Source organism: Peromyscus maniculatus, chromosome 14 (assembly GCF_049852395.1).
Source record: "Peromyscus maniculatus bairdii isolate BWxNUB_F1_BW_parent chromosome 14, HU_Pman_BW_mat_3.1, whole genome shotgun sequence".
Lineage (NCBI taxonomy): Eukaryota > Metazoa > Chordata > Mammalia > Rodentia > Cricetidae > Peromyscus > Peromyscus maniculatus.
The window spans coordinates 44,815,806-44,959,984 of record NC_134865.1 but is presented as its reverse complement, the minus strand read 5'-3'; the positions used below and the strand labels follow the sequence as shown (position 1 = coordinate 44,959,984).

At 43.8% G+C, this 144,179-nt stretch overlaps 1 protein-coding gene, 2 long non-coding RNA genes and 1 pseudogene across 7 annotated transcripts; 1 reads left to right on the top strand and 3 right to left on the bottom strand.

Annotated features, from left to right (window-relative positions):
- Window positions 1-24,503: 24,503 nt before the first annotated feature.
- On the bottom strand, window positions 24,504-45,307 carry LOC121822378 (uncharacterized). 3 transcript variants are annotated; one of them, XR_006063440.2, is made up of 4 exons: window positions 44,013-45,307; window positions 29,843-30,099; window positions 27,053-29,267; window positions 24,504-25,440 (listed from the first exon to the last, which is right to left on the bottom strand). It is a non-coding gene; the product is annotated as an uncharacterized LOC121822378 (long non-coding RNA). The 3 variants fall into 3 exon arrangements; XR_013044368.1 differs by lacking the exon at window positions 24,504-25,440 and having other exon boundaries at window positions 25,889-27,345; window positions 27,436-29,267; XR_013044367.1 differs by lacking the exon at window positions 24,504-25,440 and having other exon boundaries at window positions 25,889-29,267.
- Window positions 45,308-52,981: 7,674 nt separating this feature from the next.
- Ppm1a (protein phosphatase, Mg2+/Mn2+ dependent 1A) lies at window positions 52,982-98,270 on the bottom strand. 3 transcript variants are annotated; one of them, XM_006992723.4, is made up of 6 exons: window positions 97,965-98,270; window positions 63,291-64,144; window positions 61,224-61,341; window positions 57,064-57,172; window positions 54,681-54,738; window positions 52,982-53,843 (listed from the first exon to the last, which is right to left on the bottom strand). In XM_006992723.4, exons 1-6 carry the CDS (start codon window positions 98,212-98,214, stop codon window positions 53,814-53,816), a joined length of 1,419 nt encoding a protein of 472 aa, XP_006992785.2. In that variant the 5' UTR covers window positions 98,215-98,270; the 3' UTR covers window positions 52,982-53,813. The 3 variants fall into 3 exon arrangements, with proteins under 3 accessions (XP_006992785.2, XP_076406982.1, XP_076406983.1); XM_076550867.1 differs by lacking the exon at window positions 97,965-98,270 and adding an exon at window positions 94,040-94,361; XM_076550868.1 differs by lacking the exon at window positions 97,965-98,270 and adding an exon at window positions 93,337-93,796.
- LOC143268446 (uncharacterized) lies at window positions 64,151-88,155 on the bottom strand. Its single transcript, XR_013044369.1, has 3 exons — window positions 81,874-88,155; window positions 64,703-81,690; window positions 64,151-64,528 (listed from the first exon to the last, which is right to left on the bottom strand). It is a non-coding gene; the product is annotated as an uncharacterized LOC143268446 (long non-coding RNA).
- Window positions 98,271-113,962: 15,692 nt separating the features above from the next.
- Window positions 113,963-119,517, top strand: LOC143268378 (small ribosomal subunit protein uS2-like; annotated as a pseudogene).
- The last annotated feature ends 24,662 nt before the right edge of the window (window positions 119,518-144,179 follow it).

The window sequence follows — 144,179 nt, the reverse complement described above, 5'->3', positions numbered from 1 at the left end:
TCTTCCTTTCATTCTTCTCTCTCTCTCTCTCTCTGGTTTTTTGAGGCAGTGTTTCTCTGTGTAGCCCTGGTTGTCCTATCTACTGCTGTAGCCCAGGCTGCCCTCGAACTCACAGAGATCCGCCTGCCTCTGCCTCTCAAGTGCTGGGATTAAAAGGCGTGTGCTGCCAACGCCAACGCCGCCCGGCTCAGTATCATTCCAATAGATGTTCCTGCACTTAGTCATCCACAGCCAGCTCTGGAGACAGACCTGCTTAGTGCAAAATGAATCACAGTGGATAAAAGGCCAGCATTTCTTTCCAACTAACTAGCATGGTGAGAAGAAAATGGAATTTGAAAACAAAAACAAGATCCCAAAACTTTACAGCTGTATTGGATTACTAAGGGAGGGAAAAAAATACAATTCAGTAACGTAATAGTCAGAATTGAGTTGACTTCATATTAAGTACTATGATTAGTGATATTTTAACGGAACATTGGCTGCTAAATATATTTGGCCTGATTGAAATTTTCAGCAGTTACTTTTGAAGTGAACTTGAAAACCTGCGGGTGGATTTGGGAACAAGGTTTGCTCTGCCACCTGCTGGCCAGTTAGAAATAATGCCGCTCTCAGATGTTCTCGGTATTCAGAGGAAGCTCGCAGATCTCAGCCCTGGTTTGTGACAAGACAATGCTGAAACCCTGTGGTCCAGGGTCACCGGAATAGCACTGGACCTGGCATCAGCAAACCTAAGGTGGAGATTGTGTGTGTGTGTGTGTGTGTGTGTGTGTGTGTGTGTGTGTGTGTGTGTGTGTGTGACACATACATATGAGGAGCCCCAGCTTACCCATTTCTTTGTATGCCTATGCCCTCAGAGCTGTTCTCTATCCTCAGGATGCTCTCAGTTCCTCAGTGCAGCCACCTCTATGCATAATTTAGTGGCCTTGTCTCTTGGAAGGTATTATGAAATCTACCTAACCTCAAATGGAAGGATGCCCTTTAACCCCGTCAGGCACCGTAAGGAAGTCACTGGTCAGATTTACTGGTAGAGCTGATACTGTGCTGATACTATACAGACCTCCTGCGGTCTGTATTCAGGACATCTTGACAGAGCTTTTATTCAAGTTCAGAGTCTGACTGGACTGGTGACTTCAAATTACCTTTATAAAAGAAAATAGAGACATTTGGGCAGTGGGCACGGTTCAGTGGGTAAAGCTGCCCAAGCATGAAGACTTGAGTTCCGATCCCCAGCACCCATGAAAGAGCTGGGGCAGATGGCATGTCTGTTACCCCAACACTGGGCGGGGGCGGTGTGGACAAGTAAATGCAGGGGCTCGCTGGACAAGCAGGGTAGTCCAATGGTGAGCTCCGGCCTCAGGGAGACTGTCTCAACATGAGGTAGAGATCAGTAGAGGAAGATACCTGAAGCAGAGCCTCTGTCCTACACAGACACTCACATACAACACACACACACACACACACACACACACACACAGAGAGAGAGAGAGAGAGAGAGAGAGAGAGAGAGAGAGAGAGAGAGAGAGAGAGAGAATTCCACGAGTTGGGTGCTCTTCACTTACTTGCTTAAATAGGAACCAGTTTCCTAACTTCGGCAGTCTCCGGCCTCTGCCAACTTAGGTCTTTCAAAACAAATGTCCCAATTAAACTGCTTGAAGATTTCTACATTTGTGCTCTCAGTGGAAAGAGCCGGTGCCAGTAATCACGAAGACAACGTCTCCTCCCTGCCCTTCTGCCAACAGCAGCGTTTACGGGACCTAGAGAGACCCATGTGCCATGGAAAGGCTAAAATCCATCAAACTGACACATGACATGTTTCTAAAAACCATTTCTTCGACTTCCAGCTCTGAACTAGACCATTCTCCTTTAAAAGTTTCCCCACCATACCCTTCTGAGGGATTCTGCTATGGAGATTTGAAGTAGCTTTTCAAGCATTCACAATAGACAGGTCCAACAAAGTAGTATCCTTCCCACGTGCTTTATGAACATAAATATCTTTAAAATAGGGGTTTCCACACCCCCGAGCCAGCGCTCTTACAAAGCAAACAGAATTCTGAACTAAGCTAGCTACTGCATTCCCTGGCAATGGACAATGTCCCCCCACACCCCCCCCCACACTCCTTTTTTTGTTTAAAGAAAACTTTTCCCCCCTGACCTGTTTGCAGACCACCCAGGAACCTTTTTCTTTTTCGCACTTAATCAGAGAAAGAAGAGAAAAGGGGACTTGTTGCCCTTAGCAGTTCTGGGCTTTTCTCCTAATAGGGTAAGTTAATTATTTTCACCAACTGATGAGGGGTGGCCAGGCCAGGCCGGCAGGGGCAGGAGGGGAGCAGGTGTTTCACACACCTGCACTGCCAGGCTTAATTGCTCTGAAATCTTGAGGCTTCTGTGGTATTTTCCTTTCTTGGCTGAGTCTCAGGGGGAGGGCCTCATTGGTGGAGTTCTTAACTAATTGCAGTATAAATATGCAGCCACTTTTGACCGAACAAATCGTTTTCTTTAAAATGAACTCCAGGTAAATTTAATTAGGGAGAAAAGGTGATTGGCAGGGGCTAAGCTGAATGCCTGGATTATAAGTCCTACTTCTGTTCAAAGATGAAAAAAGAAAGAAAAGAAAAGGCATATTCTGTTTTCTTCCGAGGTCAGTGAGTTCAGGTAGAGAAAAACTGTTGTACTGACGTTTCCACAATTACACCCAGAAAGATAACTTCGTTTGTTTTCAGTACACTAGAAGAAAAATCGGCTTTAGAGTGAGGTAATCCGCCTAGCAAAATGATATTTATTGTGGAATTTGACGCTGCTTATATTTTTTGTGTATGTGTGTCCGCATGCGTGCACGTGTGTGGATGCCGGCTATGTGCCGTGGTACCTGTGTGGTGGTCAGAGGCCAGCCTCAGATGTCGGTCCCTGCTTCCCACCGTCTTCCTGGAACTCTCCCATGTCAGCCTCCCTGGTCTCCAAGGAGCACTGAAATCACAGATGCATGTTTCTACCTTTGGTTTTTATGTGGGTTCTGGGGATTTGAACTCATGTCTCCACACTTTCAAGGCAAGTGCTTTACCCACTGAGCCGTCTCCTCACCCCCTATATTCAATCGAAATGTATCTGTGAACATGGTTTATACTGAGTGCTTACCATGGCCTAACGCTTCCCTGTGCACTGCCTCCTTTGACCCTCTTATCAACCTTGAGAAGCAGTTCCTGTGGTTAGAGGCAGGAGGAAGTCGAGCAGGAAGAGGCTAAGACAAGTCCCAACATCGGTAGCATGCTCCCGAGTCTGTGTCTGCCTTTGGGGTTGCGCAGTCACCAGAAGTCAGTCAAGCCCCCCCACTATTTTCCAGGCGTGTTTCCTCTTGATTGATAAGAGCAGTCCAGGCAAGACAGAAATTAAAGTTTGAATGCTTCGGAAAGAAGCTGGAGGAACGCCTCGCTCCTGCCTGGACTCCAGGGCACAGCCCTCTGTTCTTTAATCCATGGCGTAGGAAACACAGAACTCCAGGTGTGTGTGGGGCCTCAAGTAAGGAGATCTTGACTGTGATTACGGCTTAGAAAGTTGATCATCTTAGAAGTAATCCTCCTGCTCAAGGGATCAGCCATCTCAGGCCCAGAAAAAGTAGAGGATATTTGGCCCAACTTTCCCAACAGAGTCAGCCAGGTGCAAGATTATAACACAGAAGAAACACGGCTCCACAGACAGTGCCTGATTGTTCCCGGCGGGCAGGCGACCAGCACTTCTTCCTCGGGATAGCCACAATTTCACGACGTTTGTCACGTGACTGCTTCTGTTCTGATGAAAGCACCTGAACCAGAAGCACGAGGTTGTGACCGACAAGGGGGCTTCTCATTGGGCAGCAGCGAGCACGTGCTCACTGGACCCAGGAAATGTGCCAAGCAGGTAAGTCTAGCCTCAGACAAAGGAGCCTCAGTTCCAGCTTCCACTTCCCTTCCTGGCTGGGCGCTTTCAGGGTCTGGAGGTGAGGACTGGAAAGCGGGGGGGGGGGGGGGGGGGGGGGGGGGGGAGGATTCCTCTCTGGGGACTGCCTGGGACCCTCTGCTTCCTGGAGGAGGGTCCCAGGCACAGCCTGCCTCCAGCCTGGGTTTCCTGCTACTGCCTATTGCCAGCTCGTTTATGACCATCGAGTCACCTTGCTAAGATACATTGGAATTGTGAAGGGCAGGGATGGGAGTCGAGCTCAGCGATGGCGCACTGCTTGGCAGGTATGAGAGACCCCTAGATCCAACCCCCTACTCTCTCTAAAATGAACAGAGAATGGAGTGAGCCACGGCAGCCCCAGGATGGTGTCCAGAATTCCCCTAGGATCCACCAGGTCTTAATGCAGGGATTTACAACCCATGGGGGGGGGGGGACTTTGCAGAGAAATTAAAGGGAAGGAAGCATGTGTCTCGGGTGGTCTTTCATCTGAAACCCTACCTGGACTGTGGATGAGATCTGAGCTCGGAACTCACTTCAGCAGCTCCTGCTCTGGTCTTTGAAGGCCTGACCGGGTTGTTTTGAGTTTGACCAACAGTCCGAGTTATCACCGTGATGCTTTTTGAACACTTACAATTATAGCTTCCAGTATGGGATGGCAGTGTCTCACCAGCTTCAGGTGTGAGGACGCGCTATCTGGGAACTTGCTAAAACTAACAGTTCTTACATAGAAGGCTTCCCACCGGCCGGGGAGGTAACTTTTTTTCCTCCGTTCATTTTGATGCTACTGGTCTGTGGAACCTATTGTGGCAGAGTCTCCTCACTTGGCTTGAAAAGACAACTGCGCTTTCGTTTTTCACGTAAACAAATATACAGCTTTAATAGTGGTGTTTTTAAACTAGTAAATCACAGGGCTGGAGAGGTTGGTCGCCAGTGGAGAGCACTTGCTGCTCTGGCGGAAGACTGGAGTTTGGCTCCCAACACCCACACTGGACAGCTCACATCCACCTGTCACTCCAGCTCCGGGGGAATCTAACGCCCTCTTCTGGCCTGCTCGGGTATTGCGTACGCACAGACTGACAAGCCTATATGCGTAAATAAAACTCAAAATAAATCTTTAAAAATAATAATTACGCCTTTGTAGACTGAGTTCTACTGTTTTAGGTGTTGGAAACTCTAGAGAATCAGATGTAGTTTAGGGTGTGTAAGGGAAGTAAAACAGTTATCTAGATGGTATTAAAATGTGAGGAAATGTAATCATCTAGGTCAGTTTAAATGTATTAATGTATTAATTCAATTTTGTTAATTGAAAATTAATAAAAGCAAGACAAAAAAGAAAACACTTAAATATAGAAAACAAAAAATTATAATGAAAATGGAAAAAATATTAAGAATGTGATGGCAACAAAATTCTATATATCAGAACTTATGGGAAGGCTGTTGAGGTGACCCAGCAGGTAAAGGCATTTGCTCCACAAACATACAACCCAAGTTTATGGAACTTACATAAAGGAGGAAGGAGAAAACTCATGCGCACTCACACACACACACACACACACACACACACACACACACACACGCACACTATGCTTAAAGAAGTTGTGGGATGAACTTAAACTGACAATTTTAATAAAAGTTTCTTATTAGTATGTATTAGTTATATATGATACCGGATTTCATTATGACGTTTTCATACAGGGATTTGATTAATTTGATCATATTCACTGTCTATCACCCTCTCTTGTCCCTTCTCTCTGATCCTTTTCCTCTTTGTAGCTAATCCCACCTCCCCCTTCATGTTCCTCTCCCCTTTGGTGACCCAAAGAATTTCATTTACAGAAGCATGGGGTGAGGGTATGGGCACCTATGGTGGTTTGAAGGAGAAATGTACCCCCTCCCTCGTCTTGAGCATTGGACATTTGGTCCTCAGTTGGTGGTGCTTTTGGGGAAGCGTGGCCTTGCTAGAGGAAGTACGTCATGTCACCAGGGTGGCCTTTGATGGCTCAAAGACTCAAGGCATTCTCAGCTTACTCTCTCTGCCTCCTGCTTGCATCTTGAGATGTGAGCTCAGCTTTCTCTCAGCTCTCAGCTCCAGCCACCATGCCTGCCTGCTACCTTGTCTTCTGTCAAGATGATGACAGACTCTTATCTCTCTGGAACCATAAACCCAAATATTCTCTTCCTTCTACAGGTTGCCTTGGTAACTAGTGCCGCCCCTTAGCAGGGGCTGTACCACTGAAGAAAATGTCCATCTCTCTCCTATCAACTATTAACGGCCAATAGATCCTCGGGGAGGCGTGGGGCTTCCTAAGCCTCCCCCTACTCCATGACAGGATGCTGATGGGCCCGGCATTGTGCGGGTAGTGAGCTCAAGAGTGCAGTATCCATAGGGCTCCGCCCCTCCCTCCAGCTCTCACAGTCTTCCCACCCCTTTTCTGTGATGTCCCTATGCCCTGAAAGAGGTGATGGACAATCATCTTGAAGTCCAGCATTCAACAATAACCTGTTCTCAGCACTTTGACCTGCAAAAAGAAGTTTTTTGTTTTGTTTTGTTTTGTTTTTGTTTGTTTTGTTTTTTGTTTTTCTGACCAAAACTGATACAGCACTGATCTGTGATATTCAGAAGTCATTTTGACAGGCACATCATGTCCATTTAGCAAAACAGCAGCAGGAATTTCCCCCACTGGGGTTTATGATCTCCATAGTCATGGCTCTTAATCAGATTTGCAGAACTAGGAGGGAATTCTTTCCTGTGGAGAGCCTCAAATCTGATCAGAAAGCAGTTAGGTACCACCACCAAGACTTCCTACTCCTGCACCAGGGAGCCGAGCACCTTGCCTAGCAGGCTGGGCTCGCAGTTGAACACAACTGTCGATGACGGTTCTTCCCAGCAACCCGGCACAGCACCGTGAAAGGGAGACAGCAGGAAGGAGGCTTCCATCCGGGTTCCCACTGGATTTGTCTACATCCTGCAACCAGAGCACACGGTGTCTTCAGCAACATGGTTTTTCCATCTAGTTCTGGAGTGCGGCCAGCGGCGATGGTGATTGCGGACTTTGTTTTAGGGGCACCCCAGGTCTCCCTCACCCACAACTCACAGGGAGGTAGCTCACCCCGGCACTGGGGTTTTCACTGAAGAATCATTAAATTTCATTTAAATTTATGGCTTCTTGGAGTAGCTTTATACATCCATATGGTACCTCTGTTAAAACTTATTTTAAAATTTTATTAACTTACCAAATATAAAGGTTATGGTCTTTTCATAATTTTTTAGTTTTATAGTTCATACTTTCTAATACTTTGAACAGAAACTGTACCTTTCTTGTTCTTTTCTTTATTTTATTTTTTTAAGACAGGGTTTCACTGTGTAACTCTAGCTGTCCTGGAACTCACTCTGTAGCCCAAGCTGTCCTCAAACTCACAGAGATCTGCCTGACTCTGCCTCCTAGTGCTGGGATTAAAGGTGTGTGCCACCATGCCTGTAAATATTTAAAAAGCTGAAATTAGAAGTTAGGAAAGGGACACAGAGGTGGCTCAACAGTTAAGACCTGGGTTTGGTGCTCAGCACCCACATTGGGTGGTTCACACACCTGTAACTCCAATTCCAGGGGATTCAATGTCCTCTTCTGGCCCCTGTGAGCACTGCAAATGTGGTGTGCACTCAGACAAGCAGGCACACACAATACACATACATAAGTTTAAAAGAAGGTCTATGGGCCGGAGAGGTGGCTCAGTGATTAAGAGCACTTGTTTTTGCAGAAGACCCTGGCTCAATTCACAGCGCCCGCATAGCAGCTCACAGCCCTCTGAACTCCACATAAAATAAATAACTCTAAGGCATTATAAAGACAACAAGAGAAGGAAAATGATGCAGATAAAAGCATAAATTAGTGGAAAACAAGAATGAAAAAGCTAAAGATTGGCTACTTGAAAAGATAAGTATGTGGAGTACTCACTGTTTTTCTTTCCCAACTCAAATGATTCCTGTTTCCCACCCAGCAGTTCTTAAGATAACAGTTTTCTTCATTTAATTCACAAGTCACTAAACACAGAAAGAGGATTGAATTATTCACTACGGTGCCACCCACTTGATAATCGTGACATATTCTGTACCTCTCTGGACAACCCAAAACAAAACAAGACAAAAGCTGCTTAATTTATCTAACCGTACTTTTTTTTTTTTCAATCTGAAGAACTAACTTTTCCTGAGCATGTCCCTTGTTTGTTTCCATTTCCTTAGTGGTACCCAGAGACTGTGTGGAAGAGTGTTCGTGGTCCATCAGGAAATGCTAGTATCCGTGGCAGGAAGCCTGCAAGGGGACCGGGGTACACAACTTCACGGACAAAGATCAATGAATTTGAAAAGGTTGTAGTTTATGTAAGAAATTGTGATCCTCAAATGGGTACTAATTAAAAGCAGCGGTCGTGGTTTTCTTTCTTTAAAATAAGTCGTTCACAAATATTCCCACCTTAGGATAAATGCCACTGCTCATGAGATCGTTCAAACCACTGTGCAGTTTCCTGACTTGCATAAATTCTCTCTTGAAACGGAAATCATGGGAACTGTTAGCAAATCCTCCTGAGATGGGACTCTCAACATCGATGGTGTCTGTCCTGCCTGTTTAAGAAGAGCAGCGTGACAGAGCCACGGCATGCAGCTGTGTGCACCCGGAGAAAAGTAGGAATGTTCCCAACACAAAATCCTAAACTTACAGAAAGCAGTATGAGATTTTTTTTTAAAACTGTATGGCAAGTTCTTGAGCAAGACTGTGGATGCTGTATTATAGACGGCAACATTGTATCACAATGTCAAAAGGCTGGAGACACCTGCTAGACAGTTGAGAACAGAAACCCGCTGCACTGTGAGAACAGCTTTGCTGCTCCAATTTGAAAGGCAAGCACAGGTTCTGCGAAAATAGGTTGCGATTTGTGAGCAGCCGTTCGACACCAACAGCAAACGTTTACTGAGAGCATACCACGCGTCTGGCATATTCTGGGTGTTTTATGTGTAAAACTTTAACCCGTTCAATGATGGCAACCTCACCTCAATCTTACAGATAAAGAAAAAAACGAGGCTTATGTAAGGTAATTGTCCAAGGTCCCATGTGAGTGAGAAGTTCGGTCAGGACATCAAATCTCCACTCAGAGCCGCTCCACGTGGAAGTGACCCGTGCTGTCACATGCTGTCACATGCTGTCTGGCTGTGCACCCTCACCCTCTGTGGTCACCGTGGATTTGTGTGCAGACAGAGCAGCAGCTTGGCGCATGCCATCTTCCTATAGACGGTGGGGGATGTCTGCTCCGCTCTCTCCTACTCTCTGCTCGACACCACCACATCCCTGTACCTTTCACAAAGCTGCCGACCTCTTTCCCAGGGCCTCGAATCACTTTATGCTTGGGAGACTGGAGTCCTCCCTCTCTTAAACCAAGTTGCAATCCAAGGCCTTCCTAAGAGCAATGCCCCCTAGGTTAGCATTGGATTCAGAGGCTGCACTATCACACCGTGACCAAGCAGTTGACATTGCTTCTGTGTGGGAGAAAGACCTAATTATCGATCAGTTTCTCTGTCGGTGACATAGGTGGATGCAAGGCGGCTCAGTGCTGTGTCACAGCATGATCATCCCATTCATCAGAAGGGACTTACATCAACAGGAAATATCCTGCCCGTGTGGCTGTTTCTGCCTCCTTTCTATGACGCAGAGTGTCTGGGAAGGGCAACTAAGCACACTCACTCTTCCTTGCATCCACTCAGCAAAAGGCAATGGACTCCACTGGACACCAGCAAATGCTGCTTGGTTTTGTTTTCATGTAGCTCCCACCCTTATGGGATTAAATCTTCCCAAAAGGACAGCCCACTAATCAAAGAAGTACCATAAAGTATAACAGGGAGAGTCAGGAAGTTTATGAGAGAAGGAGCTCTCACATGAGTTCCAGGAAGTTTCCTCAGAGGAAAGGCATGAGTCCCGAAGGAAGACTAGAGCATACTCAGAGTGGGGATGAGCCCAGGGCTCAGTGGTATGGCACTGGCCTCGCACATTCAAGGATCCAGTTCCTGGCACCACACACAAACAAAACGAAAAGGACTCAATCGGGGCGAACGGCCTGAAGAAGAGGAGTGGGGATTACATGGTAACAGCTGAGGGGTGAAATTGTGGTACATCCGGGGACTTGGAAGAGGTGCCCAGAGCTGCCTATGTTCGCTGATCTATATAAGAGCAGAGGAACTTCCTGTCTAAAAGATCTTATCCCTGTCCAACTGGAGTTTGGAAATAGCTAGCCAGGAAGCAGCCAGCCACAAACAAGACCGGATTGTAGGTAGAGAGTACTGTGGAAGCTCCCAGGTTACCACTCACCCACCCCCTGGGGAAGCAGTGTGTGAGCCGCTCAGATGCCGCTGGGGTAGGAAGTAGGGTGGAAGCCTCTGTTGTACTTACATGTCCCACCACACGCTAAAGATAATTTTGTAAATATTTGGCAGTCGGTGAGTAGCTGCATGCTTTTTTTTATTCATTTTTTAAATCAGCATGCAAACAAATAATGGGTTTCCTTACAGCCTTTTCATACACATTTGATTATGTTGTCTCTCTCTCCCCCAAGTCTGCCCCCTGCCCCCCTCTTCTGCCTTCATATCACATATATTTTATAGAACCCCCCTTCTTCCTCCCTTCCCCCACCCTTCCTTAAGTCTTTTTCCTTCCTTCCTTCCTTTCTTTCTTTCTTTCTTTCTTTCTTTCTTTCTTTCTTTCTTTCTTTCTTTCTTTCTTTCTTTCTTTCTTTTTTTCTCATGGTCCCCTTTCTAGTTCATGATACATCCACATGCACACACACAAAAAGTAGAATCTGGGACCCACATACGAGAGAGAGCAGCTGGTCCACGCTTTTCTACTCAGTCTTTCTGGAGGGAAACTGCAACCAGGAGGCATGGAATTGGAGCAACATACGACGGGGTCCCTTCTCCTCCGGGTATGTGCTGGGAGAGAAACGAGGAGAGTCTTGTTGGTATAGAAAGTTCTCTTAAATGTTTTTGGGCCCAAACCAAACATTTGAATTGTTATATAATTTAAAATACTTACTTTGGAACTAATAAGACTTTGTTACAGTGTTTCAGAGTTAAAAGCTATCTAATCTATTCAATGTATAGGTAGCGTGTGAAACTGAATATAATGTAATTCATTTCATGGACATTTCCAGGTCATACCAGGATGCTGAGAGCTGCCTTCCCTTCTCCCTGCCCTCCTGGGTCTATGTTCCCATGGCCTTCAGCTGGGAGTGGAGAAGTCTGAAGCAGGCAAGTGTAGGTATTGAGGGAAAGTTCTAACTTCTTACTTTAATGGTAACAAAACAACCATTTCCTACTTATTACTAATAATAGCAATAAAAGCAACAGGCAGTATTCATCAAATGCTTACAAAAGGTTAAATTATTTAAAAAAGCTGTTCCCTATGCCGGGTGGTGATGGCACATGCCTTTAATCCCAGCACTCAGGAGGCAGAGAAAGGCGGATCTCTGTGAGTTCAAGGCTGGCCTGGTGTACAGAGTGAGTTCCAGGACAACCAGGACTGTTACACAAAGAAACCCTCTCTTGGGGGGGGGGGTTTGTTCCTTTATTAATAGGGGAAGATGTAACACTAATTGTAAAAGTCTTATTAATAAAAACAAACCCAGAGGCAGATATTGGAGTGAACGCTGGAAGACCAGAGAAGCAGAATAAGCCACACCTTCGCTTCTCCAATTCCTCAGCTGATCTGTTTCCTCAGACTGGAAGCCTCTGAGTCCTCATCCAAATGGATCTCAGCTGAACTGATGCTAAAAGCCTAAAAGCTTAAAGGGCCTCTAGTTCCTGGTCCTTGTGCCTTATACACCTTTCTGCTTCCTGCCATCACTTCCTGGGATTAAAGGCGTGAGTCACCATGTCTGGCTGTTTCCAGTGTGGCTTTGAATTCACAGAGATTCGTGTGGATCTCTGCCTCCAGAATGCTAGGATTAAAGGCGTGTGTGCCACCATTTTCTGGCCTCTATGTCTATCTAGTGGCTGTTCTGTTCTCTGACCCCAGATAAGTTTATTAGGGTGCACAATATATTGGGGGACACAATATCACCACAGGAAGACACTTGTAACACAGCACATATATGAAGGTCAGAGTACAACTTTCAGGAATCAGTTCTCTCCTTTCTCCATGTGGTCCAAGAATCGAACTCAGATCATCAGGCTTGGCAGCAAGAACCTCACTCCACTTTCGGGGCTCAGTGCTAAGTGCTGTAAAATGCCTTCTCATTTGACGCCGTGTCTTCCCGATGCACACACACCGCTGTAAGTCTGTATTGCTAATATGGGATTTTCAAATCAGAGACTGAAGCAAACAGCTGAAGTCACACAAAGGCCTGTATGTGGAGCTGGCTCTCCAATCAGATCCTCTGACTTCCAGGCCCACACGGAGGCAGTGGACTCTCAAGATGCCAGTGAGCTATGCTGCCCCCTACTGGGGAGAGAAGCCATTGGCCCTCATCCAACGCATCCTTTGACTGCCCCAGCCATCTACCGGGGAGCCTGGCATAAAGACCCTGCTCCAGAAGGGATACACTGATCAGCAATATTTGACCTTCCTGCCTGGACTGTAGGAGTGTGACTATAAGACAATCAGAGGCTGCAAGAACAGGGCTGGTATGGGAAGGCACTGAGGAAACAAAGGAGACTGTAATGTAGCCAGAAGATAGCCAGGCTCCCAGGGACAGGGAGCCCCTGGACTGTTTGACGTAGGAACCAACTCCCAGACCAGTCCTGAGACTACATCTGTGAGACCTGCAGAGTGAGGATGTGTTCTGCTCCCCCAGGGGCCTGTGGGGTGCTACATCCCACGTGGCTTGTTCCTGGAAACCTAACTGGGGTCACACGGGAATGAAGAAATGGCAGACAGCTACAGAAGAGCTGGGTTGTGATCAGTCTGGTGGAGGGCACCTACCAGGCAGCCCACCATGTTGATTATGTACAGCGCAAGAGGAAGTATGGGAGGTCTCTGCAGAGGAGCCGTCTCAGGCTAAGATCCAGGAAGAGGAAGCTGTGGTCTACATGCTCTGTACACAGGTCTTAGCTAAAGGTCAATTGTTCGTTTCAACACTCATGCTTGGGCCAAGGGAAGGCTTTGCCATTCTTCTGAGCCAACCTAGAGAAGGAAGGCTTTGCTATTCCCGTGGGTCCGTGATATGGCCATGCTCCCATCAGTAATACACGTTCACTCAGGACTTCCTCTGCTCCCCACAACTGGGCAGCCCCTGAGACGGCCTCCTGGTTCTCCCCGTCTCTGGAACTTTCAGTAAGCCCCAAGCATCTGGAGTGACCTGAAGTTCTAACACTGACAACAGTGCCTGTCTGGTGTGCGTCTCCTTTGTAAGGGAGGCAGTCGTGGGTCCTTACATGAGGGTGTGTGCTACAGAGGCCAGATGGAATGCCAGGGAAGAGGGATATGGCAAAGACTGGGAGAGGGGGAGCCTGGTACTGCTCAGCCAGGAGCCAACAAACTGCTCATCCTGCCGAAGTCTGTGGAAGCCCTGATGAGAAACTCTAGATAATCACTTTGTGTCCTCTTTCAAAAGTATATTGTAATTGGAGTGTGCGTGTGTGTGTGTGTGTGTGTGTGTGTGTGTGTGTGTGTGTGTGTTGTTCTTTGTTTTTTGCTCTTTGGGGACCCGCCACCCTGCTCCCAAATAATCACACAGAGACTTATTCTTCCTTATGAATGCCTGACCTTAGCTTGCCTTATTTCTAGCCAGCTTTTCTTAAATTATCCCATCTACTTTGTGCCTCTAGGATTTTACCTTTCTCTACTTCTTACTCTGTGGCTTTCTGTGTAGCTGGGTGGCTGCCCCCTGGGGTCCTCCTCTCCTTCTCTTCTCTTCCCAGATTTCTCCCTCTATATATTCTCTCTGCCTGCCAGCCTGCCTATCCTTTCTCCTGCCTTGCCATTGGCCATTCAGCTCTTTATTAGACCAATCAGGTGTTTTAGACAGGCAAAGTAACACAGCTTCACAGAGTTAAACAAATGCAACATAAAGGAATGCAACACATCTTTGCATCATTAAACAAATGTTCCACAGCATCAACAAATGTAACACATCTGGGTCAGGAGGCATGAAACAGCGTGTGATCGGTCCCCAGCTTTCCAAGGACTCTGCAACTGGATTTACTATATCCTGTATTTGTGAGTGTATTTCCCCATTTCTTACCTTAATAAATCCCTGATACCCCTTAATCAGACTGTCATGGATTTTGATAACACAGTAGTATGGCTCAGCTTGCTGCACCAATCCCGGTGGTCTGAAGTGGATCCCTGGGACCCACATAAAAGTTGAAGGAGAGCACTGTCTCCACAAAGTTGTTCTCTGATCTCCACATGAACTCCAGGGTAAGAATAAAACACACACACACACACACACACACACACACACACACACACACACACACCAATAATTTAAAATATATATATTTTTTGACATTCTGTTCAGTGAGCTTCTGGGAGGAGAATGTTACAGTTGTCACAGGGGAGAGACAAGCTGCCTAATGATTCGTATGGAATGTTTCACACTGAGCTTTCCATTCCGGGTAATTTTCTAGAGAAGTTATAACTGGAGGGTATCTGACATGCCTTTGAAGCCCGTGCACTGAGAAGGTCAAGCCGTGACTGCATTAAAGAGATGTCTTGTGGATCCCAAGGCGTTCTGTTGCTAAAATAGCACTGTCGAGTTCCCTAAGCCCTAGAAAGGTGTATAGACATATTTTTTTCCTTGTGCCCATGTGCTTGGTTTCATTTGTCTGCTAGTGAATGCTAGTGAAATGTTTGGCAAGGACTCTGTGAAGGCCTTTTCTGTAGGAATCCCAGCAGTTACCTTTTCTCGTCTTCCTACATCCTCTAGGAATCTCCTACTGAAACGCTGTTCTCTGCCATCTATATTATTTTTGCTGTATCCAAATGCTGCTATGTTAACCTGACATTTTTTCAATAATTTACCTTTTCAAAACTTGAGTCTGGTGTGGTAGCACACACATATAATTCCAACACTTGGGAGATGGAGACAAGAGGATCAGGAGTTCAAAGCCATCCTCAACTACACAGTGAGTTCAAGGCCAGCCTGAGCTACATGAGACCCTGTCTCAAAAAAATTAAATGCATAAATAAAAATTTAAGACTTGTTTGTATCCCAAGTTACTTCTATCATCCTTAGTTTGATAAAGTATATTTTGCATACACTTAAAGTAAGTTTTAATTATGAAATATTTGACGTTTGCCTGTATTATCCTGAGTAAGTATAACCATAACTTAAACAAAGATATGAAAGAGTTAAAAGTCAGTATTCTTTACAGATAACAAGGAATTGCTTCTAAAGTGGATGTATACAGATTCATGTCAGAGCTGACTGAAGTATGGTTTGTGTCACACGCCTTTAATCCCAGCACTCAAGAGGCAGAGGCAGGCAGATCTCTGAGTTTTAGATTAGCTTGGTCTACATAAAGAGTTCCAGGACTTTCATGGCTACATAGTGAGACCTGGTCTCAAAAACAAACAAACAAACAAACAAACCAATGAGAGCATGACTGGGAAGAACAACTTCATCTGTTCATCCTGTGGCTCTTTCTCCCAAACACTCCGTGGTTTAACAAGTCCCTGGTAAAATACTGAGCCAGGGCACCTCAATGAGCTGCGGTCAAGCCCCACACCAGAAATCTGATGGACAGACTTCTATACTATGAGAATCATTGGGCGGAGACAAGGAAATAACTTCAGTACTTCCTTGGGAGTCGAAGATGGCAGGCAGTAAGAACTTAACGCAGGGGAGGGGATGTTACAGGATGGCAGGATGTTACAGACTGCAGTCACAGTCATTCTTCATCTGCTCTCATGGTTCCTGGGAACAGAGACAGGAAGTTCTCAGTCCTCAATGTCTCACAGTGGAACTCCTACCCCACCCCAAGACTCACAGTCCTGGGAAAAGGTTCGCATGTAGTTGAAGCCTTCTCCTGGATAAGCCTGTACAAATGGGTTAGAAGGTTTTATTTTCTACCAACATGCATTTCTCCCCGTGCCCTGCCCTTTTCCTTACACCAACCGAGTCATCACAACCATTGCTTGACATATACAGAGAGTGAGGTGTCGGCATTTCCGGTAACTCAGACGGGAGGATTTCATCTGCTGGAAAACAGCACCAGCCCACTGTCAGGTCTACACCGTCCATAGATTTCATCCATTCAGTTTGGCTTTTGGAAGCTTTGTGTGGGTATGGATTCTTACCTGTTTTGCTTGCTCTTGATGTTGGTTGAATGATGAATGAATGAATGAATGAATGAATGAATGAATGAATGAATGAACCGACCCTGGTCCTTTCCCACCATTCATGAAAAGCACTATAAGGTGAGTAAGGACAAAATAAGAAACCCTCAGTGTCTGACCGCCAAGGATCAGGAGACGATGAGGAACGGAGGGGAGACTTTCCATGGACTCGGTCATGCCGTCAGCAGGGAGCGCTCGGTGAAGAGTGTGTTCCAGCACCTAGAACCTCTGAGGGCTCACGGATGTTAACAGTGTCTGTTCCCTCTCCTTGGACAGCTCCCATCCTTTGGAGATAACAGTGTGGCGCCGTGATGCCTGTCCTTAAGTCTCTGATGCTCTTTGCAACCTGACAAAGACAGCAACCTATTGTTAGGTCCGGCTCAAAGCTTTCAAAATGCCTCATCCGCCAAGCCAAACTTGACTGCCTAATATCAGCCCTGACTTCCAAGAGCTGCCCAATATTATTTACTTGTAGGATTTTCAATAGGAATGTTTAAAAATATATGCCCCCGAAAGTGACACCCATTGTAAGATTTCCCCATCTGCAAGAATCTCAGAATCATAGAAAAACAAGCCCTTGGACAGATACTGAGTCTTGATCTGGGGCTTGGAAAAATCCCAGACACGGTGGGAAATCCGCTTCAGACAGAACTAGCATGCAGGCCAGATTAGGTTTCCTCCGGAGTGGGTGCTTCACCAGCCACCACCTCCCACAGTAGATGCCCGCTTGCCTAGGGACATCACCTATCCCCAGGAGCCCATAGTCGGGTCGGGGCGCAGGTGTGGTGGGGCAGTGACCTTGGAGAGGCCGCGCCCTTCCCGGTTTGGCCTTGGCAGTCTCCCGAGCCACCTCTGCCCTGCGCCCGCCCCGCAGGCGGCACCCACGCCCGCCCGGCAGCCCCGCGCCGCGCCGCCGTCCTGGAGGATTTGTCAGTGCGCCCTATATAGGTGCAGACAGCTGCCATCTGTTATGTTTAGTAACACCACCCCGCGCCCCCTCCTCTGTGAACAAGCCGGCCTCGGTCGTAAGTTACGCCAGGAAGACAGTTTTAAAGGACGCTCTCTTGCAAGCCGGCTTCCCGCAGCGTCCTTTCTCTCTCGGCCTCCTGGGTGCTCCCAGTGCGGGGCTGCACCGGGGTCTACAGGCAGCTGCTTACAGGGAACAGGCACAAAGCTCCTCTCTTCCCTCCGTGAGTTCACTGGAGAGAAAAATCTGTGATGTGTGCACCATTTTAATGCATCGCATTTCAGTTCTGCAAATGGGAAGTGTAAATTGGGCTCCAAGACGATGGTGAATCAGACCCGGCCGTCATGATTAATTTATCACCGCGCTCCAGATACATCAGCTAAGATAATGTGCATTTAAAGCATCGCTTCCCCCTGCCTTTGTGCTTGCTGGAAAACGTGAAGGGCAGATCACTAGAGAAAAAAAAAAAAGAAAGAAAGAAAATCTCACCCTCTTCTTGTATTTAGTTTGGCAGGGCATGGCCACAACTAAATACTTGAAACCCAGGTCCTTCCACCATTTAAAACTGAATTTGCCAACTCGAGGCTTGTTTTGTTTTTAATTAGTATAGGGGCCGTTTCTCTCTCTTCTTTAGCACTCATCCACACACCCTGAACTTCTCATTAACATTAATGTGGAAAGATAAGCATTTGCCCCCTACCTCAGGCAACTTCTGCTTTTCAAACTGCTTAGTCACTGATATTATCCAGGACCTTGCCATTCAGTGTGACCCATGAAGAGAGTGTATCAGTATCACTTCTCAGACCTTAGGAAACGTAGGCTCTCAGATCCATACAGGCCTGACTTAGTAAACACAATAAAAGTGCAAGACCTCCACTTTTATTATTATTATTATTATTATTATTATTATTATTATTATTTGGGTTTAGAGAAAAGGTCTCATTCTATAACCCAGGCTGGTCTCCTGGAACTCAGTAGGTAGCTCAGACTAGCCTTGAATCCAAGGTGTTCCCCTACCTCAGCCTTCCAAACACGGAGATTGCAGGTATGAGCCACCACACCTGGCTGAGACATTCAACTTCAAAGTTTGAGAGAAATCCATCTATGTTTCAAAGCCGCAGATACCTCTGCCTAGACCTCTATGAATGTTTAATAAGTAGTCCAGGTAATTCTTCTAAGTGGGGTGGAGATCACTCGTGTCTGAAGTGTGTCTAGGGACTCAGATGATTTTTATGCTCATGACATCACCCGAATCTATTGAACCAACTGAACAGTCTCAAAGTACAGGACAGGTTTATCTGTTTAGTCATCCACGAGTTACAGATGCAAGAAAGCTTATTAATCACAGTGTCTGGTTACATAACGCCACATCTAGTCCTCCAATTAGGAGCGCTCAGCACAGAGGAGGGTTTCCCCTTTATGTAATTGGCACATTCACCCTCCGATTACGGGCATGAGAAAACCTCTTGCTGGCCATCAAAGCCATTCAAATGGCCCGACTTTATTGAAACAGTACCTTTCATTCAGAAGGATACAAAAGGCCTTTATGCAGATGTTCAGCACTGTGGAGGGTTATACTGGAGGACAGTGTCTGGTTCTGGGCTTGTCAAGAAGAGGGTGGTAGAAACCTTGACAGGGTTCTGAAGAAACTCATAACAGTTATTTGGAAAATTCAAAACCACATCTTCGAATTGGGGAGTATCATCTGGGAAACTGGTCACCTGTCACTATACAAACAAACAATGAGCCCTCAACTGCAGCTTGAGAAATTTCTTTTATAAAGAGCAAAGGAGGTAAGGGTGCTGTCCAGTTAGGCGAGTACTTCTCTAGCTTCCCTGAGGGCCCAGGTTCAATCCTCGACATAGCCTAAACCAGTAGTAGTGGGTGAAGGCCTGGGATCTTGAAGAGTGGAAGCCAAAGCACCAGGTCATCCTCAGCTACATATAGAGTTCGAGGTCAGCCTGGGATACAGGATAAGGAGGGGAGGGGTGGGGAAACTGTAGCCGGAAGTAGAGGAAGTGGGAAGAATCACTCTGCCGCAGAAGCTTTCACCCTGCCTGCCGGCCATTTCAGCCACCTGGGGAGACGTTAAACATCTTGGCCCCTTATCCACTCATGCACATTGCCCGGCTACCCAGGTGACGCCAATGTGCATCCCCCAGTGAGTCAACTCCAACTTTAATGTCATGGGCACCACCTGGAGGTGGGGCGATACGATACAGAGTCTGAATCAGCAGTCTGGGGCCAGGTCAAAGTTCCTGCGGTTCTGAGAAAGTCCCATGTGATATGGAAGCTGTGGGGCTTGGAGTCAAGCAGAATTGTTTCAGAAAGAGTTCGTGATCTGTTTGCTTGGTGCCATCTGCCAGCGTACAAAAGAGGTAAGTCCAACCACGTCCAAAACCAGTGGCCAGAAGAGCAGGCTTGGGCGTGGCTCAGTAGCCTTAGCATTTGCCTAGCTTGTGGAGAGTGCCCAAGTTCCATGCCCACACTGCAAAGAAGAAAAGAAAGGAAAGAAAACCAAACTCATTGAGGAATAGTCCCTCCAAAGAAAGAATTTAACCACGAGAAGTAGCTCCTGGAGTTGAAAAGCCTTTGGAGGAGAATCTAAAGGTAGAAACTTGTCTGGGCATCCTGTCCCCGCTGTTCTCAGGACCCCGCTTCTTAAGACGGTTTTAGCAGAAGCAGAGTTCCCGTGATGTATACCTGGAGCAGGTGGCCCTGAGGGCTGGGATGCAGGTACTGCTGAGTCCATGCTAGTAACACCTGGTCCAAAGCTGCACCGTCTCAGAACCTAGAGGTCTTGTTGGCCATGGAAGAGAGGCCGGTGCCGGAAGGGGAAATCAGTAGTAACACCTTCAAAGTTGTTTCCTGTGTCAGCTAGGAAGCTCACTGAAGAAACTTTCAGAGAACTGGCAAAGGTTACCCAGACACTGGCACGCCTTTAATCCCAGCACTCGGGAGGCAGAGGCAGGTGGATCTCTGTGAGTTTGAGGCCAGCCTGGTCTACAGAGTGAGTTCCAGGACAGCCGGGGCTTTACAGAGAAACCCTATCTGGAAAAAAACAAAAAAAGAATTGGCCCATCAGCATTTCATCACGAATGGGGGAGGGGGCCCATGCGGCTAATAAGGTGCCTCTGCTCCAGTAAATATCCTCCCGCCCACTCCTGGAGGAAACTCTGATTAAATTCAAAGGGGCACACACAAGAAGATACAATGTAAGCATGGGGGAGGGGAAAAGGGTGCAAAACAACTAAACTTCATTACAGAAATGTGAAGCAAATTTTCAAAAGCATCCACTGTAGGAGCTGGAGGTGTACCTCAGCTGGCGATGGGCTTGCCTGCCCTGCATGCACGAAGCCACGGGTTTGGTCTCCAGCATTGCCTAAGTCACGTGTGGTGGTGCATGCCTGCAATCTCAGCACTGGGGAGGTGGAGGCAGGAGGATCAGAAGTTCAAAGACACCTTCTGCTACCTATTGAGTAGAAAGCTAACCTAGGATACCTGGAACCCTGTCAAAGAGAGAAAGAAAACGATCCACGGTAGGGAACAGCTGTACTCAGTGGTAAAATGTTTGTCTAGTCTGTATGAAGGCCTGTGTTTCATCCCCAGGACTGAAGGAAGGGACACACACACACACACACACACACACACACACACACACACTTACGGCGAGCCTAAGTGACAGGGCTTAACAAGTACTATTTCGTGTGGTCTTTTTGACCATCTTACAAAACGATTATTTTACAAAGAAGAGTCCAGAGTCCAGAGAAGGAAGAAACTTGACCAAGGCCTGGCCGGTAGAAAGTGGGAGAGCCAGGCATCGGCTCTGCTTCATTTAATCCCAGGATCCCCACTCCACGCACAGACGTGTGCTAACAGATCTGGCTGGCAGCTTGGAATGTCTATAGCTATTTCTGCTGCCATAGCAGAGGGTTCGTGCCTTCCCCAGGCTTTGGTCTAAATAGTTTTAAAATGCAACCGTTTAATTTTAAAATTAGCTCAGTTCCCCAGAGATAAACTCTTTAAAGGTCAGATGTTAACTTAATCCTTTTTGGGTTATCACTGAAAAAGATCAACAGAGTTGACCTTGACTGAGCTGCCTGGCAGGCTTGGGGACCCACCGTCTCTTCTGAACCACTGAACACAGACCCTGCTGTTACGGGAAGGGGCGCTTTCCACGCCTTTGATAGCAGGCACATTTGTTTTTCGTGACAAGACCTGGAGAAAAAAGACTTAATACCCATCTTCAATGTGAATGGAATCATGCCCCAGGGAACCCCAGGCTGGCCACATTAGACACGGATGACGGGCACGGCTTAGGGGCCAGAAAGGGTGGGCTCCAGACACCCTCTCAGGCCTGTCTGCACTCGGAGGAGCTTCCCTAGGATAAACCTCGCAGAGATCCGAATCCACCACACACTCTGGCCAGGACTGAATTCCAGGATTAACCCAACGCACAGTTTGCCTGGGAAGGAGCAAAACTGTCGGCGAGAGTCAATTCAGAAACCCACGATACAAGACAGGCATACAAAGTCGCTGCTGCCTCCTCGGATAAGGCTGGGCTGGGCTGGGCTGGGCCACCCTGAGAAGATGCCCCGTTCAGGACGGTCAGGATGAAGTCTGAGCCCACTGCCCCGACCCCAGCCAGCTGGCTGCTGTGGGGGCATCTGTGACCCACCTCCATCCTTCTTTCCACTGGCTGGGACGCTAATGCACCCAAGTAGGGCCAACCAGGACCCTTTCCTGGAGTTTTTGAAACTGGAAGACAAGCAAAAGGAATGTGTGTCACTGGAGGGAGGCCCTGTGAAGGGCTGAAGCTAGGCGATGATATCACCAGCCTCTTTTCATCCCCTGCTGAGGGATGTTGTGAGGGCCAAAGTTATGTTTCAAGTTTTCTTTTCCTTTTTTTTTTTATTATTTTTTATTTTCATTAAGAATTTTTTTTTTCGGGCCGGGCGTGGTGGCGCACGCCTTTAATCCCAGCACTCGGGAGGCAGAGCCAGGCGGATCTCTGTGAGTTCGAGGCCAGCCTGGGCTACCAAGTGAGTTCCAGGAAAGGCGCAAAGCTACACAGAGAAACCCTGTCTCGAAAAACCAAAAAAAAAAAAAAAAAAAAAAAAAAAGAATTTTTTTTTTCATTTTACACACCAAAGATCCCCCTCTTCCATCCTCCCCCTCCCAACCTACCCCCCAATCCCCTCCACAAGAAGGCAAGGGCCTCCCATGAGGAGGCACATCCAGTAGAGGCAAGTCCAAGCCCCTCCCCCTGCCTCAAGGCTGCACGAGGTGTCCAGCATAGGTTACTGTGCGGAAGAGATCCATAAAGCAAAACCGCCTCTAACCTGTAAGCCGCCCCCTTGCCCAAGGAGAGATACTTCGAGACTGCTGGAGGTTAATGTTTGTGAGAGATAACAAGCCACACGTTTCCACTCCTCTAAACAAATTTGTTTGGCCCAGCTGCATCTGATGGACTTGATTGGTCACATATAGGCAGGAGGTATGCAGGCAGGAAATACGTCAGGATGTATGCTTGGCCCTGATTGGACCTGGTGGGAAATACATAGCCTTCTAGGTTTGTCTTTATAAGCCTCTGCAAAATGTGACTCCTCACCATATTCTGGGAACCCCAGAATGACCCTGGCCAGAGTCTCTCACCCTGGCCAGTATTAGATTAAAGCTTGCTTCCAAGGGGCTCACAATTGCGGGAGTGGTCTTATTCTCACCCGCTGGGATGAACAATGTAGGGAGCTAACCTGGCCAACAGAGGACGTCCAGAACTGAAGAGGAAAGCGGTGCGGGTGCCTTCCAGGGCCTGGCTCGGTGGCCTCTGAGACCTGGCTGTGTTCCTTCCTAACCAGCACAAGCCGATGCCGAACTCTGTGTAGTTAAGCTGCTGTCCCTGGTATCCAGGAAAGCCCTCCTCACGCACAGGCAATGGGTAAATCTGAGCTAGTCCCTCTCACTTCGTCTTAATTTTCATATCCTTGCCTCTCAGTGCATAGGCACACCTTTTCTACTAGGGACAGTTTTCTCCTGTTTTAAACCCTTCAGGGATGCTTGGTGGGACGCACCTGCAATTGTAGTACTCGGGAGGTGGAGACAGGAAGATGGAGGGCCAGACTGGGCTGCCCAGCGAAAGGCATTGCTAGACCACCTTTCCGACATTATGACATCATGTTGTCCTCTGTGAAGTTCCTGTTAGCGAACCCTGCAATCGGGTGACATGAGTGAATCAATCAATCAATCAATCAATCACAAAATGGTTTCAGTTTATGATTCCGTTTGGGGACACAGTCATAGCTGTCCTGAGCCACAAGTTGAACACACCTGGACATGGTTTTAACAAGACAGAGAAAAGATGGTTCAGTGGTTAAGATCATATACTGCTCTTGAGAGGTCCAGAGTTCGGTTCCCGGCACCCACATCAGCAGCTTACAACTGTTGGAATTCTGCCCTTACTCCAGCTGTGTGACCACACCTGTGCAGTTCAGGAGTTAAGCAAAAGGTCTTGCATCTTAACGTCATCAGCGTGCACTGGTAACTATGTGTGGGCGGCGTGGTCACACAGTCAGCACATGTGTGGTGTAGCTCCATACCGGGAGCCCTTAAAAAGCCAGATGCAGGCTCCACCCTCTCTCTCTGTTCGCTCTGCTCTGTTCTTTCTCCCTCCCCCTCCCCTACCATCTTTCTCTCTCTCCTCCCCAAGCCTGTGTGTCCCCATCCCCCCCTTTCCTCAAACAAAGCTCTTTGTAACTAAGTAGTCGTGGCCATGGCTCATGACTCCCCCCCCCCCCCCCCCCCCCCCCGCACCAACCAGTGCCAACACCAGTTTATCATCCTCTCAACAACCACCCTTCCTTCCTTCCTTCCTTCCTTCCTTCCTTCCTTCCTTCCTTCCTTCCTTCCTTCCTTCCTTCCTTCCTTCCTTTCTTTCTTTCTCTTTTTTCAACCTAGTATTTTTGTTAATTCTCTGGGAATTTGATGCACTCCAATCAGACTCACTTCCCAGTCCTTCCATGTCCATCCCCCAACTCTTGTGACCCCACTCCCTATAAAAGTAAAAATAAGGGCTGGAGAGATGGCTCAGAGGTTAAGAGCACTGCTTGCTCTTCCAAAGGTCCTGAGTTCAATTCCCAGCAACCACATGGTGGCTTACAACCATCTGTAATGAGATATGGTGCCCTCTTCTGGCCTGCAGGGACACATGCAGACAGAACACTGTATACATAATAAATAAATAAATCTTAAAAAAAAAAAAGTAAAAATAAAAATAAGAATAAAAAGCCAGGAAGACACTCAGGAGACAGAGGCAGGTGGATCTATGAGTCTGAGGTCATCCTGGTCTACAGAGTGAGTTCCAGGACAGCCAGGGCTACACAGAGAAACCTTGTCTTGAAAAGCGAGAGAGAGAGAGAGAGAGAGAGAGAGAGAGAGAGAGAGAGAGAGAGAGAGAGAGAGAGAGAGAGAGAGAGAGAGAGAGAGAGAGAGAGAGAGAGAGAGAGAGAGAGAGAGAGAGAGAGAGAGAGAGAAATTTACAAATGTGAGTGTGGTGGTCTGAAAGAAAATAGCCCCCAAAGGGATGGATTGGCACTACTAGGAGGTGTGGCCTTGTTGGAGTAGGTGTGGTCTTGTTAGAGGAAGTATATCACTGTGGAGGCGGGCTTTGAGGTCTCATTTACATTCAAGCCACGCCCAGTGAGGCCAGCCACTTCCTGTTGTCTTCTGATCAAGATGTAGCCAGCAGCTTGTCTGCCTGAATGCCGCTGTGCCCACTGCCATTCTCCCAGCCATGATGATAATGGACTAAGCGTCTGAACTGTAAACGAGCCCCCACAATTCAATGTTTTTCCTTTGTAGAAGTTGCTGAGGTCATGGTGTCTCTTCACAGCAATAGACACCCTACCTAAGACAATGGTTTTGTTCAGAGTGAGTTAACTTCCTGCTATTTCTCTAACGACGTCCCGCGTTGATCCTAGAGGGGAGGGCTGGGAGAGGGTGGGCGTGCCTTGGCCATGAATCACAAGATCGGCAATCGCCCAAGTGCATTTTACTAACGGTCTCGATCATGAATCCCGTTGGTCGCTGTTCGGGAAGATCACTGGTCCATTTTGTCAATGCAGTTCAGATAAGTGGTCTTCATGATTTTCTAACCTCTTTGCCCCATCCTTTCTTTCTCTTACTGTTCAGCATCTGGAGAAATTTCTACATGATCTCTCTATAGTGTGCCTAGAAGAAAGAAAAAAATTCTTGGTGTTTAAATTCAAAACAACACCCTCTCTCATGCTAAGGATCAAATCCAGGGCCTTGTGGTGGGCTGTGCCCTCTGCTCTTGAGCTCCAGCCCAGCCCAAGTTCAATGACTTAAATCTTTAGCATATTCAGTTCACTTTCATGGGCAAGATAGTTCAACCATTTTTTTTTCTGTTATTGTAAACGTTTGTTCTAAAATTAAAAGCGTGGGTCTGAAGAGATGGCTCAGCAGTTAAGAGCACTGGCTGCTCTTGCTAAGGACCTCAGTTCAGTCCCCGGCACCCACAGGAGTCTGTGACTCCATTTCCAGGGGATCCTTCTACCTTCCAGGAGCAGGAAGCATGAAAGTGGTGTGTGTGTGTGTGTGTGTGTGTGTGTGTGTGTGTGTGTGTATATATATATATATATATATATATATATATATATATATATATATGCAAGACACACAGAAAACAAACAAACAAAAATACATCTTTTCCTTTTCTTTTTTCTTTTCTTTCCTTTTCTTTTCTTTTCTTTTTTCTTTTTTTCTTTTTTCTTTTTTTTTGAGACAGGATTGATTTCTCTGTGTAACAGCCCTGGCTGTCCTAGAACTTGCTCTGTAAATCAGAATGGCCTCAAACTCACAGAGATCTGACTGCCTCCCCAGTGCTGGGATTAAAGGCACATGCTATACATGCTATCACTGCCTGACATATAAATAAATCTTTAAAAAACAAAATTAAGAGCAAAAGAAAAAGAGAACCTTAGAGGCCAAGTCAGGGGCCAACAAACTACAACTAGGAGGGTTAAAGTTTTGTAAAATAAAGTTTTATTGAAACACAGCTATGTCCATGTGGTTCTGTGCGTCTGTGACTGCTTTGCACTTAGAACAAGCAGAGTTGAATTGCAAGAAACTGATCTGCACAGACTAAAATATTTGCTGTTGGCCTCTTTCAGTACTTTTTCTGACTCTTGCTAGTTAAGTTCTAGAGAGGAAGAAGGGGGGGAGAGAGGCTCTCTCCCCACAAAAGGAGGTAAGCTTGGTCTGCAGAGAAAAAGGTTGGTGTTGAATTTAAGAGCCTATGACTAGAGCTTAGAGCATCCTGGGCCCTGGAGAACAGGCAGAGCGCGGAGTTGGAACAGAAATCAGGGATCTCAAGGTAGACCTTCTGGTAGACCATTATCTTTAATTCTGGTTCTTCTAGGTGTTGTGAAGAAGTCATTACTATTTTGTGAGCTTGTGTGCACCTATGTGTGTTGACATCATAATGCTGCTGGTCCTAGAAAGGGGGGGTGGGAAGAAAGGAAGGGATGGGTGTACACTGGACATTCATCATGTGTGGGTATGCAGGAGGTGTCCACGTGAGTGTGGCCACCAGAGCTTGACATCTGCTGTTTTCTTTGATCTCAGTGGCTCTCAACCTCTTCTTTTTAAAGTTGGTGCCCGCTAGTGGCTGACAGACTGGCTGACCAGCTAGCCCTCCCAAGAGTCTTCTCCCTGTTTCCCTGACTTCTGTTCTAGGGCTAAGGGTGCATGGGCGACCACTACGCTCAGCCTTTTTACATGGGTGTTGGGGGTCTGAACTCAGGTCCTTGTGCTTACACACCAGGTACTTTACCAACGGATCCATCTCCCCAGCCCAGAGTCCTTGTGGATGGAAGAGACAGCCTGTTTTCCATCAGATAATTGCTGCTGCTTGGGAACGAAGTTCCGCTGTTCTGAGATACAAGGTGACAGCGGTTTAGGACAATGACTGGAGGTCTTCCGCTGCCTTTTCGGAGTCTGCACCAGGACACTGTAGAAGATGACAGCAAATGCCTGATCACTCTGTGCCTTCAGTCTTGAAGGGGAGCGAGGCAGGTTCCATGTTGCCGGTTGCTCCTCAAGTGACTGGCATGTCTGTGTGGAGTTAAGCGGGAGCGTGACCCAAAGTAAAAGAGACAGATGTCAAATAAAGACAAGGATGGCATCTTCCCTGCGTTTAGGTACCTGAGGACATAAGTGAGGAGTCAGCGCTTTTCAGTGAAGGCAGTTCCTAAGTGCCTGTTATGCAATCGGTGGGAAGAGAAACAGTCTCTGAACTCCGGCAAAGACAAAGGATGTCACGTGGCTCAGATGCCCCATCCTCGATGCCAGGATAATTTTTTGGAGCCCTATTTCAGAACTTAAGCAGAAAGAGAAGACAGATCTTTGGCTAAGTGGTTCCCAAAAAGTGTTAAGGGGACTGCTGAGAGGGTGACAGCTATCTGATGGCAAACCGGGTCTCTGGGCTGCTGCTTCGGGAATTCTGCCTAGGACAGGATCCCAGTGCTGGGGGGCTCCTGCTGCGTGATGAACATTCTGCCTCTGTGCTGTCCAGCCACCAGCTACACACAGACCATAACTATGTAGCCCTTGAAGGATCGTTCACACAGCCTGAATTCTCACTTTCCTTTTTAATGTACAGGAAGCTTTTTTCAGAGACCTTGCAGAATGCTCGCCTTTGGCTTGCTAGAGCATTGTGAGTCTGGAGAGGCAAAATGTTACAGATTGTGAGTCAAAATCCCCTTGGGCTATTTAAACCCATAAAGAGCCATCTACCTTAACTTTTATATTTGACCCAATGAGCATGCTTGTGCTGGGTAAAATTTATGGAAACACAGAAACTTAGGAGACCACCTCTGGGCTCCAGCGACACTAGAGCAAAAAATGCCACATCCGAAACCTAAGGCTTTAGCTTTTCTGCGACCCTGAAGCTCCCGCCAATATAACTGGTGAATATCTTGATCTGACTTTTTGATGTTGTTCTGCGGCTACAAAAGGTCATGCAGTCTTTTCTATTGTGGGATGTGTTATTGCAAGGTAACCTGGATCTCTCATCAGGCCATGATCTCTTACATTAAGCTAGGAATAAACTTTCCCTTTTTCTCCCCTTTAAAGTAGAATTTGTAATTTCACATGGATACATCTGATACCTTTTAATTTATAAGTTAAATAGCCCCAGGGTTGGGATACAGCTCAGTGGTAGGTAGACAGCTTGCATGAGCCCTAGGTTCTGACCCAGAGCAGGAGGGAAAGCAGAGAAGGGGGAGAAGAGGAAGGGAGAGGAGGGGAGGAGAGGGGAGAGGAGGGAAGGGGAGGGGAGGGGGGAAGTGAGGAAGCCCGCCAGCTACAGTTCCGGTGCAAGACACTAGATTGCTTTCCAGGTACCAAGTGTTCTCATACCACTTCAAAATTAAAAGGGATGACTAAAGGCCTGGCTTCGGGAACAGTGGACAGCGTCATCGTGGCCTGTTTTTGTTAAGTTCCCTCAGCATTGTCTCTGGAGAGAATTCTTGAGCGTTCTGGCAAGTTCTCAGACATAAATAACATCAGAGAGGGCGCCTCTGAAGCAAAACACAGGTTGCTTGACACGAAGATGTGGATGCCTCATGAGCTTTGATTTCATCGTTATGACTCGCCTGACGCTGCTGTGGGAAGCGGGACAAAAAAAAAAAAAAGAGTCCTGAGATGAGGAAAAGCAGAAAGAAAAGGAAACAGACAAGCCCCAAGTAAGGAGAGGAGGGTGCCGAGTTGGGGCGGGGCGGGGCAGCATCCTCGCTGCTGGCTCTTCCTGCCCAGCCCTGCGATCCCTCCCCTTCGCCGCGCTCAGCTGTATTTGGCCGCTCCATCCCTTCTTTCCTCCGGTGAAAGCCTGTAATTACAAACACCAGGTGCGGCGGCTCGCTCTCCTCTCCGGTGACTCCATCAGTCCGAGCGGTGAACGGTAATTTGCCAACCACCATCGAAGTTTCCTTTCAAAAGCAGGATGCGCTGGGTGTCATGTTACATCACTCAGAAGCCTGAGACAATAGAAGGGGAAATAGAATTTACCCCGGGAACAAAGGAGTCTGCAGCTCACTTTTCTCTAGCCCTGGCGAGGGGAGGATTGACTGCTGCCTCTGCGCCGGACAGCGCCTGCCCAGAACCTGGAAGGGAAGGGGCCGAAGCCTGGGCACCGGGTGCTGCGGCGCCCCAAGTGCCTAAGGGCGTTATTTGTTCCAAGGCCAAATTAGAGTGAAGCAACCACACAACAGGCTGTAAGTGGGCACCCCAGGACGATTGAGATGCTCTTAAAGGCAGACTTCTTAGGTTCACATCCTACTGGTCACACGCCTTCCCAAACCCTCTTCATTTACATAATGATGACGATCCCCGGGCCCCTCCCCTTCTCTCTCTCTCTCCCTCCTCTCCTATATCTGTTGTCTTTCCCCCTCCCAACCCTCCTGGCTCTTCCTCCTTTTTATTTGCCATGCTGGAGATCAGACCTACGGCCTCCTGTATACTAGATAAGCACTCTGAGCTTAGCCATATACCCAGCCCAGTCAGGTGTCCCAGTGTTATTTGGAAGATTGTAACGACAGGACTCAGTAAGTACCTGACTATGCTAGGATAGACAGACAGGTGGACTATAAATGCCAGCCTTGTGCTGGTATCTGTTTGATTGCTTTGCCTGGCTCCATGCTACCAGGCTGAGGCCAGGGAGCAAGCAGCCAGTGTGTGGCATCCGGTATCATCTTGAGTCTTTTCTGTGTCCCCCGCTTCTGGAGGTTTCAGCCCGTCTTTCCCCCTCTTCTCTGTCACCGTCTGGAGGCCTGAGGACCATCTGAACGGTCAGGATGGAAAGTCTGTGCCCTATGAATGGACATAGACAAGGAAGTAATTAGTAACTGGCTTTCACCCCAGGTGACAAAGGGATGGGCAGATGACAACTGTGACTCAAACACTGGGGACTCTAGGCTGTAAGTGTTCCGTGTGTCTCCTCTGAGTTTTCTCAGGAGTGGGCTAATGAGTGCCAGATCCCACCAGGGCTGCCACAGATCCCAAGGTGTCACGGCAAGGGAGGGTCTTGGGTCCCCTCCAGACCAATGCATTTTTTTGGTGGGGGGGGGGGTTCGAGACAGGGTTTCTCAGTGTAGTTTTGGTGCCTTTCCTGGATCTCGCTCTGTAGTCCAGGCTGGCCTCGAACTCACAGAGATCCGCCTGGCTCTGCCTCCCAAGGGCTGGGATTAAAGGTGTGCACCACCACCACCCAGCCGACCAATGCATTTTCTGAGGAGCCACTTCCGTAGGACTTGGCAGTCCTTTTCTAGAGGCTGGGCTTCCCTAGGGCCCTGTCTCACCGCCCTTCTGTGGTCCTGCTGCCTCTGAGGAGTTGGTGGGATGCCTGGCTGTTTTTCTCTTGCTCAGAAGTCAAGGACTGGAAATAGTGATGTGTGGCACCTGGGAGGGAGGGGGCCCCATGAGGGACAGTGATAAGGATTATTGGGGCCTCTTTGGGAATTTGCCTTCCCCGGGGAGTTAGGGTCCGCAGGTTCTTACCTTGAAAAGTCCAAGCATGTAATTCATGGACACAGAGGTTGAGTTTTAGAGAGTGGTTTATAGATGTATAGGTGGGAGCTTGAATGTGTGTGTGTGCGTGTGTGCGTGTGTGCGTGTGTGCGTGTGTGCGTGTGTGCGTGTGTGTGTGTGTGTGTGTGTGTGTGTGTGTGCGCGCGCGCGTGTGCGCGCGCACACGGGAACTTCCTGTGTAGCAGGAAGGGGCCCAGGAATTAGGGGACAATTGAGCTGCTAGCCTGGAGCGTACTTTGAAAGGACTTATGACAGAAACCTGGGTGAGGGGTAAGGAGGGGTGAGCTGCAGGTCCAGTTGGCCCAGCCAGGTGTCTAGGTGGCCCCTCTCAGTTTCAAGCATGAAGCTGCATACAGGCCAGGCAGAGGGTATCTTTAGGAGACAAGAAAGACACGGGAAACACAGCTCTCTTCTGCACCTCTGGCCTCTGCCAAGGGCATTCTCCAACTGCTGCTTTGGAGTCCCTGCCCTACCTTATAGCCAGAAGGTGTCTCCAGTCCTGCCCGGCCCAGCGGTCCCTCAGCCGCTTACAAAAGAATCATTCAGAGGCTTGATATTAATTATCAACTGGATGGCCTATGGCTCAAGCCTCTTGCTAGCTAGCTCTTTTAACCCATTCCTATGTATCTATAAGTTGCCACATGGCCGTGGCTTACTGGTATTTTCACATCTTGCTTCTCCTGGCGGTGGCTGGCATCTCTCTCCCCTCAACCTTTCTTCTTCCTGTCTCTCTTTAATTTCCCACCTAGCTATAACCTGACTTGCCACAGGCCAACGGCTTAATTTATCAACGAGTCAGAGCAACACATATTCACAGCGTACAGAAAGACATCCCCCAGCACTACCTGGCCAGTTTCTATGTCCTGTTCTCGTCAGGAAGACCAGACACCTTAGCTTGGATGGAGAGTGTGACACTGAGCCCACAAGACCTCCTGACCTCTGTGACAGCTGTGCACGCTGTCCATCCACTGTTTAAAGACTAATCACAATTGACTGGTTACAATTTCAGCCCAAATTCAGTCTAAGTGACACAGTTCATAGCCACATGCTGGCAAAGTCAGTAGTCCTGGCCTGTAGAGAGAGTGGCCCTGGCCCTCACTCCTCAGGGGTGGCCTGAGCATCACAGCGCTGCTTCTGTACCTCCAAAGGTGGAGAGTCCCCCCTCCCCAAAAGTTAGTTCACAGGTAATTTTTCCAGCCGTGCTCCCATGGTGTAGTCTTTTTGAGTGGAAAAGATAAAATGATGGATTCGAGCTGAAGAATCAGATGAACCTGGGGAACGGCTTCTGCTGTGGCCTGAAGTATCCCTGGCTGGTCGCTCTGACTCTCCATGATCCACAAGCAATCACGTCTGAGAATCAGGTCACCCCGTCTACACAACAGTGTGGCTCCCCATGTGAGCCTTCCACAGGCATGGAATGATGACCACGCAGGCTCTGTAGCGGTGAGGGACAGAGAACTCAGCTAGATTTCCATAGATTTCAGGGGGTCAGGAAGGATGCGGTACTGGAACTCCGAGACCACACAAATCTTCCCGCTCCCATGGGAGTCTCTGGTGTGCACCTCACATCTGCCTAAATGAAAAGTCCTTAGGGATAGCATTAGTGACTCTTTGGGATGACTAGGCCGACCCTGTGGACATCACCCCTGCCTGGTTCTCTTGTGTTTTACAAAGACAGTTGCACATCACAGCCTGACTTCCCTGAGCCCTTCTTGGCCCAGCATAACTGCATGGAGCATGAGAGCACGCCTCAGATGGGGCTGTGTCTGCCGTCTCCATAGCAACACCATTACTCAAGGAAATCTCCCTATACAGCAGGTCCTAAGTTAAGAACTGACCCATGTTTTCCCTGGGGTGGAGCTAACATTTCAATCAGCTGCCACTCCCCTACCCATTCCACATTCACTGGCCCATCTTCTCCGTACGGCATCCATGACATTTCCTGAAGAGCAGCAAACTTTATTCCCTACAGTTAGCTCTGGGGCCTGCAGAAATGGTTAAATGTTGAATAATATCTCCTACTTAAATACTGGGTATGAGATACCACACTCAAAGCCTCTATTGGTGACCCAGCTTTATTTTACATGTCCTTTTTCTCTACATCAGAAGTTGGCACCTACCCAAGTCAAAGGCACCTACCCAAAGTCAAAGGCACCTACCCAAGTCAAAGGCACCTACCCAAGTCAAAGGTACCTACCCAAGTCAAAGCAGCTACCCAAGTCAAAGCAGCTATCTCATAGTCTAACAAGGGAGCTCAGCCCAGCAAGGATTCATGATAATGGACATTGAGTAGCCAGCCAATCAGATCTCCTCTCTTGGGGAACTGGGACTAACGTAAGTTATCCATTTGTTGGTGGCAGATACTTATATTTTGTTTTGATATGTGACTTCCCCCTCTCACTGGCTTACAGTAACATAAGCTTATTTTTTCCAAACACACTATGTGTAAATTATAAACCACCAGTTGTGGCTCTGTCCATGTGCAGTTCACTCCGGGACCTAGGAAAATGGAGTGTCTCCTTCACGGAGCTGGGCCAAGTCTGTGGCCAGGGAGGGGAGAGCAGAAGCACTTGGTTAAGTTATCTTCTTGGAAGACTCAAACTCACATGGCCAGAGCAAACCTCATGGCCAGCCTGATATCCATGCATAACCCTTCCAAAGGAATGTCCCATCAAGAAGGCCATGGTATAGCTTGAATAAAATACAATAGCTAGGGTACCTGTCAGGGGAGTGTACATGTTTTAGGGTTTCTACTGCTGTGAAGAGACACCATGACTGTGGCAACTCTTATAAAGGAGAACATTTAATTGGGGCTGGCTTACAGTTCAGAGGTTCAGTCCATTATCATCATGGTGGGACATGGCGGCATGCAGGCAGACACGATGTTGGAGAGTTAGCTGAGAGTTCTACATATTTCAGGGAACAGGAAGTGGTCTGTCTCACTGGGTGTGACCTGAGCATATATGAAACCACAAAGCCCGCCTCCACAGTGACATGCTTCCTCCAACAAGGCCACGCCCACTCCAGCAAAGCCACACCTCCTAATAGTGCCACTCCCCTTGGGGGCCATTTTCTTTCAAACCACCAACAGTACACATCTGAATTTTCAAATATTACCCTTTCCATCTATTTACCCACAATCTACAGTTAGTTGTGGACTAAATTTGCCATTTAATATAGAAATTACTGAATGGCAAGATGGGACTATGGTGGGAGACATCACAGAAGCCGGGTGGAGTAGCTTCTGTTGGTTTTAATGCAGCAGCACTGTTTACCGGGAGAGAAAAGCCAGGAGGCACAACAAAACCCACTACGAGAGTTTGTTAGGAGGAGGGAGGGACAGGAAAGGATGTGATCAGGCCTGTTTGAAAGACATGTGCAGGGGCTGGAGGGATGGATCAGAGGTTAAGAGCACTGGCTTTTCTTCAGGAGGTCCTGAGTTCAATTCCCATCAACTACATGATGGCTCACAACCATCTGTAATAAGATCTAGTGCCCTCTTCTGGCCTGAAGGCATACATGCTGGCATGCGCATAGATTGCATGATCACGCTGCATGCAAATTACGCGATCATGTAATGGACTATATATTGTATATAGTTATTGTACTTTTGTATATAGTTTTTCTTTTGTTAGTTATAACCTTTTGCTTTTTTTTCTTTTTATTAAAATAGAAAAGGGGAAATGTGGTGGTATTCTAATTGTACTGAAATGTGATTTTGATTGTATGTTAATAAATAAAGTTGCCCGGTGGTCAGAGCTATTAGAGCCATAGCAAGAGTGTGGCGGTGGTGGCACACGCCTTTAATCCCAGCACTTGGTAGAAGAGCTAGGTAGATCTCTGTGTGTTCAGGGATACAGCCAGCATTGGAGACATACGCCTTTAAGACCTGGGGGGCTGTACATACAGACAGTGATGAGGCAGTGACGTGTTTGGGTTTACAACCAATGAGAAGGCAGAATGACTGGAAAATCGACTTACACACAGGAAGTAACTCTCTTTCGGGAAGCTAGGAGCTCGCAGGAGGAAGGGTAAAATTTTAGCTCTGAGCTCTGACCTCTTGGCTTTCTCTTTTACATTGGTTCTGTGTTTTTTATTTAATAAGACGGTTGGTTACATCTACATCTGTTCCTTACTTAATAAGACGGTTGGTTACATCTACATCCCAGGGCTTACATGTAGGATGTAAGGCCCTGGGATGACTAATTGTTTTGCCAGCACATACAGAGTCATGTAGCTGGGGGAGTGGCTAGTGGCCACAAATTCCAACACCTTTTACCTGTGATCCCAGTACTTGGGAGAAGGATGCTGAGTTTGAGTCAAGCCATGGCTACATAGTGAAACCTATTTCAAAAACAAAGCATCTTGGGCTGGAGAGATGGCTTAGAGAGGTGACGAGCACTGGCTGTTCTTCTAGAGGTCCTGAGTTCAATTCCCAGCAACCACAGGGTGGCTCACAACCATCTGTAATGAGATCTGGTGCCCTCTTCTGGCATGCAGGCAGACATGTAGCCAAACAATAAGAAATAATCAACAGCCATAATGGAGATGGCCTGGACTTTGAAACATAACCAGCAATAGTGGACAGGCTCTGCTAGGAAGATGCTCACCCATTTTTGAGAAATACACCACGTGAGGCAGGGCACACTGGGACACACATGTAACATCTGGATGTGTATTCTGGGAAAGCGGTGAGGTCCATGACAGCAGGCAGCTGACACAGACTGTTGCTTGGCCTATACATATTAGCTAGTTTTCTGTTGCTACGATCAGATACTGTAACTGTGGCAGCTACTGGAGTTGGTCTTGGCATATAGTTCCAGAGGGGTAAGAGGCCATCATGACAGGAAAGCATAGCAGGAAGCTGAGAGTTCACATCCTCAAGTGCAAACGGAAGTAGAGAGAGCAAGCTGGAATCAGGGCAAGGTTACAGAGTCTCCCCCAGTGATGGACTTCTGCCAGGAAGACTCTACCACCTCACCCCACCCCCAAACAGCACCATGGACTGCTACAGGAGGCCTGTCAGTGATGACCACTCAGACCCAGTTTATAGCCAATTGAAAGTCTTTATTCCAACCAGCTGGGACTACACTCAGGCATTCTGGGACCCAAGTGTAGCCCCCTAAGCATTTAGAGCAAGGGGCTTTTAAGGAAAAATGGCTTGGTATTTAGCTCAGCAGCTGCCAGGGGGGAGATTTGCACAAGCAAGCCGCTTAACAGAAGTTAAATTAGCTGGGGCAACCTGGCCCCAGATCCTGGAATAGAGTTGGGTAGTTTTCCATAGGTTTCTCCATCAAGATCAAACCTGATATGGCCTCAACGAGAATACAAGACGGGGGGATCTCTGCACTGTCTTGCCCTTCACACAACTGGGGACTAAGTGTTCAAATCCTGAACCCTGGAGGGTATTTCTCATTCAAACCCACCATACCCCACCATGGATGCTAAGGACAGATCCTTCCTCTCGTTACCTGCATCTACCCATTTCCAACCTGTTTTGTAGCCTACACACACACACACACACACACACACACACACACACACACACACACACACCACACACACACACAAATTCTTAATGGATTGAAAAAATACATGTATGTGTGGTGTCCATGAAAGTTCATGCATTTGTATGCATGTGGGCTCATACTCTCCTCTTTTTTTATTGAGGGAACGGTCTCTTGCTGAATGCAGAACCCACTGATTCTGATTGGTCTAAGCTAGCCAGCTTGCTTTTGTTCTGGAATTACAGGTAGCCACGATGTCTGGCCAGCATTTACATGGATTCTAGGGATCAAAACTCTGGTCCTGAGTCTTGTGGATAAGCAGGTGTTTTATCAACTGAGCTATATCCCTAGCCCTCTAGTAGACTTTATATACACTTCATTGTTGGCTGAAAGAAACCAGTCAATAAAAAGGCCCACACTATTTTTTTGTTTTCTTTCTTTCTTTTTTTCTTTCCTGTGTGGCAGGCACTGTGCTAGGTGTCTTATAGATTTATTTTCTATCACTTTCTTGGAGAAGACAAGCATGGAAAAGCAAATTGCTGGTAAATAAGACCCACAGACGCTATTCCTTGGCTATTTAGAAAATTTAAATGGGAAGTCAGGAACTATTATCATCACAGGAATTGGTCATTGATTCTTACCAACTAACAGGAACAGGAAATAACCTTTTGGCTTTCCTGTCTCTGTCTTTGGCTAGGGCTGGTGAGACAGGAAGAGAAAAAGAGATACTCAATACATTGTAAATAAGGCTGGTACTCTTCAGTGTTGGGGAGATGGCTCAGTGGATAAGAGCACTTGCTATACATGGAAGAGAACTCAAGTTCAAATCCCCAGCAACTATGTAAAAGCTGGACTGGTAATGCTGTAACCCCTGGATTGAAAGGACAGGTAGACCAGTGTAGCCAAAATGGCAAGCTTCATGTCAGTCTCAAGAGTCTCTGACACAGAAGAGGAAGGCAGAGAGTGACCGAGAAGACAATGTATTCGAGCCTCTGAGTGTCGTGGGCCCATGCACGTCACCACTGCATACATACACCAAAACACATAAATCATAAAGCAGAAACAATGAAAAAAATAAGACTGGTAATCTTTTTAAAAAAAATGATGCTGGGAAAGTGGTGCATCCATGGGCAAAAGGATGAAGTTGGATGCTCATATCAAGCACATAGACTTAAACAGGTTCCACGACCCAAATGAGTGGATTTGTGCAATAGCTGTAGAAGCAGCTTGAAAATATCCACCTAACATTTATGTCATACCAAAAATAATTATTAATAAACTAGATTGAGGTGATTACAAAGTACCTGCTATTCATTGTAAGAAACATGAAAAAAATAGCAGGACCATCAATTGAGATGGTTTCAACTTTGACTCCATCTTCTGCTGCTTCATTTGGAAGCTGGGGTCGAGGCTGCCTGCAACAGTGCTCAAATGTAAACAGGAAACTCCAACAGCATTTGTGGTTTGGGCCCTCTGCACTCATGTGCTTGACCCAGTATGCACAGTTCAAGTTAGATCCTGACTATTGACATCTGCTGGCCCACAGCTAGCCAGGCCAGCAAGGTGGTACTCGACATGAAAAATACTTTCCCACTATGCCCAGTTCTGCCAGAATCATGGCCATGTCTGTAAATCTCTACTTCTGGCTTCCAGAACATTCTACTCAGGTTATATAGCAGGTGCATGTTCTTGACCAAGCAGCCAAACAACATCACTTATCACAGCTAGATTTAGGGTGGACTGTTGAGGTCAGGATGGTGATTCTTGTGTATTATTACTATGTATTATTACCATATTCTTGTGTAAAATGCTTTGGAGTAATCCTTCTGTACACTGTGTATTACTCTCATTGGTTAATAAAAAGCTGACAGGCCAGTAGCCAGACAGGAAGTATAGGCAGGATAGTCAGACACAGAGAACTCTGGGAGGAAGAAGGAAAGAATCAGGAGAGATTCCAGTCAGCCACCAAGCAGGAAGACCATATAGAAAATGAGATAAAAAGCCATGAGCCATGTGAGGCATAGATAGAAATATGGGTTAATTTAAGTGCAAGAGCTAGCTAGTAACAAGCCTGAGCTTTTGGCCAAGCATTTATAAATAACATTAAGCCTCCAAGTCAATTATTTGGGAAGCGGCTGCCAGGTACTTGGGAACAGGCAAGCAGGAGAGAAACATTTGACTATATATGGCACCCAATGTAGATCCATTTAAGACCTGAGAAAGCTTTAAAAAGGTTCCAAATGCACAGAAACAGAGCCACACTGGGCTTCCTAGTTTCTCATGCCAGCGGTGGTGCAGAGATGCATATCCTGCCAATTACCCACGAGATGGAGCCAGCTGATAATCGCCATGAGCTAAGCAGTGTGGTGGGTTTCTGCAGTCTCTCACATGGGTCACACTATAGAGAGGTGGTTCTCAGCTGTTGCCTTTAGATTTGAGCTTTGAGCGCCAGCTCGCTGCATGACAAACTTGGGGTTTTGCTCATGCAGGCAGAAAAGGTTACAGATACACAGTCAGGACAGATTCAGATGGAAAAAAAAACCCTCTAAACAGGTTACAGTGTATTTAAAAATATATATAGGCTTTGGAGAGAAAAGAAAAAGAGTATATAAAAATAGTTTAAGAAAAAATAGTAAAGTCCTTTAAAAATAGAGTAATAAAAAATATTATTAAAGCCACATTAAGATGGGAAATACCGTGTCTGGATTCTGTATGTTATTGTGTTGTCTTCAAATTTTTTGGCTGCTAAGAGACACTAGGTTATAGAAACTGCTATATTAAGCCAACCTATATATTTAAAAAATATCTTGACTTCAAAATTTAAGTCAAAAGGTATCTTACTTTGGGGAAGAGGTTATGCTTTTGTTTTCACAGAAAATGAGAGGCTATGGATTCATTCTGGGCTAAGAAAAATCAGGTTTGATTGAAGAAGATCCCCTAAAAAATCTGCAATGGGAATGGATGGCCCAGGTGATCCAACATCTCAGAGCACCTCTGTTGCAGTTTCTTCTGAGTTCTGAATCCAGAACAGCTTCAAGGAGGCTGGCTAAGATGGTCCAATCCACAACTGCTCCAGCCAAGACTTAACCATTGTCCTAGATTTTCTCAGTGTCCCTCAAAAATAACAGCACTCCCCAAACAACAGGAAGTAATCTGGAGAATGATGCCCACATTCCCCCCCACACACACCAAATAAATTATGGATATTTGTCGCTCTTTGGGGGTTTGATTACAAATTGTTATTGGTCATAGTCAGGAAAAAAGCTAAACAAAAGAGGTAAATTCAAAGATATCTTTCTAAAGGAAAAATGGGGGTAGGATATAGAAATGCTAGGATAAAAGGGTAGATTATTGAATCTACTTTAATCCAAAAATATAACTGTTACTCTCAAAATATTTTACATTGGTATAGATTTTAGTTTATTGATACAAATTTAAAGTTATTTCTGTAATGCTGTGTGTTTCTATTCTTGTTTGGGATATTGTGCTTAAGCAATTCATTTAAAAATATATAGTTAAGGAATACAGGTTAGTAGTTAGTCATTCTGTAACAGTCAACTTACAGTTATGTTAGGTGTGTTTTCAAGGCCATACACAGATATATTTAAGTAGATAGATGGTCTTCAAACATTTTAAAGACCTACAGAATATGACATTTAATATATTTAATAACCTAAGGCTTTTCATGACAGTGAAGCACTCCTGCTCCTGGCAGCCCCGATCTACTTCTGAGAAGATAATGGGCATCAAAACAAAACAAAACAAAACAAAACAAAAACAAAAACAAAAACAAAAAAACAAAACCAAAAAAAAAAAAAACTCCATATGGAGTTTACTTTCTTTATGGCATAAGCTAGCTATTAGGGCAAGAAACTGCTGCCCTTGCCTCAACTGCTGACATTATACTCTCCAAACTGGACCAGTAAGACACAAGAAAGGTGACTGGCAAACTTTGCCAAGACAAGGTAGGACAGTCCTTCAGAATTCCCTGCTTCACAGCTGTCAGATATGCTAGGCCTGTAGACCAGAGTTAGATGCCCCAACATTACAGAGGAACTTTGGGTGACTGTCCAGGCAGTGAGATGTCCCCATCATTGGTAACATTTCACCCTTCTGGGGTCTTTGATGGAGTTGAAAGATAAAAGGTAAATTAGACACAAAGCTTTAGACTCACAAAGAAGATAAATGATAGAGTATTTTCTCTAATTTTGTCAAATATAAATGGACTGGATATTGTAACTGTAATTCTTTTTTTTTTTTTTCTTTTTTTTTTTTTAATACTTGGAAACATTTCCATATAATATTTGACACAGAAATCATCAAATAGAAGTATACAATGTTGACAGGAGGCAGTACATTTATAATTTATAACCCCAAATGTATTTATAAATTAGAAATGGAAAGATCTACAAATGAAATTATGAAGGTTCACCAAAGTCATTTAATCTGTCAGTTTCTCATTCATTTTTATGTCTTAATAATATTCTATTGTATGCATAAGCCACATTTTATTTCTCTCCAGTATTTGATAGCTATTTGAGTTGTTTTAATTTTTTTACTATTAGCAACACACTGCTGTAAACCTTCATGTACATGTTTCATAGGTGCATATTTTCAGTAGTTTGAGGTTATATTCCTAAGGGTAGAATTGTTGAGTAACAGAGTAACAATGTTTTGCATTTTGACCAACCACCAGACTGTTTTGCCAAAGTGGCACACCATTTTACAATCTCACCAAATCCTTGTTTTTAAGGCTCTGATTTTTGTACAAAAGCATTCAATCATTCTGTCAGACCAAACCAGGAAAAGTAAGCTATAGTTCAGAGCTGTTCTATTCCATTTACTATGCAAAGCCAATCTTGGCGTTTGCAACTGTCAGCCCTTTTGAGTATTCTTGCAGTGTTCACCTTTTCCTCCACCACTTTTTTTTTCTTCTTTTTTTCTGGTTTATTTCTATCTATTACAAATGTTTAAAAAATCCTCCATCAACACTGCTGATAGCAGCAGAACCTTGAGAAATATACCTTTAGTTTGCCTCAGAAAAGGAACACATATTGTACTGTAAAGTTTATAAAATTGGCGCAAAACATTGTAATAATGTTACAATACCAGTTTTAAGAGTTCAGTAACTAATGGGGAGCCGATGGGATACATGCAGAACTGTGAAAGCGATCTCACTTAGCCAGCTGTACACGTAGACTGTAAATCTACATTCAAATCATTTCTGAACTAAGACTATCATCTCAGTTTATCTGTTGAGGTCAACCAGGAAACCCTAGAATATACCTTGATTTTTGCAAAAAAACAAAATAGGGGGAGGGGTTTCTTCAGCATTTCAGTCCACAAGTGGTAACTGTAATTCTTAACTGTTCTGTTTTATGTGTGTGTGTGTGTGTGTGTGTGTGTGTGTGTGTGTATAGTTTTACTATGGTTTTTTTTTTTTTAAAAAAAAACCTTCCTTTTTAATTAGACGAAAGGGGGGAAATACTGTGGAATAATCCTTCTGCACACAGTAATATGTATTACTCTCATTGGTTAATAAAAAGCTGACAGGCCAGTAGCCAGGCAGGAAGTATAGGTGGGACAGCCAGACGCAGAGGGCTCTGAGAAGAGGAAGGGCAGAGTCAGGAGAGACGTCAACCAGCCTCTCAGCAGGCAGGATATATAGAAAATGAGGTAACAAGCCATGAGCCACATGGCAAAGTATAGACAAATATCAGTTAAGTGTAAAAGCTAGTAACAAGACTGAGCTATTGGCCAAGCATTTATAAGTAATATTATGCTTCTGAGTCAATTATTTGGGAAGTGGCTGCCAGGTTTTTGGGAAAAGGCAGGCGGGAGAGGAATGTCTGGCTACAGTAAAATTCCACCAAGTCTGAGGGGGAAGCAAGCTGATAAACAGGAGTCAAAACTCTTTTCAAGAAGCAAAAGACATAAAAGGCCTTTTTCACAGGGCCTGTGCTTCAGTGTAAACTTCTCATCCAAGGGTTTGCGGGTAGGAAGTTCCTGTTGAGACTAACATCTTCATTGCCCTCTGCTGCCATATTCTCCTTTGCTCAGCTATTGCTTTTGCATAGAACCCTGGTCAACTGGGCTTATGCAATCCCACTGCACTTAACTTTTTTCTCCCAGATGCAGAACCCTGCCCCCTTGCTGTGAGTGTCTTAGTTGGGATTTTATTGCTGTGAAGAGACACCATGAGTCTTATAAAGGAAACTCTTATACAGGAAAACATTTAATTGGAGCTGGCTTACAATTTCAGAAGTTTGGTCCATTATCACCATGGTGGAACATGGCAGTGTGCAGGCAGATATGGTGCTGGAGAAGGAGCTAAGAGTCCTACATCGTGATCCACAAGCAAAATAAGAAAAAAATGGGCATAGCTTGAGCATATGAGACCTGAAAGCCTGTCCTTACAGTGACATACATATTCTAACAAGGCCACGTCTCCTAACAGTGCCAATCCCTATGGGCCAAACATTCAAACACACGAGTCTATGGGGTCCAAAACCTATTCAAACCATCACTGTGAGCATTTATAGCATGACACCATTTCATATGGCTTATCATCCCTGCTATGGTGGGGTACACCTTTAATTCCAGCACTTAGGAGATGGAGGTCAGTGGATCTCAGTGAGTTCAAGGCCAGCCTGATTTACACAGTTCTGAGCCAGCCAGGGCTACATAGTGAAAAACCTTGTCTAAAAACAACAAAAACCCCTCAGATTAACTGGCACAGTAGGAGACAAGACTACCCTTGGCACACACAAGACCAACCTCTTGTTCTGCACAGACTCACATGTAACTGTTCAATCAAATGCAAAAGGGATCCCTCAGGAAAGACTGAGTTTGTTCTTTCAGGTTTCCTTGAACTCTCATGTGACTTGTTTTGGCCAATGAAACAGTCCAGGAAGGGGTAATATCAAGAGCAAATATCTAAGAGTCTAGGGTTTGAATGAGACAGGTACATTCTGGGGATAGCCAGATGTGTGGCCAAGGCAGGAGAGAAAGGGAGGCGAGTCTAGGCAACCAGAGGAACCAGACATTAGAAGCTTTGTAGAGCATCACAGGGATGTCTTTGAGACAGGGTCACGGGTGACCTAGGTGGCCTCAGACTTGGTATATATCAGAAGACCTTAACTTTCTGATCCTCTGCCTCCCCGTCCCAAGTGCTAAGGTTATGGGTGTGCCCTCAGCCCAGGTTGTCATGTTGTGCTGGGCAAGCACTCTACAGAGCTGCAGGCCAAGTCGCAGCACAGGGATTTGAAGGGAGGGTTAACTGTGTGCCCAGGGGAGGCAAGAGAGGGTGCAGGCTTCCCTAGGAGGAGCTGAACTTTCAATGGGAACTTCTCAACATAACAGTCACGGCCAAGTGTTTTTGTTTTCAAAGCTTCCAGGGGGTTAGTAATAGAGGGAGGGCAGTAAAACTCTTCCTCAAGTTCAGTTGCTTCCAACACACAGTGATAGAGGACAACGGAGGTTGTTTATCCCTTCCTTCCCCTAACTCAACCCCCCACACCCCCACACCCCCAAGGAGCTAGTAAAAGTACAGTGGAGGCTGAGGAGACCAATGTACCAAGTGACGACAGTAGCCATCACTCTACTATAAAGCATATAGATGATTTACGGTGCCTAATTTCATTTTCATGTCAGAAAAGTGGCATTTTCTCAACTTCAAAGAATTGTAACCTTGTTTGGAGCTTTAAAACAACCATCTTCCAGTCTGAGGCTTTGTATCCTCTTCTCCATGGTCCCTTTGTTTCTTCCTGTCAGCCACAGGAAAATGTCAAGTTCACTATTGAACTTCATTAAGTAACTTCAAGTCGCAGGGTACAATCATTTTCCCATGAGAGCCCCCAATTTTTATACTTGAACAAAAGATCTTTAAACAAAAATATTTGACATTCAGCCCAGGAAATCAGAATACAAGCAGTTCCAGCAGAGCCGACCCTGTAATCTTCAAAACCTAACACTCCATTCTTAGCACACTGTGGAGACTTGATCTCCCTTGGTGAAGCCTTGTTCCTCCTGGACTGAAACTTCTCAGATAGCTCTGGTCTCCAAGCCTGCATGCCTCTCTGAAGGTCAAGGTGACTATGGAATTGACTCTGAATAAGGACATGAGCCTACGCAATACACTTCAAACCACACAGCGGCAGTACCTAGGGTGCTGCAAGTCAGGAGAGCTTATACAGCAGAGAGACCCCAGGGACATGGAAGGGTGCAGACTGGATTTCAGAATTCTCCGAAGCATTCACGGAAGTCCTAAATCAGACTGTAGTCTGCGATTGTGTGTATTTAAAACATAAACAAAGGATAGTGTGGGGGTGGGGGTGGGGGATTTTGACTCTAGATCTGCAAGTAAACATTTAAAAAGAAAGCCAAGTCCATTTCCTTTCTGTGACACACACAAAGGCAGTTTTAGGGCATTCAGGAAGTCTTAAGGCCTCTTTCATTCATTTCATGCAGCAGGTGCCTAAGGAAGGCAGAGGTGGTCACTTCCATGGATAACTACTCACTTTGCCTAATGATGAGCTTTTTAAAACTATCACCTCCTATAAACCTGAACCGTACTATATCTACTATAATCACCAAAACTGTGTAGTCTTTTTAAAAATGTTCTTAAAATGTTAGTGTAAAAAGGTTCCCACAGTTCTAAGTAGTTAAAAGTTAAATAATTGATAATAACTATGTTCTCCGCATAATAAACAGTGGCTCTTAAAAATCTTTTGTTAAACAGAATCAGAACACAGTCAAGACTGTTTTATATACTGAAGACAAGGATACCATGGAATGGTCTAATATCAGGCATGTGCAGCCACAAACTGGCAAGCCCTGGGATTTTTTTAATCCTATACCATTTTGCCAGTCATTACCAAGACAAACATAATAGTAAAATATAAGTTAAAAGAGACTTTTAGGGGTTGGGGATTTAGCTCAGTGGTAGAGCACTTGCCTAGCAAGCATAATGCCCTGGGTTCGGTCCTCAGCTCGGGGGGGGGGGGGGGGGGGGGATATTTTTAGCCGGGTGGTGGTGTTGCACACCTTTAATCCCAGCACTCAGAAGGCAGAGCCAGGCGGATCTCTGTGAGTTCGAGGCCAGCCTGGGCTACCACGTGAGTTCCAGGAAAGATGCAAAGCTTTTCTTTTTTCAAGAAACCCTGTCTCGAAAAACCAAAAAAAAAAAAAAATTTTTTTTAGAAAATCAATCAAATGGCCAATTAGTTTGACATCCAGAAGGAAAGCTGAATTTAATGAACAGTTATCGTCACAGAAATTTTCAAAGACTGAGTTGGACCCCCAACACCAAAACTCTAATAAAATATTACAAAGAACTTTCTACTCATCTCAATTGTGCATTTCAAAATGAATCCTTTGTGTGTGTGTGTGTGTGTGTGTGTGTGTGTGTGTGTGTGTGTGTTGCACATGTTGCAGATGTGTGTAGAGATCAGAGGCTAGCTCTGTGGAGTTCGCTCTCTCCATGGCTCCCAAGGATTGAACTCATGTTGCCAGCATACCTGATGAGCGATCTTGGGGATCACAACATAAGATTCTCTTACAATCATCAGTCTACTGTCCATGATAGAACACTGCTCTGAACATTTCAGCACGGCGCCATCTCCTTCCCTCACTGCTACTGGAAAAACACATCTCACGGATCAACATACTAGGAATTGCCTGTTATTAAACTCCATACTTGCAAATTTGCTCAGGTATGTACCTCTATATGGATATATACATGTAGTTTTCTCTTTAAAACCTCTCACCCATCCCAAGGACACACAAATAAAGTACAGTGAGAAATACCAGCTGCTGACACTCTGGTTGGTTAAAAACAACTCATTTCAAAGGGTGTCAAATCGAAGAGTTTATTCTTTCCTAGATTGATAGTGGTCAAATACTGGAAATCCGCTGGTTCAAATTAACTTCTGGAAAACACTTTGTATGTGGTTGTAAAGACAGCTGTAGATGGAGCTCTTTGGTCAGGAAGATGCAAGCCTGTGCCTAAAATCTACAGCCATGACGCTCCTGGAGTAGCTAATCAAGTCAGGCAACAATGCAACTATTATCATAAAACAGAATTTTATAAAAAGCCTTCGAACATAAACACACAGTGTAAACCTCATGCTGACCCCAGGCAATCAGTGAAGCAAACTCTTCTATCCGGCCATGTGGTGGGTATTTGTGGCAAACTTTCTGTTCTCTAACACAGTTCAAGAATATTATCTTCAATTAGAATCCCATTGGATTTGACAGCAAGTCCAATCTGAGTTATTAAGAGCTAACAAGGAAAGGAACATTTTAAAATACTAGATGTCAGCAAGCATCGAGTCAAAGTAGCTTGCAACTTACAGAACTTCCATTAATTACCTGCTCAGTTTTCAAACTTCTAATTGTGGAAGTGAAGACCAGACTTGGAAATCTGAGGTCATTTTGAGACATGGGTGAACATATGAGATAACCACTATAGCCAATCATTAGGAGGAGCCGAGCAAGCACCTCCCTTCTGCATCCTCCTCCCAGACACATACACACCAGGGCTACTCCTAGCTGCCAGTCCTTCTCCAGACCACTTCCGATTCCCAGTCTCCACTCTCCTTGTCCAAGAGGAACAACAGCTAACTGGCTTCCTTATTTCTGGAGTCTCTATAACAGTAATCACCAACCCAGTCTTTGTGATTATCAATCATCTCCCTAAAATTAGGGGCAATTCTAGTTCAAATAATGATTTTATTGATCTGATCAATTTACCACGTTCCACTAGGAAGATTCTCTTAAGATCACTCAATAATAAATCCCCAGATCTCTGGATTCCTCAATACCGCACACACGCCCTTGCAGCAAACAATCATAAACACACACGTTATGCAATTGCCTGTTTTATTTAGTGGCACTGATTTTGCAAACTAGAATCTCTACGTTCCATCTCACATACAATCTGTGACCATTCACAGGCTGAATGCAGTTTTTCAAAGAACTAGAAAACAAAAGTACATTCTTAAAATTAGAACTAAATTCACATATTTCTTTGGACCAGGAAATGGTACATAATACAAAATATACATTTATGGAATTTCTTTAAAACTGTGGGTCACATAAACTGCAAAGTGGAGAATTCTGTTACATATTATGTTTAAGAAAAATATTTCTGCAGTTCTTACATTGATTAAGTTTAAAAAACTGAATTTATGTATAATGCAACATGCTTTTAACATGTACATGTCTCCCCACTCAAAACACTCATATAAATGAAGTGAAATAATTACAATTATAAAACTAATCAATGCTGGGCATCACTGCTACACGGTACCTTCCTGCAGATATGCTATGGCGTTATTTCAGGGCTAGCCAGGTAAGATAATGAATTCTGTTTCTACTTCCACAAACACAAATCAAGCTAGAACTGAACATGAAATTTTGGCAACAAATTTAACAACCATTTTTCAATGTAATTATGCTATCTTTTGTAGCAATATCAATAATCTTCTACATTGCTATGTAAGACCTTATTTTAAACATTCTTTTTAAAGTACGTAATTCCTTAGCATCTGAAATTAAGTTAGTATTTAATGAAAATCTTAAAACCTGAGTGAGACCTGACAGCTAACGTGTTGGTAACATATTAAGCTACACTCTGGAGGGTCAGGAGCACACCAGACACATTCAATTTCCATTTCGCTTTTTGTTGTTGAGATTCAGGAGTAGCAAACCTTAAAAGACATCAACCTCCCTAACTGGCCTAATCACCGTTCTTCCCCCTTTACAAATAGGTTCCCACAACACAGGACCTCAGGAAAGAAACAAAAAACAAAAACAAAAACAAAATAGCCAATCAACCCAAACCAAAAGCCCCTCATACGAGATTCCCGCCAGGTGCCCACTCACCTCCTTACTGTTTTCAAAGTCAAACAATTCCTTCGGATGGATTTTTATGCTCTTGGAATATCTGGGGCTCTGCTGGAGGATGGTGACCTATTACAATGGAGGGTCTTGACCAGGCCAAGCAGACATTCTTGGGGAGTTATATACACCATCTGCACTTTCCCAGGTGCAGTCAGCCCTCAAAGGGTTGTGACCCCCAAAAGTTTAAGGAGCCCCTCAAGAACAAACCTGCACTATTCAATGTATGCAAACAAGATCTAATTTTGTCCTATAGCTCTCCAATTTCTACACACACTAGCTCACTTCAGACAGGACCACACAGACACACAGAGTGCTCAGCAGTCTTTCATTAGTCAGGACTAGATAAAATGAACAATTATCCTAAACATTCAATGAGAAGGCAGCCAGGAGAGAGTGGGATTTGGAGCAATGTCGAGCAGAGGGGTGGGTTTGGGTGAATAAACACTCTGTTTCTCAAGTTGCTTGTGTTGAATCAGTGACAAACAGCAGATCAGAAAAGCAAACTCACTTGCCTCTGGCTGACTTCTGTGACACTCAGTTCTGGAACAATGACAGCCAGGTCCAAAGCAATCATAGTGCCTCTCCCCCACTATCCCACATCCTGAGTTTTCTTGCTTTCAACCAAGTATAATAAAGTATTAATTGGCCTTGATGAGGTAATAAATGGCTTTTCTGGTTCAAGAGAATAGAACTGGCCTTTCTATTTAAGTGTGGGGGGGGGCACCCAAGAGAGGGGAGGAAATGGAAGCTGGGGCCGACAGTTCATGAATAATACGAAGAAAACCGGTCATTTACTGTTATTTCAACTTAAACAACTTTCCCGTCTTGTAAAAGCAACTGCAATTTGAATACCATTTGATTTTTTCAGGGGGGAGGGGGAGGACAAGGTTTCTCTGTGTAGCCTTGTCTGCCCTGGAACTTGCTCTGTAGCCCAGGCTGGCCTTGAACTCAAGAAGATCTGCCTGCCTCTGCCTCCCAAGTGCTGGGATTAAAGCTGTGTACCACCATGCCTGGCTCTATCTGAGTTTTCTGACACTCCACCATGCCGTTTCAATGGATAGGAAGAAAGCAGAAGCCAGTAGCTGAATACAGGGCACATAAAAAGGAAAGACTTTATGCTGAGTTGACTCTAGATGGAAAATGCCCATTTGACAATACAGCAGAACCAACGCCGGTCACACTGCATTCTACCAGTAATAATGTTTAGCTGAGTTACTAACATAGTATTACACATTTAGGAAAACATGTTCTTAAATATTTCAAGCATATTCTGAAATAATATATAATTTAAGACAACTGCAAACCAAAACACATAGCACATTATTGGAGGATATAAAGTGAAATCAGGCTTCTAAAATTAAAGACTTTCAAATGTCTGAAAGACAATCTAATTAGAAGACTAACAAGTTTAAAATGGTCATCTCATTATCTCATCACCAGAATATGTGAGAATATATAACATCCTTGAAGGTCCCTCCAAACAAAAAAACCTCAAATGAGAAACATTTACATGCTATAAAATATTTACAACTTTTAGGATACCAAATTCTATACTGTAAAACCAGCCAAGTTTGAACTAGAAGTGTAACATGAAATTAGAAATTAAAACAAAACCAATTAATCAGTCTTTTGTTCAGCAAGGACAGGCAGTAAGTATGGCTACTCTAAATACTAATCCACATGAGCTAGCACAACCATTTCCTATGAACACTGGTGCTGTACCACGAAGACCACAGTTTTACTTAAGGTAGAAGCTGCAGGAGGCTCTAAGCTGAGATCCCACCTGTATCCTGGGGGTTGGAGAACTCTAGGACATCCATCCATTCCTTGCTTGTGACTTGCTGCTGTCGGTAGGGAAAGTCAAGGCCATTTCTTACAGATAACCAAGTACTCTGTCCAAATGCTAAGACACACCTCAGCAGTCCAATGTACTCTTACGCTGAGCATAATCTATTGGATAATTTCAACTTTGGGGGAGAAGAAACAATTTGGGGGAATAAAGGAAAAGCAACTATTCCTGCAGGTAGTGACCTACTTTGTTGAAGAAAGTCCTAGGTAAGGAGGGGGTGGGCAATGCATTTTTCTTTATATGAATGATCCACTTATAATACATACACTGGATTCTAAATTCTGCCCTGAGAACAAGGACCTACTTCATCTCTCTACGGTCCTCCAGGGACTTAACCTAGAACAGTATTTTGGTAACATTTAACACTTTGTGGAAAAGCTGAGCTTAGCTGGTTTAACATGTTCAGTCACTGTAAGCAGTTCTGTAATTCAAACTATTTGTATCATGTAACTCATTATTCTTTCATTTTTTAAAAAAATTTTTTTTTTCAGATGGGGCGTCAGTCACTTAGTAGGCCAGTGTAGTCTCAAACCTATGATCCTCCTGCTTCAGCTTCCCGAGTGCTAAGACTGCAGACAGAGCCCCCACAAGTGGCTTTTCCACCCCAAGTTGCTGATACTCTGTGGTATAAGAAGCACAGCTGCTCGGTTATCTAGTCAAATAAATGCACAGTAACTGAAGATGCTTGAGAAGTATTCTGAAGCCAAGAGTGACCACTTGGGTTTTTATGAAGTTTATGTTATCAGAACACTTTTGTTATAAGCGGAAGGACATCCCACAAGAAAGTGAAAATCAGATGAGACAGGGTCTCACTGTGTAGCCCTGGCTGTCCGGGAACTATGCAGACCAACCCACACCTGCCTCGAACTCAGAGGTGCCCCTGCCACAGCCTCCAGAGTGCTGGAATTAGAGGCGTGCACCACCATGCCTCACTTATTTTATTTTTATGATCACTTGTTAAAACAGTAAGAGATATGAAAAATAGGAGTGGGGGAGGGATTGAGATAGGGTTTCTCTGTGTACCCTGTCTATCCTGGAACTCGATCTATAGACCATGCTGGCCTTGAACTCAGAAATTTACCTGCCTTTGCCTCCCAAGTGCTGGGATGAAAGGTGTGCGCTGGCTTCCTCAAAAATTTTAATGTAAATTAGCAAAAGCCTGCTCTGCAGAACTGAATTTTTCACTAACGTGAAAGTACACTCTGCATTTTATGTTACCATCACAGAAGAACTTTCCCCCTCTACATAAAACAGAACAAAACAAAAAGTCACACATCCAGATTTTTTTTTTGTGGCATTTGTCCTGAGATGTTAATTAGCAGGAAACGGGACAGGGATCAAGACTGAAGTGTACCATGCAGGCATGAACATTCCCTCCAAAAGTGTTGCTGGCTTCTACCACAGCCATTTTTCCAGGAAGTAGTCCAAATCTGCTTTTACAATGCATACCTCCTTCCTGTAGTTCTATAATGCAAAATGATTGCCAATACAGTGCTGCCTCATGTGGGAAGACTGAGTATTCTCAGATCACAGTGCTTCTTACTCCAGCCTTCAAAATTAACCACCTCAATAGCAGAGCATTCCAATTTCCTTTTTTGTTGAGACAATCTCAAACAAGGTTTACTTAACTAAGTGCTGTCGTTTGAAATACAGCTTTCCATCATGTAAGTTTCAATTTCAAAAGCTACCACAAGCAAACTGGCTTGAGGTTTTGATATTTCTAAAACTAAAGGTTTTCAGGTTACTTCTTAAAAACGAAGGACCCAGGTAGTCCGTCAGGATCTCAGCTTCAGCTGTCAGCCTAGAGCCCTGCCTGTGTTAGAAGCATCATTGGCTTTCATGAAATGCACATGTACATCTTTGCAAGCCATAGCTTAGAACATTACCATACTTCCAACTCTCCCACAGATTTAGACATTAAGCATTTATTAAGTTTGGAATTGGCTCTGTAATTCCGACTGTTATGAATTTCTAAATATAAATAATATTTCAGCTTTTCTTCATTCATGCTGGACTAAGATATAAATTAAATACAATGAAGTTACATGAATCACCTCCCGAGAGGGATAATGAAGAGTCCGCTGGTACTGTAGCTACTCAAGTCTGCGGCACTTCACAGTGCTTTCCTACGAGACCCTTAACGGTACAGTGGTTTTAAGGCTGTATATACAAACACGTCTACTTCCAAGTTTGGGAAAAACAAATAGAACAAAATGTATTACACTAACTTTTGTACACAAAGTTGTGACTTTGTACTAAACATATTTTAATTGTTTCCTAATGGGGCATCTGACTACTAACCGAGTCAATCGCATGTTGATAAATACAGCACTCAACCTAAAGAGACGGAAATACAGACGGGTACAGAACAGTAGTCTTTATAATGTGACAGACTGTAAAACTTACTCTTACATGCTTAATCAGAGGGGTTTAAGCCTAAATTAAATTAGGTATTTTATATCTACAATTCCTTAAGCTTTGAAATTTATTTTTAAAGGCCAACAGCTAAATATTATCAACATGCTATATTTCAAATCACAAATACATCTTAACCTCTTAGATTCTAAAGACGTGGGTCAATGAAAAGTTACAGGCAAACACACATTCGACACACACACATCTATCATAGTGTTAAGATTGTCAAACGTTGACAATTCTTTTAATTAACAGTAGGTAAATTCAAGCTGACACACATCTTACTAAGAAGTAAGCAGCCTGAAAGAAACTCATTTTAAAAACAGGTTAGGACAACACAGACTTCGATCTTTCGATCCATCTGCACCTGGGGTAACACCATCATCCAATTTAAGGAGACTGACACCTTTCCCTAGAAGGAAATGTCCCATTTACAATAGCATGGGGTCTTGAAAGCCGGGGTGAGAGGAACTACACGTACATGATTAAATTTCTTGTTTGTTAAACCAAGCTTTATTGATAAAATGGAATTCAGAATATCTTACTAGGAACAGCAGCAGGCCCAGCCAATCATGATAGGAAAAATGTGGCAGTCTCCTACTGTGTAGGAAGCTGCTGCTCACCAATTAGTAACTGAATGTAAGGACTCATAAAGAGGTGCAAAGAATCAAGGCATTTTAGCCCCAACTTGATACTCTTATGAATATATGGTATCACCTGCAATACTCTCGGCTGCAAGGAGAGGACATCCTAGAGACAGGTAAGAAGGAATGGCCGCATTAACAAGCCAATCCCTCGCCAGAACACAGTCTTCCATGCTCCCTGGATGCTGAGCTTTGTAAGATTTTAAAAGTCTTCACTGCCATGTGCACATGAGCATCTAGCTCTGTGGCTGCTGCTTTCCCTGTCCCAACCCCAAGTCCAAACACAGCACGACTGACTGACTACACCCGCTGTGTCACACAGCAGGCCAAACATCTCCTTACCATTGACAGTGAGGTTAAAGCAGTTCATAATTAAATATGAGCACTTTGTACAAGGACAATTACACTTTACAAAACCCAAAATCATACAACAAAAATTGCTGGAGTCTGATTTACAACATGAATTACGGTTTGAAATCACGTTTACATAAGTCTCAAATTTACAATTAAAAAAAAAAATCCATTCTGGGCTAGCTGTTCCACCGCTGACGCTCTCTGGTGTAGTCCCTCACCCACGTCGTACCCTTCCTGAAGTTGATGACGGATGTTAAAAGGTCCAGCAAAGTTGAGCTGTACTCCTTTGGAGGCGAAGGTGAATCCATGGCTAGATGAGCAGCTTTACCACATATCATCAGTTGATGTAGAATCCTTTACAGAGGAAAACAAACAAAACAAGGCATTTTAATCAAAGATGCAAGATACTAAAATGTACTACTTTCTGGATAATGCAGAAAGACAAGGTTTTGTAATAAACTAACTTCTAGGACTTAGCCGGTTTTAAAAGTATGTATGTCTATATATGAAATACTAACATTTAATCTGCTTTGTTAAAACAAACAAACAAATCCTTTGGTTTGGAAAAATATTTGGATGATTTTACTACGAGGATGAACAAAGTTATCATTAAATCAACAAAATTACTAAAAGCTTGACCTAACTGATATTACAACTCCATTTTCATGACGTTTATCGCACTGTGGGAGAAAGAGGTTTGCGAGAGCTTCCTGACGCAGCAGCCCACAGTACGTGAGAGCTGCACTCAGTGACCACGAGGAAACGGCTGCAAGGGTCTAGGTCACTGCAGAAAGGGACTTCTCTAGTGCCACCTAGTGCGGCTTGGCCTCAGGACTGTGGCAAAGATATCTGAAAGCATAAAGACACTTCACGATGAACATTTGGAATTCTGCCGCTGCTCCTCATAAAACTCAGAATAATCCAAGATTCTGAGGAAAGAGATCCCTAACTTAATAAAAAAAAAAAAAATGGTGAAGGCAGGTCTTCTGAAGTTGACTGCAGAGGCTTAAAAAGAGACCTTCTTTTGACAGAGAGAAGCAGCCACTCACCATGATTATGTCCCCAGTCACTGGGACTCTGGTATATGCTGAGACCAGAGCAAGTCGGGTTCAAAGTGCTCCCCCGGGCTGTGTGAGGGGAGGACAAGGAGAGGAGGGGCAGGGAGAGAGAGGGAGGGAAACCACTACTCACAGTGTCATCGTTTTTGTAAGGGTTCAGTCTATTGTAAACGGCTTCAATTACATTCCGCCTAGATGTTAAAAAATGCAGAAAGTTAATCCTTCACAAAGTAAACTGCGGCTAATAACCCCAGTCCAGTGCTCATCAAAGCTTCAAAAATAATCTTATACTTCAAATACATTCAGTTCCAGCTCCTGCTGTTAACACCAAGCCTGTCTTTGAGATATCTGTGTCCTCATGTTAAAGCAGAGTTACAGTTTCTCTAAAGTGGAGTAAATGTTAACATTCCATTGGTTCAGATAACACTAGAACAAAAGTCAGTTGATTTTATTTATTTAATAAACCGACCAGTGGTTTTTTGTTTTTTTTTTTTTTAAACTTATTTACTGTGAGCACATACATATGGAGGTCAGAGGTCAGTTTGCAGGAGTCTGATCTCTATTTCTACTATATGGGTTCTGGGGATCAAAAGCAGGCCACCAGGCTCAGGGCAGGTGCCTTTACAAAATTAAAACAGCACAACACAAATGCCCAAACCAACCTCCCGAGAAGTCTAGCCTGGGGATTGGGCGGCAGGGCTGGGAAGCATCTCCTGCACAGCACAGACCTTGGTCGGGACCCCACACAGTGCTGAGTCTGTGACTCAGTGACTCAGCACCCAAAGACGGGCAAAAACAAGTGGATCCCTGAAGCTTAATGGCCAGCTAGCTAGTGAGCTCTGGGTGTAGTGAGACCCAACCTCAAAGATAAGATGGACAGCAACAGAGGGAGATGTTGTCTGTCATCAGCCCTACGTTAGTAACCTCTGGCCTCCAAGCACATGTATGGGCATGTACACAAATACATGTACACACACGCACACACTAAGAGTCTATATGGCCTTACTTCTTTCTACCTGAGCTGACTTAAATGGCTACACTTGAGCAACAGCAATACCAATTTTAAGACATAGTAATTAAGGATGGTACCATAGCTTCCAAAGAGAAGCAACTTTAACATGCTACAGTAGACTGATCCAGCATATTACTGTCTCTGCTTTTCTTAACACCCCCTTCAAAAAAACTTCCACAAAAACTAAAATGCTGAATACTTCAGTGACAAATAGGAATTTGTTTTTGAATACTATTTTATTTTCAAGTCTGGCCATGTGTGGTGGTACAGGCCTCACCCAGCACGCAACAGCTAAGAAAGATTACTTGAGTCAGCAAAGCCTGGGCTATACAAGGAGATCATGTCTCTAAAAGAAGGGGAATACCTCTTTAATCCTTAATAGCAGAGCACTTGACTAGCAAGTGTGAGACTTTGAATTTACTCTTCAGTATCACAAACCACACACACACACACACACACACACACACACACACACACACACACACACACACGCATACTCTCCTCCCTCCCTCCCCTCTCTCTCCCCTCTTCCTCACGCCCCCTCAATGTAATGGTGCTTTTAAAGTATAGCCTTCACACTTCTAAAATTGATTGGAAGCAATTTAATGGACAGTCATATAAAAAGTTTTCAAAAAATACAAGTTTCAACAGGAGCTTCTAGAATCCCTGGTGAAATGATCAAAGAGTAAAGATTAGATGTGCAAACTACAGAAATTTAAATGGTCACAATATCCCTCCACATGCCAAGCACTGAATTAAAACAAAACAAAACAAAACAAAACAACCAAAACACTTGAAGCCTGGCAGCGGTGGCGCACACCTTTAATCCCAGCACTCGGGAGGCAGGGCCAGGCGGATCTCTGTGAGTTCAAGGTCAGCCTGGGTTACAGAGCAAGATCCAGGGGCAGGACAGGCACCAAAACTACACAGAGAAACCCTGTCTCGAAAAGCAAAAGAAAGAAAGAAACAAAAACCCAAACAACAATGACGAACCACTTGAATTGTGCAATGCACACTGTTAACTACAGATTAGCTTAGTATCTAACACAAATTAGTATGTTCTATGAAGCGACAGGAAAGGAAAAAAAGGCAAAGAAGTGTCTACCCTTTCTGACACCAAACATCAATCAATAATAAACAACCAAACACTGGGAAATACAGACATGTAGAAACACTGCCCAGACTGAAGATAATCTTGAGTGTTAAAGTTATATAAAGATTGACAACACAAAAATACCCCACCACTATTACCACAGCCACTTACACTTTTGTAGTATCATGTCATTTAAAATAATCTTTCACTGTATTATTTCATTTATTCTTTGAGGAAATCAGTGTCACCCAAGCTTCCACTAAGGACAACCCTCAGTACAATTATCAACAGTGACAATTAAGTACTGATTCCAAACAAGTACTACATTTCCTAACAGTGAAGACAGGACAGGACATTAGAGTAACCATAGTTATCTACAGACAAAGGCCAGGAGCTGCAGAACATACTCACTTGCTTGCCAATTCACCCCCTGGTGGGAGGCTGGGGATGTTCTCACTTGCTAACGTTCGCATCACATGGACTAAGTCAGGGACGCCTTCCCCCTGCTTCTTTATGATTTCTGGGAATCAGAAGTACTTTTTTTGTAAATGTTATCAAAACTCAATTTTTAAAACACTGAAACAAAGGTATCTTAGGTTATCACAGACAGTATTTACTTTACTACACCTGAGATTTTCTAAACTAGTATAAAAATAGTCAATGTTCTTCAAAAATTTAAGGCCCGGGGATACAGAAGAAGACACAAAATATCAACTTCAATGAATGAAAACAAGATAAAAATGTGAAAAGAAAAAAAAAACTTTGTGTTAACTTGATGTGTTAAACGATCAAGGTGTGTACAAATGACTTCCTTTAGGATGCCGATTAGTTACTGTTGAGGAGATCAACTCCTGTCCTTACACTGGATACAAGTTTTCTGCACTTTACCCTGTAAAATACATTGCACATATAAAAATAAATAAATAAATAAATAACTCAAGACTTGAAAAAGTACCTTTAAGTATAAGGCAATTTATTGAAGATATACTAGATCCTATCATTCTAACCTACATTTTTATAGTGGCAACATGACTTAAGTAGATAAATTAATTATATTCTTGAACATCACTCTGTATATCAATTTCCCCTCTAAGACACCTTTAAATGATATACAGATACACACAGCCCCCTTCATTTGTTACTTAAGCAAGGCTCCACATGAAAAGGTCTAAATTTCATGACAAAAAGAAGAAGAACAGAAAGACTTAGGAACTGTACGGCAGCATTAAAAAGTTAGTTTCACAGCATCAGGTTGGCCCAAGGGTACAGGGAGGGATCTGCAGTGTTATCAGGCACTTGCTGTTATTCTTATCAGAGACATCCTGAGCTGTGAACAGAGACCCTTACCCCAACTCTAAACTAAGTACAAGATGTCGTCATTTGGAGACTCCGCATATTTACTCTCGGGGCAAATTCCAGTCCAAGGCACTTGAACATTTTTGTTTCTCAATATTTATAGTAAGAAATGGTATTTTCTTTGCTACCAGAGCAAGAAATTATCATTCTAGTTCTCCATCTGTAAATCCCTCTGAAAATAACACATATAAAATCTTCATTCTCTATCAAGTCTCAAAATGTTACTTCACCATTAAAGGCACACGTTAAGACAGACATCACTACCCATAAAAATCTCTTTAAATGGCTCAGAATTATCCTTCTAAAATAAAGGCCAAACTTTACATCTATTATATCATGCCTTCTTTTTCTTCAAACAATTAAAAAAATAAAAGAGTCTTAAATCTGAACAGAAAGCAAGGATCTCAGATTCGGTTTGCCAAGTTCCTTTATTGTATGATCTTTAACATTTTGGCATATTAATTTTCTACATGGTTCTAATGCTGAAATCTACTATACAAAAATAAAGGGATTTGATGCTTGCCTATGCTACACAAGTTCACAATCTAAAAGCGTAACACACAGCACAGTGTCTACTAGGCCAATACAATCATTCGGTGAGAGCTCTGGATACAAGAGAAATGAACACTGATGATAAATGCAACCAAGGATGGCTTCGGTTCTAAATTAAAAAACCCACTGTATTTGATGTAGCTTACATCTTCATCAAAATATAAGTTATGATTTTTAATTGTGAAGAATACAGGAAAGTAAATTCTTTTAAGAATAATAAAAGCTTTAGAAACCATTAGAATCTCTTATTTGATGTGGGACAATCATTTAAATTGAACAATTACACTATCCCTGCTTCCTTCAGCTTCTAGAAAAGTCCTGAATGTTAAGAAACTTCTTTTAATTGTTCTTGGACTACATGTTTTAATTAGATTGCACAAAGACTTGGTGCTTTCCTAAAGAACATAAATGTCAAGAATTCTCTGTTTCATAAACACAGACACAAACACACTCTGATCCTCCCCACTTTCCTCAGTGAACTTAAGGAATTCTCAGTTCCCTGCATCTTAGCAACTGTTCAGGGAGTCAGGCCAGTAGCAGCGATGGACAGTCACACTCAGGCGAGGATAATCTTAACTCGCCTAAGGACCACAAGTGCAATAGCATCTGGGTATGTAAGGCAACGGGCTTTTCCTCCCCTCCCCTCAGTAAAGGAGAAGGGAGGAAGGCTCTGAGGAGCTTTGTCCTTCCAATGCTGTAGACACAGATGCCAACGTGGAAAGCAAATCACATGAGGCTCAGTAGGTCACAGCAGTTTGAGTCAAAGAAAGAAAAAGGTATCTGGTGCCCGTTTTAGAAGCTGTGTACCTCTTCGGTTAAGACATACATCTTTTACAGTGCAAAGATACATTCCTTCCATGCCTTTAAATAGCAGCAGCTTGAACTAACATGATTTTCTCTCTAGTTGCATCTCATCATATCTAAAAATACCATACTTAATTTATGACATATTACCTCCAATTGCATGGTACAACACTTGAACATAGCAAAAATACTGGCTATTAATGTAAACTCTGCCCAGGTGGCAACTGTCACTTGATAGTATGAAATATAAAACTTACTATAATAAAATTATATGTAGTGAATATCTGATAACTCCACCAAAAACTTACTTTAAAATAAAGCACACTGAAGAGAAAAATAGCAATTCATTCTAAAACTGGATTCCACTCCATAGTAAAAATACTAAAATACTTATTATTTCTTTATACCAATAAAATGTATGCCCAGGTTAAAGTGCCAATATCAACATCAACTTACCCCATACATTTTTTTTTTTTGGTTCCATATTTTTCTACTAATCAGCAATTTAGACCAATCACTCTGTAACATTCTAAGTATTTTTAACTTTACTGTTTTATCTACAAATAACATACTGAAATAGCTTAAGATGTGAAAAATTACAAGACCCTTGAAAATAGTGAGGAAAAATGCATTGACTAGTACATTCCATGAATGAATATTAAACAGTACAAACATACGTTACCATAGGGAGGGAGAGTAATAAAACCTCAAGCCTCTAAACACACCGACAACCCAAGCCAAGCATGATTCTAATAGACAGGTTACAAATGATATCAAGCAATAAAAAGGGAGAAAATAAAATTAAGATGCACACTAATTTTAATAATGAAGACACAATGGGATGCAATGTGTGGTAGGTCAATGCTTGCATGCCAATTACGGTATCAGGAGACCAAAATGCACTTTTTACAGTGCAGTGTTTCTGTTTCTAGGGCCTGCATACTCTACATGCTTACTGTATATATCCACACAGTGAACCCAGTGCTTGAGTTTATACTTAGAGAGCAGCTTCATCCAAGATGGTGTAAGCGCTGGGGCGTGGCTTAGAGGAAAACACCTGCCTACTGTGCAAGAGACCTTAGATTTGGTCCCCAGTTCCACAACCAACCTACCCACCCCACCAACGAAAGAATAATTTCTTCCAATATTTAAAACTGTCACTTTTTTTTTTTTTTGAGGTATAAACACTTTCCATTTGTTCTAACATAATTTGCCGAAATTTTAAAACCACACTCCTACAGTTCCAAACCACTTTCTTGACCTCATTTGAGAGTTGACTCCTGCCAGGTCTGTGTTGTAAGGTGAAAGAGCTTATGGCTTAGGAGGGAAGCTGTCAGAGCTGAAACTAAGTTTTAAAAGCTGTAGGATGTGACAGTTGTTATTAACCAGTTGACCTTCAAGTTATCAAAAAAAAAAAAAAATGAAACAAACAAACAAAAAAACACACCAAACAAAACCACCCCAAAACCAACCAACCAAACACAGGTAAATAAATGAAATATTCCAGAGATTGAAGTTAATGCACACAACTTTTCACAGGAAGATGACATACTCCAAAACAGGACAAATTGGGTTTTCCTGGCATAAAATTACTCATGCCAGTGAGTTCAGCCATCATTCAATCATTCAGAACAGAAGTTCTCTAATCATAATGCACAAGGCCATGCTAGTTATTTCTAATCGGACATGATTCCTGGGGCACACATCTAAATGTTTACTACACAATGTCCTGTCCACTTTTACATGGTAAGTACTAGATGTTAAAGGCATGTAAAAAACTAAAAACTCTAAAATGTTAGACTTTGTGTTGAAGGTTTTGTTTGTGAAATAAAGCTACTTATTTTTGTGAAATGATCCACCTTCTACTCTGCATTCCAGGTACTTGTCCAGCTCCGCCTCCTTCTTCACGGCTTCTGCTGAGACTTTAGGTGCATTGGGAAAACAGATCAAAATCACACTCATGTTGTCTCGACTTCCCTGGGAAGGAAAAGGGCAAAAAAATATTTGGTTTCCCTCTACTTTTTATAACCTTGAGAATCTTTATAATTATGCCAATTATATCATTTCTAGTTTTAAAAATGTTATTTTTAAGGAGAAAAAAGTAGGTATGTATGTGGGGAGAAAGTTGCCTCCACATAATATATTAAATATTATAAGCAGCATTCCAGGAGAAACAATCATTCCAGGCTCCATCCTCTGTGAGAATTACTGGTCAAGAGCCTATAAAACACAACTTTTCCTACACATTCTCTGGGGGCACTTTGCGGGAGTCCCCTGCCATGTCAACAGCACACAGGCACACATGCCATCTCACAGGGCAGAGCTGGCCAACGCTAGTCTTACACTCTTGTCACAGCACACTCTGGGGTTAATGCACTTGTTTCTGAAGTAGAAATATGCAATCAGAAGGAAAACGAGATGAAGTTCATACTTTTATAATACATATTATATATGACTTATATGATGAAGTACTGACTTAACTTAGGAAGTACATTCAAATTATTCAGACTGCTCTAAGTAGAACATTTGAATTGACAGCTTTCCTACACTTTCCTTACTTTTAGTATTTAATTCAGCTATATGGAAAAATTGATCTTATACACATTAAACAACAAATAATTCAAACAGCTTAATAGCAAAGAGACTCTTATGAGGAAAATCATAAAATATGGCAAATGCTAAGGTATTGGATCATTTTAAAACAGAACACAGAAAGATAAAGTCTAACTTGACTGTCATTTACTAAAATTCGAATCTAACAATTCAAGTTTTTATTTAGCTAACAGCACTTAATTCTCCAGTACTACATAGCGAACCTAGCAAAAGGCTGCTGAGCTCATGCGCACTGAGCGGGGCAAAGACCATGTGCACCTTACTGCTGTTCTCCCTGTTCAGAAACGGACAGCACACTGCCACCCCGTGCCCTTTAAAAACACACATGCAGGCGTTACAGAAACTGTCCTTCTAGTAGAACTAAGATTTTATACCGAGCTGACTGTGTGGACACATAAATGTTTGTTTTCAAAGACAGTCAACAAACGTTACTGATAAAACATTACAGTGTGGTATAGGTGTTCTGGTCTGGATGCTGCGACTGGAGTTGTGTGACATTGCAGAAATGAGTTCTGAATTCTCAGGAAAGCTAGCAGCACGTATCGGCTATGTATTACCTATCAGACTAGAGTGTGTACACGCACGCGCACGCACACACTCACTAATGTAAATCTTGAATGGTCCCATAAGTTAGACATTATTTCTATTTTGTAGCTGAGAGAGGCTGAACAGTTTCTTTAGGTGTGAAGAGTACAAAAGTAATAGAGGTAAGCCCTGATCCCAGGTCTGTTCACTCTTAAGTCCGCAGAATCTTCTCTGGCTTCAGCTTCCTCATCTATAAAATAAAGGGCTCAGCTAGCTGATCTATGTACACGATCCCATTTGATCCTCCCAAAAGCCCCACTAGACAGGGTAATCTCTGTCCTTTGATGTAACAATTCAATAACAGCTTACCTCAAGTCGCAGGGTCTCACACCAAGTCCTTCCACATCCGAGGCTATCTGTATTGCACCATACCCAATACTCACTCAACTCCGCTGTTCAGCTAGTGTTCCAAAGCATGTCCAGAACGTACAGATAGAACTCAAAACCTTCCCACCCTCTTTCTCAGGCACCCACATAGAATCTTTTATCTCTGTTATTCTTCTATAGTACCAAAAGCTTAAATACTCATGGTTAAAGACCAAACATTCAGACACAACTCTTGCCCAGATGGTAACTGGCTAATTCCTAAAGTATCCCAATATTTTCACAGTTGGTAAAAAATATACTGTAATTGTGCCCCAAGTGTATTTTTGGTATCTACAGGCTCCACAGTGATTAAAGGGAACAGTAATTAACGACATAAAGCTGAGAGAGAAAAAGAAGTCTACCTTGTACAAACAGGTGTCAACTACTTCATTGCAAACTTTCTCAAGGTCATCAGTGACTTCAAGTCTGGATCTCACGAAGTCACAGAGCTCTTCGTTTCCCATGACGTCCCAGATGCCATCACATGCAAGAATAATGAACTGGTCATCCTCTTCAGATCTTTCAATATCATGGACTTCCGGCTCCGGTGAGACGAGCTGCTCTGTGGGACCTTTTCCATGGACACATTTGTAATCGAAATCCCCAAGGGCCCTTGACACAGCCAGAGAGCCGTTCACACGCTGGATCATCACAGAGCCCCCTGCATTCTGAATTCGTTCTTTCTCCAGCGGATTGCTTGGTTTGTGGTCTTGTGTGAAGAAGTGAACTTTCCTGTTCCTACAGAGTAACCCTCGCGAGTCTCCACAGTTAATGAAGTAAGTGTGCTGGGGGGAAATTAGGACCCCCACAGCTGTCGACCCACTTCTGTCTGCACCGTGTTTCTTCTCTGACATAACCCTCATGTGTTCATCAATCTCCAGAAACCCTGTTCTGATCCCATTCTTTACATTTTCCACAGAAGGTGCTCCTGCAGAGCCTTTAAAATCCTGGTTATTGGTGATGTGATCTAACAAATGCTCACAGCAGTATTTGGCAACCTGAGAACCAGCATGCCCATCATATACAGCAAAGAATGACCACGTCTCAAGTCCGCTTGGCAAACCGATCACAGCCGTATGCGCATCCTCCATTTCAACTCGCCAACCTTGCATGCTGCTTAGGCCATAGCGTAACCCATTCCCCTGCCCCTGGGCATTATGCTTTTCCATCTTTGGCTTGTCTAAAAATGCTCCCATTATGACTTGATCCTCTAGGTCTGTAAAGGAAGAGAGAGAAGAAAGTCAGTAACTGTCTGAAACAAAACACATCCAACAGTCTTTTGAAAGTGCCTCCGAGACACAAGGAAGCTGTGACAAGGCACAGGCTCCAGCCATAATAAGTGCTGGGCTGCTGACTTGGAATGTGGAGATGAACAAGAAAGGGAAAGGCGGATCGAGTACAGCTCAACCAGACAAGCAGCAGAGGGAACTAAGTCCCCAGGCAAAGGGGAGCTTGTCTGCCTCTCTGTGATACCAAGGAGACCCAGCAGTGACCATTAACTTACGGGAACTAGGCAAGATTTCAGGGTGTACTCATCACACCCAATCTTGCAATTATGGTGTGTGTCAATAAAAAACACACTGGTCCAAATTTTCAATGCCTTTCTTTTTTTTTTTTTTGGTTTTTCGAGACAGGGTTTCTCTGTGTAGCTTTGCGCCTCTCCTGGGACTCACTTGGTAGTCCAGGCTGGCCTTGAACTCACAGCGATCCGCCTGGCTCTGCCTCCCAAGTGCTGGGATTAAAGGCGTGCGCCACCACCGCCCAGCTTCAATGCCTTTCTTTAAGCTCTTGTGCAGGTCATTCTCCTTAGCTGGAATCCCTACCTAACTCACCTCTTTACCAACAGAAAAAAACTACCTGTATCTACCCTTTCAAGTCCAGTTCAGATCCTACCCTTCATCAGACTATGCAGTCTTTGATGAAACCAGTCAGTTTCTAAAGGGGTCAGCTTCAATTTTCAAGTTGCAACACATTTAATGACAAATTTTATTATGCAAAAAAGGTAACAGAATTAATCTGATAATAAAGCTAAGAGTAATAATATGTATCATTACATGCTTTATGATCACTGGGTATAAATCATAAAAGAGATTCAAAAGGTCTAGTTCGGCTCATCTAACCCTTTACCAATACTTAACAGCCAGCTCCTTGATCTGGAATGGACCCACAAAGACAGACACATTTCAACATTTTAATAACACATTTAATAACACAGTCCAAGTAATCAAATGAGTCACAAACTAAAGAAAATCTTCAAGTAGGATAGAATACTGGATGGAGACAGGAGGTAGAGGAGATGTGTATAATGAGGGTGATAGACGGTGTCCAGGTGAAGTTTTGAAACTAGAGGACTAAAGAACCAGTAATGATAAAACACTTTAGGAAAGAATTTTGCTTCGCAGCAATCCCACACACACCACTTTTTTTTCCTTCTGCTGAACAACTGATGCAGAGGGAGAGAAAACTGAACCAACTCCTCCAAGTTCTCTGACTTCCACTGCGCGCGCACACACACACACACACACACACTAAAAACTCTGAAGATTACATTTTAAAAATTCCTATGCCAATTATAAGGCCTACCAAAGTTGCAAACCATAGGGGGGAAATCAGATGAAATACACAAAAGGCGTAAAAGATGAGGTCAAGCCTGGTGTGGCGGTTTGAGCAGAGGCAGGTGAGTCTCGGTGAGAAAAGTTCCAGGACAACCATGACTACATAATACAGAGACTCTGCCTCACTCTCCATCAGGACCTCCAAAAAAAAGGGGGGGGGGATGTCAAGAGATGAGAACCAAAGAGAAAAATCAGCTCAAAATGTGATCACACTAGAAATAACCACCTGAACGTTGGTAGTAAAACTCAAACTGAAGTTCACTTCACAGCCAAACCAACAAGAAAGATGAGGAACCCATAGTCTTCTAAGACCTTCCCAACGACAGCATGCACTAAAGAACCCAAGTTAGGAAGTCAGACCTGCTGGGTTTCAACTCTGGTTCTACTCTTTTCAACAGTGTGGGTGCAGCAAGTGTGAGACTACTATCTTTTCTGAATGGCTTTCTTCATCTGTGTAATAAGGTGCTGATCTTTTTATCCCCCCCCCCCCCAGGGTAGGGTTTCTCTGCCTCCTGAGTGCTGGGATTAAAGGTATGCACCACCACTGCCCGGATAATTTTTTTTTTTTTTTTTTTTAAAGACAGAGTCTCCAGCATTTTTAATCCCAGGCAGAGGCAGGGGTCTCTGAGTTCAAGGCCAGCCTGGTCTACACAGAGAGTTCCAGGACAGCCAGGGTTGCACAGAAAAACCCTGTCTCAAACAAAACAAAAACCAACATCAAAGACAGGGTCTCACTGTATAGCTCTGGCTAGCCTGAGACTCACAGAAATCCCCCTGCCTCGCTAGGCTTCTGGAGTGCTGAGAATAATGGTGTGCACCATCATGCCTTGCATAAGGTGCTAATCTTATGGGATTTTTTTTTGGGGGGGGGCAGGGGGTTGAGACAGGGTTTCTCTGTGTAGTTTTGGTTTTGGTGCCTGTCCTGGATTTCACTCTGTAGACCAGGCTGGCCTCAAACTCACAGAGATCTGCCTGGCTCTGCCTCCCGAGTGCTAGGATTAAAGGAGTGTGCCACCACTGCCCAGCTCTTGTGGGATTCTTACAAGAATAAATGTACAATGCACTTAGCATGATGTCTAGCACAGTATACATACAATACAGTAAAGCCGTTTATTATTATGCAATGCTTACAGTATTACTTTCTACCAGAGCAATGGAGTCAGGCATGATGATGTTTCTCCTGGACGCCAGCCTTGTCTGCCCTTCAGTAAAAACCTGTATGTATTATACATTTGGGAAGTGGCCAAGATGGAACTCAGAACCTCACTCATGCTAGGTTAAGTAGTCTACTAATGAGCTACACATTTATCCCTTGTATAATACACTTTAAAGACATTAGTAAATGGGGGAGGCAATTAAAAAATGTCACTTCTTGCCTACCTGACAATATCAGAAGTTGGGAAGAGTGTGAGTCAAACAGAAACTCCAGTGATCTCACTAATAGCAAAAGCTGGAAGATGCACTGCATGTCAACATAGTGATCCTAATGACCACTCCAGAGCAGTATGTTATTAATGGCAGGCAATGCCCAGGCGATGGAGCCTCACCTCTGTGCTTGTGTCTGATCTGCATCTTATAAAGCAGGAGCAAGGCAACAAAGGTAAGGTAATTAACACTAGTCCTCCAAGTTGCTGCTCCATGTACACTTGTGTTAACAAGCTCAAGTGCACCATGTTTCTAACTGTCGTCAGTTAAAGAACTTGAACTACGCCACCTTAAAGAAACTGTCCCATCTGCCAAAGAAAGTGTGTGTGACTATTACTAAGAGCTATAAATGGCAACCACTGGAAATAACCTGCTTATTAGAAGGTACGACAGATAGCATTTAACAACAGACATTTAATTCTATCACACATCGTGCGCAACAAAAGGCAGTGTCTTGAGTAATGCAGCAAAGCCACTCTATACACACGCACACGCGCACACGCACACACGCACACACGGTACAGCACATACGGGGAGGGCAGCAGCCAGCTCAAGGCCAATGGCTGCAAACTCCATGAGCACTGCGTGCCCTCAGCACTCAGAGCCTAAGGGCGGAAGTGACCAGCATATCACACAGCTGGCTTCTCTATGGAAGAAGAAACCAGACAGGCTGGCCTCAGGAAGAAGTCCAACATTGGAGTCTGGCTGTACTGAAGGAACAAAGAGGACTTGAGAACACTGCTTCCTCCACAGTGTCCTCAACTCTTACCTCAACAGTTACCTCTACCCAAAAGTCCAAAGAAAACCAAACCAAGACTTGTTTTGAAAGCACAGGATATTCTCTTAAAAACTAACCTATAGCCCACACCCACCCCTCTCAACAACTAGAGAAGACATTAGTGAATGATTACAGGCTTAGAAGTAACATCTCACATTGTTTGGGTGCACGTGGGGGAGGAGTACCAGGCAAGCACTATTGACAAGTTTGATGAATGTATTAACATCTTGAAATTGTTATGCCAATATTGGCATTATTACAGCCCTACCTTACCAATGAAGAAACTGAGCCATTAAGTTACCCACTACTTCAACAGCAAGTTGCCTCATTTGGGTGTGAATTGCCTTACTAGGCTGACTAGCCAGCTGGGTGTATGTATGAGCTGTGATTAAGACACCTGATGCCGACCTAGACTATCATTCTGCAATTTCCCCACTGAAAGTGGACATATTAACACTGACTTTCGGAATGATACTGCAAATCAGTCACAGACAGCTTGGTAAGAAAGGAGGCACTGAGCACAAGAACACTATTTAATCACTACTCTATTCCCACAAACAGCAAATCTAGATTTTCACTCTGCGTAACAAGAGACCTTGCTCTCCCCTTTAGAAACAAGTCCAGGACTTATTTACCATATATGCATATGGAATTACCAAATAAATTAATTCCTCCAAACTAAAGTAGGCGATTCACAAATCTTACCTACTTAGACTCTGAATAATTTATAGAAACCTAGTGAAGTACCCAACTATAAACTACATAAAAAAGGATGCTGATTATGTAACTGTAGTGTCAGAAGGTCTTTACTAATATAAATATTGTTTACATAGACCTCTTGCATACCTGGATGACTAAACAGTATTTTACTTAGTCCAATTATTAAATGAACAGATGTGTGTGTGTGTGTGTGTGTGTGTGTGTGTGTGTGACCATGAAAGTTTCACTCAGTCTTCTGAGTCTTAAATCTACTTGAGTACATACCGGGTCTCATCACAAGTATTAGCAGCTGATCTGAATTTCAAAGCAAAGTGCTATGATAAACATTTTGAATCCTTTAAAATGAAACCAATCTCTAAACTGAAAAATCCACTCATTAAAGGTCAACCATTGTCTGCTTTTTCCGGTAATGCTAGGAACCAAGCCCAGGACCCAGTGTATGATACAGTCTATAGCAAAACTACATCCCTAACCCCTCAGCAGCTTGTGCCTCTCACTAAGCAAAGCTAATGTAATAATCCATGAGGTTTATTCCACTAAGAATCACACTGAATAGCAGTTTATCAAGCTTTACATAGTTTACCATTGACCCTCTCTGAGAACTATAATAGCAAACATGAAAACAACTTGACTACTCTTTAGAAGGCAGAATAGATAAATAAGGAGATACTATTTATACTATACTACACATCCCCATGCAACCCCCTATTAGCCTTAAATAACAGATCATTATCTATTTTGGGCAGTCTTTAAAAAAATTGAAACAAACTACAAATATCTGTTTGCCTGTGGACAGAGTCTAATAAAACAGTCCCCCAAGTTTCTATGTCAAACAGACACATGTCAACAATGTGGGGAAAATGATACTCTCTTAGCAACTGATACTGCATTATCTCGTATCGAGCTCTCCACGCTGAGAAGCAATACTGAATGTGGATATTTACGATGGGGCTGGTAAGAGTCAAGGGGAGACTCAAATAACAAAGCAGGGCTAAGCTGGCATTCCAACAGGAAGGATGCTGGGAACTAGAGGGCCTTTGAAGGGCATTAAAATAGATTTAGTTATAAAAATGGGACATTCTGGAATAGATCTGCCTAAGAGATGGGAATCTAAAGATGGAAAGGAAAGCCACAGAGAAAGAGGAGTGCAAACAGGATGAGACAAGAAGCTTCCCAGGGAAAGAGGAATGGTAGGAAGGCACTGGCTAAGAGCTCAGGAACCACACGGCAGGTGTATGTGCGGTATATGCAGGGGATGCAGAACAGGAACGCACGAGTGCCATCAACTCTACATTCTACAGTTCTCCCGGACTTACGGACGGACGGACAAACCTGGTCCTCAAGGAGTGGCTGCCTTCTCAAGTGTACACTGAACAGTAGTACTAGGCAACATATCAACAGCTGCAGTTCAGTAGAGCAACACATGCTGCTTACAGTCACATCTCTGCAAAGGATAATTCAGACCACACAAAGCACTTTTAATTTCCCAAGCCACTACTAATTAAGGCAGCTACCTCAAGGTTATCTACAGCAATGAGAAAGAAGCGCATCAAAAACTGACAAATTGGGAGGGAAGAGCTAATAAGAAGGGGAAAACAAAAATGGTAACACATTTGCACTCCAATTCTACACATGCAAATAACAAAGTCTGAGGACAAAGATGAAAAATGGAGAGTTGCAATGGAGATGGAGATGGTAATGGTCAGCAAATGTGACCAAATTCCTGTCAGAACTCATCCTGCCTCATCTGTTTTTATTCTAATAGAAAACTGGGGGACTGTTTTATTAGACTGTGTCCACAGGCAAACAAATACTTGTAGAGTTTGATTCATTTTTTTTAAAGACTGCCCAAAATAGATAATGGTTTATTTAAGGCTAATATGGGGTTGCATAGGGATGTGTAGTATAGTATAGTAAAAATAACATCCCTGTATTTTATCTAGTCTTCCTGTTTCTTGTCCATGATAAACCCGTCTGTGAGAGCTCTAGCATCCAGGCTTGAATGAATTTCAGACTACTTTTCTGGGCTCCCACACTATTATCTTCCTTGGCTCCTTCACATCAACATCTCTCAAATGGTGTGACTGACTGATGATTTTTATTTTTTTATTTTTTGAGACAGGGTTTCCGCAAAGTAGCCCTGCCTGGCCTGGAACTTGCTATATGAAGAAGAGTCTCAAACTCACAAAAATCCCTGAACTCACACTGTTTCAGGAGCGCTGGGGTTCTAAGCGTGCCACTACACTAGGCCTTGAAACATGACGTTTAGACACTCAGGTGCTACTCATGCCACTCACCAAAATCTTGGTGTCCACTCTTTTAGCCACACACTCACCTCCTTTTCAGTTAATCTTTCTGAAGAGCATTGATACTCCGAAGTGGAACTTGGCCAGGGTCCTTCAAGACACTTTATTCAATCAACTTTGAGTCGTGTGAGGGTTTTGTGTTGTTGTTTTGGGAGGGAGGTTATTCATGTTTTTATTGTGTGTATGGGTGTTTTGCCTGATGTATGTCTGTGCATCACAAGCCTGCTGGGTACTCACAGAAGCTAGAAGAGGGCATAGGATTCCCTAGAACTGGAGTTACAGACAGTTGTGAGCTGCCATGTAGGTACTGGAAACTGAACCTGGGTCCTCTGGAAGAGCAGCCAGTGCTCTTAGCATCTCACGGCCTATCTAACCAACTGCTCACACTGCCTTTCAACACTACGATCCTTCCTGAAACATTCTTCCCCTGACTAAGATGTGCTCCCTGCCCCCAATTTCCACACTACTCCAGGTTCCCCATCCTTGTCTCTTTGGGAGGCTCACCCTCATCTCCTCGGCCATTAAGCACTGGCATTCTTCAGGTTTCTTCCTAGGCCTTCTTCCACACGCTGCAAGAGCTCCCTAAGCTCTTCCATCCAGTCTCATGGATTATGATTCTTAAATATTTGAAAATTTAACCTACTTTTTCCCCTAGCAAGTCGTAATCTCCAAGTTAGCACTATTATCAGTGCACAACACCAACTTTTTATTTTGTCCCTTTGCATGCATGCTGGTATGTATTACATTTATTTTTATTTTGTGTTGAGTGTTCTACCTGCATGTCTGTCTCTGCACCATGTGAAGACTGCCATGTGGGTACTGTAATCAAACCAGGGTCCTCTGGAAGAGCAGCCAGTGCTCTTAACTATTTCTTTCTTTCTTTCTTTTTTTAAGATTTATTAATTATGTAGACAGTGTTCTGCCTGCATGTGTCCCTTTAGGCCAAAAGAGGGCACCAGATCTCATTACAGATGGTTGTGAGCCACCATGTGGTTGCTGGGAATTGAACTCAGGACCTCTGCAAGAACAGCCAGTGCTCTTAACCTCTGAGCCATCTCTCCAGCCCAGCTCTTAACTATTGAGCCATCTCTCCAATCCCTGAACTGTTAATACATCCAGAAAACCAAAATCATAATTAACTAAGAAAATTGCCCAATCGTTTTAAAATACCAGGGAAATAGCTCTTTCTTTAGGATTTGGCAAGCACTATCAGAACATTGATTATCCAGGTTTGGTGGCACATGTCTTTGATCCTAGCACTCAGGAGGCAGAGGCAAGAAGATCTCTCAAGTGAGATTGAACCCTGCCTGGTCTACAGAGCAAGCCCCAGGACAGCAAGGAATACAAAGAGAGACCCTTCTCAAAACACAAAAACAAGCCAGTCGGTGGTGCATGGCTTCAATCCCAGCACTCAGAATGCAGAGACAGGTGAATCTCTGAGTTCGAGGCCAGCCTGGTCTACAGACTGAGTTCTAGGACAGCCAAAACTACATAGAGAAACTCTGTCTCAAAAAAATAAACAAAAACCTGTTATTCTTAAAATTGTGATATTATTTTACTACAGAAAGATCAGTTTGTTAAAAAAAAAAAAGGGGGGGGGTAACTAAAAATGCAGACTGCCAATACTACCATACCAACACTAATAGAATTTGACCATCCTCGGGCAGTGGTGGCGCATGCCTTTAATCCCAGCACTTGGGAGGCAGAGGCAGGCGGATCTTTGTGAGTTCAAGGCCAGCCTGGGCTACCAAGTGAGTTCCAAGAAAGGCACAAAGCTACACAGAGAAACCCTGTCTCAAAAAACCAAAAAAAAAAAAAAAGTGTGGGCTAGAGAGATGGCTCAGAGGTTAAGAGCACTGACTGCTCTTCCAGAGGTCCTGAGTTCAATTCCCAGCAACCACATGGAGGCTCACAACCATCTGTAATGAGACCTGGTGCCCTCTTCTGGCCTGCAGTCATACCTGCTGTATACATAATAAATAAATCTAAAAAAAAAAAAAAAATTTGACCATCCTGATTTGTTAGCCCCTCCCAAGCACCCATCCTCTGAAGTCTCTGCAGCTCCCAGGAGCTAAGCTGAGCTCATCTCACTTCTCACCACAGTGTCTGAGTACCATTGTTTTAGAAGGAGAACAATACCACTAGATTCTAATTAGCAGCATAAATCTGAGGCTGTCGTTTAATTGAGTCCACATGGCTGTGTCATTCCAAAGCAGCAAAACAAAATGATACCTGTTTGTGGGCTGAATAATGGCTCCTGAAATTACCAGGCCTTAATCCTATGCTACCTAATTTTAGATGTCAGGGAAAGATGGTGTTTGCAGATACGATTAAACTGTGAATTTGAGATGGGAAAGTAATCCTGGATGATCCAGGTCTACAAATGCAGTCACATGTCCGTATAAGAGTCAGAACACAACTGGCATACAGAAGTCTGTTGTGAACATCGTTCTGTATAAATAAAACACTGACTGGCCAGTGGCCAGGCAGGAAGTATAGGCGGGACAAGGAGAGGAGAATTCTGGGAAGTGGAAAGCTGAGTGAGGGCGATACTGCCAGCCGCCACTGTGACAAGCAGCATGTGAAGACGCTGGTAAGCCATGAGCCATGTGGCAAGGTATAGATTTATAGAAATGGATTAATTTAAGGTGTAAAAACTAGATAGCTAGAAGCCTGAGCCATTAGGCCATATAGTTTGTAAATAATATAAGCGTCTGTGTGTTTATTTTATAAATGGGCTGTTAGAATGCTGGGACTGCTGGGACTTGGCGGGAGCTGGAGAGAAATTCTCCAGCTACAGAAGTCATCTGACAAAACAGAGAAATCTGGAGATGGTCACCTTGATATTTGGGGTGATGTGCAAGGTGAGGGACAGAATGCTAATAACCATAGAAGGTGGGAAAAGCAACCCAAAGTCACTGGAGTGAGCACATTCCTGTGACACCTTGACTATGACCTAGAACTCTAAAAGGACACAATCAGTCTAAACTCCTTTAAACCACCAAGTTTATAATACTTTATGAAGTCAGCTGTGAAAACTGACATCATGCCAATAGTCAAGTCCTACTGGAAGAGATGGTACTCTGCTGTAGCTAGAGTCTTCCTGCCTGGCCCACAGTCAGGACAAATCTCTGTCACCCGCCAGTCCCACAGACGCTCAGACCCAACTGAGTAAACACAGAGACTTATATTGTTTAAACTGTTTGGCCTAATGGCTCAGGCTTCTAGCTATCTAGTTCTTACATCTTAAATTAATCCATTTCTATAAATCTACACCTTGCCACGTGGTTCGTGGCTTACTGGCATCTTCACATGCTACTTGTCATGGTGGCGGCTGGCAGTGTCTCCCTGACTCAGCCTTCCACTTCCCAGAATTCTCCTCTCTCCTTGTCCTGCCTATACTTTTCTGCCTGGCCACTGGCCAATCAGTGTTTTTATTTATTGACCAATCAGAGCAATTTGACATACAGATCATCCCACAGCACTCTGCAGTTACTGCAACAGGAGAAAACCAATGGGGACCAAGTTCCTTACCTGTCCCAAACTAAGGACTAGCTAGAAGAGGACTATCAACCCCTTCAAAGACTGATAATAATAATATATATAATTCAGTCTGCCAGCTTGAATTCCAAGGGAAAGATATGAATGATGTCCAGATACTCTGACAAGCAAGTTAGCTAATCATACTATTCTGGGGTAAACAACAGAGAAAACTAGTAATCTTTAAATAGAGAAGAGGAACCAATTTGTGGACCCATCAAGCTAGAACCAATGTGGAAATGTCCTACCTTTCGTAGTGTTGGAAGGGGCCATGCATGCCATTAGTAGAGACAAGTCATCAATAGACTTCCACTGTGGTGGACCCTGCATGCTCAAAAACCAACCTCTCAGACAAGATGTGCCCACTGGTGCGATAATGCAGGACTGGGCTGGGGGCAATCAGCTATTTTCTGACCGCATATGAGGCTTGCTCCACTGGAGGGAGCCTGGTAAAGAGCCCAGGGCTGAAGTCATAGGCACGATGGCTGCAGCGGTTCTCAACCTCGAGAACCTGCGAGTGGTGACCCACTGGAGGTCGAACAACCCGTACACAGAGGTCGCCTAAGACCACTGGAAAACACAAATATTTAATTATGATTTATAACAGTAACAAAATTACAGTTGTGAAAAGTAGCAATGAGGTAATTCTATAGTTGGGGGCCACCACATGACGAACTGTATTAAATTAAGGGTCGCAGCATTAGGAAGGTTGAGAACACTGCGCTGGTGGGAAACTTACTACTGTAATTTTGCTGAATTCTCTTGTCGAACTACCTTTATTTATATCCACAGGCTAGTGCTGCTTGCTCTTAGGCTGGGGCTGGGTCAGAAGCTTCTGTTTGTAGTGGGCAGCAGTCAAGGCAGACATAACCAAGTGCTGAGGACAGTAGAATGCTCAGCCCTTACTGGAATATTTTATCATGCCCCGCTCCCTTCCCCCAGCCACTGCCAAGGCTCAGGGAACACAGAGGAAGCTGGGGGTGGGGGTGTGGGGGTGGGGAAGAAAGGATGTAAGAGTCAGAGGGTGGAAAGGAGTGCTGTGAGATGCTATAAACTCAACAGCAGCTATGGTTACCTGCACAAGACCAAGCCAGTCAACTTTCTAGCTTAGTTGGAGTGGCGTATGAGCACCCAGTTCCCAGCTGAGGAGCTACTGGCAACTCATGGCTGCTGGTTGGCTGCCCATGGCTAGTAGATGGCCTCACATAAATGTGCATGCAGGTAACACTAACTGGACTCCATGGGTTGTTAAAAAATTAAAAAGATGACAGGGTATTAAGGTAGGAGAGGTGTCTGGGGGGAGAGGGATTTGGATTAGATAGGATCACATTGTATGCATGTATGAAATTGTCAAAAGAATAAAAAATATTCCAAAAAAGCATGGAACCTAAATATATAAATTCTAAAGATACTCAAGAATATGCTGACTTTGATTTACTCTAGAACACTAAATCACTTACACATAAAAAAATTTAAAAACCTGGTTTGTGAAACATGAAAAATAAAAACAAAAATCATTAAAAAAGTAAGAATATAAATTTAGGATATTAAAAAAAACTGCACCATTTTAGCCGGCATGAGAAGACTTAGGAGACGCCAAGGCCACAGCGGCAATCTGCCATGGGAAAGACAGAAAAGAGCCAAGTGTCCAGGCAGTGAGCAGAGACCAATGAGCAGCCGGAGAAAGGGTGCAGGCCATGCGAGGCAGCTCTCCCCAGAACACTGTAAGGAAACCACACAGCCCGGGACAGAAGGAACAAGCCAGAGAGAAGGCAAACAAGGTGCTTCTGAGTGCAGTCCAACTGTCATCTACGAAATCACACTCCGGAGCAGCCCAATCCAGGGCTGGGCGGAAATCTCAGCATGTTTTCGGTTTACAATTTTATGTTGGGCTGTACTCATTGCTATTTGGGGACATATGCCTGAAAGGTTTCATTAATTATGAAATAATTTAAATTTAGTAGAAACTGGCCAGCATCAAAGCATATTTCAAGAATATAACAGTTTGCCGGGCGGTGGTGGCACACGCCTTTAATCCCAGCACTTGGGAGGCAGAGCCAGGCGGATCTCTGTGAGTTCGAGGCCAGCCTGGTCTACCAAGTGAGTTCCAGGAAAGGCACAAAGCTACAGAAAGAAACCCTGTCTCGAAAAAACCAAAAAAAAAACCAAACCAAAACAAAAAAAAAAAAAAAAAAAAAAGAATATAACAGTTCAGACAAACTTAACATGTCCCCTTCTTCTCAAAAAGAGACAAGTCAGCCTGGCTTCAGACTTCTTTAGAATATCAAATAGGCAATGATGAAATGATGTCTATATATTCTGTGGCTAAGGAAGTATATTCCAACAATTATATATAATATATATATATATTGTGTAAACATGCTCATTAACAGATATAAATTAAATGTGATTTTAAATCACCAGTGTTTGTTTTAGAAACACAGCTATGGACCTGTATTAAAGATTATATTACTTCTTTAAAAGTTCAAAGGAGCCTCGTGTTGTGGCGCACGCCTTTAATCCCAGCACTCAGGAAGCAGAGGCAGGTGGATCTCTTTGAATTTGAGGCTAGCCTGGTCTACACAGTAAGTTCTAGGCCAGGTCTAAAATAGTTAGACAACCTCAAAAACAAAATAAAACAACCTAAAAAGTCCTAAGAAAAAAAGCACAACTATATTATAGCCTAAAAGACATTTAAAGTCAAAGATGAAACACTGTGATTGGAACAATCCCTAGGAAAAACCAAGACCAAGTATTATTCCTATTATTTAGCAATGTCTCCCAAGATTAGTCAATACAGTGGAGTAAGATAAAGAGATGCAAAATGGTAGGAGATCAAAGTGTTTGTTACCAGCAACTATTCAAAACTTAACCTCTACATGAAAAAACTGTGAGCTCATAGGGATATAGAAAAATCACAAGAAAACTATTAACAATTGTCACTTAGAAAAACAAGAGAAATGGCCATACAAACAAGAAACTTTCCCACTGGATCTGGCAGCATGTGTCCATTACCCCAGCATCTGAGAGTCTGAGGAGAATATCAAGTTCAAGGCTAGCCGAGCCACACAGCAAGCCCTGCCCGCGGCCAAAGTTCAGAGAGGACTGGGACTTCAAGGCAGCTTTGGAGTAAAGAGACTTTACCAGACAGCCTCATTATAAAGATGACTATCATCTCATTTTAGTGGGCTACAAATTCAATATAATCACAAGTAGCCCTTTTGTTTCCCAGACCTTGGTCAAACTTCAAAATACACTGGGGGAAAAAAAAAAACAACAACCAAACAACTGAATGGCCGACACATTCTCAAACATGATGAGAATGTGCACAACCAAGGTATATAAGAAGCAGTGTTGAGACAGAAAGACTTGATAAGGGCAACACAACTGTGATTTCGGGGAAATATGGGAACAGGTTCGGCAATGGTGAGAACAGCGGGCCTATTCACCTCTGCAGTGGGGGGGGGGGGCTGCCTCCCACCTTATACATAACTCTGGAGTGAATAGACTTCTATCTTGAATTGACTAACAAAGCCATACTAGTACACCTGGGAAGGGCTCTCTAAGAACGGCAGCCCTGGTACAGAGCGAAATACTAACTCCACAAGAGCAAAAAGCTGCAGCTGATAAACTCTTCTACTCAGAACAAAGTCCATAACCCTGTAGGGGGAGTGTTTAGTGAGGCACACTTCTGGACAGGAGGGTCACATATTTGAGGACAGCAAGACCACATCCATCTCAAAAACAAAATAACACAACAGCAACATCAACAAAAAATTCAGAAAGGCAAGCAATTTCAAGTATCTGCAATATGTGAAACAAAAATTATTATTCCTAAATATGTAGAAGGTTAAGGCAAGAACTACTGATTTATCATTTTGAGATGTGAGTCTCCTGTAGCCAGGGGCCTGGAGCTGGCTGAGGCCTAAGAGAGCTTTAAGTCCTAATCCTCCAGCTTCCACTGCTGGGAAGAACAAACACCTCAAGAGAAATAAAATGGAAAAAGAATGTGAACAGGCGATTAAATGAATAAATAATAAAACAAATGGCCAATAAATACACGGAACAACAACCACCCTCACTAGTCACAGTACCTTATTTTAAAAGTTTTTTGCATTGATTTATGCACATAGGTGGTTTGCCTAAGGGCACATATATATGTACACCATTTATGCGTGTGGTGCTCTCAGAGGTCTGACGGTGTCAGGGACCCTGATGAGCGTTTGGTGGAGCCCGCCCCAAGCATAGTACCTGAGCCATTTCCTCAGCCTTCTTGAAGGGTATTCCTAATTCCCACTACTAGCAAAGCAGTTTTTTAAAAAAGTATTTCCTACAGATAGATTGGCATCATTCTGAAGGATATGCCAGACCTATTAGAATAATGAGTAACAAACACAGACATAGGCTCTATCTAAGGAATGTAGGATTCGAGCCCTGTGGAACCTGCTGACGGTAGACGCAGGTTCTCTAATGTCACCTATTACAGACACTCAAAGCCAGCACACTGGCGGCACCTCATCCATAGTGAGCCAATTCTTGTTTACCAAACGTCTGCCAGCTCATGTTTTCTAAACCCTTTCTGTCAAGGGAAAATTGTGCCACCAGACCCCCTGAGCTGGAGTTAACAGATGATTGCCACCATGTGGATGTGGGGCACACTTAGTGGCGCAGATTTTCTTACAGGTCTATTAGCTGGTAGTTTACAAAGCCAACATCTTTAGAATGTCACACTCATTTCCCTCTCAGGATTATAAATTTTATAATCTTAAAAGATATATCTTTCCAGATTTCTCTTGATTCAAGTATTATTTAACAAAAAAAAAAAAGAAAAAAGAAAAAAGAAAAGAAAGAAAGAAAAAATCAATGTAATCTGTAGGTTAACTAGATAAAAACTGTGGTGATATTTTCTTTGTGCACCCCCAATGAAGTTTATCTGAGAATCAGAAGAAAGCCAGCCACTATAGTAAACACAGAGGTCAGGCAATGGCAGCACATGCCTTTAATCCTATCACTTGGGAGGCAGGGATCTGTCTGGATCTCTGTGAGTTCAAGGCAACACTGGGAACAGAGCCAGGCATGGTGGCACATGCCTTAAATTCCAACACTAGTTAACCATAAAGGTCAGGAGGTCTGTACAGACCGACAGGAAGTGATGTAGCTGGGCGGAGAGAGGAAGTGAGATGGAGAACAGAAAAGCATATAAGTGTGGGTGCATAGGAAGTAGGTCTCTTTGGATACTGAGGAGTTGGTGAGGTGAGGTTGGCTGTGGCTTTTCCTATTCTCTGATCTCTCAGGTTTTCTCCCCAGTATCTGGCTCTGCGTTTTTAATTAATAAGACCATTTAGCAATTCGTCTTAGGAAAAAAAACAATAATACTCTTAAGTTTCTCCTATAATTTATAAAAGTTTTTATAAGAGTAATTTATAAAAGTTAATACAGTTTTTATGCATTATAAGTCTTTTACAAAGTATCTTTATTAAAACAAATAATACATTCTAAACCTGTTTCCATTACAAGCTCAATATAAAACAGGTAACTTTGTTAAAATAAAGAACCTCACTAGGTGATGAGGGAAGCAGAGAACACAACTTTATCCTAGCACCGGGGAGGCAGAGGCAGAGGGATCTCATGAGTTCCAAGCCAGCCTGACCTACAGTGAAACCCTGCCTTGAAAAACCAAAAACCAAAAAGAAGAAAAAGAATCCTACACAACACATTTCTATCACTTCGTCCTTAAAGAACTACATACCAAACATTCTAGGCATGCCAGATGTTGGCACACACCTTTAATCCCAGTACTCAGGAAGCAGAGGCAGGTGATTATCTGTGAGTTCCAGGACAGCCAAAGCTACACAGAGAAACACTGTCTCAAAAAATAAAAACCAAACCAAACAAACAAAAAAATTCTAGGCAATATTTGACACAAAGAATTAAGTATTTGCAGGAAAATGGAAGACATATTAAGTGAAATAATTTTAAAAGAGCAACACTGCATGCTTTACACACACACACACACACACACACACACACACACACACACACACACACACACACACCACAGCCAATAGGAACTATTTCAGGGAAGGAGGGGGCCAGTGAAAGTGGAGGGGGAATGGGAGAGAAGGCAGCAAGGAGACATGACTCCAGGAGCAAAGCACAGTGATAACGTGCATGTACAGATATCAATAAAACCCATTATTCTGATGACAATCAATGGGGAGGGGTAAAAGCCCGCTTTCACCGTCTCCTTGAAAACTGTACATAATGGGCTGGAAGAAGAAGGCTCGGCATTTACCAACCCTTGTCTTTCTTCTAGTGGACCTGGCTTTGCTTCCCAGCACCTACACGGTCAATCACAATCCTATGTTAACCGAGTTCCAGAGGATTCAGTGCCTCTTTCTGACCGCTAAGGACACACACGGTACACAGACATACATTCAGGTTCAACATTCACACCCAGAAAATAAACTAGATATACAATATTCTTGGCAGGATTTCTAATCTAAAGAACTGAATATAATGTTTACTCTATAGTATCCAATCAGTCAAACATATACTACACCTCATAGTTCATACCTACTGCCCTCAAATTTCCAATTTGTTTACTATAGCACTTTACTGACTTTAAAATTCTATGTAGGTTTCTGATTTCTGGAGGGCACTTTCACTGACTGATCCTAAAATCTCACTAATAATTCTGACTAAACCAGACAATCCTCATCTTCCACACTGAGTCATTTTCTAATTAGCTCTATTTTGCTGGCTAATGAGGAACTTCCAAAGCAACCCTGTTGTATGATATTTTGATCGAATTCTAACAATAAAGTTTGCTATCAGAGGGTAGAGTTAGCTACTAGCTGACCAAAATTAACCATAGAGGTTTTGGAGGACTGAGGACAGATAGATGTAGTAGGGTGGGCTGAGAGAGGATCTTGGCCCTTTTGGATAGAGGAATGACAGAGATAGGAGGTCACTGGTCACTTGTCTGATCATTCAGGTTCTTACCCCAATATCTGACTTCCGAGTTTTAATTGATAAGGAACAATTAGATAAATGCAGCACAACCCATTATGGGCAGCATCCAGACCAGGTTTCCTCAAACATGGAACCCTAGGTGGATGCTACCGAGTCCTCTCGGAAACTCCTCCAAAAACTTATTTCAAGGTTATTCTATGGTTTTACTATGCTACACTGGTTCCAAACTGAATGCCTTGTATAAGAAGACTTATTTCTCACCTAAAAATTCCTAAACAAGGTTCTGGAAAAACAGTCTTAAGGATATTAAGTATCAGAAAGGTAGTTAATTTTGCTTACCACTGAAGTATGACTGGGATTCATACAGCACTCAAAGTTATGTTTTAAACTCGCCTATGTGTTACTTTTTTTTTTTTTTTTTTTTTTTGGTTTTTCGAGACAGGGTTTCTCTGTGTAGCTTTGCGCCTTTCCTGGAGCTCACTTGGTAGCCCAGGCTGGCCTCGAACTCACAGAGATCCACCTGGCTCTGCCTCCCAAGTGCTGGGATTAAAGGCGTGCGCCGCCACCACCGCCCGGCCTGTGTTACTTTTTTTTAAAATCACATTACACTTTTGCTTGAAATCTTCCTCTTCCCTCCCCAGCTCTCTCAGACCCTCATTCTGTAGCCCTGGCTAGCCTGGAACTTGCTGTGTAGACCAGGCTTGGCCTTGAATTCGAGACTGATTTGCCTCTGCCTTCCAAGTGCTAGGACTATAGGTGTACCTCATAGTGCCCAGCTTTATTCTTCTCTTCAACAACCTCAAGTTATATTATACTGTCCACAAATTCAGTATGATGAAGATCTGAACAGCCATTCTAATTTGGTTCTTCCCAGTATACTCCTCCACACCTTGAGCAATGATACTCTCTATATACCCATCTTGCTTTTAAGGCTTCCTCATAAAACTTAGGAGGAAAGAACAGTCGAATCCAAGGCTGATGTTGCAAAGAAAACCATTTCTGTGAAATTCAGGAAAGTCTTGAGTTTTAGAAAGGGGGGGGGGGGCAAAAGACCATAATAGTAGCACTTTTGAAAGTGGAGGCGACACTGAGCAACCACCAAAAGCACAGCACACATTCAGTTATGCTAGAGACATGTTCAATTCTTAATTTAAAATTGGACACAATCTCTGAATTACTAGTCAGACAAGAAAGCAGCAATCATTATTTGGATGATTTATTTATAACTAGCTCTCTTTGCAAGCATTCATGTTTTCAGGGGTTAAAAAATAAAACCACCGATCAAAGTTACCTGCATTGCATTTATATCAAATATTCACATAGGCAAATCTATAGAGAGAAAAGCGATCGATTTTTGAGGACAGGAGAGAAGGGACAGGGCCTGACTGCTGGAGAGTTTCTCTCAGAGACAGGAACACACAGGGAAACTAGGAAAGAGAGCGAGCACAGTGCCTCACAACTTCGCTCTTAGCTCCTCAGGAGGCTGAGGTAGGGGACTGAGCAAACCCAAGAATTGAAGACCAGTTGGGGTGACAGTGGGAAGATTCTGCCCCCAAAAAAGTTTTAAAACAAGCACACACAGCAACTGTAGCAATGGTTGCATAATTCTGTGAACATACAAAACCTTCAACTATAAATTTTAAATGGGCAGATTTATGACATAAGTTATAAAGCTATTTAAGACTATCACTATAGCTTTTTCTGTATTTTATTTTACATAAAATGGCTAAAAGAAGTGGCCATAGACTAGACATACTAATATGGAAAAGATCTGTATTTGTTTTTCTAAAAGTGAAAGAAATTACTGGAAAGTTTCTCAGCTGCCCAATATTTCATGGTATAGCCTCAACTAAATATTTATTTTTTCAATTAAATATTTACCTTCCTTCAACAACAAAAGCTTTAATTCTAAGGTAAACGAACTCCTGTATTAAATATGCCCCCAAACAAAAGCTTTTAAAAATGCAAAATGCAACTAGAATCAACTAATTGAACCAAGCACAAGACAAAGGTCTACTATGCTAAAGGTCATTTTTCTAAGCCCCAAATTATTAAGAAAAAATCAGTTCTTGCCAGACTAGGTAAAAATTTACAGGTATTCCAGTTAGTCAGTTTGACAGATGTTGGCAACAGTTTCAGAGTGCATATTATAGGGCTCTGTTACTTGTGTTTCATAATTTAAAAAAAGACCAGTATCTTCTGGACTGGTGAGATTTGAACTGCATACTGCAGAAAGTAGCTGTCTCATAGTTTACCTAGGTGTGTCTCACACAATTTTTTAAAGTAATTTTTACAAGTATACTGAATAACTGCCTGAAAAAAAAATACTAGTGAGCATAAAAATTAGAGCTTGACTCATTTTCTCCAACAATTAGAGATTTAAATGGCACAGAGCTATTTCATCTGTAGTTTTCTAAGAATGTTTGATAGGTACAATCTCAATTGGCCTCATTTGTTAACTGATTCAAATTTACCAGCTCTGAATAACAACTACAGATTTTAAAATGTAGTTAATTCCTAGTTTGCTAATTGTTAATGCTTGCATAACGATTCAGATTCGGCTGACCCAGAAAACAACAGTTGACTTGAGCCAATTCACCCCCCCCCCTTTTTTTTTTTTTTTTTGCTGAAAACAAGCCCCTGAACTGAACATCTTCCGCATTTGCTAAAAACCTTGTATATTTAAGTTGAAAGAAGAAAGAAATGTAACTTATGTAACATTTAAGGCAAGAAAGTGTCTTCAACAAATGAAATACATGGGGCTTCTAAATCTTTTCATATGAAATGTCTCCTCTAGGAAAGAGAGCCAATAGCAGCTGCTCTGAAAAGACTTCTGAGTAGATATGTCTTCCAAAACAAATACCACAGTCACTGAATCTATATACTGCCACACATATTTTCTATGTAGGATAGGGGGTACCAGGAAAGGAAGGAAGAATAAAAACTTAAGATGAAAAATTATATCCACCTACCGCCTATATCTTAAGTCTCACTTCTAACGTCATGGCCCAAGAGGAACGTCAAGTCCCTATCATTTTCCTTGCCTCAGGAAAACAGATCCACCAGTCTCATGCCCACAGAAGCCTATATTTCCCTTGGTAGCACTCACTGCCAGAGCAATCTCTCCCTTTGTATTTCAGATTCATCAAGGATGGGAGCATGGCTTTGGTCAGGACTTAGCGCAGGCTAACACCTATAGGATGCATGTGTAGAGAAAATGAATGGCAGAGACCATCTTGACCTGCCCAGTGATTCAGTGATTCTTCTCCTCTACACAAGATATTCTCATGGAAGCTGCCCTGCCAACAGTGTCTTAACCAATTCACCCTGCTTAGTCTACAGCATGCACAGTTCATTCTGTTTCACCACCACAGAAACAACAATACATCATAAATATAAACTACTGAGCAGGGCATGGTACTGCACCTGTGAAACGGGGGAAGGAGAAAATGGGTAATATCTCTTGTGTTGAGTTGTTTAGAGACCAGCCTGGGCAACCTGGTGAGATCCCTCTCTCAGGAAAACAGCAAACTAGAGAGTTATAGATGGGTTAATTACAAATTACAAGGCAATTCAGACACGACAAGGACTAACTTAGGAGAGCAGGCGCCACTCTCTCTGTCGTGGCCTTGGAGTTATACTAAAGGAGCGCTATTTTCCCACTGCCCACAGCCAGCACAGGGCCAGCACAGGGCCAGCAGCTCTCCAGCGGTCCCGTGACTGACTAGAAGCTGAAGGACCCACAGTAACAGGAAGCATCTTTACAGACAGATGAAAGGTCTGAACTCACATGGGGTAAACTGTGGGCTGACCACATAACAGAAGTAGCCCCTTCCAAGACCTGCCCCATGACATCTCAAGTCTTCCCGATCTCAGTGGGAACTGTCTACTACAGTCCAAGCTGGGACAACCACTCCCCACCACACCCTTCTGAAGCATGACGAACTACAAAGATGTGTTTCTAAAGCCTGACAAATTTTGAGATTTTGCAGAGAAAATACAAAGCTATGCTTTTCTTATCTTTCACTATGGAATTCCATTAACAAAGGAAGGCAAATCATATCCTATAGATGTAAAAACAAATTTGGTTCAATCTTCTACCAAGCATACTGAAGGAAGCAGCACTAAGAATTTAGGCATTCGAAGTTGGTAATCAATTCTGTTATTCTTTGAAAGAGAACAGATAGTTCTTGAATAACATATTCACTAAAATAATTAAGATACATATAGCATGAATGATTTTCTCCATCTCTACTTCAGTCATATCATAGATGAATGCAAAATACCAGCCTAAATTTAAACTGAATTACACATGACCTATGCTTTCTCTTGGTCTGACATATTTCTGGCTCACATCCAATTTTTTTGCTGTGTAATCAGAAACCAGAAGAGACTGAAAAGATTTAACAGGCACACACTAAGGATCTATTTCCAATGAGTGAAGACAGGCCCCAGTTTTCAAGGACTTTCTTTTGTACTGTACCCCTACCTTAGGGGTGCGTGTGTGTGTGTGTGTGTGTGTGTGTGTGTGTGTGTGTGTGTGTGTGTGTGTAGAGCTCTGCTTGGTTAAAAGTTCTAAAGGAAGCTAATATGACACAATGATGTGCTTTTCAAGTGTGTTATACACAGCCATCTTAGATTCGAACTCAAGAGTAATACTCTTTAGGTACAACAGAACTGAAGTCATATCCTTCATATACAAAGACTTTGATACATCACTGCTGCCAACAGACTTTCAACAGCAGCAATAAAAATGCAATGACCCACATTTAGAGTTACTTTCAAAAGCCCCAGAACACGCATCTGGCTTTAAAGCTTTATCTCAATTTCCTCGTTTGTTAGGACATAACTAATAATGCTAACTATCTGATAGGAACATTGAGAAGCTTTGAAGAGATAATTGAAAATATCTCTTAACAGTACCTGTCATATAAATGCTTGCTGTTACTAGTTATTGTTAAGGTCAGAAAAATAAGATGCAAATAAAGATTAAATTCATGACTGATCTCATTAGCATCATAGTCAATAAATGAACTGAAGTCACTAATTACAAGAAATTACCCACTTAAAAATCTAATAATGGAATTTTTCTAAATCCTAGAAGTAGTTGAATATTTTGATTAACTGTAAAGTTTAGCTTAGGTCTATATGAATAGACTATATGTTAGCAATCTGGTTCAAATTAAACCTTTTGGTAACTCTTCTCTAACGAATGCACTGTCAAATTCCTGTGACTAGATAATTCCTCTGTGATTACTAGGATAACTATGACATGATAATATTTGCAATGTCAGCTACTCTGAAAAGAAATGTGTGATCACAAATGTCCTATTAACGACCAAAGCCCAACGGTAAGAAGTTGGAGAGAAGCTGTTAAGTCTACCATCAGGAAACCTAACCTCCACACCAACATAAGAATCTTATCCTGCTTCAGATGTATGCAACCTTTACACTTAACATCTCTGTTCACAGAGAGTCAGAATGTCTGCTACCAGAAAGCTCATAAGCACTCTACCTCCTCCTCCTCCTCCGGCAGGAACACATATGTCAGGCAGACCTTGATTATTCCGTACCCAATATCTCAATGTCCACTAGCCACACAGCATTGCAGTAGGCCCTGGGAATAAATGATTGCATTTCCCCTTTCAGAATCAAGCATAACTAAGATACACATACCTAGAAGAAAATACATAATTTAAAAGCCATAGAAATAATGCAGGTGTGCTATTAAAAATGAGCTTTGATTTTAAAAAGAGAGAGTGGCTGGAGCAAATTAGTATGAGGAAGACCCTAGAGAGAGAAGTAACAGATGCACTCCAGAGACAAGGGTCCAGTTTGATGGAAACATTATGCCTGGGATCTAATCACAGAAGGAGCAAGAGGGAATTCCTAAAGAATGTGGAGAGAGAAACAAGAAACAAGAAGAATTCTGTATTTGTAGAATGGGTTGGTGTTGGTCCAGGATTAATGGGAGAGAGACCAGGAACAGTGCTGGTACTGGGCTGGGCTGAGGCAGTAGGACAACCCAGACCAGACACACAGCCGTGATGTCCATCACAAAGATGAGTTTTAAAACAGGTAGAACTGAATGAGCAGAATAACACAGTTTATCTCCTCCCCTTGTTTCTAACCATGAAACTGAACTCCTCTTCAAAACACCAACTCAACTTTCCCCTACTTATTGATTATCCTCACCTTTGCCTTATTACTCCTGTTCTTTATCACCAATTCCATCACCTACTATTGCCTAATCACCAACTCCAAACCCAGGCACGACCTTTTCCAACTCCAGAAAGCCAAGTACAATTTTCACACTTACCTTTCTTCTACTTGACTTTTATCCTGTGCATATGAAAACTCTATATACCAACAGTCTTTACAACACATTCTCAATTTTCTACTCACACTCAACCAATATTCCCCTAATTATTTTAATATTCCATAACTTAGCCTGGTGTGATGGTGCACACCTTTAATCCCAGCATTTGGGAGGCAGAGGCAGCTGTATCTCTTTTGAGTTTGAGGCCAAACTGGCCTACATATTGAGTTCCAGGACAGATAGGGCTGTTACAGAGAAATCTTGTCTTGAAAAAACAAAAAAAAGAAAAGAAAAAACAAGATTCCATAATAGCTACCATTTATTTGGTACTTTCTTTATGACAGAAAATGTCAAGCACCCCACCACCCCCTTTTTGAGACAAGGTCTTGCTATGTAGTCTTAGCAGGCATTGAGCTTCCTATATATGAAACTCACAGAAATCACACCAAGTGTTGGTGTGAGCTACCATGCCCAATGCAAGAATTATTTCACCAACTCTTTAAGACAACCTTCTAAAAGACAGTTCCATTTGACAGATAAAGAAAACTGAGACTTACAATCAAGTAAATTAGCCTAGAACAGCCACTGTATGTGGGAAGGAGCAAGCTGCAGCTGTTGAGGCTGATTTGCCCTACTTCTTCTACCTCGTGGATCCTTTTGAGAGGCTCTGCTGGGTCTACTCAGAAACAGTCCTCCAGGTTCTTCACTCAGGCCCTCAACCACTCAAGATACTAACTCTACTCAGTCTCAACAGTAGTGGGGAGGACATTTTTGGTTTTAACTTCTAAAGCCTGGAAATGAAAAAATAAGCATCACCACATATCCTTTTTGAAGGGATTCCTGCAGAGGAAGACAACTATGTACACTTACTCATTTTAACACCAGAAAACCACGATTCAGAAATGCTAACCTTCAGCTTTTAAAGTTCTGATTCCAGGAATTCCCTTTTAAAAGAGAGAATCCATCCACTCAGGGCCATTTTCAGACTATTTTTAAATCTATAGATACAATTCTGCAATGTCACTTAGGTTCACCAAGTCCATATACAGCTATCCAATGGTACTTAACAAGGGAGTGGTTGCAGGATTCCACATGTCCCTCATTTAAAAAGGTGTAGTATTGCAAAGGGAACACTCCTCCACTGTTGGTGGGAATGTAAACTTGTACAACCACTGTGGAAATCAGTATGGCGTTTTCTCAGAAAATTGGGACTCGATCTACCTCAAGACCCAGCCACACCACTCTTGAGCATATACCCAAGGAATATTCAATCATACCACAAAGATACATGCTCAACTATGTTCATGGCAGCATTATTCATAACAGCCAGAACCTGGAAACAACCTAGATATTCATCAACTGAAGGATGGATTAAGAAAATGTGGTACATACACACAAAGGAGTATTTCACAGCAGAGAAAAACAATGACAGCATAAAATTTGCAGACAAATGGATGGAACTAGAAAATATCATCCTGAGTGAGGTAAACCAAACCCAGAAGGACAAACATAGTATGTACTCACTCATAAGTGGATACTAGATATAAAGCAAAGAACAATCAGACTGCAACCCACAGATCCAGGGAGGCTACCTAGCAGGGGGGACCCTAGGATGACTGTGGCTTATAATAAGTTTTGGTTTTACTCAATCACTGGGCAAGCATCAGTGAAACATTTCACTATTAGGATAAGAATTTGTACTTTATCAAGCTGATAATAGAAAAATAAATTAAAAAAAATTCTGAAGCCATGGCTGCTTATGGAATTATATAACAACCTTCCAGGAAAATATATATATTCCAAATAATGAGTTTTTTCTTCATCTTCTTAAAAAAAAAAGGTGTAGTATCTGCATGTAACCTATACCCACCCTCGTGTATACATCAAGTCACCCTTAGATCACATAATACCAAACACAATGAAAATGCTATGTAAATTAAATATATATTGTTTAGAGAATAATTACAAGAAAGTTTATGAATGTTTAGAAACATATCCAATTTAAAAATACTTATTCAAGGTTGCTGAAACCAAGAGGTAAAGAGCTATCTGTCAAGAGCTGATAACATCATGTATTTTAGATAGCTTGACACAAACAAATGGTCAATAAAGTACAGGGTTGTTGTTGTTGCTGTTGGAGACAGGGCTTCTCTGTGTAGCCTCGGCTGTCCTGGAATCTGTTCTGTAAATGTGCCTGCCTCTGCCTCCCTAGTGCTGGGACTAAAGTTGTGCAGCACCCCCCACCACTGCCAGGGAAGTATAGCTGTCATTATTTACTTTCTTCTATTTAGCCAGAAGAACTTTAGTTTCATGATTTTCAAATCACTATCTGCCACAAATTCAGATCCTAAATATTAATACTATATACACTTGAATCAATGGGTTGCAAATAAAAACATTAAGAATTATAAACTCAGCCGGGCGTGGTGGCCCATGTCTTTAATACCAGCCAGCACTCGGGAGGCAGAGGCAGCGGATCTCTTGAGCTCGAGGCCAACCTGGTATCCAAAGCCAGTTCCAGGACAGCCAGAGTTGTTACACAGAGAAACCCTGTCTCAAAAAAACCAAAACCAAAACAAAGCCAAAAATTATGAAAACTCAAGTTCCCTCTTCATCACTCACTCACAGAATGCTTAAAACATCTCCATTAAAAGTATAGTATTGATCTCTGTGAGTTCAAGGCCAGCCTGGTTTATAGAACAAGTTCCAGGACAGCCAAGGCTACAAACCCCGGGGAGGGGGGGGGGAGCAGATGAAAGGACCAGTATCTAAAGTCCAATTTATTCATTTTTATTTTATATATGTGAATGCTTTGCCTGTATGTGTGTCTGCATACCACAGCTAATGGAGGCCAGAAGGCATCAGATTCCCTGGAAATGGAGTATAGTATGGTTATGGTTATGAGCTGCCATGTTGGTGCTAAGAATCAAATCTCAGTTCTTTGCTCTAAGAACAGTAAATGTTCTTAACCAGATACATCTGTCTAGGCCCAGAGTCCAATTTATCAATGTATATAAATTTGCACTTCTCAGTTTCTTACAAAGAGCTCATCACACTCCATACTTTATCCAGCTCTTCCTACCTGCCTTGGAGGGACAAAAGCTCAATAGTGTATGTAGTATTATTGACAGGTAATATAAAGGTTAAAAATCACTAAAATAGATATATTCTGGAAATTCATAATGAAGTATAAAATTGTTACTGTGTGCCAGGTGTGGTGGCGCGTGCCTGTATTCCCAGCACTGGAAGACAAGAGTCGGGTGGATCTCTGTGAGTTCCAGGCCAGCCTGGTCTACATAGTGAGTTCTAGGCCAGCCAAGGCTATGTAGTGAGACACTGTCCCCCACCCCCATCTCAAAAACCAAACAATACATTTTAAAAAATGTAACTTATATTGGAGTACATTAAATTTAGAAATCTTGAAGGAAGAAAGACTGTAATTACCCTTTCTTTTGCTATATATTAATCCAAGCTTCTTCTACAAGAATGGCTAAATAACATGCCAGAAAATAAATACATCCTGCTAAAAACAGCAACATAATACATGAGGCAACTGAATTTTTAAATATTTTGTTATCTAAAGACAGGACAAATGTGACAACTCATACGGAAGAAATATTTTCCTAATTACCTCATATTGCCTGTTTTCCCTTCCCCAAGGTCCATCCCTATATGTATGTCACAAGGCCGAGATTTTTTTATCTTTTTGTGTTAACTCATAACAAAATTCTGCTTGAGCTGTTTTTTGTTTAAGACTGTCTTCTGATTTGATTAAGGATGGAAAGTATTCAAAGTTATTACTCAGACAACAGGTGATCATCTGAAGGGAACATCAAATATAGTATCAGAATTACTTTTGCATCAGTATAGACTAAGCTTAGGACAATCCAATCTTTAAAATTTAGAAGTAAATTTTTAAAATTTTTAAGTTTAAAATTATAAAGTAAGTAAGTAATTTTGGTTAGACCACAATCAGCAATACATTCTATTGATCATACAGTAAACAATCCGGTATGGTCTGAAAAAAATTAAAAAGATGAAGGCATTTAGTAACCACTTAACAATATTTACTAGGTGACAAACACGGCTGTTATACATTTGGGGGGGGGGGGTGGTAATCAGGTAAATTTCCAAACAAAAGTTTAATAAGGCACAATCAACAACACTCAGCTTGAACCAACAACAACAAAAGACACAGACACACACACACACACCCCTATAATATATTCTTATAATGCCCATCATATCCAACACTGCTGTCTCCGGCACATGCTGTCTCCATAGGACATAGGATGTTCCTCCTCCTCTCTCTCCCAAGAGTTTTTCTAGGCTTCTCAATGGCAAAAGACCAGTGAGGGCCACCACAGGAAGCTTCCCTAAAGTATAACCACAAACTTCACGTTCTCTTAAATAGAATAGAGCCCAGAAAGAAAAATAAACTTCAGAATGCTGAAATATCTAAGTGGCTGGCACATATCAGGCAGGTATTCATTAAAGGTATGTGTAACAGCCACATGATATCAAGAGAACAAAAAAATTCAATAAATGGACATGTGACGATATAATCTACCCCTCAGCTTCCCTGATTCAGAACCTGAGACTCCAAAGGTTAGAGGACTCGTCCATGGACACAGATATTTTGGAACACAGCCATTCCTACATGATTCTGGCAGAGCAGCGTTCCTTTCAACAGGTTATACTATAATTATGGTTCATCACTTCAGTCCTTCTTACTGAAATATAGTTATCCAATCCATGTGAAAATATAGAGATACAAGCCCTGCAAGAAGCAACTTGATCCTTCCTGTAGCCAATTATACTACTTCTCACACACACATTAAAGTAACTAATGTGGAATGTTATCTGTCTTAATAACTTTATACCACCATCATAATTACTTCCCAGATGTGTTTAGTATTAAATAAAAACATTTGAAGCAACCTGCACATGTAGTTCGTTATAACTGCAATGCCTTACTGCTGTAAGCTTCCGGGTCAAAGGCAGTCATTCCAACATAGCTGAATGTTGATCAGATATATAATATACAAGGTAGACAACTGAGAAGAACCTGGGCAGACGGTCTAACTCTTGCACCATGAGAGAGGCCCTGAGCTAGATCTATGCCCAACAATGCAAAACAAAACAAACACAAAAACCCCAGAAAAGAACTGGGACACTGGGAAGATGATGGGATTTTTGTGCTTCAAACTATTAACTAGTAAAGCAGACATTAAACCAATAAAGGCAGTATCTAAGACTTGGAAATAGAGGGTGAAGCCTCTCACTATCTTCCTTGTCTCAAGTTTCCTCATCTGTAACGACAGAAATGATCTTTGGAAAAGGCCCAGAATATAGAAAAGAACAAAAGTGTGAAAACGAAGTATTCTGTCTGGTTAAAGGGAGGTGAGGACCAACCACTACTTGACTATGGAGTGAACGCTCTGGAACCCTAAGGCCCAGAAGAGAACCGTTTAAATTTTGAGGGCTTCTCACCCATCAAGGAAGTGGTCCTGTTTATAATCTGAAAGCTGGGGTCTGAAAAGATTATGGTTTTTTTCTTCTCATAAATGTTGAAAATTACTAATTTCCATAACGTCAAAATCATTTATTCTTCTCAAACAATGCCCTTCTCCTATACTCTAACCACGTTTAAAAATACATCAGGCCCATTATTCCAACTAGCAGGAAACTTGGGGTGGGGGTGGCACTGTAGGTCGCTCAGACTCTGACCTTCGTGGGTTCCTAAGTACCATGTGGTGCTTGAGAAAAGAGAAAAACAACTTCGGACGGTGAAATCTGCAAAACATCTAAAACTCCAGTTGGCAGGAGGCTCTCTCCTCAGCCAGCTGTCTTTCAAGAAAAAGGATCCGAGTGTATTTACAACCTACAAGCAGAAGGGAGCCGCGCCTCAACTAAACTCGAACATATAAAAGAACTTTCCTCCGATATACACGGCCAAAAATGATGCAAAAACCTGTAGTTGACTTCAACGGCTTTGCTCAAAGCCGGAATAATGAATGAACTGGAGGCACCACTACCGAGTTAGGGGGCCTCACTTTCAGCCCCGCGGCAGAGTTTCCAAATCGTGGGGACTCCCGAGCTGGTCAGCTCCAAGGGGCGGCCTCGCTTCGGGCTCCCCGAAAGTTCCGGGGCCGCTAGGGGCCCGCCCCGCCCGGCCGCCCGGCCGCCCGAGGGTCGCGCCCCCTCCCCGCCGCCGCGCACAGCCTGCCCCCGCCCCCGCCGCGCGTTAACCCCCTCGCCGCCCGCCGCGGGCTCCGGGAGGAGGCCGCCCAGGGGGAGGAGTTGTCGCGTCTCCTCCCGGGAGCGCCCGGGCAAACGCCCGGCTTGTTTACAGGCCCCAGGCCTGGCCGCCGCCGCCGCCGCCGCCGCGCAGGCCCGCCCGCCCTCGCCCTCGCCCGAGCGACGCGCTTACCCGGAGCAGCCGCGGGCGGGCGGGTCCCTTGGTCGACCTGGGCGGCGACAGCGGCGGCGGCGGCGACGACGGCAGCCGGGCACGGGGTCCCTCAGCGGCGGCAGCGGCAGCGGCAGCGGCGGCGGCCGGGCCCCGGGCAGAAGGAGGGGAGGAGCCGGGTTGGGTCCGGGCCCCCGGCTCTCGGAGCCCTCGCGGCTCAGATCATCCGGGCGTCGGAGCGGGAGGCAGAGAGCGGGGCCCGCGGGAGGCGGAGGAGGCGCCGAGGACTCATCGCTTGCCGCCCCACCTGCCTGGGCCCCCCTCCCCCCGCCCCAGCCACCCGATCCCGAGCTGCGGACCCGGCCGGCGCGGAGGAGACCACGGCGTTCTGGCTCCCGCGCGCGCTCCCGCCCCTCGCGCCACCGCCGCCGCCGCCTCTGGCGCGGCCCCGCGCGCGCACGCGCGCTCCCGGCGGCGCCGCCCCTCCCCCGGCCCGGCCCCGCCCCGCGCCGCGCCGCCCGCTCCCTCCACCCCCACCCCCAACCCTCACCCCCCCTCCCTCCCTTCGCCCGGCAGCTGCGGCGCGGGCCCAAGCGGCTGGAGAGACCCGGATGTGGGAGGGCCGGAACTGCGGCGCGGGCGCGGGGGGGGAGGGGCCGCGGTGACGTCACTGCCCTGCGCTGCTCCTGGGCGGCTGGCGGTAGGGCGTCCGGCGCCTGGGGCCGGTCTCTCGGGGGAGCCTTGGCGTCCTGGGGTGGGAGCCAAGCGCCCGGCCGGCCGGCCTTCCGTGGGGCGCTCAGGTCCCCCTCCAGACCCGGCCACACCGCCTTTTACACCTGCCTACAGACCCCGATTTCCTGGCGCAGTCGCGGTTAGGGCCCGGCGTGGGGGTTGGGGGAGGAGTCAGCCTTCCTCGGCGACCCCAGGAGCCCCACTCGGGTGCCGCGGCCACACCACGTGTGTGTGCGCGTGTGTGTGAGTGTGTGTGTGTAACCAGTTCACGCCTTGGGACATGTGCCCAGAGCTGCTGGCAGGCTGTCCCTGCGTCGCTCCAGGGATTCCGAATTGTATTTATGTGCATCACGTTAACGGGGGTCACGTGGTTGCGTCTCAACGGGCACTTCCCAAGACCTCCAATGAGGTTCAAGGAACCGAGGGTTTTTCAAAATCCGGAGGGCAATCCGAAACGGGACAGCCGCTTCCGTCAAGAGCTAAGAGATGAGCTAAAGGTGGTTGAAACTGCACGTGCAGGCGGCCAAGATCCAGTTTAGCTAGCTAGACCACAGAGAAGCCGACCCACGCTGCTTGCAGACGCCGGGGGATAGAATGACAAACCCTAGGCAGCCAATGAATCAGAGCTGGAAAGCAGTACATCACCAGTATGAGTTCCTATTGGCTGGGGTGCCTTCCCAGCTTCTCAGTCACCGTTTTAACCCTTACACCGAATTCGCAGGGACAGAAGTTTAAGAGAGATTCTCTTAATAATACAAAGAAAAACAAAAGGTTTCGTTGAAATAAGCTAGTACTTTAAAAATAACACAAACTATTAACCAAATTCAGCTCTGGCCAGTAAGAAGATGAATTTCATTAAGGCCTTCCCTTTTTCTCCTGGGTGCTTACTGTAGCAATTTGTACTCTGTTACTTTGTGTCTCCTAAAATTACTACATTACCTTGACTGTTAAATAAAATACAAACTGCTTCTTGCTGTCTGTCATTCAAAGAAGCTATTCCTTTACTTTGGAAGTTGTGAAAGCCATTTCCAATATTTTCAGCATGACTTTTGGGAAAAGATTCTGTTTCCTTCACTTTTACACCTGACACCTAATGGCAACGACTGCCAGTTCCTGACAGACCACATCTTCATTGAACCTCCAAATTGCTCGATATCTTGGGAGTAAGGTGAAAATGTAACATTTCCAGGTATTTAAAGTAAAAATAAAATTCGCTATGCATTTCTTAATTCTCTATACAAGTGCTGAAGATAAACGAAATTAGATGAGAAGTCTTTTAATGAAATGCTGCCTTGTTGGAATGATTATATATTATCACATACAATATATATTTAAATTAATATATTTGTTTAGGTTTTCTTGTTAAGTGGTGATGCTGGGCATTGAAAACAGAGTCCTTTGCTCGTTAGTCAAGTACTCAACCACTGAACTCTGTCCTCAGCCCTGGTTAGGGTTTTTTTTGGTGGGGGTGGGTTTTTATTGTATGTGTGCCTGTGTTTGTTTTGTTTTTGAGACAGGGTCTCTATGTAGCTCTAGCTGGTCTAGAATTCTTTATGTAGATCAGGCTAGCCGCAAACACACAGTGACCCTCCCGATTCTGCCTCTGGATATTCTGAGAGTGTTCCACCACACCTGGCTAAATTCTTAGTACTTTTAATACTTCAACAAGTTAGGGCATGACAAGCCTGCTAGTGGGTTCGTTAACATTCTGAGATACAAAAGTCATGTGAGAGCCACCATCTAGTGCCGTGTGTGTGTGTGTGTGTGTGTGTGTGTGTGTGTGTGTGTGTTTTCAGGACAGTCTTAGATATTTCAGGCTGACCTTGAACCCTATGAAACTGAGGATGACTTTTAATGCATCCTCTGGCTTCCACCTCGCTACTCCTGGGTGCACCACCACACCTGTCTAGAGTGCTCTTAAGCAATAAATTTTCATGTTGAAAGAAAAGCTGAGTCATCTGTGTACTCTATAGAAAACTGGGAGAGTTTTGTCAGGCTTCGTTAAGGTTTACGTTCCTGAAGCCTCACTGTTCTGTCTTTGTAAGAAAGCCTGGGTAACAGAAGAGGTAGAAAAGTTCAAAATGTAATCATAAGGAGATTTCTCAGGAGTCTTACCAATGTGTCACAGACAGCCAGTCAGCTGTGCCTACCAAGTCTCATTTTGGACACAGTTTGTAGGGATATTTTCAAATGAATGAGGAAACTTGTGAGCTATAAAGCTAACATTTAAAAACTTCAAATAAGACATTAATATCATCTAAAATGTTGATTATGATATTCCCTTATCTTATTAAATGTCTTTGTTGTTTGAAGCAAGGTCTCTCTAGTCTTGGCTGCCTGAAACTCACTGTATAGAAGTGGCTGGCCTTGAACTCACAGAGATCCACCTGCCTCAGCCTCCTCAGTGCTGGGATTAAAGATGTGTGCCACCACACCCGGCTCAATTATTAAATCTTCTACGAAGGAAGGGGAAATATATATAGAAGGGAAGAAACTTTGGAAATAAGAGGGTTAAATGTTTTTCAGTTTTGAATTCTATGGCTTTACTTCATCTTCCAACATGTTCAAAGTCTTCACAATAAGTTTTGGTGAAATATCAGTTTGATTGTTTTTACATATATAAAACTATCATATTGCACACAAGAGAATCTGATTTTTATATTTTAGTTAACAAAGGGAAAGGAAGTTGAAAGGTCAGTTTCAGAGTGCTCCAGTAGCTTAGGAATTGAGAGACTTGGGGCAAGCACTGGGGCTACAATAGGAAAGCTAACGCCTAATACAGAAATGAACTACTAATATACAATTAAAGCCTAGCGCACTCAATATTCACCCATTAAAGATAAACTATTAACATACAAACAAACCCTAGTTAACACTCAGTACTCTCTCCCTTTCCTCTGCAATCCTGACTTTAAAAGAAGAAAAAGTATGGGGGGCGGGTGGACTACAGTCCTTCTTCCAAAACTATTGTGGATGCACCCAGAGACTCAGCCCTGAGAGGGCCTCACCTGGACCTCTCACAGTGCTTCTCCGGCATGTAAGTGACCCCCCCACCACCACCACCACCACCGAAGGACGCCTGAGGAGCCCCCAGCCAGCCATTCATCCACCACAAGCTGAGGACTCCCCAAGAGTTAGGAAACCAAGTGAGCCAGAGGTCCAGCTCTCCCTTCCTCTGCCGCTCGCCCGCTCACTCGCTGGCCCGCTTCACTACCTGGTGCGTGCCTGTCTCTCTCCCAAAGCCTCTTCTTGTGTCCTCTGGCGAGTCTTCTTCTGGTCTCTCTTCTCCCTTTCTTCTGCACTCTTCTTATCTCATTCCCCTTTCTGGCTCTCATTTTTCTCTTCCTTGATTTGACTAGCTTAATCCAAAATGCAGTTTCTGTTAGCCATTTTCTACCGAACTTGGACAAATGAGCAGATAGCACTAAACTAATTTCATTCAGGGGTGGGGTGCCCCACCCCATGCCCTCCCTCCCTCTCCCCCCCTCACCATATCATGTTAATGAAAAACAGCTGTTTACAGGACTGTGCAGGAATGAGAAGGGTTAGAGAATCCTGCCCTATGTGACATCACCACTGAGGTGGGGGAGGGGCAGGGTAGGCCTCCCAGGGTAGGGCAGAAGGGAGCCAGCCGCCTTTTGCTGTTTCTGTGTCTCCTCTTGGTCCCTGAGAAAAATGTGGACAACTCGACGCACTGCTGGCCGAGCGCTAGTGAAGGGCCCTTCCCTCAAGCCCCAGCATGTGGCTATGGCCTGACACTGGTTCTTAGCAGATAAGCACCTCTGTCTGACAGATAGATACCCAATTGTATGCCAGGCACTGGGCTGGATGTGGTGGTAGATGACATGGATGGAAAGGATCCCTGACCCCACAGAACCGGCCTTAGAATGAGGGACGTTCACAAAGAAGTGAATAAATAAAATTAGGTGGCCTGGCGGCGGTGGCACACGCCTTTAATCCCAGCACTGGGGGGCAGAGCCAAGTGGGTCTCTGTGAGTTCAAGGCCAGCCTAGTCTATAGAGCGAGATCCAGGACAGGCACCAAAACTACAACTGTGTCTCAAATACTCTGTCTCAAATAAAATAAAAAATAAAATTAGGCGCTATGAAGGTGGTAAATGGGGCAGTGGAGGAGGTGATGAGCCCAGATGTTTAGAATAAGAGGTTAGCTTGACAAAGAATTGGGGGGACATTTTTCAAGCAGAGGTAACTCTATACACATGGTGTATGAGGGTGTGCATCCACATGCCTGTGTGGAAGCCAGAGGTTGACATCCAGTGTCTTCCTCTGTCCACTTTATTTACTATTTGCTTTGAGACAAGGTCCCTCCCTGAACCTGGAGTTTGCCATTTCCCTTAGACTGAACTGCCATCAAGACTCCATCTCCCCTACACTAGGGTTACAGAGATAGACACCCCCACACCTGGCTTTTTACATGCATGCCTGGGGTCTGACATCAGCTCCTCACACTTTCATAGCAAGCACTTTACAGACTGACCCTGGGGGAACTAATTTTAATTAATAAATACTAATAAATTTTAAGGGGGCTCCTCAAAAACAATTCACCTTGGCATTTCTATTCCTGACCTTGTGGGAGTGCCTGAACTAAACCACATCCTTGAAAGTAAAATGGCAACAGTTTTGCATTTTAACAATGACAGCCTGGTTGGAAACTAGTAATGAAATAAATGGCCGTCACAATAAAGCCTTTTATCCGTACAATCACAGAGACCTGTCAACAAACCCTGTGTGGGGACAGGCCAAGGACTATGGTAGCCTCCTTTACAGAGGAGAAAGCCAAGCTCCAGAGAGGCAGCAATTACTCAGAATTGTCACAGAAAGCAAGGACTGGTCCCTGGACTTTTTCCGGATAATGGTCACCACTAGCCTTTACATGACAGTAATACAGGCTGCAGAGAGGGCTGATATCACTGTCGGACAGCTAAACTGCACGCACAGTTAACGTCTACAAGTTGTGAGAGCTGATGCTAAATATAGCCGTGATTAAAAATAACTGATGTCCGGCACGGTGGCACACACCTTTGATGCCAGCACGAGGGAGGCAGAGGCAGGTGGATCTCTGTGAGGCCAGACTGGCCTACAGAGTGAGTTTCAGGACAGCCAGAGCTGTGGCACAGAGAAACTCTGTCTCAAAAAACCAAAATAAAATAAGTATATAAATAAGCAAATAAATAAATAAATAATAGGGCTCAGAAAGATGGCTCAGCGGTTAAGAGCTCTGGCTGCTCTTCCAGAGGACCCGGGGTTCAATTCTCAGCACCCACATGGCAGCTCACAACTGTCTGTAACTCCAGACCCAGGGGATCTGACACCTTCACACCAAATGCACATAAAGTTAAATAAATTATTTTTTAAAGAAATCATTTATAAATAAATAAATAAAAATAGAAATTATCTATTAGTGTAGTCAGGTCCATTTAAATAAAGACTGCACATGATTAAAATGAATCACCTCCACTTTGCTTCTAGTATTTTTCGTGTGACCTGTGTTTCTGAGGTAATTTCTGCATATTGTGTCCGAGCAGGGGAAGTTCAGAGCTGTAATTTTGGTGACTTGAGATTGGCTGTAAAGGGAGAACTAGCGCCTTGGAAAGGAGCAAACACGACAGATAAAGGCTTGCCGGTGCCTTTTCGCCTCATCTTCAGAAAGGGACCGAGAAAATGTTTCCTGCAGATTAAGCTAGGCATGTCATATCTGTGGCTTTTACATGATGCTTTACAAAAACATCCAGTTCAACCACAAAGTCCCTCATATCAGTAACAGATTAGCCAACAGGCCTGTCAGGACCACATTTGGAGGGCCACTTGGTAAGCATAGGCCAGCACATCCCTGGATCTGCAGCCGCTGTACCATGTGGGACCCATTACTGACTCTTCAAACTCAAATAAATCGTTTAAATTAACTTCAGTTTCTTCCTCCACAAAATGCTTCCTCCCAGGTTAGAAAGGGATCAGGTGCTTTGGAAAACGTGTTTGACATTGTTGGCTGCACCCTCCACGAACATCTTCCTCCCCGGTGGCAGCTCTTTCTCTCCCCAGAGCTTGTATGTGGACATGTGCTCTTGTCCTCCCTTTATCTTAGACCAGCGTCTTGTACCTCTTAGTGATGGGAGATGCTTTGGGAACTGTTAGGCATCCGTCACTGTGTGAGTACTTCTGCAAACCTAAGCGCTGAAGTTCAGTCGCTCCATGCCTTGATGCAATCTAGAGATGTGGGAAACAGGACACATTTGAGGTTACCACCAGAATATCCCAGTTTCATAGGAAACATTTTTTTTTTATGTAGGTGAACACTAAAAAATAATTAATAAACTGGGTGGTGTTAGCCCAGCACATGGGAGGTAGAGGCAGGTGGATCTCTGAGTTCAAGGTCAGACTGGTTTACAGAGTGAGTTCCAGGACAGCCAGAGCTACACAGAGAAACTCTGTCTTGAAAAAAATCACCCCCAAAAATTAATAAATAAAAAAATAAAAGTATATAAACCAGTAACATAATTGTTTGTCATCATTTTCAAGTACTATATACCGCTTATGATTGTATTGCTATGCTTTTTTTATACTGCTGACAGAACAGTGACTTTGTACCAGCCTCACCTCAAACAGGAGTCATGTGTGATGTAAGGGTTTCATCACAGCTGTAGCTTTGCTAGATTTGAATGTTTTAGCCCCCTTGTGTATGGGACTTCCAGACAACACCAGACCTGTGGTCTGTCACTGAAGTATCGCTTTGTGACAAATACTATATACCAATCTACGTACCCGCAATGCTCGAGTATGTCTTGAGTGGACCAAATGTGTGACCAGGTATTGACTCCATAAGCCCTTGGAACATTAGAGGGAAGCTAAGCGGTTGATGTCCTGAGACATTCCCAATTTACCTACCAGCTACCTCGTCCAGATACGCTCCAGATCTGGTTGTGTTATGACATGAAACACGTAGAAAGCACCGACTTGGGGTGTCAGTATGTGCTCAACTTCTGGCCATTAGGCTCTGAGAAATCTTGAGGAGATGAATCTGGAAAGCTCTGTAAAAAAAAGAGTCACATGAAGAAAACACGCCATCTGCGGCCATGTTTTGTCTGTGCGTGAACCACAATAACACAGGGAAGGAGAATGTTAGCCCGTCTGTGTGACTCACAGGGCCAAACCATTCAGCCTCCCCTGCAACTGTCTACTTCTGGAATTTTTATTCAAGTAGGGATGAATTAATTAGTTATTAATTTTGAGATAGGCTTGCCAGGCACACCGTGTAGATCAGGTAGGCTAGCTCTGAACTCAGAGAGATCTGCCTGTCTCCGCCTCTTGAGTGCTGGGATTAAAGGTGTGTGTATGCCACTATGCCTGGCTGGGGAGAGAGGATGTTAAATGTTCCTTATTGATAAAACCCCACTTATTTTTTGTATTTGGTTATTGGCAACTATGAGAACCCAAGGACTCAGCAGGAACACCGGCTCGGTTGCGGCTAGTGGCAAGAGTTCATGGAACTAGTTCGCACAACCAGCTCCTTTGCCTTTGGGAAAATGGACATAGTCCGGTGGCCGCCGATCTTATCTCCTAAATATCTGAAGAATTTTTGCTCACTTTAGCTCCACTTTTAATCTTTATCTCATTTCTCTCCTAAAAGTGGTTTGGTTTGGTTTTTTAATTGGCTGGTGAAATGGTAATTGCAAAGTCATTTAAAATTTAGGACAACTAAATGCAGAGATACTAGCATGCGCTTTCTCTTGAAGGACCCGGACCAAGGCTACTTTTCAATGGATGAGGTCTCAGAATCACTACATTTTGCAGAATAGATCCAGAACTAATTCATGAGCATTACAAAGATAATTTCCTGTAGCTAGAGTTTTCCTGTCTTGCCCACAGTCAGGACAAATCTTTGTCACCCGCCAGTCCCACAGCCGCTCAGACCCAACCAAGTAAACACAGAGAGACTTATATTGCTTACAAACTGTATGGCCGTGGCAGGCTTCTTGCTAACTCTTCTTATAGCTTAAATTAATCCATTTCCATAAGTCTATACCTTGCCACGTGGCTGGTGGCTTGCTGGCATCTTCACATGCTGCTGGTCATGGCGGCGGCTGCAGTGTCTCTCTGCGTCAGCCTTCCACTTCCCAGAATTCTCCTCTCTCCTTGTCCCACCTACTTCCTGCCTGGCCACTGGCCAACCAGTGTTTTATTTATTGACCAATCAGAGCAATTTGACATACAGACCGTCCCACAGCAATTTCCTTTCAATATAGGAAAAGGAAAGAACTTGGCCTAGGATACAACATACTTCATACTAAGCTCTTTATGAGTGTGATCAAATTCATTTCTCATAACTTTGCCAAGAAAAAACTTTGTGTGTGTATATATATTAGATATATGTAGTACATGGTATATATGTGTTTATACATACATACACATACACATAGATGGATGGATGGATAGATAGATAGATAGATAGATAGATAGATAGATAGATAGATAGATAGATAGATAGATAGATAGATATTATAAAGGAGGCAGTCAGGAGAAAGGACTCCTTTGCAAACACAGGGCAACATGATTTTCTAGTCCCAGGATTTACTATTGCAAAGTTGGTTGGGCCTTCCTGGGATGGCTTGCTTTCTTCCTGTGACCCTTTTCAGATCATTATTTTGTAAACAACAACAAAACCACAGAGCCCCCGCCCCCCAATAAAAATTTACTCCTCAAACATGCTGTGGATATCACTATATGTAAATAAATCTGATTGGCCGATAGCCAGACAGGAAGTATAGGCGGGACTAACAGAGAGGAAAATTGAGGTAGGAGGAAGGAGAGGGGAGACACTGGAGCCACCGCCAGGAGAAGCAACATGTAAAGACACCGGTAAGCCACCAGCCACGTGGCTAGGTATAGATTTATAGAAATGGGTTAATTTAAGATAAAAGAACAGTTAGCAAGAAGCCTGCCACGGCCATGCAGTTTATAAGTGATATAAGCATCTGAGTGATTATTTTGTACGTGGATTGTGGGACTGCGGGGCTTGGTGGAACCTGGAGAGAAGCCCTCTAGCAACAAATGGCACCCAACGGCTCGAGTTTCCACCTTAAACCTGAGAATATTTAATAACCAATTCTAAACAGAGCCAAAAACAGGTTCCTGCTTCATGTCTCATACAGGCAGCTAGATGCCTCAAAATTCGGGTTTGAACTACTGGTGGGTTCCTGGCATTTGCATTTGACTGGCAGTATGGCGGTAATGAGGTGTCTGCCAGCGGCACATTACACTGTGTGATAGATTTAGTCTTTCCTAGTATTAAAAAAAAAAGGTTTCTGGGCTACATGCTGCTTTGATAAAAGCTTAGACCCACTATTTCTGAGACTTGATGACTCACAAAACTGGCAGAAAATGCCTTGTTGGTAAGCTGAAATGGGCGGAGCCAGCAGCCACAGCGCCGTTTCAGTCTTAGAATGCTGCAGTTTAAAGCAATAGATTCACAATAAGACTGATTCAGATAAAATCGTTTACAATGTGTGTAAAATATACGTAGGCTTGTAAGAGACAAAAAAAGATGAATTAATATAAAAAAGCCACGTAAAGATGAATATTACACAGACAATCTGGATTGTGTTGTCTTTGGGATTTTTTAACTGCAAAAAAACATTTGATCGAAAAAGATGTTGAATTAAACCAATATGTATATTTTAAAGGTAACTTGACTTCAAAATTTGGATTTAAGGATATGTTGCTTTGGAAAAGAGGTTCTACTTTTGTTTCCACAGAAATCCAGAGGCTATGGATTTGTTCCAGATTAAGATACATCAGGTTTCACCAGCCAAGACCCCCTGAAAGGTCTCCGATGACACCATGGCCCAGATAATCTAACATCCAGAGCAGTTTCAAGGCAACTGGTTCACACAATACCCCACAGGCCTAAAATTTTCTTTGCGTCCCCATAAGATACAGTGCCCCCCACTCCAGCAGGAAGTAGTAAGAGATGCTACGCCCAAATTCCCAAATATACCAAGCTGGCTTTAGAGGTGGAATTGGCTCACTCCCCCTCTAAACCCAGACATACTGCTTTAAAAAAAAAATGGTTAAGAGATTCTTGTGTCCCAAATCAGAAGAGCCCTCTGGTATGGGACAGAGAAAAAACAATATTTTTATTTAAAACAGGTTGATTATAAATATAATCTCTTTCTAAGAAAAAAAAGGGGATAGTTTAGATATGATAGGATGAAAGGATAGATTAATGAACCTACTTTTAAAGAGTAACAACTTGTTTAATGTTTTACATTGCTATAGATTTTAGTTTATTGATACAAATTTAAACTTAATTTTGTTATACTATATATATATATTTCTATTCTTGTGTGAGGTATTATGTTTTTGTAACTCATTTAAAATTGTAATGGATAATTAAAAAATAGATTAATAATTAGTCATCTATGATAATCATATTTATAGCTTTGTTAGTTAAGTCTTCTAGGTATACATAGATATATTTCAGATAGATAGGTAATCTTCAAACACTTCATAGACCTAGAGAATATGGCATTTAAATAACTTAGAATTCTGTTGACATGAGACACAATTGCTCCTGGCTGCACCAATTTGATCCCGAGAGAATGTTGGGCTTCTAAGACATTTCCATTTGGAAGTTTGTCTTCTTGGCACAAAATGGCCTACTGGGCAAAGAACTGCCCTTGCCTTGACAGCTGACAGTACAAATACAATGCTGTCCTTTCTGGACAAGTGGGACACAAGGAAAGCAACCACTGTACTCTGCCAAGACAGGGTAAGATGGTCTTTCAGAATTCCTGCTTCTAAAAATGGTCTGTCAGAGACTCTAGGCCTGTAGCCAATTTGAATGCACCAACAATGCTGAAAAACATTAGGTGACTGTCCAGGCTGCCAGCTGTCTTGGTCTACTCTTGCAAGATTCCCGAAAGTTGCTTGCATCCATCTACCATTTCTCAGGTGCCATTATGTTCCTTCTCAGGTCTTTGATGTGGTTAAAGACTAGATAGTTGTAATTTCCTCAGTTATAATAAAAGATAAGTTAGATATAAAACCTTAAACTCACAAATATATGATAGATAGAACATCTTCTTTAATATTGTAACTGTAATTCTTGCTCGATAACTGTTTTGTTATATGTAATTTTACCATGTTAAAGTTAAAACCTTCCTTTAAAAAAAAAAAGAAGAAAAGGGGAAGTGCTGTGGATATCACTCTATATAGATAAAACACTGATGGCCAGTGACCAGACAGGAAGTATAGGCGGGACAAAGAGAGAGGAGAATTGGGGAAACAGGAAGAAGGAGGGGGAGACACTGCAGCCACCGCCAGGACAAGCAACATGTAAAGATGCCAGTAAGCCACCAGCCACGTGGCAAGGTATAGATTTATAGAAATGGGTTAATTTAAGATAAAAGAACAGTTAGCAAGAAGCCTGCCACGGCCATACAGTTTATAAGTAATATAAGGGTCTGAGTGATTATTTTATATGTGGACTGTGGGACTGCGGGGCTTGGTGGAACCTGGAGAGAAACCCTCCAGCAACAGTAATGAAACACGGAATGGTGGGGATTTAAAACTATCATTCCAAGACCCTTTAAACATACTGGAGTCAAAAAGGCCATCTCTTGTCTCTCACTGTGGATTCAAGTTCAGAGGCCGTCTCTGCTCTGTCTAGGGTGTGGACAAGTTGTTTAATCTCTCTCGGGCTTGATGTCCTCATCTGGAACAAAGATTAACCCCTGGCCACAGATAAGATCCTGCATGTAATGCACCTACCACGTTGTGCCAGATACAACAGCAAGGAAATAGAATTATTTTAAGCACATGTGTCAATGTGATGTTTTTTAATAACAGCAATAGCATTCTAAAGAAGTGAAGACCCTCTATTGTAAGTTTCACTGGAGTTGCTGGGTATAGGATTAAATCATTCTTTCCAAGACTTTAAAAATATCTGGTCCTTCAGTTTTAAATAGCTGGTCCATGGAAGGTTCTATAGACTTCTACTCCCCCACCCACCCACATTTGTGTCCATTTCTTCTTTGTACCATCTGTATCAAAGGTCACCACTTAGTTTTGAATCTCAACTCGAGACGGTATTTTTTAGAAAGATTCACAAGAAAGACCCAGTTCCCATTTCTGTTTTCAAGGTTGCAGCATTCTTAATTGTATGTCCAAGAACTTGAGTCACCATATGCTCTCCTCAGCTAACAGGTCCTTCCTAGGTCATGGCAGACACAGTTCTAGATGTTGCAGGTCATCCAGCAAAGCCAGGTGGTTTTCAAGTTTACCTAGGTCAAGAGAAGTAAGCAAGGTCAATGCAAAAGGAGATCACACTGTAAATAAACAAGCCATGTAGGCCATGAGTGGGTGGGGTCAGTGAGGGAGCGAAGGACAGGTTACTTGCCCTGGGTAGTCAGAGTGAGTCTGTCAGAAGAGGAGGCTGGCAGCTGAGCTGGCCTGAGTGACAGAAGAAAGCTGTCAAGTGATGTCTGGATGGACGGTCTGACGAGGTCAAAGGCCGTAGAGTAAGAATGAATTTGGCATGTCCAGGAATGGGTGCCACTCTGGGGTGCCTGGAGCACACTGAGGGAGGGAGCATGTGGTGTATAGATAGAGCATAGAGACAATAAGAACTTTCCCACGGAAAACCGCTTGAGGGTTTTTGTTTGTTTGTTTGTTTGTTTGAGGATTGGTATCATCTGATTTCTGTTTCCACAGGAAATAGATTTTTAGGAAAACAAAAGTAAAAGCAGAAAAAAAAAATCCTTTCATGTCACTTCTGTTTCCCATGAAAGAGAAAGTGAAATTAGTTTCCCACCGGAAGTGCTTGCACTTTGGTGGTGAGTGTGTAGCCTTTTGAAAGCTCATGATTTCTATTTTCTGGAAACTATATTTGGATCCTTCTGCCAATGACTCATCAAGTAACCTTTCTTAGGAAATTTAGCAAGGCTGAGTATCTCCTAGAAAAGGCCAGGTTTAGTTTAGGGAAGGCAGAGGCACACTTGAGGAGCTCAATTTCATTTTCTCCAACAATCCCATTACTCAGACCTTTTCGTTCTCTCTCAACATAAGTCTGAGGACTAGAGAAAATAGTTTGCCCATTAATTTCCAACTCATGCTCTCCAGTGTGAGCATGTTAACTAAAATGTCCTCACACAGGGCAGGTGATTATATTAGGATATAGTCACAAGACCCTTTGGACAGTCAAGCTTTCACCCATAGGAAGCAAGTTGCCTTGGTGTGTGTTGGTGAAATAAATGGGTTAAAGCCCCAAACAGAACAAACCTTAAGTGAAGACCTCAGTAATGCCAGTGACGGGTGGTGTTTCAGCTGCCACTTGGGATAGCTCCTTCTCAGGAACTGACGGGAGGAACAACTTTGCTTCCTGTACCCTGTCTTCTTTCAGCTGCCGGGGTTTCCTCCTCTAATTTAACGACTGATGTTGCAAACCTACAAAGTAAGCCTAAAGCTGTTGTGGGATAATCTTTTCATACACTGTGAAGATGTGTCTTTTCCAAGGCACTTTCTGATTGGTTTAATAAAGAGCTGAATGAGCAATAGCTAGTCAGGGAGAGGTTGGGTGGGACTTCCAGGCAGAGAGAAAACAGGAGATGAATCTAGAGGAAATAGGAGGTAAAGATGGAAGAGAGGAAAAAAGCCATGAGGTAAAACATAGATTTTAAAAAATAGATTAACTTAAGTTATAAGAGCTAGTGGTACAAGCCTAAGCTATAGGCTAAGCTTTCATAATTAATAAAAAGTCTCTGTCATTTTTTTTTTTGTGTGAGCTGGCAACCCAGAGAAAAAATCCATTTACATAAAGCCAGGCACAGTGGCTTGTGCCTGTAATTCCAGTACTCAGGAGGCTGAGACAAGAGGGTTGGGTGAAAGTTCAAGGTCAGCCTGGGCTACACAGTGAGTTTGAGGTTAGCCAGAAGTTTGATAGAGAGCATCTGTTTCAAGAAGCAAAACAAAAGACCCTTCCCCCACCCACATTTTAAAAAGTAAATCAAGACTAGGTTTTTGGAAAAGGCCCATGATTAATTTTATGTTTAATTTATATAGCTAGTCATTAAAATCCACCAAGAAATATTTAACAATAGAATCAGTGCAGTATATCTGTTACATAGAATCCTGGATTTAAGCTCAGCCAACACATCAGGTAATGTCACTAACAAGAACTTGCCACTAGAAAGACCCCCCAGTAAAACACCTACTATGTGTTAAACACCATTAAATAGGAGAAGAGATGTAAATAATATATTGCAGTGTTTTTCCTTATCAGACTCATGTCTCTTCGTTGCTATTGCTGATTTTTTTTTTGTTCAAATCCTGTCTTATGACAATTCCAAATTCTTGAATATTTAATGAAGTACATGCATCTGAACTTTAAAGAAACCACTTGTATAACAAACGCCTGGGAGGGCAGCACACGAACTGACCTTTGTCCAAGTAGGCAAGACACACAGAACTCTTTTGTGTTGTCAATCACAACAAAGCTTGGAGAGGCTGGAGGGAACAATGTGGGTACTTGAAACATGCCATGCCAAAAGAGAGGGCTTGGCTTGATATAGAACACCAGTGATTTATACAGTCTGGTGAGTCACGGATGTCATATCTGGATTATGTACCCGTGAACACTGGTTGAGGGCAGCCAGACTATCCAGAGTGTCGTCACTAAAATCACCATCACATGACAGTGCCTCCTGAACTGGACAGCGAGAACCGAGACCCAAGCAACACACAGACAAGCAGTCAGGCTGGAATCTGACTGCTGCCTTCCACTTAGAGTCTCAAGGGCGACGTTACAAAAGAAGGTGTTTAAAAGCCATGAGAGGTGTGGTGGCTCCATGGGCAAAGGGCAAAGGTGCTTGCTGACAAGTCTGGAGAACTGACTTTGATGCCTGGGATCCACATGATGGAAGGAGAAACCAATTCCCCTAAGCTGTTCTTTGATATCCAGACACATGTGCATGCTCTCTCTGTGTCTCTGTCTCTGTCTCTCTCTCGTCATGATGTATTCCTTGCAATATTAGATCCTTTTGTCTATTTAATATAGATTTGAAGACTATAAAGTGGGCCCTCAATGAAATGTTCTAGATGACATAAGTCACGAACCCTCACTTCTGGAATTAGGTTAAACACCATGGACATAATGAAAATGTAGTATTAAGCTCTATTAAAATGGCGGTAGATGTAAACAATACCTACTCATTTATTAGAACTTAGAATCTTTAGTTATACACCATTCACTTAATTGTTCCAATATCCATTCAAAGCAGGTGCTGTTACCCATGCTTTATAGATGAGAAACAGAAGTCTGCTGGGAGCCGCAGAGATATGAAGTAGGAATTCAGACTATGACAAAGTTACACCTGGAAGAAGCCAAGGGACTTTCCAGAGGGTAAAGCCAGGGCTTAAGGAGTCTTGGTGATACGGGCTTTTGAATATTAGCCGTTTCCTGCGATGAATTTCTCATGTGCTATTGCAGCTTTTCCATTCCTAAGAACAGTGTGTTTGATCATTCATTGGGCACAATTTCCCCATCACTGTTGGAATATTTGGACAACCTTCTCCCAGCTGTGCTACAACAGACACAGTCAGGACCCCTAATTTCAGGTCTTTCTGTAATTGTCATCATTCGCAACATCTGGCCAGGACCTTTTCCGGTTGAAAGTATCTTATCTGAGATTCTTCCCAGACTTTCTAAGAACAGACTTAAGCATCCAAACTATCTGAGAAGGCCTGGAGGATGTGCTAATTAAGCTTAACCTTCTTTCTTCCAAATGCTATCTCTGCTCTAGTTTAATTAATTCAGCACTAAAGAGTTTTTACTTACCAGGTACATCAGTCTGTGACTCAGTTTCCCCAGCCACCCAGTACACTCCCCTGCCCTGCCATAAAACTGCAGCAGTCAAGACAGCTTGGATAGATAAGAGGCCAAAGGAAAATAAGGCAGTTTTATTTTCACTGGTCGCTAATAGACTCCTCACACTTTACCTAGCCACTTTTAAGAATGTAGCTTGAGCACATAAATTCCCTTTTTCAAATCTATTAACCCAATTTAGCCTCAGTTGATCCATTACCCATTAGTCACTTCCCTTTTGGGTTGCAGATGATGGCTGACAATTACTGATCTTTTGTGTGGATCTTACCACCTCTCCTTTTGACCCTGAGGGAATTCAAGCCTGGAGAACTTGCCTTAGCCAGAGCATTGCTATTGTGAAGGTATATAACTGTAAACCTCAGGTTTTGGCTCTGTTTAGAATTGGTTATTAAATATTGTCAGGTTTAAGGTGGAAACTCGAGCCGTTGGGCGCCATTTGTTGCTGGAGGGCTTCTCTCCAGGTTCCCCAAGCCCCGCAGTCCCACAATCCACATATAAAATAATCACTCAGACGCTTATATCACTTATAAACTGTATGGCCGTGGCAGGCTTCTTGCTAACTGTTCTTTTATCTTAAATTAACCCATTTTTATAAATCTATACCTTGCCACGTGGCTGGTGGCTCACTGGCGTCTTCACATGCTGCTTGTCCTGGCGGTAGCTGCAGTGTCTCTCCCCTCAGCCTTCCGCTTCCCAGAATTCTCCTCTCTCCTTGTCCCACCTACTTCCTGCCTGGCAACCTATTTCTTGCCTGGTCACTGGCCATCAGTGTTTTATTTATATAGAATGATATCCACAGCACTCAGAGACTGGAGGGGAACTAGATTGGAGGACTAGAAGAGAGAACTGGAAGAATGAGAAAGAAGATGAGGAAGAGCCAGGTGGGGTAAGAACAAGATGAGGAAGAACCAGATGAGAAAGGAGATGGAAAGAACTAGATGGATGAGAACTAGATGGGGCAGAACCAGATGAAGGCATTAAGATAGGACTTAGACGGAACAGCAGAAAAAAAATGTAGAGAGAAATCAGGCAAGAAAGAAGCTAAATCAGAGAGCAGAACAGAAGCTGTGTAGAGAGAGAACTGATTCAGAAGAATAAAGTGAATGGACTAAAGAGTTTCATGTATGGGGTTTATTCGCTTATCCCTCAGATTAGTTAATCCACCACTGGTAGCATCTCTTCTGGAACTCTGGGAAAAGGCTGTCAAGGCCTTATCAAGGACCAATAATCTTTGTTAGAAGCCACTTGGCCACTCTGGAAAGCAAGTGGGTAAATAAAAATGTAAAGTTTCTACAAATGTGAATTAAAAATGTTTGGTCAGTTCACCTTCACAGCCCCTTCAGGCTTGACCAGTCAGCTCTAACAAGGAGGAACAACCCTGCTTTCATAACCATCTATTTCCCTGGTGCACTGGTTACCTTATTCCACAAGGCCTTCAGGAGACTCTGCCTTCCTTCTATCAGTAAATTCCTTGCTGTGAGTCCAAAATCTAAGGTAGGGCTAGGCTTCTAACCCAAGCGGACCAGTTAGTAAGCCACAGCAATGTTTCAGTGATTACCAAAGAAAGCATTCGGAAGCTAACAGTGAGAAGAGAGGAGGCTGTGACGTGACGGGACGGGACGTGACGGGACGCTTCTGAGGTATTCCTAAAGCCACAGAGTATTCAGGTACTTGAGGCAAGAAAGTCCTGGTTTTGTCAGCCCTACTGTGTTGGTGCTTTCTCTCTGTTGATTTGTAAGAGTCACAGCTGTGCACTGTTGGAGGATGGGCAATTTGTACAAAGAAGAGAATTTGTAGTGGAGGGAGCTGTCTGGATGTCTGGAATCCTGGCTGGGAACCACCGGTTTACTGGTTTGGAAGGAAAGGCAGTTAGGCATCAGAAAGGACAAGCACTGAGATGCAGTTGTCAAAGGTTTTGAAAGTCCCTAGGACATCAGAGTTGATGGTGTGAACTCAGGTTCCCTGGGTGTATGTGGGGTGGGGCATGGCGGGCGGACGATGCCCATGTTGAAGATTCTGCAAGGCTGATTGAACGATGAGAACTTCTTGATGCAGAGAATTGGAATGTTACATATCTAGAGGCAAACTCTCCTGGGCTGTGTCCGCCCCTAGTAGCCATTGTTGCCTACTTCTGTGTCCGACCTAACACATGGTCAACTATGAAGCAGAACGTTCGGAATAAATCACCTTTGCAGCGTAGTCGCTTCTCCTAACCCGAAGCTAAGGATATTACCAGCAAACGTCTGAAATCCACAGCAGAATTTTCTCTACTTTCCTGTAAGCCACCTTGCTTTAATATATATATAATAAATTATATATTACTTTATGTGTATGAATATTTTGCCTGTGTGTATGCCTGTGAACCAGGCCTGGGGAGGTCTGAGGAGGGTATCGGATTCCTGGAACTAGAGTTAAAGACAATTGTGAGCTGCCATGTAGGTGCTGGGAATTGAACTCAGGACCTCTGGAAGAACAGCAAGGGCTTTTAACCTCTGAGCCATCTCTCCAGCCCTGTAACCCACCTTTCTAATGTCCTCACTGATGTATTTGGTAAACGCTTTTCTCTCTCTTTTTATTCCTCCCTCTCTCCTCCCCTCCCTCCCTCCCTCCTTCCCTCCCTCCCTCCCCCCTCCCTCCCTCCTTCCCTCTTTGTCTTTCCTTATTTGTGTTGGTATATATCTCTGGGGGTACATGTGTATGCAGAGGTCAGAGGTCAACATTGGGTGTCTTCTTCGGTTGCCTTCCTCCTTTTTTAGAGATAAGAGCTTTCATTGAATCGTAGATTCAACTAGGCTGGCTGGCAATGAACCCTAGGGATCCTCCTGAGTGTCTCTCCAGTTTTGGAGAGTTACAGAAACATGCTGCCCTATCTTTTTTTTTTTTTCCCTTTATAAACAAATAGGGTCTCACTATGTATCCCTGCCTGGCTTGGAACTCAATGTGTAGATCAAGTTGGCCTGGAGTTCAATATGGAGAGCAGGTTGGTCTGGAACTCAGAGATCTGCTTGTTTTCCCTCTGCCTCTTGAGTGCTGGGACTAAAATCGTGGCCACCATCCCTGGCTCCCACCCCACCTTTTTATGTAGGCACAGGGGATTTGAACTCAGGTCCTCATGCTTGTACTGCAAGCTCGCTGCTGACCTAACCACCTCCCCTTGACTTAGGGCTTTCTTTTGTTCTGTGACTGTGAAAGTTTAGGTAACTGCTTCTGCAATGGAGTGCACTATTCCGGATACATTTCCTGGGCCATTTGGCTCAGAATAAGCTACCTCTAAATCACTGTGAGTCAACTGGGGTGCCAGTGTGGGCCCTGATGATGACCCGCTCCGTTGGAGGAGTTTCCAAGACTAGTGACTGGTGCGAAGCCATTCACACTGCCTTTCCAGGTGAACGTTGGTGAGTTCTTTATAGGACCCAGACCTCCCTTTGGTTTCAACTGAAGGTTCATTGGTTTACTCATGTTTTTATGAGTGAGAGTTGAGGCTTAGTACCGATATTTTAATGTAGGCTTAAGCATAAGGGTTAAGAGGTGCTCTGAAGAAAGTGAGACATGGGGGTGGATTCCTTTAAAAAAAAAAAAGTCACCCATTTGTTTATTCCTAGCTGGTTGTTTAAAATCCTTGTGTTTGTTTTCAGAGAATTTGATCAATAGCATTTGACTTTCCCCCCACCACCCCTTTGATATCTAGGCCTTGATATCTTGATTGAAGATCAAAGTTAGAGAGTCTGAGCACCTGTCATAAAGACACCCAAGAGAAGAGACACTTTTCCCCTCCACCCTAACAGGTTAGAGATATCAGGCGGTCTACCCAAGATGGGCCGTGGCCTCATGACAATGTATTTCACCCTTGGATTGGGTGAGTCAGGAAGATACACATAAGGGACAATCCCTCAGCTAGCCACAGATGTACAGGATAGACCTAGACGCAGTTGGGGAGAACCGATCTCGGGGTAAGACCCAAGAGAACTGTTCCCCAAACAGCACATGATCTGATCCAAAACACAAATCCTTGAAGCTGGCATAGAATGTTGAAATTTTCAGGAAAAAGAAAAAAGGAAACAAACAACCAACAAAACCCTCCTAAAATGGGAAGCTGAAACTGAGAGAAAGCAAGCTTTGGAGAAATCCCTCCTTGGGTACTCAGGCGATTTTACATAGTAAAGTTACAATAACTCAACCTCTAAGTCTTAAAAATGAGGAAAACCCAATATTCTCAAGCAAGCCTCCCCCCCCCCCCCCCCCCCCGCCACCGCCGCCGCCGCCGCCACCCCCCTCCAACACATTAGAAGTTCTAGGCAACAGAACCAAAGATCCAAATTGGGCAGACTACTTTAACTGGAAGTTTTAAACTCCCCAAAATAGAAATTGAATGAAAAAGTGAAATAAAAGGAGGAGGACATGATTACCCCTAAGCATGGAGAAGATTTTTATCATAGACATAAAGGAGAAAGCAGGCAGAGGGAAGAGGCCAGGATGAACATGGCTGCCAGACTAACTGGACCATGGAAAGAAGATGGTGATCAGAGAGGAACCAACCGCCAACCAAGAGAGGTGGCCCAGGCCAAAAGCCCAAGAGATTGGCGACGCCAAAATGGCTGGATTATACAGGAATCAGGCTGGGGGAAGGGAAGCGGAAGTTTCCTGGGGGTGAGAGGTTTAGGGTAGGGACTGGATGAGAAGTGCTGGGAAGAGCCACAGGTACCAAGAGATGCTGGGAGAGCTGGCAGCATCCGTTTAGATATGTTAATAGGAACCTGAGTCAGCTGCTTGTCCCGGGTTTCTGTGACCCAACAGAAATGATGCAATTACAAAGTACAAAGATTAGTAAGAGTTTGGAACCTATCAAAAAAAAATCAACATAGGCTATTAATTAAAACCTTTAGAGGCTATATCACAATTAAAGGTGAGCATTGGGGAGTCTGAATTTTCTCAGATCCGATCCTCATCTGTCATCTGACTTTACCACTTCCTCCCTTCCTGTCCACTCTTTCTACTCTCTTCTCTAGTAATCCACACGTGGAGACAAATTCTGCATCAGAGGAAAACATTTATGCAGCCCGTGAAAATAAAGCCTAGAGGAAAAAGTGATTCCGATACCATCTGTATTCCCTGACAAAAAACTAGGCTAAAAAAATGTGATTATGAGATTTCCTGAGTCATCAGGACCTGCTAGGATCTGCTAAAGAATTTCCCCGGCACACTGTTGACTTACAAAACAGGGTTTTCTCACCTCTATAAGACATTTCCATTTGTAATGACTTCTCTAAGCTCTTAAAACAGGAACTCCTATTTGACCTTTCACTGAGTCCTTCTTAGACCTCAAAGATATAGAAACACAAATGTCCTACTGTGAGCGACATTGTTTTTTTTTATCAAAGGTAGCCAGACTGCCAAGCATGTGTGTTTCCCTTCCTCTTGCAACATTAGCCAATCACATCAGATCGTGAAGTTTAGCTTCCTTCAGGGGAATGAGGTGCAGCCACCATCTACTTTAAGGACAAAAGAAGGAAGCCATAGTGCCCTGTAATACGAATGTTAAATTGGTCTTTTCATAAAAATTCCAGAGCCAGATACTGGGGTAAATGCTGAAAGATCAGAGAGACAAAGGAACAAGCCGCTGCCACGTCTCACCTCACCTACTCCACAATCCTCTGACTGAATGTCTCTGAGACGTTAGCCAAAGGCTCTCCAGCTGAAAAAGCCTTCAGCTGAAAAGCCTCTAGTTCCTGTCTCCTCACGCCTTATATGCCTTTCTCTGCCCAGCCATACTACTTCGTAGTGCTGGGGTTAAAGGAGTGTGTGCCACCACTGCCTGGCTCTGTTTCTCCCCTAGACTGAGTCAATCTCATGTAGTCCAGGGCCAGGCTCTCATTAGCTTTGAAATCACAGGGATCCAGATGGATCTCTGCCTCCCAAGTGCTAGGATTAAAGGTGTGTGTGCTACCACTGCCTGGCCTCTGGGTTTAGTCTCGTGGCTTGTTCTGTCCTCTGATCTGCAGTTAAATTGTGTTATTAGGGTACACAATCTATCACCACATTGCTCCCCACCCCCGGTCTTCTTGCTAATCTGATTCGGGTTCTGGTACACACTTTTTATAATAAGAATTGCCACGCCAAGCTGCTTTCCCTTTGTTTGGGTGTTATTTTATTTTCTGCAACATCGAGGTTACTCTTGACTCTAACACTACCTTGCTTTGTACTCTGGTTTGGCACAGCTGTGTTGTGTGTTCACCCTCCCTCTCTTTTTCTCTCCCTCCCTCTCTCTCTCTCTCCCCCTCTTTCTCTCTCTGTTAGTAAATGTAATAAATTGCATCTCGAGCCTTACACTTATGTGTCTTTACCCTTGGTCCCCCACTGCCCTCCCCCATGCCCCAGGTGTTGATCTCCCAATCCCAATCAGTGCCCCCTCTGCTTCCTCGTGACAAGACTTTATTACTTTATGCTCCTCCTTCCTTAAGATCTCTTTTTCTCTTCTCATGATCCCTTTTCTAGTTTCACAGTCTACAAAGTCATATAAATACAGACATGTATGTATATATATAAATGTATATATATAATACGTACATTCGTATATAGAAACTCCACATTTGAGAGAAAGCATGTTGCATTTGTCTTTTTCAGTCTGGCTTATTTAGTTTTTAACATAACGAATTCCACTTTGCTGCAAATGTCATATTTCATCTTTCTTTGTGACCTCAAACTCACTATGTAGCTGAGGCTGACCCTTGATCTTCTGATCTTCCCACTTCCCCTTCCAAGTGCTAGCATTATAAATACGTGCCGCCATGCCTAGTTCATGTGGTGATAGGAATAAAGTCCAGCTCAGTGCATGTTAGGCAAGTGCTCTGCCAACAGAGCCACATCTTCAACTCTTACCAGTTTTAATATCAACAGCAGAATAGGAATCCTTGTTTACAGAGCATTATTTCTACCTGGGGCATTCTGACTAAATTACAAAGTAATTATGGAACTATTTTAATAGACAAATGTCTAAATTTGCTCGTAAAATTTGGCCTATTGTATAGAATTTTCATTGTGCCTACAACCTTCAGTCCTTCTGATCAATGGTAAAATAGACAGATGGCAACAAAAAAAATCAGTAATTAAAATTGATGAAGGCCTTTGACTTCCTTAGCCAGGCTCTCATTAGCTCTTCCAGATCTAAGATCTGTCTCAGTTAGAAAACATCAATTTTTCCCTTATAAAAACAATCCCCGAGCAGACAAGCTGCCTATGCTAAAGGGAAACATTACCTGCTATTATTACAGGGGATCTTTAAGTGGTAAGTGAGAGTTCAGAGTTAATTTGAGTTTCTCTCTCTTTTTTTTCCATTTTATTTATCTGTTTGTGTATGCATATTTCTCAGTGAAATGAGCCTTCAAAGTATTCCATAGCACAGTTAGAATCAACCCAGGGAATGCTGGTGCATTTGTAATCACAGCATTGGGGAGGCTGAAGCAGGAAGATGCCAAGGGCTCTATCATCAGCCTGCCTAGCCAGCTATTTGTCAAGTACCAGGTTCCAGTGAGAGACCTGTGCTGATTTTCAAATGGTTGCAAATTCAGGTCTGTGTTCTGGTGCAGCATACATCTACCCACTGAACTCTGTCTCCTGCCCTAAGGCTGACTATTTTTTATCCAGTGTATACAAAAGCAATCTCAAATAAGAACTGCGTTCAGTGTGTGTGTGTGTGTGTGTGTGTGTGTGTGTGTGTGCTGTCAAAGCTGACCAAATACCAGGACCAAAGGATACATCTCTAACAGTATAGATTTGGGACTAAGAATTTTAGGACACAATCAACTAAAAGTCACCATCATCATTATCATCATCATCATCATCAAAAGACATACATTAAAAACAAATATTCACACATAGGGCATATAATTTGAGTTTTATTTAAAAAAAAAAAAAAAGAAGGAATTCTTAACATGAGACTCTATTTTAAGGGGCTGTGTTTCTCAATTAAATGAGTCTTCCTGGTGTCCCATAGGACAGTTAGGATTAAAAACTACTGAACTGCTACAGTCAGTGTTGTGGCTATTACATGTTTGATGCCTCCTTTACACTACTATAATTTAGTCATTACACTATTCCACAGCCAAAAAAATCTACAGGTTTTTCCACACTGCTGGAAGAGGAGTCCATGGGGTATGGTTCTTGCTTCTGGTCATAATGAAAAGAAGCTCACAGTGTCCAGAATTTCTACATCCTGCAAACCAAACAGGGGGATGTCCTTTCAGCAGGAACTCACTTTATCCGGACTAACTTTGATTTCTAGAAGGAACCGTCTACAAAAGACAGTGATGGCATCTACATCATAAATCCGAAGAAGACCTGGGAGAAGCTGCTGCTGATAGCTCTAGCCATTGTTGCCATGGAGAATCCTGCTGATGTCATTGATGTCTCCTCCAAGAACAGTGAACAGCGATGACCTTTGCTGCTGCCACCGGAGACACTCTGATTGCTGGCTGCTGCATTAACTCGCTCCGAGCATCCTACAGGGAGCTGAGTCTTCTGGTGGTGATTGAGCCTGGGGCTGAACACCAGTCCCTCACAAAGGCTTCTTATTTCAACCTGTGTACCATCACTCAGTGTAACATAGATTCTCCTGTGGCATTGTGCACATCACTGTCCCATGCAACAACCTGGCAGCTCACTGGCTGGCTAGGTCTGATGTGGATGCTGGCCTGGGGAGTTCTGAACACATGTGACGCCATCTCCTGTGAGCATCCATGGGATGTCCTGACTGATCTCTACTTCTACAGAGATCCTGAAGCAATCCAGAAGGAAGAGCAAGCCCGGATGAACAGGCTGTGACCACGAAATGGACAGCACTAGCTGCTGAGTTCACTGATGCTCACTCAGCCTGAGGTGACAGATGGGTCTGAAAGTGTGCAGGTGCCTCTGTGCCCAGCCACCAGTCACCTACCAAAGACCAGAGTGCCCAACTAGCCACCGAGGGTGGTCATCAGCTCCTCTTGCTCAAGGTACTGAATGAATTGGAACAACCACAGAGTGGTCACAAGCAAAATGGAAAACCAAAGGCGGAGGTCAGGAAGGGAGGCGGCGAGAGGAAAAAGAAACAGCTTCTAAAAGGGAAAAAGAAGTTGTCTGAGCATGGTAGTGCACACTTTTCAACCCAGCACTCGGGAGACAGAAGCAGGAGAATGGACCTCTGTGAGTTCCAGGCCACCCTGAGAAAACTTAACTAACACTACTTTTGTAAGAATTCTGTCCTTGATTACATCATCAGCTTGCGACGGGGTCCCAGCCACAAGCAGCACGCCATTTAACCAACACTACTCATGTTTTGCGAGGGAGAAGTAGATAGGTAATATTGTAAAAAGATTCACAGTCCATACCCATTTTTTTTTTTTTTTCCTGATTATAAAGAAAAACAAGATTTGACTCTGGCTACAAAACCTTTGAAATCTTGATCTCTCATGTCTGGCTTCTTGTCTTTACCCCAGCCATCAAAAAAATATAGTACAGGGGCAGGGATGATGTGATGCTTTGAAAAAATGGCCCTCAAAGGGAGTGGTATTATTAGGAGGTGTGGCCTTGTTGGAGTAGGTTTGGCCTTGTTGGAGGAAGTGAGTCACTGTGGAGGCGGGCTCTGAGATTTCCTATGCTCAGGATACTGCCCAGTATCTTAGTCGACTTTCTGTTGCCTGCAAGATGTAGGACGCTCAGCTACCTCTCCAGCACCATGTCTGCCTGCTTGCCACCACGCTCCCGGCTGTTGTATCGGGTGTGGGTTCACTCATTCTAAGGATGAGCTTTCAGCCTTTCCAGCTGCAGGGGCATCAGTCTCTGGTAGACCGACTCACTGCTACTTTACAAAGGGCCTTTTTATTGTTACACAGTTCACACCTTTAGCAGGCCTCTTTCCCCGTGTATACCAAAATCTCTTTCCTAAGCCCCCCAAAGAAACAACGGCCAATGCAAAATTTCAGTGAAGAGACATCTTACCTGCCAGTCCTCCCCAAACCAAGTTTTGCATGGGCTTTGACCTTGAGGAAAGGCTCAGATAAGATTTACATACTTCAAATGGAGGGTCCCAGAAACAAAAGGTCGCAGTCACAAAAGGCAGGTCAAAGCTAGGAGCTAACACTCTGGGAATCAAACCAGCTGCAGAACTCCCCTAATACCCTTCCCCTGTGATGATAATGGACTGAACCTCTGAAAGTGTAAGCAAGCCACCTCCATTCAATGTTTGCTCTATAAGAGTTGCTGTGGTCATGGAACAACCATAGGAACTCTAAGAAAGATAATTTTATTGAAAAGACATTTTGAAAACATATTGTTATCCATTTTATTTTCTTATGTAAATACCCATTTACTTCCCAAAATCTGGAGTAATGACAAGATAACAAGACAAAATTACTTGTGACAAATAATGGAATAATTTGGACATTAAAGACTGATGTTTTCTAAAATTAAAACTAGCCACATATGGTTATGCCTATAAAATCAAAGGGACCTGGAAAAAGCTAAAATTTAAAAAAATTCAAATATGAAAAACATAAGATAAAATATTTCATAGAATATAAATGACTGCAGACACAGGGAAAAAACCCATATAGCCTTCTCCTTCTTCTTTTTTCTTTTCTTTTTTTTTTTTTTTGTTTTTGTTTTTGTTTTTTCGAGACAGGGTTTCTCTGTGTAGCTTTGCGCCTTTCCTGAAGCTCACTTGGTAGCCCAGGCTGGCCTTGAACTCACAGAGATCCGCCTGCCTCTGCCTCCTGAGTGCTGGGATTAGAGGCGTGCACCACCACCGCCCGACTAGTGATTTATTTAAAGCATTGCTTGTATTGCCTATTTGCCAAGCATGGGTCATTGCCCTTAACAATCTGCTTAAGCCGGCGTTGGTGGCGCACGCCTTTAATCCCAGCACTCGGGAGGCAGAGCCAGGCGGATCTCTGTGAGTTCGAGGCCAGCCTGGGCTACCAAGTGAGCTCCAGGAAAGGCGCAAAGCTACACAGAGAAACCCTGTCTCGAAAAACCAAAAAAAAAAAAAAAAAAAACAATCTGCTTAAGGCCACGTATGTTTCTGTAAAATCTCATTTGCTTGCCCACTTGTGGGTTTAGAGTATAAAATGAGAATACAACTGGACTCTTAGGAGTTATCTTGACTTTGGTCCACCAGTGACATCTGCTCTCTTCTACTCTTGCTGTTGGTGTCCAGAAAGATTCCCATAACAGCTGTTGAGGGCCAGAGTTCCGTTCACACCTCCCACATGGTGGCTCTCAACCACCTACCTATAACTCCAGTTCCAGGAACTCTGATGTCCTCTTTTGACCTCTGCAGGCACCCAACATACAGTGCACAAATATACATGCAGGGCAAAACACTCGGACACATAAAATAAAGTTTTAAAATCTTTTTTTTTTTTTTTTTAAAAAAGGAGAAGGATATAGGAACAGGCAAGGTCTTTTTGAAAAGACTCCAATAGCACAGTGACAAATGTGGTTGTATGGCGTTAAAAAGCTTTCCTAGCAATGTGGTCGTGGCAAACACCTTTAATCTCAGCACTCGGGAGGCACAGGCATCTCTGAATCCGAGGCCAGTCTAGAGTTAGTTCCAGGAGAGCCAGAGATACACAGAGAAACCTTGTCTCAACATCCCCGCCCCCCTCCCCCCAAAAAAAGAGATTTGAGAGAGAGGAGGCGTGTGTGCATCTGTCCAATTCTCCTGGGTCCGCCTCCCACCTTGCAGCTGGAGGGCTGGAATTACAGATGCAGACAAGCATGTCTGGCTTTTTACATGGTATTGGGGGAAAGCAAAGTCCGCTCAGGCTGCCAGGCTTGGGAAGCAAGTGCTCTTGAACCCACTGAGCCTGGCTCCAGAAGACCCTCAGCAGCTTGAAGAGACAGTCCGTGAAATAGGAGAAAATCTTCACCAATTCCACATCCCACAGGGGACAAATACCTAAAATGTAAGAGAATTACAGAAACTAAACTCTCCGTGACTCATGTAATCACTTAATGAACCGACGAATTGAACCATCAGTTCTCCAAGCAGGAAAAGCAACTGTCCAAGAAGTATATGAAGTGTCCAATATCCATCTCAGAGAAGTACAAGTTGAGTCTAGTTTGAAGGGCCTTGAGAGGTGGCTCAGAGGGTAAGAGCACTTGTAACTTTTACACAGGATCCAGGTTCAGTTCCTAGCACCCATATCTGTTGGTTCACAACCATCCCTAACTCCAGTTCCAAGGAATCTGGTGCTCCTTTGGACCACCATAGAGCGTGTACCTGACACACAAATACATATGCAGAAAAAACACACATACAATAAAATAAACAAATCTAATTTAAAATTTTTTTAAATAAAGATTTAAAAGGGTTGGTGCTATATAAAGGATGCTCTTTCGCCACAAAGGGATAACATTAAATGCCAACAATGAAAGGAATATAGAAAACTCTCAGATCTGTGAAAATTAAACATGTGCTTAGAGTGAAAAGTTTGAGTAATAAATCAAAAGAGAAATTAGAAAGTGCCTTTGGGTTTTTTGGAAAGAAACAAACAAAAAATACCATAGTATATCATAGCCATACATTATCATGCTTGTTTTAGGCAGGGTCTCATGTGGATCAGGCTTGGCTGCCTTCAGACTTCCTGTGTAGCTGAGAATGAACTTTTGATTCTCCTTTCTCCACCCCATGAGTGCTGGAATTATAAATGCTGTTGTTTGTTGGGACAAGATCTCAGTATGAAACGCCGGGAGGTGGTGGCGCACGCCTTTAATCCCAGCACTCGGGAGGCAGAGGCAGGCGGATCTCTGTGAGTTCGAGGCCAGCCTGGTCTCCAAAGCGAGTTCCAGGAAAGGCGCAAAGCTACACATAGAAACCCTGTCTCGAAAAACAAAAAAAAAAAAGATCTCAGTATGTATTCTAGGCTGGCCTGAAACTCATGGACCTCTTCTTCAGTCTTCCAAGGTTTGGGATTACTGGCATGTGCCACCAGGCCTAGCTCTCAAATCTTATGTATAAGTAGAATTTGGAGAGAAAATTATAGATATCAAGTGATTATTTTAAAAAAGAAAAATCTTCAGCCAGTAGCCCTAGAAAGCTAAATAATGAGGTAATCAAGTCCAGAAGAGAGAATATAATAAAAAAAAAAAAGAGAGAGAAAGAGGAATAAATGAAATAAGAACATAAGAGAAAAAAATTAAAAACCAAAAGTTAGTTATTGAAAATATTAACATGCCAGACAGTGGTGGTACAGGATCTCTGAGTTTGAGGCCAGCCTGGTCTACAGAGTGAGCTTCAGAACAGCCAGGGCTACACAGAGAAACCCTGTCTCGAAAAACCCAGGAAAAAAAAAAGTAAATAAAAGATTATAGTCACAATCATTTAGAATTTCTTGTAGGGATGTTACAAATCATCTTGAAATTAGCTAATCTAGTATACCATTGTTAATGGGATAGAGGACCTAAATAAATCATGTTATTTTATTTTTAAGACAGAGTTGTATGTAACCCTGACTGTTCTGGAATTAGCTATGTAGACCAGGCTGGCTTGGAACTCACAGAGATTTATCTGCCCACCTCTGCCTCTTTAGTGCTGGGATTAAAGGCACAGGCCACCATGTCTGGCCATGTTATCATGATTGTAGGTACACACTAAAAGCATCTGGCAAAGTCCCCATGCTTTTTATGATACAAGCACTAACAAATTAGGGACAAAGGGGAATTTCTTACACCTGCCAAAGGGTATCTTCAAAACTCTCACAACTGCCACGATTATTTGAACTTCACCTACTGAATCCTACTGGGCAGGATGGCACCTGCAATCCTAGCACTTGGGAGGCTGAGGTAGGAAGCTCATGGTCAGGAGACACCCCCCTCCAACAACAATCTGAACATTTGTCCTTATACCCACAGAGAAGTGTAGTCCTCCCCCATGATCATCAAGGAAACATCTCTTTGCCACAGACAGAGACCATCGCAGAAAACCACAACCAATCAAGCCGCAGAGCTGTGGAGCTCACGTTTACAGATCACTGCTGCTCCCGAGGCTCAGCGAACATTGTGAAAGACGGGCCAGAAAGACTGTCAGAGGTCAGAGAGTCTGCTGTGAGACTGTGTCTACACCCACAAATTCTCACCAACATGCCTGCCTAAATACGCGCCGCACAAGGACAGCACCAATAGGCACGCCAAAGTGGACAAGGGAAAGCCCACCAGGCTTCAGCCCTCCACAAGGAACTACAGACAACCAAGAAATGCTGTGAGTGGGAGAAACAGTCTTCTCTAGGGAAGAGCACACCAGCTGGTTATCCATCACCAAGTAATCAGCTCTGAAAACACACACACAAGTAACATTATACACACTGAGTAAGGTATACTTAGGAATATATATATATATATATATATATATATATATATATATATATGTATCAATTTTTTTAAAAAAAGGTCATAAGTTTGAAAGAGAGCAAGGATGGGGGGTATATGACAAGGTTTGGAGGGAGGAAAGGGAAGGGGAAGCAATGTAACTATATTTTATAATCCTAAAAATAAGATAAGGAAAAAAATAAAACAAACCAAACAAACAAATATTGTAACACAGAACAACACACACACACACACACACACACACCAGAAGCCTGAATCCTTTCCCCCTAGGGTTCAGAATAAGATAAGACTATCAGGCCGGGCGGTGGTGGCACACGCCTTTAATCCCAGCACTCGGGAGGCAGAGGCAGGCGGATCTCTGTGAGTTCGAGGCCAGCCTGGGCTACCAAGTGAGCTCCAGGAAAGGCGCAAAGCTACACAGAGAAACCCTGTCTCGAAAAACCAAAAAAAAAAAAAAAAAAAAAAAAAAAAAGATAAGACTATCAATCATTGCCACTTCTAGACACCATACTAGAGCTTTTAGTCAAGGCAAATATGAAAGGAAAAGAAACAAAAGCATCCAGACTGATAGATGTGAGGTACCAGGAAGAGGGAAGGTCACAGGGGGCCAGGAGGTTGAAGATGACAAGGATTTGAGGTCAGATGAGATATACTTTATTTAATTCTTCAGTTTGAGCTATAGCCACGGGGACAGGCTGCTGCAGGCAAGCACTCACGCACAGTGCACACACAGGCCCACCTGGGCCGCACATAGGCAGGAACAGACACAGACACAGATTGGCACGCAGGCCACATGGATGCAGGCACACAGATACACGGGCAGAAATACACGGGTAAATTGGTCAAAACAGGAGAAAAGGACTTAGGCCTCTGAGCTCACAGCCACATTAATACTGAGCCCACACAGAAGTGGCATTCTGCCAGGAATAGTTACAGAACAGATTACATCACTATTGTCTTTCGGGATTCCCAGGCATCCAGTGTCAGCCATTTTGTGTTGACTCATAAGCCTGAGGACGTCTGGCGTCAGCCATGTTCTGCTCAACTCCTACTGGATAGTCATACCAATACCATAGTGTCTAAATACTCTAAATGGCTCTTATGGTCCTGTTTCCAACAGAAAGGAAGAAGTAAAACTTAATTCAAAGTAGACACACACACACACACACACACCAACCAGAACTAGTCAATGAGTTCATGACAGCCATAGAATAGAAGACCAACACACAAAAGTCAATTGTGTCTATCCACCAGCAATGGGTAATACAGAAAGTGAATGATAAAATGATAAAACACCTCACAGTACCGCTCTTTCCCAACATCACAATTATCACAGGTTTGTCTGGCCCCAAGGTTCAAGCTCCTCAAGCTCCAGAAATAGTCAAAAGAACAGCAGACCTGTTTCTACCTGGAAATAGGGTAGCTGTGAGCAGTAAACACAAGATGTTCCCCCAAATCGTTTTGGTCCTCTAGGCTTAATTTTCTCCTCAGGAAAGTGAGCCTAAGAAGGATACATGGGCAAGTCCAAGAGCTTCATCAGCTACGGCACTGTACTCTGACAGGAGGGCTCCTCAGCCCCATCAACTAAGGCAGAGATGTGCCCAGGTGAGAAGGATGGTGTGTTTGTGTCCCTCAGGTGCTGAAGAATTCGAGTCCCCATCTTCTCTGTGTGTCTCTCCTTCAGTTCATCACTGATCTTCCACAGTTCAAAACCTCCAGCTGTAGGTAGAAAAATGAACTCCAGGCTACTTAAACAGACCAACAGAAACTACATTTCCCAAGATAAAAAGATTATGGAGACAGCTTTACGTTTGGGTAGCCGTGAGCCAATTCATCACATGGGTTATCGGGGCGCTTCAGAAACCTACCAGTCTTCCTCTTGCCTCTGCTGGTTGAAGAGGATATGGATTCACAACACAATCCCACTGTTGGGCATGGTGGCGAATGCCCAGTGGACCGAGTCACCTCCGCCTAGCCATTTCCGGGTCAAAACATCTCGTGTGACCAGGACCCCGTGGCTTTGTGTGGTTGTGTAAAGCGTGCAGGGCAACCATGTGATCTACGCGCATGAGTGGAATAGCCACATGGGCCTGTGTGCGCAGGCGCGGCCCAGCCTTTATAAGCCGGCGCCATGTTTCCCAACTCCATCTTTACTCACGTGTCTTTCTGCAGGCCTGTGCACGTCTGTTTCTCTCCCTAATCTTTAATAAAACCCTTGTTAGTGGATTCTGTCATGTTTCGTGACGTTTTCTCGTTTTCTCGCAGGGTAAGAGCGCCGCTAAATAACCAACAGAAGATCTGTCACCAAACTGCACAAAGCAAGCATACAACTCAGCCAGAGGCCAACTGCTTCACTTGATGGTTTCAGGTCAATACGTTTTTCTAATATAGCTTTTTATTTGTAGATATAGGTAATAAAATATGTATTTGCAATAGGTGGAAGACATACACAAAGAAAGAACTTCCAGGATTTTGTGTTCCACACCCAAGAGAAAAGAACACTTTAATTATTTGTAACAACATTAACAGAATTTTCCCAGAGGCCTATGCTGAGAAGATTCCTCCCAGAGTCCTAGGGAAGACACTATGTCAGGCATGGGGCTATCTCAGGGAAAAGAATCTGTGTACACCATGATCTTTTGTCCATTTGCTTTATTTCCCTAAGATATACAGCTTCAGTTCCATCCTGACACTCCATCCTCACCCTCCATCTTTCCTTCCTTGCGCCTTACCCCTGGCTCTGAGGAAGTCTGCCTTCTCTTCTCTCCAGCCATGTGGCTCTGCTTACCACCTATCAAAACTGCCTTGTCCTTCCTCTCCTGGCCATGCAACTTTGCTCACCATCTACAGAAATTCTCCTTGATCTCTTCTCTCTGGCCATGCAGCTCTGCCTCCTCTGGAATTCCGCTCCAGTCCTTACTGCACCTGGTTATGCAGAAAGTCCTATTGTCCTGAGTCAATAGCTCTGAGATGCTACTAGGCCTGAAGGTAAGGGATGGTCTGAGCTTCATTTGCACAAGAAACAAAGCTATGCATCTACAGCCTGCCTGTCTCCTAGGCCCTGCAGGGGTGTTAGTTACCTAGTGGATCAGCAGTAGGTCTGAGAAGCTTAGCTGTTTGCCAATATGGCCTAGTAGTATATGGGCACTCAAGAATTTCATATCAAAACCAAAACCAAAACCAAACAAAAAATCTGGCCGGGTAGTGGTGGCGCACGCCTTTAATCCCAGCACTCTGGAGGCAGAGACAGGTGGATCTTTGTGAGTTTGAGACCAGCCTGGGCTACAGAGTGAGTTCTAGGAAAGGCGCAAAGCTACACAGAGAAACCCTGCCTCAAAAAAACAAAAACAAAACAAAACAAGAATTTCATATCAGAATACAGCTGATATATATTAATAAGCTAAATAACACTAACTATTCCTTGATAAATGGCTTCCTTTTGAAGGCTACCTTGGTCAGTCAAGATATAGCTTATTATATACAGCTGAATCTCTATAATATATTGTTGCAGCTCGCTGTACAACATGAATCCTCGTTTTTTTCCTTCCTCTTTAGAAAAAAGAGTTTTTATTTTTAATTATGTACGTGTGTGTAACTGTGTGCGCACGCACGAATGCAGGTGCCAGGGAGGCCAGAAGAGGGCACTGGACCCCTTGGAGCTGGAGTTACAGGCTGTACGAGTTACTTTCCTGTGACTGTGATAACACATTGTGACCAAAAGCAATCTATAGGAAGAAAGAGTTTATTTTGTTTTACAGTTCCAGAAGGATAAGAGGCATGGCAGGGAGACATGATAGCAAGTGACAGGCATGGCGGCAGGAACAGGAAGCCTGAGAGATCACATCTTTAACCAGAAACACAGAAAGAAGGGATTGAAAGCGAGACAAGGCTACGAATCCTCAAAGCCAGCCCACGTGGATGTGCTTGCTCTATCTAGTAAGGCCACATGTCCTGAAGGTTCCAGAACTCTTAAAAATAGTTTCACCAACTGGGGACCAACTGTTGAAATACCTGAGCCTCTTGGAGACATTCCTCATTCAAACCACCACATAGTCTGTGGTGAGCTGCTCACTGTGAGAGCTGGGATCCTCTGCTAGAACAGTATGTGCTCTTAGCCATTAAGCCATCTCTCTACTACCTCTCCCACATTTTTTGAGAGAGGGTCGTACTACGTAGCCTCACTGGACCGGAACTAACTGTGTAGGCAGGCCTCTGACTGGCCGTTCTCCTGTATCTGCCCCCAAGAACTGGGATAACATAAGCAAGTGATGCCGTGCTCTCTAGAAAATTGAATGTTCAGTGAACATTTTAAAATTTAGTGTACTATGAACATCTTCAATGTCTCCATGTCTTTAAAAATATTGTTTTATTTACTTATTTATTTTGCAGCAACGGAGGTGGATCCTGAGGCCCATCACATGTCCATTTCCCATTGAACAACACCCCCAGCCCAAAACATAGTTTTTGTTTGTTTTTTGTAGAACATGATTTTTAATTGCTATTTAATATTCCTTGTTAGAATTCATTTAATCAGCTCTCTGTGATAGAAGATTTACATAACTTCCATGATCTTGTCGCTCTCAAGAGGGCTTAGAACATCCTTTAACTCAAGTATGTACATTTCCAGTTTTTTTTTTTTATGTCGATGGGAGTCACGAGCTGAAATTGCTAGGCTCTCAGTCAAGCAAGACAAACCACCACAGGAATTTATTGCAAGGTGTTGGGCAGCCCACAGACTTTTCAGGAAAACTGGGGCCTCAGGCTTTGAAAGTGGTTAGGAAGGTGGGGAGGTTTGTGCAGCTGGAGCCCCGGCCAAAGCCTCCCTGAGGATCCAATCCAGCCAGGACTCCTTTGTTACTGCCACCGGAGAGGCAGCCAGGGCTGGCACCGAGCCTGGACATCGGATATGACACCAGACACCAGGCTGGCAGCTCGGTCCTGGAGGCTCCTGGAAACTGAATGCTGCTAGTCCGGAAGGAGTCCTGCTCCCTCCCGGCTTCTCAGCATGACTGCTACAGATGCCTTAGGTTAGGATATCTGAGTGTCCAGGGGGTAGGAATGAGATACTTTCTTACAAGACCAGCCTTGCAAGACCGACAGTCTACCCAGTACCGGCAGGATAGATGAAAACAGTGCCCTAATCTCACTTCAACTTGTATTTATTTGATGGCTAAAGAGAAACATCACGTATAGCTGTTAAGCCATTTTGCCATTTTTTTTTTTTTTTTTTTTGGTTTTTCCAGACAGGGCTTCTTTGTGTAGCTTTGCACCTTTCCTGGAACTCACTCTGTAGTCCAGGCTGGCCTCGAACTCACAGAGATCTGCCTGGCTCTGCCTCCCAAGTGCTGGGATTAAAGGCGTGCGCCACCACGGCCCCCTGCCATTCTTCATTTGTGATTTGTCTAACGGTATGGTATCTTTTGATGACTTTGCCTTTGGAGCAGAGAGCTTTCTATAGAGCGTCTCCTCCTCCAGCTCTCACTCCTTTATCAGTGACATTTGAATCCTCTGACAGTTATTTATATTTTCTCTTCCCCTTAATCTATTTAGCCTTTAACCTCTAACATGATTTAGGAATATTTTTCCTAATTAAAAAAAAATCCCTTTTTTTAAGATTTATTTTATTTTGCCAAGTGGTGGTGACACACGCCTTTAGTTTTAGCACTCAGGAGGCAAAGGCAGGTAGATCTCTGTGAGTTTGAGGCCAGCCTGGTCTACAGTGCAAGTTCCAGGATAGTCAGTGCTGTTACACCGAGAAACCCTGTCTCGAAAAACAAAACAAAACAAAGATTTACTTTATGTTATTCATATGAGTATTTTGCCTGTGTGATTGTATGTGCTCCACATGTGTGCTTACTGCCTGCTGGGGTCAGAAGAAGTCATCAGATCCCTTGGGACTGGAGTTAAGGATGGTTGTGAGCCACCCTGTGGGTGCTGAAAACTGAACCTGGATCTTCCGAAAGAGCGACAAGTGCCCCTAACTGCTGAGACAGCCCTTTGACGTGGAATTTCCAATAACAGCCTGCAGAAGTTTATCTGCATTGGGCAAGTTTAACATCTCTCCCCACGTGCCTTTATCTTCTGCTTTTAGACTTGAGCTTTCCCTGATCTGAAGTTAGTGCCTACATTTTCTAAGCTAAGTAAACATAATTTCCTAATCTTCAGATGCATTGGTTACTTGGTCATGAAGTTACAGATGCAATATCTATAGTCTCAGATGTCGGAGCAATCCTCTTCAGTTCCAAGGGGCAGCACTGTCCTTTCTCTCATGAAGTCCAACAGAGCCCACTGTAAAAACTGAAGGTTAGATGTGGACTGACATGTTAACAATATATGAGCGTACTTAAGTTTTCTGGCGTCTTGTGAGAGGACAGAGAAATCGAGTGGCTGCTCATTTAGAGAAGCAGATTTTATTTATTTAATTTTTTTGGTTGTTTGTTTTTGTTTGAAACAGGGTTTCTCTATGTAGCTCTGGCCATCCTGGAACTCCCTCTGTAGACCAGGCTGGCCTCAAACTTGGAGATCTGCCTGCCTCTGCCTCCTGAGTGTTGTAATTAAAGGCATGCACCGCCACCACATGGCTAGAAGCAGATTTTTAAGAGGGTTATAATTACGTGGCATCTTTATGACAGACCGTTGAGTTTCTATAGCAAATACTCCTTTACTTCAGAATCCCTGTGGATGGCTCTCATGGTGGTAGGGAGGATTTGGATAACATCGATGCTGCTGGAGAAATCACGGTACTCAGTTGTTGCTTACTGATCTCAGAGAAGTTGCTTCTGTATGTGTGGTTGGTATCGCCAGAGCTGGTGACGTGCTGAGTGTGAAGAAATGGGGTGGGAAGGTATGGAGACAGTGCTCCATGACCACCCAGAAGGGCAGCAGAGAAGCAAAGAGACTTTGATGGAGTAGAGCAGCTTGGGAGTACTAAGAACTGGACCCAGAACTAATACCCCAAGATATGCTCCAGATAAGGGCATGGCAGTTTCCATCACCTCCTCTTTACTCTGTTGGGAAGGGAGGGTTTCTTATGGTAGGATTGTAGGCATAGCTAACACCTGACCCTAGATGCCGGGTGGATGAGTACAAGAGCAGTTTACTAGTAGCCTATGACCATAGGAAGGAGAACTCAGCATACCATCTGGGGCATTGCAAGCAGGGAGAGAGTGAGTGAGGACTGGCTGTGGAAAGCTGATTTTGGAGGATCACAAGGCCTCCTCACGATGCCTACAGGAGGATGTGATTGGCTTGAGTGATTCTCCCCTGCTGGCTGGAACCCTGACACCACTAGTCGGGGATGAGTGGAAACTGGGTCTGGCCCCATTGATAAGGGGAGCTTATCCACAAGAGCAGAAGAGGGGAAGGATCTTGAGGTTAGGCTGTTCAGGACCTCTGGACACATGGACTGTCAGGGCTGCATGTAATACTGAGCCCTAACCTAAGGCCTTATACCGCAATAGCACTTGAGGGCATGGCCGATGCCGGGCTCCAATGGCTATACTCATTATAAAGAGAGGAAGTTCCAGAAGAGAAAAACTCAGGTCCTGAACAGATGTTACTTGGTATTTGCAGAAATGTGAGAGTCACAACAGAATGGTAGAAGTAACAGAAACTCTCGAGACAGTTTGGGATTTAAAGGACTGTGTTGTGGGATGTCTTTCTGGATGCTGTGAATATGTGTTGCTCTGATTGGTTGATAAACAAAGCTGCATTGGCCTATGGCAAAGCAGGATGGAGCCAGGTGGGAAAACCCAAGAAAGAGGAGAAAGGAGAGGAAGAGGAGACACCAAACGGCCCTCTGAGGAGCAGCGTGTAATGGATGCAGGTAAAGCCATGTGGTGATACATAGATTAATAGTTATGAGTTCAGTTAAATTGTAAGAGCTGGCTAGTAAGAAGCCTGAGCCATAGACTGTAGCAGGAATCTTAAAAGTTCTTATTAATAAAATCAAACCCGAGGCCAGTTATTGGGGTCAATGCTGGTAGATCAGAGAGACAGAATAAGCCACAGCTATCTCACCTCGCCAGTTCCTCAGCTGGTCCTGTTTCCTCAGACTGGAAGCTTCTGTGTCCTCATCCAGAATGAATCTCAGCTGTACTGTGTTGCTCCATAGCCTGAAAGCTTAACCAGGCCAAATGCTTCTCCAGCCAAATGCTTAACCAGCCAAATGCCTAACCAGCCAAATGCCCCTAGTTTCTGGTCCTCACGCCTTATATATCTTTCTACTTTCTACCACCACTCCCTGGGATTAAAGGCTGGCTTTCTGGGATTAAAGGCGTGTCACCGTGCTTGGCTGTTTCCAATGTGGCCTTGAACTCACAGAGATCCAGAGGGATTTCTGTCTCTGGAATACTAGGATTAAAGGCGTGTGCTATCACTGACTAACTAGTGGCTTGTCTGTTCTCTGACCCCAGGTAAGTTTATTAAGGTACACAATATTTTGGTGAACACAATACCACTACAATAGACCATAGAATTTGCAATTAATATTAAGCCCCTGTGTAATTAATTATTCTATAAGCTCTGTGGGACCGCTGGACCGGGAGGAACTGGAGAAACTTTGGTTACAGGACTGAACTAAGAAAGGATCCACCTGTGGTGGCTGTAGGGGGTCTCTTCAAAGCCTGTGCCCAGAGAATTGTGAAGTAGAGACAAAAAGTTTATGCCTACCTGCCAAAGCTGATGCTGTACTAACAGGAAATAGGGGGGGAGAGAGCTGGTCCTCTGGATTTGGTCTCTTGAGGCTCACATATCCAGTCACAGTGCCGATAGTGATGGGAATTAGAGCTCCCCATTTCCTTGGAGAAAAATGCAAGTTGATGTAACATGGCAACGTAGGAAGGTGTATAAATATGTCCCAAGATGAGGAATGTGGGAAAAGAATGCTACTGTGGAAGCCAATATGCATTCTTTAAAATGTTTATTGCTTTCATTTCACATTTTAAAGAAATTGTAAGATACATTCCACAGCAAAACATATTTTTGACCTCTGAACTGAATCTTTTATACACTCAGAAATGAAGAGGTGGCTTTATGTTTCTTCTTGTTTTAGTCATGTGCTGTTTAACTCCAAGTCTTTACAAGTACCAGTTAAGAGGGGAGGGGTGTGGAGGACTGGAGGTCACCTCTCACTTCGCTCTGAGCACACTGACCACCCCTGAGTTTGATGGTGTTTGTTCTCTCTCTCTCTCTCTCTCTCTCTCTCTCTCTCTCTCTCTCTCTCTCTCTCTCTCTCTCTCTCCTTTAGGAAACTCTCCTGTGACCCTCTGTGTGTCCTCTCTGTTCACTTTGGAGGTACTGGGGACAGGGGTAGCAATTTGAAAAGTAAATTGAAGTTGGATCATTTGGAGGCAGAGTCACATTAATCCACAGGGTCTACATTCACTGGTGACTTTCCCAGCATCACGCTTCCTGTCCCTAAGTACAGGGAGTGTCTGAGTCAGGCAGGCTATGTTTCTGTTCTTTTGAGCCACGGAACTTGAGTGCATCAGTGTTAGACCCAGCTCTGCTCAGCTTTGGTCAATAAGGCAGCCCTGGGTAGCCTGCTGTTCCTCCAATACCACTCAGGGGCTGTAAAAATATGTAAACAAACAAACAACCCTCCTGTCAGAAATCCTTATTTAGGGAGTCTGGGGTTTGTGCTATGAAGGCCACAGGGGTCAGAGTTGAAAGGAAAAGCAAACACCCATATAATGTAAAGAAAACTTTTTTTTTTTTTTTTTTTTTTTTTTTTTTTTTTTTTCAAGACAGGGTTTCTCTGTGTAGCTTTGCGCCTTTCCTGGATCTCTCTCTGTAGCCCAGGCTGGCCTCGAACTCAACAAAGATCCGCCTGCCTCTGCTTCCCAAGTGCTGGGATTAAAGGCGTGTGCCACCACTGCCCGGTGGAAAACTTTAAACAATTATTGCTGATCAATAATTCAGTGACCTTCCTGTTAGTTCATTGCTACAGGAAGTTTTCTAGATGAGGCTGGTTTTGACATAAAATATAACCACACCCTGAAGTTCGTTCCTACACTATCTTGTTACTCTGCACAAACGTCTCATGGGGTAGATGTCATTATTATTTGACATTTTACACAGGAGAAGAGCAAGAGGCGGGGACTGTAAATGATTTGCCTAAGATGAGACAGCCAAGAAAAGATGAAGAAAGGGTTGCTGTGAGGATAGTTCCCGGTATACTACCCCATGTGGCCTCCATCTTGGAGACATGCCCTGGCCTGAAGGAGATGGCTGGGTGCCTAGGCTATCAGTTCTTCCATGGTTCTTTAGATTTGATTTGAGACCAGAGTGGGGGTGGGGGGTGGGTCAGCAGAGGCAAAGATTACGGGGCTGTTGCCAGCTACTCTGTCCTGCTCATCTTCTTTGAGCCTCGGCTTTTGTCTGCCAGTTCCTGCCGCCATTTAATAAAGGTCTGCCAACAATTTCTACTGCCCAGCACTGTCTGAATTGATGAGATATATGAACTTAGTCATTTAGAAGCACCCCATGAGGAGGAGGGCATTAGGTCTTCATTTTCCAGTGTGCAACTGAGGCTGAATGTAATGCAGGGATCACACAGCAAAGCCATGAATCAAGGTCAAGGTAAATGGGATCCAAACCCATGCTCTACAGAAAGGAGATTTGGGAACAGTGGTACTCCGGAGGGAAAGGGCTATCTAGAGGAACTAGCTGCTGCTTTGGATTTCCCAGTGCCTACCTCCAACCCTGCTGCCCCGTCGACAATTTACATGGATACCCTAAGGCAGAAAGAACCTGGAGCTCTGTTTTTGACCTAAAGGGACACGTCAATGGTCATCTCTAACCTGAACTGTCTTCTAGTGTAAGAGAGTATAAAGGCTGTACCAGAAACGAGATGCAATGTTTTCAAGGTTGGGAGAAGATGGCTTAGTGGATAAAGTGGTTGTTGCTTAAGTATGAAGGCTGTAGTTCAGGTCCCTAATATCCATATAAAAAATCTAGATACCCAGGGCAGTTTGTCTGTAATCCTAGCACTTGAGAAATGGAGGTAGGGATTCCTGAGGGTAAGACTGGCGCTCCAGAGAAGCTGGATGGGTGAGTTCTGGGTTCAGCAACAGACTCTGTCTCAGTAAAGTGAAAAGAGGTTGAGGAAGGCATCCTGAGTCCACCTCTGGTCTCCACACATACACACCAGCCTGTTGTAGACTATTATTTTAAGATGTGTTATATTTGTTGATGCTGTGAAATATTTGTTTGATGATGCAAAGATATATTGCATTCTTTTATGTTTCATTTGTTTAGCTCTGTGAAGCTGTGTTACTTTGCCTCTCTAAAACACCTGATTAGTTTAGTAAAAAGCTGAATGGCTAATAGCAAGGCAGGAGAAAGGATAAGCAGACTGGCAGACAGAGATAAATGGGAGGGGAAATCTGCTAAGAAAACATCAAGGAGCAAGAAAAGGAGGAGGTCTCCAGGGACCAGCCACCCAGCTACACAGCCAGCCACAGAGTAAGAAGTAAAGGTACACAGAATAGAGAAAGATAAAAACCCAGAGGCAAAAGGTAGATGGGATAATCTAAACTAAGAAAAGCTGGCTGGCAACAAGGCAAGCTAAGGCCTGACATTCATAAGAAAGAATAAGACTCCGTGTATGTTATTTATTTGGGAGCTGGGTAGTGGGCCCTCCAAAAGAGCAAAGAGTCAAAAAACAACCAACTACGTTTTGGCCCTGGGGTGGATGCGTACACTTCCACTTTTGAGAAGAGTCAAGGACACTTCCATCTTTCAAAACTCAGAACTGCAGAGCAACCAGAACTTGGCAAGGCTACTCTGGCCTTCCATTCTAAGCTCGGGACAACAGGCTAGTTTAATGCACGCATGGAGACTTGTGCTCCTTTGTGGTGCTCAGACAGCTATGGCACATCTGAAGATGACATGGTGTCCTGCTGCCACATTCCCTAAGACTGGAGATGACATGTGCATTATTATCCCTCCTCTGCTATATCCCATGCCCTGGTCTTGGGATCCCACAGGAGCCTCCGGGAAGTAAGTATGCTGGAAAGACAGTGACAGTATGTGTCTTTTGAGTAGGTGGCATCGATAGGGGGGGGTCTGCATTGTGATACATGGCTTTGGATTTGGACAACAGAGAGTTAAACCTGAATCAGTCTTTGAGCAGCCATGCTCTCTTGGCAGGTGACATGCTTCCCTGACCTTTGTGTCCTACTCTGAAGCGGCCTGACTGCTTCCACCTAGGACCTGGCTGGCACCCAACTCTTAGAGGTAGTGTGATTTCAGCAGCACTGGGCAAGGCCCTTGGATCAAGATGAATCCTTTCCCAATCAATCTCCTAATGCAATATTACACCATCTGCTTCTCAGGCTCTAACAGGAAGAAGGAGCATACTCTGCTCCCATATCGACTGTTTTGCGGGGCGTTTACCCACCAACCCCACAGTTCCCCAGAGTTTTCTTGAGTGCAAGCAGCAGGAAATATTAGATAGAAGGATTTAGATTGCGGAGATAAACAGATAGAAAATACAGAACAGCCTCAAGAGGGCCTGGAACCTATTCCAACAAACCCTGACTGTCCCTGCTGCAGGGTATTTATAGAGACGCCAAGGGGTGGAGCAAAAGACCTCCTCCCCCAGCACAGCCAAGTGCAGACCATCTCAGACACCTGCACTCAGGCCCGTGGTCCAATCATCCTCTTTATGCGGACCTGCTGGGTAAAGCCACGAGGAACCTGAAAATGGGCTCCCACACTGTTTCTTCTTGCTTGCACCCTTTCCTCCCACACCTCCCTGCCTCACTCACCAATACCTGGTGCATATCAAGCCTCCATGACTATCTGTTGAAAAACAACCTATAAGAGCATGTGACTCATGAGAGTGAAGATTCCCCGAAAGCTTTAGTAGTTATTCAGTGTGGAAGTCCATTGTCAAATACGGTGGTCACTTGGAATAAAACAAAATCAGACAGGTTTCTTCTATGTGGGGCTTCTTAGTGTTTGGTCTGTTGACATGCATTATGACATTTGAGCAAGAGGAGGGGAAAAATAAACAAAGGAGTAACTTGGTCATTTTATACCTCATTGCGAATAGGTTTAACGGAAATCTCGCTTTAGAGAGTGATATGGAATCAGAGAAGTTGTGAGCTCTCGATGTGGGGGACTCTGTCTTCCTACTTCAAAATGCAGGAGTCCTGGGCTCTTGAGCACTAGGGCAGGTGACCTATTTACAGCTCACTTCCTACAACTGAATCTTGATTCACAATGACAGCTTGACCTTCAATTATCTTCATTACCCTCCCTTCAAAAGACCTCTTGTTTATATCAGCCATTGAGGGATTCTGTCTAACAAAACATCGTCATTTGGCTCCTTCAGTTAAAAGAAAAAGTGCCTCTCACAACACGGCAGAAGGTTCAGTTGGCCGAGAAACAGACCTGCTCTTCGCCTGAATTCGCCTTCTGTAATTGCTTTTTTAATTCAGTATTCCTCTTTCCATTGCTGGCTTGGGTTATACGGTTTGTTTTGCTTAAGTAGAATATCTCTTTGAGTTGATTGAAAAAAAAAAAAAAACCTGGATAAAAGAAGGTTCAGGCAGGCCCTAAAGATAATTATAATAGAATTGAGATGGTGATAGAAAAATCAGATGGGCTCCCGAACCTGGATGGTTTTTGTATTCTGAGCATCGGCTTCTGGGATGCTGTGTCTGAATGACAGGATAGAACAGCTCCTGGGATGCACCGTGGGTAAAGCGTGTGGATGACAGAACAGAGTGGGGCTGGAGTGTGGGTCATCCAAGACTCCATTGATGCCAAGTGGGGAGAATTTGTCTCCTGCTCTTTCTCTCTCCTCCCCCAGCAGGGATGCTCGGGTTGTTCCACTTTAGACAGACCTTTCTGAGGGTCTGGGTTGCTCCATTTTAGACGTACCTTTCTGAGGGTCTGGGTTGCTCCACTTTAGACGTACCTTTCTGAGGGTCTGGGGCCATGGTTCAGGCTAAAAGACTTGCTCCTCTTTCAGAGGGTTTGACTTTGGTTGCCAGGACCCATGTCAGGTGGCTTAGAACTGCCTATTAACTCCAGATCCACGGGGACTGATGTTCTCTTCTGTCTCCATGGACATCTACACAGATATGGTACATATCACACACACACACACACACACACACACACACACACACACACACACACACCTTTTCTTGCCTTTCATTTGTACTGACCTAAGATCTAAATTATTTCTATCCCACTCGTTCAAATTCAAGGACATGATCCTGCCTTTCAACTAACTAATGGATAATAGCTAAAAAATGTCACTTCTTCCAAAGTAAGTAATTTGAATTTTACAAGGGTCTTCTGGCTGATACCTAAGAAGTCTGGGATGGTGGGGAGTCAGTGATAGGGTAAATACTTCAGGGTAGATTGCCTTTCAATTCCCTTCAAGTTCTAGGCAGGGCCAGCTGTCTGCTCTGGCTTGCTAGGATTGGCTAAGTGACAGTTCTTTGCCGTGCAGTAAAGGTAGGTTAAAGGGCCAGAGTGGACGGAGTGGAGCCCAGAATAGAAAACAGCACATGTACATGGTATTCTGTCCAGGGATTGGGGATTACTACCCTAAGCAGCCAGGATTTTTCCAGTAGAGTTTTATACAATAAAATGAATGCGTTCTGCACTTTCCGTGTTTAAATAAACACAGAAGATTTATTTCTAGCCATAATGTAAATCGGTGATGTGGAAAGTTATGGAAAGAGAACCTATGCTCAAACTGGGGACCGCCTGGTTTCCGTCACTGTCTGTGTACCCAAACAACGGCTTTCTACATAGATAACTCACTCTTAGAAAATGTTTGTGAGATGTTTAACCCCGAGGATCTTCCCCCTTTGCAGAAAAGGTACTGTTTATGTGAGCAGGAGTTTATGGAAACTAACGCAATGTGGTCCAAGAGCAGAGTGTGGAACACATGCTCAGATGTTTTTCCACTGGAAATCTTGTACGAGTGTTCAAAAGTGTCACTGAATATCAGGCTCTAACCAATGCGTACTGTTCCTAAAATACGTACTGGAATTGTGACTTTCTAACCTCAAAACGTTACCCTGTTGTTCTACCATAGTTGTAAGTGTACGGATGTCTTGTTTCCATGCATGGCACCCAGGAAGGTCGGAAAAGGGCATCAGATCTCCTAGAACTGGAGTCACTGACAGTTATAAGCTGCTGTGTGGGTGCTGAGAATTGAACCTGGGTCCTCTGGAAAGGAAGCCAGTGATCTTAACCTCTAGAACATCTCTCCAGCCTACATTTTTTAATTTATAGAAATAGATTTATTTTACTTTGTAACCCAACACATGCATACCACATACGGACAGACAGACACACACCTAAAATAAATGTTTCGTAAAACAAAGCTTATGCTTGTTACACACAGTGCATATTTTATCTTCTTCTATGTTTTTGTTTATTTGTTTATTCATTTATTTTATTTTGAGACAGGGTCTTATGTAGCCCAGGTTGGCCTCAAACTCTCAGTGTAACAAAAGATGACCTTGAACTCCTGACACTCCTGTTTCCACTTTTCAAGTGCTGTGATTACAGGCATCTAGTTTATGCAGTGCTGGGGACTGAATCTACTCTGCCAACTAAGCTACGTTCTCAGCCCCTCTTTTTCTTTTCTTTAAACACACACACACACACACACACACACACACACACACACACACACACACACGGTGGGGGGGCAAACACACACTCCTGCACGCGTGCACACACACACATTTCACCATCATGTTATGGCCCACAGTTTAAAATATATTGATTTAGAGGAACTCTTGGATGCAAATATAAAAATATTATAGGAGCACTGTTTGAAATAACAAAGAAATGAGAAAATGGATATGGCCAGTGATAATAAGCACTGTGTATAACAACTGAACACAACTGAATTAGGTTGCTAGGAGAAAATAAGAACACATTCAAATTTAGCCTAGAAGGCACAGCCTGGCAAAGAATATTGTATACTGAACATGTTTTGAATGAGCAAAGAATATTGTATACTGAGAAAATCTTGAATAAGCAAAGAATCGCCTGCCTGTCCAACCCTGAAACTGAAGAGGGATAATGTGAGTGGGCCACAGTGAACCCAGGGGCCTTGTATGAGAGAAGATTAGTGATCTGTGGGGGATAAATCATTCAATGCCTTGGAGGTGATATTAAGGCTGGTTTACTTCTAGCTGAATACAGTGGACAGTCATTGGAGGATGTTAGGAAGACATGATCAAATTTATCTTTCCAACTGTTCCCTGGCTTCTGTGAGGATAATGGATTAGGTAAAGGATGAAGGAAATGAGACACACAGAGCCTGGAGTGACAGCATCCTGCTTTCTTCTCAGGGCTTCAGAGTCTGGGGACCTTGTGTTTCGGGCTGGCAGAGCAGGCCCCGCTTTCTCCCTCTTTTTAAGTTTTAGATGTATTATTGTGGGTGGGCAGCTGTGCCACAGCGCACCTGTGGAGGCCAGAGGACACCTTTGCACAGGCTGTTCCGTCCTTGGACCCTTGTCCAAGGGCTGAGGATGAAACTTGGGTCATCAGGTCGATTCCCGGGGGTGGTGGTGGCCCAGGACCTTGTTTTTAAAAAAAATAACAAAGACTAGAGAGATGGCTCAGAAGTTAAGATCACTGGCTGCTCTTCCAAAGGACCCAGGTTTGACTTCCAGCACCCACAAAATGGCTTACAACTGTCAGTAGCTCCAGTTCTAGGGGATCTGATGGCCTTGCCTGACCTTTGTGGGCACCAGGCACATACATACAGACACACATTCAGGCAAAGACCCCATACACATAGAATAACATTCAATTAACAAACAAACATACATGCATGTCAGGCCGGGTGGCATACTCCTTTAATTCCTGCACTTGGGAGGCAGAGGCCAGCCTAGTCTACAAAGTGAATTCCAGGCTAGCCAGGGTTATGCAGTGAGTCCCAGTTCCAAAAATAAAACAGCAGAGAAGTTCTTAGTTGTAGTGGGTAGCTATTCCAGCTTGGATCTGGAAGTTCCAACCCCCATTGAGACTCTGGCAACTGTCACGCCTACGAGGCGGGGCCAAGGGAGGTGTCTGGAGACCTGAGACCTGGATGGGCGAGTGCTCTCTCTGTTCCTGGGCCCTGGATGGTGGAGGTTGACTGAGCAGAGCTCCAGAGAACACCGCTGGATTGCGATACACCTTCCCCAGACCCCGCAACCTATCTATTGCTTCATTTGTAAGTCGCCCGCTAAATAGATCTTCCTTTTAACTACATGGAGTGGCCTTTATAATTTCCCCAATACTTAGTGGCTTAGATTGTTGTGAGAGGAGAAACAAGAAGTCAATCCACAGAGACTGTACAGAAGTATTACCCATGGGGCTTCGTGATGGCTGATTTCCGATTGAAATTAGGGCTGGAGGAGGCAGACTCGAAGGGAAGTATGGATGATGTTAAAGTCGATGTACCTAGAATCCTTTCAACAGCTTAAATGGAAATGGCTGAGATGGAAGAATGAATGGGGAACACATCTGAATGGATGAGGATTGAGACTTGGTTTCAGAAGTCTTCATTCTGAAATATTTGTGAGACATCCAAAGACAGAATTGGGTTGTCAATTAAAATTAAAATCCATTGAGGGCGGGCATGGTGGCCCATACTTTTAATCCCAGCACTTGGGGGACAAGACAAGGGGGGATATCTGTGAGTTCAAGGCCAGTCTGGTTTACATAGCAAGTTTCCAGATAGCCAGTCTCCGTAGAGAGTCTCTGTCTCAAAACAAAACAAAACAAAACACCCCCCCCCCCCCGCCCCGCCCAAATTAAAATGCACAATTCAAGCCACACAGTGGTGGCACACGCCTTTAATCCCAGCACTCAGGAGGCAGAGGCAGGCAGATCTCTGTGAGTTCCAGAACAGTCAGAGCTGCACAGGGAAACCCTGTCTGCATGTGGGGTGGGGCTGGGGGTGATGATGGGAGTGATGGGGGATCCACAATTCAAAGTCTGGTTTCCACTGAATGCATATTGCTTTTGCGCCATTGTAAAAAAACTTTTAAAATTCAATTTATTCTTGTAGAATTTCACACGATATATATATTTAGCATATTCTTTCTTGTTACCCAACTCCTCCCAGATCCTCCTGTGACTTCTGACCCACAGAATTGCCTATCCTTTCTTTCTCTTAAAAACAACCACAGTACAGAGTCTGGTTTGTACTGGCTAAGACACTCCCATGCTGTGGGATATTTGTTTACACTGTGTGAAAATGTGTCATTGTGATTGGTTTAATAAAAAGCTGGACAGCCAATAGCTAGGCAGGAAAGAAGAGGATTTCTGGGGGAAGAGAGAGGAACGCTGGGAAGAAGAAAGGAAGAGATGCCAGGGAGACACTGAAGATGTCGGACATACAGTACAGAGTAGAGGTAACTGAGCCACGTGGTAGAATTTAGATTAATATAAACGGGTTATTTTAAGTTATAAGAGCTAGTGGGACAATCCTAAGCTAATGGCTAAGCTTTCATGATTAATAAGAAGTCTTGGGCTGGAGAGATGGCTCAGAGGTTACGAGCATTGGCTGCTCTTCCAGAGGTCCTGAGTTCAATTCCCAACAACCACATGGTGGCTCACAACCATCCGTAATGAGATCTGGTGCCCTCTTCTGGCCTGCAGTCATATATGCTGTATACAAAATAAATAAATAAATCTTAAAAAAAAAAAAAAAAGAAGTCTCAATGTTGTTTTTGGGGGGCTGGCGATACAAGGATAGTCCGACAAGAAAGCTTGCTACACTCCCGAGCATGTCCTGGAGTGTGGTTGTTAAGCTTTCCCTCACCCTGTTGAAGAAAATTGACTGTCCCTCCCTCAGCAGCTGTTATTGACAAGTAGTGTTTTGGCTAGGGAAGGGACTTGGTGACAACCTCCTCTCCTCCATTCAGAAGTTTTGTCTGCCTTGAGCTTGCACAGGTCTGTGGGGGGGGGTCACAGTCTCTGTGAATGCATATGGGCCTCAGTCTTGTGTCTACAAAATGCTGTTTCCTTAAAATCGCCTACCACCTCAGGCTTTTATAGTCTTTCCACTTCCCACTTCCTCTTCTGCATAGATCCCTAAGTCTTGAGGAGACCATTTAGAAGAAGAAGAAAAAAAAAAAAAAAAAACCCTTATATAAAATCATTTAAAATCAGGCCTATTGGTATGAAG

What these genes read in the sequence shown, in the direction of transcription:
- Ppm1a (XM_006992723.4), bottom strand. Translation starts at nt 98,214, where the DNA reads ATGGGGTGGGGCACCCCACCCCTGAATGAAATTAGTTTAGTGCTATCT. An exon ending in TTGACACCTGTTTGTACAAG is followed by an intron (nt 61,342 to 63,290) that starts GTAGACTTCTTT and finishes TTTCCTTCCCAG; the next exon opens with GGAAGTCGAGACAACATGAG. An exon ending in CTTACAAAAACGATGACACT is followed by an intron (nt 53,844 to 54,680) that starts GTGAGTAGTGGT and finishes TCCTCTGTAAAG; the next exon opens with GATTCTACATCAACTGATGA.